Source organism: Myotis nattereri (genome assembly GCF_964212035.1).
Source record: "Myotis nattereri genome assembly, chromosome: X".
Classification (NCBI taxonomy): domain Eukaryota; kingdom Metazoa; phylum Chordata; class Mammalia; order Chiroptera; family Vespertilionidae; genus Myotis; species Myotis nattereri.
The window spans coordinates 15,700,988-15,840,994 of NC_138078.1; the positions used below are offsets into that span (position 1 = coordinate 15,700,988).

At 41.6% G+C, this 140,007-nt stretch overlaps 2 protein-coding genes and 1 pseudogene across 4 annotated transcripts; 2 read left to right on the plus strand and 1 right to left on the minus strand.

Annotated features, from left to right (window-relative positions):
• Window positions 1–5,111: 5,111 nt before the first annotated feature.
• Window positions 5,112–61,544, minus strand: APOO (apolipoprotein O). Of its 2 annotated transcripts, XM_081081233.1 has the most exons (9): window positions 61,306–61,544; window positions 37,571–37,678; window positions 35,574–35,693; window positions 33,265–33,319; window positions 28,524–28,619; window positions 22,966–23,057; window positions 18,282–18,362; window positions 10,531–10,596; window positions 5,112–6,002 (listed from the first exon to the last, which is right to left on the minus strand). In XM_081081233.1, exons 1-8 carry the CDS (start codon window positions 61,312–61,314, stop codon window positions 10,561–10,563), a joined length of 597 nt encoding a protein of 198 aa, XP_080937359.1. In that variant the 5' UTR covers window positions 61,315–61,544; the 3' UTR covers window positions 5,112–6,002; window positions 10,531–10,560. The 2 variants fall into 2 exon arrangements, with proteins under 2 accessions (XP_080937359.1, XP_080937360.1); XM_081081234.1 differs by lacking the exon at window positions 28,524–28,619 and having other exon boundaries at window positions 61,306–61,364.
• A 169-nt stretch (window positions 61,545–61,713) lies between these two features.
• On the plus strand, window positions 61,714–102,357 carry LOC308512138 (uncharacterized protein CXorf58). The gene is made up of 9 exons (XM_081081966.1): window positions 61,714–61,839; window positions 64,793–64,934; window positions 67,186–67,285; window positions 71,042–71,136; window positions 71,552–71,663; window positions 80,623–80,754; window positions 98,502–98,731; window positions 100,919–101,078; window positions 102,128–102,357. The coding sequence occupies exons 2-9, from the start codon at window positions 64,819–64,821 to the stop codon at window positions 102,299–102,301; spliced, it is 1,119 nt and encodes a 372-aa protein (XP_080938092.1). The 5' UTR covers window positions 61,714–61,839; window positions 64,793–64,818; the 3' UTR covers window positions 102,302–102,357.
• Window positions 102,358–135,878: 33,521 nt separating this feature from the next.
• LOC308511501 (large ribosomal subunit protein eL32-like) lies at window positions 135,879–136,352 on the plus strand (annotated as a pseudogene). Its single transcript has one exon. The product of its transcript is annotated as a large ribosomal subunit protein eL32-like (transcript).
• The last annotated feature ends 3,655 nt before the right edge of the window (window positions 136,353–140,007 follow it).

Sequence of the window (140,007 nt, forward strand, 5' to 3'; positions counted from 1 at the left end):
ATGCTCAACATCACTAGTCATCAGAGAGATGCAAATTAAAACCACAATGAGATATTACCTTGTACCTGTCAGAATGGCTACCCTCACTAAATCAACAAACAACAAGTGTTGTCAAGGATGTGGAGAAAAGGAAATCCTTGTGCACTGCTGGTGGGAATGCAGACTGGTGCAGCCACTGTGGAAAACAGATGGAGTTTCCTCAAAAAATTAAAAACAGAACTTCCATTTGACCCAGCAATCCCACTTCTGGGAATATATCTTAAGAATCCCAACATACCAATCAGAAATAATATATGCATCCCTATGTTCATAGCAATGTTATTTCCAATAGCCAAGATCTCGAGGCAGCCCAAGTGCCCATCAGTAGTAGATGAGTGGATAAAAAAAGCTGTGTGCCCAGCCTGTGGGGCTCAGTGGTTGAGCAACAGCCCACGCACCAAGAGGTCATTCTTTGTGTGTGTGTGTGTGTGTGTGTTTTTAGTCACTGGTTTTGATTCTTGGTCAGGGCACATGCATGGGTTGTGGGCTTGATCCCCAGCAGGGCCAAGCAGGAAGCAGCCAATTGATGTTGCTATTTCTCTCATCAATGTTTCTATCTCTCCCCCTCCCTAAAAATCAATGAAAACATATTTTTTTAAAAAGCTGTGGTACATTTACACAAAGGAATATTATACGGCTGTAAAAAAGGATCTTACACTTTGTGACAGTATGGATGGACCTGGAGAGTATTATGCTAAGCGAAATAAGCCAGCCAGAGAAAGAGAAATAACATATAATCTCACTTATATGTAGAATCTAATGAATAAAATAAACTGATGCACAAAATAGAACCAGAGGCATGGATACATGGAACACACTGACAGAGGTCAGAGGGGATGGGGGAGAGAGACTGGATAAAAGGTGAAGAGATTAGCTGAATCCATGGACACAGACAACATGTGGTGATGACCAGAGGCGGGGGGGGGGGGGGGGGGTTGGGGCTGGGTGGAGGTGGATAAAAGGGAAGGGAAAATGGGAAACATCTGTAATAGTGTCAACAACTTTTTAAAGAAAAGTCAGTTATCACTAATTCTGTTGCAAAAAATAAAATCCCATTTTCTCCCTCTTCCCATTCTTTCCTTGTATGCTAATATCATCTTCAAAATTCCCTTCCTCTAGTCTTCCTGGGGTTTCAGGAGAAAATAATGTATATATTCTGACACTTAGGCCACTTTCTTATGATTTAGAAGAGACATGTGAAATACAGAAACTAAAAATGACTTTTCATTTCCAAATCTGTTCAGCACTGCTAAGCAAACAAACCGTGAAATAGTGAAATGCCTGCCTTATGAAAACAAGCATTTTCTCCATCCAGAAATTTCCTTGGCTATCATTTCATAAACATAAATAAGCTTGAACTTCGGTCACGTCTGGAGTTTGACCTAATTGTACCTTTAGAACTATGAGCTGGCTAATTACTGACCTGAAATCTGAACCTATCAGAAGGGAAACAAAACATCAGACAGGAGGTGTACAGGGTAAAAACCAAAACCTCAAGCAAGTTTCTTTCAACCAGTGGTGAATGGAACCATTAACTCAAGTATTTACCTTAATTAAAATTAAGCCTTGGGTGAGAGTTTAGTCCCACAAATATATAGTTAGTCCCCCTGTCAGTGGTGTCTGTATTAGGCTGGGTGGGTGCAATACATTAAAAAGTGAAAACTTTTACATTCGGGGTAAATCATTCAGCTCACATAATAAGCATGGATACTATTAGTCACAAAGAAAACTGTTTCTCAAACTATCAAGCCTTCCCCAAAAGATGAGTGGATTCATTAAAACAGAACAGACAACTAAGAGAACAGAACCTCTGTCTCTTTTCCCACTGAATTCAAGGATTCTGAATTTTATCTTTAAAACTAATACAAATCAGTAGTAATACTCACTACCTGGCCTAATTCTAACTGCCATTGATTTGGTAGTAAACCACAAACAAGCCACATTTTTCCATCTGTATATGTGAATCCAGGCATTTTGCCTCAACTGAATTTTCTCTAGGCCACCTGGATATGTCACTGATCCATTAGGGATGTGCTACTGGGCTGGAATCTAGCACTTAGGACAAAAAGTGCTGACCCTACCACTGTTTTTTTTTTTTTTTTAAACATATTTTTATTGATTTCAGAGAGGAAAAGACAGGGAGAGATAGAAACATCAATGATAAGAGAATCATTGATTGGCTGCCTCCTGCACACTCCCTATTGGGGATCAAGCCCGCAACCCAGGCATATGCCCTTGACCGGAATCGAACCTGGGACCCTTCAGTCCATAGGCTGACGCTCTATCCACTGAGCCAAACCAGCTAGGGCCCTACTACTACTGTTTTGATTTTGTCCCAAGAGGTTCCACCAGTGACAACATTGATGAAGACATTCTTTTTTAAAAAACATGTTTTTATTTATTTTAGAGATAGAGGAAGGGAGAAGGATAGAGAGATAGAAACATCGATGAAGAGACACATGGACCGGCTGCCTCCTGCACACCCCCCCACCGGGGACCACGCACACAACCGGAGCATGTACCCTGACCGGGAATCAAATCGGGACCTCTCGGTTCATGAGTCCATGCTCAACCATTGAGCCACACCGGCCAGGCATGAAGACATTCTTTACTGCCCCTACTCCCTTTTGTTCCCACTGAAGCAACTGCCTTTAAATCCTGATTTCCGACGAAGTAATTTTTCTTAGGACTCCAATTACCACATTATCACAGAACAGACTACACCACATTTTTCTCCTTAGGTGAGCTAAAATTACTCTGTTTGGTAGAGAATGTTCCTTCTAAATTCCCTAAAGTTATTCAGATAGAACTATGTTGACTAAGTTACACATAAATTGGATTGAAGTTCATAGTTTTGTTATAAGGAGAAATGGACAGAGGAAACAGAATAAAAAGTATAAACACTGAGTATCCCTGCAGGACAGAGAAAAACAGTACAAGTATACTGAAGTCAGGAATAAACCAAGGAAGAAAAGGAATAAAACAGTGCTCTGCAAGTATAAGGAGCTGGAGAAATGCAAGATATTATGATTTGCAAATCTTATATTCCCTACAGTTGGGTGTTCCTGGAAGGCATGCAAAAAGTGTTAAATATAAAAAGAAGGCAGCACTGGACATAAAAACCACAAAAGGGAAAGATCATAGTAAAAAGAGTAACTGAGTTACACTGGCTGGGAATGAGTCTCCTGCTGTCCTAGGTATGGGCCAGGTACCACTAGGAGCCAGTTCTGTGATCACCCCCCCTCCCCCACCTCTACATCCCTCTTGGAGGAGTTAAGAGGTTTTAAGGCAATTTTTTAATATTGACTGAACAGTTAAAAGGGGGAAGTAATACCTTACAGTTAGGAGACACTCAAATACTTTTTGTTGTTGTTGTTGTTAATCCTCACCTGAGGATATTTTCCACTGATTTTTAGAGAGAGTCGAAGGGAGAAGGAGAGACAGAGAGAAACATCACTGTGAGTGAGACACATAGTTTGGTTGCCTCCTGCATGCACCCCAACCAGGGCCAGTCCTGGGGAACCGGCAACCAAGGTATGTGCCCTTGACTGGAATCGAATCCAGGACCCTTCAGCCCGTGGGCCGACACTCTATCCACTGAGCCAAACCAGCTAGGGCTCAGATACCTTTTGATTAATGATCTCTAGAGCATGCTATGATGTGGGCCATTTCTTCATCTTCTTTAGACCAAGCAACCTCAAGAACAAGGAAACTTGTGGAATCTCTACTTTCGGGAGGTGACATAGGAAGACAAGTCAATGGGAAAGGCCTGAAATAATAATATAATGAGATATAATAAGAAAATATAATGAGATATAATTTAGGCACAGCTTTACAATATTGAAACTAGAAGCCTGGTGCCCAAATTTGTGCACCAGCAGGGCCCCTCAGCCTGCCCTGTGGGGACTGGGCCGAAACCAGCTCTCCAACATTCTCCGAGGGGTCCCAGATTGCGAGAGGGCGCAGGCCAGTCAGAGTGACCCGACTGGTGCACGATCAGGGCCGGGGAGGGACTGTGGGAGGGCTCCAGGGCGTTGTCGGCCTGTTTCGCCCAGTCCCGATCAGCGGGACCCCAGCAGCAAGCTAACCTACTGATCGGTGCGTCTGCCCCTGGTAGTCAGTGTGCATTATAGTGACTGGTCGAATGGTCGAACGCTTAGAATATGAGGCTTTTATTATATAGGGTGATTGTTACAGTAACACAAAAGTATTTCAGCATAAAAGGAAGTAAAAGACTTCTGGGTCACTAGCAGGATTATTATAGGGACAAATGTGTTTCAGCTCATCAATCCAGTAACAATGCTGGCACCATTCCTGCCATTTTGAATCTATCAAATATATATATATATATATATATATATATATATATATATATATATATATTTTAATATATTTTATTGATTTCTTACAGAGAGGAAGGAAGAGGGATAGAGAGTTAGAAACATTGATGAGAGAGAAACATCGACCAGCTGCCTCCTACACACTCCCTATTGGGGACGTGCCCGCAACCAAGGTACATGCCCTTGACCAGAATCAAACCCGAGACCCTTCAGTCCGCAGGCCAACGCTCTTGCCAATGAGCAAAACCGGTTAGGGCTCAAATATATTTAATGTTAACACGTGCATGTTCCATTTGCATATTACTATTTTACTAACTCCTATCAATTCTTGAAGGTCAACAATTAGGAATTAAATTGATGCTACAGGAATACAAAAATGACTTTTAATTTCCAAATCTTTCACATACTGTTCCCCACCATCCTTCCTGGCTGGCTGACAAGTCAAAAGAGGCTCCTGCTATTCTCACCAGCACTGGGAACATGGAGTTCAATGAGCTGGGCATTCAGGGGCCACAAAGGCGAATACAAGGCCTACATACAGAGAACCAACACACACAAGCACATAGCATTCCCACACTGGCAGAGGACAAAGCCTACTTCATTAAGCATCTCCCACTGGCAATGAAGAACTGGAAGCTCTGTACAAGCTGGGAGGCAACAGCACACAAGGGTTCCCACTCACTATTTTCTTTTGTATGTCTTATAACCAGAGTCAGGCAGACTGTTACTTACAGGTTTTGTTCCTTGTGCTGGCCCTTGAAGCATCGTCTCTTGGTTCCAGAGCCACTCTTCTAGACTCGACTCTGTTGTGGGGCACAGACTCTGCAGATTGCTGGCTGATGCTGCTCTAAGAAGAGTAAATTAGCCCAGCCGGTGTGGCTCAGTGGTTGAGCATTGACCTATGAACCAGGAGGTCATGGTTTGATTCCTGGTCAGGGCACATGCCTGGGTTGCGGACTCGACCCCCAGTGTGGGGCGTGCAGGAGGAAGCCGATCAAGATTCTCTCTCATAACTGATAATTTCGCTCTCTCCCTCTCCCTTCCTCTCTGAAATCGATAAAAATATATTTTTAAAAAATATGTATTTTTTTAAAAGAATAAAGTTTTCACATACACACTCACACACAAACACATGTACATTCAGAGATACACAACACAATACAAGCCACACACACATTTACTCAGAGACATCCACATACATGCCACACATACCCACACATACATGTATACTCAGATACACATCACATATATGCAGCACATACATGCACACTCAGAGACACACACACACATAAATGTATACTCGAGACACACCACACATACACCACATACACACAAAGGCACTAGATACACTTGAACAGTCGCTCCATAATATGGGGGAAGGGAAGCAGGACAACTTTTTTAACTTGGAATTTTAATTATGTACATAAATAGCAACATGAGAACAATAAGTTCAAAGGCATGTACATTATCTGGAGGTGAAAAGATTTCAGGTTAGTCCCTTTGTAGTATGACATCACCCAAGGTAACACTGGGGCCTGTTTACTACATTCAATAATGACATCTCTTCCATTTTTCTGTAGAAACACTGGTTTATTGTATGGAGTTTCCAATGTTTACCTATAACTAAAAGAAAAATAACGTAAGTAAACTTTGCCAGAATAAATAAAAACAATGCTACAATTTGCACTTTGAAAATTCTTTAGGTTTACACAGAGAAACCGTAACAAATATTTCCATTAGCATTATACGACCATGAGGCTCATAAGGAGCAAGAGAAAAGCGTAATTATTCTCATTTTATAGACAGGCACTAAATACCAGAAAGGTTTAGTGTTTCATCAATACCACATTCAGATTTTCAACTGGCTGTGTATCTGAGCTAATTAAACAGATGGATGGATTTATAAATAATAAATAAATGCCTAGTCCTGGCTCAATTAGTTGAGTGCCGTCCCATGCACGGAAAGGTGGTGGGTTCCATTCCTCGTCAGGGCACACCCCCAGGTTTGGGGTTCGATCCCCACCTGAGGTGTGTGTGGGAGACAACACATCAATGTTTCCCTCTCACACTAATGTTCTCTCTCTTTCTCCCTAAAAAATCAATTAAAACATTAAATAAATAAATGCTTAAGTGGCACAGCAACTCCCACCTCACCCTTTCTGAAAACTAAACAACTCTATTTTTGTTCATCTGTTGGAGAACATGATTATATTACTGTCAGTCTGACATCTACCTTTCCTCGCCTCACCCCATCATTCTTTTCTGGAATGAGATACACAGCAATTCAGACACACCAAAGGTAAACCGGCTCTTCTCTATAATGCTTTTCCCCCTAGTATGTAAAGGATCTACTTAGCAATTAGAGGTTTATAAATATTTTAGAGGCCAGTGACTACTCCTTTGATCTTCTAAGATAACACCAAAAGTTATTAAATTAAACATGTAAACCACTAGCTTACCTTTTCTATCTCAGTTCATTAATCTGTTTTGGACTTCTCTAAGAATTCAAGAGATTTACTGAACTGCTAAAAACCACAAACTGGAAACAATCTATATTAGTAAGGATTCAATAGATCATGGTAGTCCACACTGGGAAATTATTATGTAGCTAAAGGAGTGACATAGATTCAGAAGTACCAACAAAGAAAATGTACACAATATATTAAGTGAAAAAAGGCAAGTTCATTAATTCAATATAGTTAAACATTGCATGGTCTATGAAGTATTCTTACCAAAAAAAAATTGAACCTAAATCTGATTAAACCTTCAGATCCATCAGTTTATAGGAAATGCACAGAAGAGAGGAACCAGGAGATAAACAAAATGACACTAAATGGATACACGCAGCCACAGCCACATGGGAAATCCTAAGGACAAATAAGTCAAGGTTTTCAACAAATAAATAGCAAGGAAAAATGAGGGAGAAGGAACTATTACAGTTTAAAAGGGGTTTAAGAGACCTATCAGTCAAATACAATGAGCTGATCTTGTTTAGATCCTGATTCAAACAAACCAAGTATAAAAAGTTATTAATGAGACAATCAGGGAAGTCTACATATTGTCTGACTATTTGGATGATATTAAGGAATTAGTGTTAATTTCTTTAAGTGTGATAGTAAAATTGCAATATGTGCCTTCATGGAGTTTTCAGTGTTCTTGTAAAACAATACAAGGAATATGATCTTATTCTGTCAAAAAAACAAAAGTACGCATGGATGCATATTAATAGATAGGGAGAAGGTCTGGATGATATACCACAATATTAACAGAAATTACCTCTGGGAAAGGAATAGAAGGCAAATTTTTTAAAAAAATCTTTTTACAAAAATATGCATCACTTGTATAATTAAAAAAACATCTTGCCCACGCCGGTTTTGCTCAGTGGTAAGAGTGTTAGCACTCGGACTGAAGGGTCTCGGGTTCGATTCCCGGTCAAGGACATGTACCCCAGTTGTAGGTGTGATCCCTGGCCCTGGTTGGGGCACATATGGGAGGCAACTAGTCGATCAGTTTCTCTCACATCGATGTCTCTCTCCCTCCCTCTCTCTTTCTCTCTCTCCCTCTTCTCCCCCCCCCCCACACCCCTTCCTTTTACTCTCTCTAAAAATCAATGGAAAAATATCCTCGGGTGAGAATTAAAGAAAAACAAACATCTCCAATAAAGACCTAAAAAGATAAAGAATGAAATCAAGGTTGTGTATGCCATAAGTTGAACTCTGGCACAGAATATTTTTGGAAAATGAAATGGATATTTACATAGTTTCCTTTATTCCATGTCTCAATGTCCCTGTAGAGAAATATAAGCATATTCAATGTAAAGCAGCGGTTCTCAACCTGTGGGTCGCGACCCCTTTGGGGGTTGAACGACCCTTTCACAGGGGTCGCCTAAGACCATCCTGCATATCAGATATTTACATGACGATTCATAACAGTAGCAACATTACAGTTATGAAGTAGCAACGAAAATAATTTTATGGTTGGGGGTCACCACAACATGAGGAACTGTATTAAAGGGTCGCATTATGAAGGTTGAGAACCACTGATGTAAAGTCTCTGGAGGACAAGTGTGTCTTCCTCACTACTCGCCCTCTAGTCTCTCTTCTAACAGCACATTGGATGCACACTTGGCCCCACTCGCTAGAGATGCTGATTCTGGGTAGGACCTAGGCCTCTGCCTTTTAGTGAGTTGCCTGGATAATTTGTTTGTTTAACAAAATCTGAGAACTGCTGACTTGGGGTTACTATATGAAGGGCTGTGATGTGAAAGCAGATCTGCATTTGTTTCCTGTGACCCCTAACGCAGGATCAGGACCACTGTGTAGGACTTATAAGGAGACATATTTTCACTGAGTATAAGAAACAGCTTCCTAAAAATCAGAACTATGCAAAATGGCTGCTCTGTGGGGTGAGTTTTCTTTTTTTTTATTTTAATAATAGATTTTATTTAACCCAACGTATCCAAAATATCACCATAATTTCAACATGTAATAAGTATAAAATTATTATTATAATATATTGGTTTGAGAGAGAGAGAGAGAGAGGAAGGGAGAGGGAGAGAGAGAAACATCAAGGAGAGAGAAACATTGATTGGCTGCCTCCTGCAGGCCCCCAACTGGGGATGGAACCTGCAACTGGGCATGTGTGTAGGGTGAGTTTTCTATCAGTGAAGGTGAAAAGTGGGAGCACACACTTGAGGCTGGGAATTGGGTCAGATGACCCTTCTCAAATTCAAAGATTATATGACTCTCTGGGTCTCCAAACATAGGGAGACAGCTTGAAAGAGAAAAACCTCAAACCTGGGGTATTTATGAATTTTAAATTGCAGCCATAATATATATATTATGAGAGAGAGAGAGAGAGAGAGAGAGAGAGAGAGAGAGAGAGAGAGAGAGAGAAAGAAAAGGCTACTATGCAAAGTGTCCCCTCAGGAGTTTGACCAGGAGACCGGGAGTTTGATCACTGTTGTTTATTTCTGGAATTTTCCATTTAATATTTTCAGACCACAGTTGACCACAAGTAACTAAAATCACAGAAATCGAAGTTCTGAATAAGGGAGAACTACTTAAATATTTTGCTGTATTTCCTGGGCCTTATCCTCTCAAAAAATGTATCATACTATCACCCTGGCCGGGTAGCTCAGTTGGTTAGAGCATTGTCCCAATACACCAAGGTTGTGTGTTTGATCCCAGTCAGGGCACATACAAGAAGCAAACAATGGGGGGAAAAAGAAGCAATGAATGTATAAATAAGTGGAACAACAAATCATTGTTTTTCTTTCTCCCTTCCTCACTCCCTCCCTGCCTCCTTCCTCTCTCTCCCTAAAATGAATCAATAAAATTTTTTAAAAGTGTATCATACTTTCCTTTTTTCTCCACTTAACAATAATTGTGTACATATTACCATGCAATTAAATGTTACTAAAACATAATAACATTCCTGTTTATGGATATACCATGAGAAGCCATTTTCTTACAGTTGAATATTTAGATTGTTTCCAAATTCCATATGGTCTAATTACCTGGAAATCACAAGTGCTACCATACAATTTTTAATATGTATCCAAAACTAATATAACTAGTGTTTTGTACTTAGTAGGTACTTGATGAGTAAATATTAAATGAATGAAACTAAATGGTAAATTGAGCATAAGACCAGAAGAAATCAAACTGATTTTTCTGACTTCATCTGTCGTCATCTTAAATTTCCCCAGCCTCAGGTTACTCAATCTTTAAAGAAGGAATTAAGTACACCTATGAATTCCTTGTCAATTATGATAATATCTCTATTAAATCTAGAGCTTCTCTACAACAGTGATACATTCAACGAATGTTTAATGAATGAGTATTAGATGAGTACAACTGTACCTACTATAGTGAAGTCTGAAGAAAGAAACTTAAGAAATAATGGCATTTTTCAATTGTTTGAAATCATGTCTAAAAAACCCAGGTACCTCTCAGGAACAAACACCATTATATGCCATGGCACTTAAACCCAGAAATTAAAGATGGAATGAAATACCATCCTGACCCTATGTTTCCACATAAAGTTGAAACTGCTATAATTCATTTATAGAATTGATTAAATTAATTAAAGAGCTCATTTTAGCTGGTGTTAACAATACTAAAATAACCAGAATTTTCCTATTCTTTACCTGATCAAAATGGGCTGAACCTGGAGTATTCTACTTATTTCCAGATGAATTCTTCACATTTCCTGGCTTGTAAAACAAAAAGTAAGAATATTAGTACAGTTTGAAAGGAAATAGTGCCAGTCTTCAGCATCTGGTTGAATCAAACACTAAATATTATAATACAAAGTGACCCAATTCTCAGTAAACTTAAGGAATTACTAAGGCTCCAGGAGGGCCCTGTTGTAAAGAGTGACAGGCACAGAGGGGATCAGGAAATAAAACTCCATCAAAACTCACTATACTAAGTCAGCCAAACAGCCGACTCTATAAAAAATAAAATAAAACCAGCAGTGAAAAGATTACTGGACTACTTCATGTCATAGTCATTGTTAAACAAGGTTTACAACTACAGGGATGCGTCCTGTAGGTATGCCACTCTGTGTATCATCCACCATAGGGGCCAAGTCACAAAACATGTTTATTCTGAAAAAGCTTATAATCAGATCACACCCATTCTGCCTGGCCGCCATCTGGGAACATATAATTAGGTCATGTCATCCATGAGAAGTGATGTAGGAAAGTTTCTAGTGGGAGTTTATGTGCTAAGTGTTTAAGGTCTTACTATCTTTCCTATGTTTTTAAGACTTTAATTTTAGTAAGGCCTGATGTACAGCAAGGATCTGAGCTCTCATGAGGTGGCAACCTGAAAAACATTAGGCTGCAGTTAAGCGGGCAATGGGGCTGTGATTCTGTGGTCTAGACTTGGTGCAGGTTCTCCTACCCATGGGTGAAGGAGGTGGAGGGAGTGAGAAAGCAGAAACATGTGACTAATCCTGTAATTTCAGAGCATGGTTTCTAGGCAACTTCAGGCTTACTGGAGTGTTTGAGAACTGGTCTCTAAGCATGGGGATCATACACCCTGGCTTGCCCAAGTTATACTGGTTTATACCCATTGTCCCAGCATAACAGTGTACCCTTTCACATTCTACAGCAGGGGTGGAAACCTTTTTTCTCCCATGGGCCATTTGGATATTAATAATATCATTGTGGGCCACACAAAATTACCAACTTAAAATTAGCCGCTATATTTGGCCGAACATTTAATTAAACCCTAATGCCTTGGCAGAGCCAGACTGAATGATTTCATGGGCCTTATATGGCCTGAGGGCCGGACATTCCTCACCCCTGCTCTAAAGTACCCTAGTTTGGATGATAAATTATATCATGATCACCAACCATATCTACAGACCATATCCACTTGATGATTAAGTTCTGGGGAACAAAACCATATGTATTGTTTGATGGATCATTATACAATACCCCAGTCTACTTGTTGCTCTGAACAGAGTTCTATAGCATTCACTACCTGTGTGCCTTACTCTATTCCTCCAGAGCCATTCTCTCTCTCCCTCCCTCCCTCTCTCTCTCTCTCTCTCTCTCTCTCTCTCTCTCTCTCTCTCTCTCTCATACGCACACACACTCCCACAGGCCTTCTTGCTGTTGCTCTTTCAATTTGCCAAGCTCTTTTCTGTGATGAGAATTTTGCAAAATGTACCCCTTGACGTAGATTGATCAATCCCAGTTTTTGCCCACCGAAATATAGATCTAGGCTTCCCAGGTCCACTGCCCTTTGGTTTAGATAAGAACATTTTATTCACATTCATAGCACCCAAGAGCTTCCTGATTTGGGTAAATCGTTCACTCATGTTTGAATCTTTCACTAATATATAAGCTTCACGCAGGCACAATACCTTAGGACCTCCTAAAACACCGTATTCGAGCATTTGTATATAAAAAAAGTTTGGGTATGTAATTAATAAACAAGAAAAATTAAAAAGAGACTTATGGAGATGAGATAACTATGTCCAACAATTGGGTGTCATAAAAACTATGGCCCTAGCTGGTTTGGCTCAGTGAAGAGGGCGTCAGCCTACAGACTGGAGGGTCCTAGGTTCGATTCCAGTCAAGGGCACGTGCCCAGGTTGCAGGCTCCATCCCCAGTGGAGGACGTGCTGGAGGCAGCCGTTCAATGATTCTCTCTTATCATTGATGTTTCTATCTCTCTCTCCCTCTCCCTTCCTCACTGAAATAAATAAAAATATGTATTTAAAAAAAAACCCACTATGTGGTTCTCACCCTTGCCAGTGTTCTCAGTGGTTAGAGTGTCAGCCCATGGACCAAAGGGTCCGGGTTTGATTCTGGTTCAAAGGCATGTACCTGGGTTGCAGACCCAATCCCGGCCCACTTGGGGTATGTGCAGGAGGCAACCAATTGATGTGTCTCTCTCACATTGTCGTTTCTCTCTCTTTCTCTCCCCCTCCCTCCCTTCCACTCTCTCTAAATATCGATGGGGAAAAATATTTCCTCTGGTGAGGATTTAAAAAAAAAACACACTATGTGGTTCTCTACCTAGTTAAATATACTTTAGGTCTGATTTACCTTAACACAATGCTTGGCAAGTACTTCTAGTGACATTCTTATATATTCTACTATCTATACTTGCCAGAATCTCAATCTCAAAAATTTAAGAGGCTATGCCCTAACCGGTTTGGCTCAGTGGATAGAGCGTCGGCCTGTGGATTGAAGGGTCCCAGGTACGATTCCAGTCAAGGGCATGTACCCTGGTTGCGGGCACATTCCCAGTAGGGGGGGTGCAGGAGGCAGCTGATTGATGTTTCTCTCTCATCGATGTTTCTAACTGTCTATCCCTCTCCCTTCCTCTCTGTAAAAAAATCAATAAAATATATTTTTTAAAAAAAATTTAAGAGGCTAACTTCATAAGCTTTTTTATCTTTTGGACATTAAGAAAATGAGCACACCTGGCTGGTGAGGCCCAGTGGATTGAGCACTGACCCATGCACCAAGAGGTCACCGGTTCAAATCCCGGTCAGGGCACATGCCCAGGTTGCAGGCTCAATCCCCAGTGCAGGAGGCAGTCAATCAATGTTTCTCATCGACGTTTCTGTCTCTCTCCCTCTCCCTTCCTTTCTCTCTAAAATCAATAAAAACATATTTTTTAAAAAGGAAATGAGCACATATAAACATTTTTCTGGTTGAGGAAAACAATTCTGTTGCTAAGAAAATTTTCTTGTTTGGTTACATATCATTTATAGTATAACAAAGCATGACCGTCAAATATCTCACTAAAGAAATATCTACCCTATTACAAATCAGATCTCTCTTGGCAGAAACCTCCATGATCTCAGAAAAGACAACATTCTAACTTCAAAGGACAGCTTGTGATTTAGCATAAGCCAGAAATGAACTTTTTTGCATTTTCAGACAAATAATTATTTTTAAAAATCTTTATTGTCAAAAGTATTATAGTTGTTCCCTTTTTTTCCTCCATTGACCCCTTCTAGCCCACACCCCAGGCTTTAACCACACTATTTTCTATGTCCATGGGTTCAGAGAAATAATTTTATTTAAAATATTTTACAACTCTATCATTCTCCTTATAATCTAATTTTAATATATATATTAGGTTTCATTGTTCTTTTAGTAATCAATACATTTATTTAACTCAACATATCTAAAATATTATTTCAAGATATAATCAATATAAAAATAATGAGATTGTTTACATTCTTTTTATTTCTATCATGTCTTCTAAATTTGGTGTGAATTTAAACTTATAGCACACTTCAATTCAGACTAGCTACAGTTCAAGTACTCAGTAGCCAGTGGCTGCCATATTGGACTACACAGGGCTGGAGGAATAAGTTAAACAACACAGTGATGGTTAGTTTGATGTGTCAGCTTGGCTAGGCTATAGCAGAAAATTCATGTTTGTCCACAAGCATGAATGATAATTTATATTAGCAAAATTGAAATATTTGTTTTAATCAAAACATTTCTTCCTAACTAGTATGCTCTGCCATGTGAAAAGGGATTTCCAGCCAAATCTCTGAGGTACAGCAGTCCCCCTAAATTTCTGAGTCCCTCACCAGTTGAATTATTTTGATCAATTAATTAACTTCTCCAAAATGCTGTTCCCTCATTTATAAAACTGGGATAGTAAAAGACATATGAAGTCAGAAATAATAACAGGCAAGACTAAAGTGACAGGGATAAATACTTAGATGAAAGAGCCATAAAGAAAGAGAAGCCCTAACCGGTTTGGCTCAATGGATAGAGCGTCAGCCTGCAGACTCAAGGGTTGCAGGTTCGATTCCGGTCAAGGGCATGTACCTTGGTTGCGGACACATACCCAGCAGGAGGTGTGCAGGAAGCAGCTGATCAATGTTTTTCTCTCATCGATGTTTCTAACTCTCTATCCCTCTCCCTTCCTCTCTGTAAAAAATCAATAAAATATATAAAAAAAAAGAGAAGAGAGTTATTAGTATAAAAGTCAGAATGGTAGGTATTTTTGGGTGGAGGAAGAGGACTGAGATTGAGGTGGACTACATGCAGGGGCTTCTGGTTGGCAAAGTTCTCGTTTTTTGTCCTAATGATGATGGGTGCAAGGGTGTTTGCCTTATAGTAATACCCTCAGCTATGAAAAAATTAAGTTGTTGAAGGAAAGCACATTCTTGGGACAACTGGAGAAAACTGAATATGGACTGTATATTAGGTAATGTTCATGTAAAACAGCGAAATGTTAACTTTCCTGAGTACAGTGATGCTATTGTGATTATATGAGACAATGTCCATGTTCTTTAGAAATACGTGCTGAATTAGATATGAGTGGAAAGTGCAATGACATCTACAACTAACTCTCAAATGGCTCAGAAAAGCTCAAGTGTGTGTGAGCACCCGCGCATGTGTCAAGAAAATAAAGCGACTGTAGCAAAGTATTAATTGGTGAATCTAAGGGAGGGGTATAGTCATTGTATTCTTCCTGCAACTATTCTGTAGTTTTGAGAATTTTTCAAAATAAAAATTGGGGGATAAAGTAAAACCACACATACACCCACAAACTATTTTAAAGTCAGCCAACCGGCAGAAATGGAAACCACTTTAGAAACCTACTTGGAGCCACCTAGTAAAATTGATGTGCAGACCCTATGAATCAAGAATCCAAGCCTTATAAAACTCTTAATAAACCATGACACAGGTACAAAAACGCTTACAGGTCTGTGTGCAACAACAATACAATGAAAACCACCCAACCAGCCATCAACATGGGCATTTTCCATCAAAGAAATATTCCATAGCAGTGAAAATGAAGCAGCTACAGCCCTGTATAGCCAATGAACATAATGTTAAGGGAACAAAACAAGTTAAAAATGACATATAGTAAGACTCCCTCTAGATAAACTATGTATTTATTTATATTTTGATAAATATATGGTATCCCCAAAAATGTAAACATACACTTTGAATAATTACAAATGCAGTGTTTATTAAAATACATTTTTCATTTTCAAAATTGAGCTATCAGCTGTTAAATTTTGTATACAATTTTTTTTAATTGACTTTTAGAGAGAGGGGAAGGGGGAGGGATAGAGAGACAGAAACATTGATAAGAGAGGAACATCATCTATCAGCTGCCATCTGCATGCCCCCTACTGGGGATCGAGCCCACAACCCAGGCATGCACCCCAACGGGGAACCCAACTGTGACCTGTTTCATGGGTCGACACTCAATCACTGAGCCACACCAGCTAGGCAAGTGTCCCCCAGTTTCCATCAAAGAGATAGTTCCTGGGCCCTAAAAGATTTCTGTTCCAGGGTAGGTTAAATCTTTGTTCTTGTTAATAAAACAAAAAAAGACACTGAAACTCACAAAATCAAATAAGAGGAGGGCAAAGGAATCAATAAAAAACAAAGGCATTTCTTTATCAAATAATTCCTGAAATCTAAGTATATCAAATCTTGGATTAGAGCCTTGTGCTATTTTTTCATTTAAAACTTGCGCTAAATGTTTAGGTGATCATCATTGACTTTATTACCTTTTATTGAGAACAAATGGCTGTTAAGAAAATTATGTTTTGAGAATAAACAAATGGAAGAACATGAGTTCTCCATGACTCGGAAGAGAGCAAGGGCTTAAAAAAACAAACAAGAGAAAGAAATGCAGAGCAACCATGAACTAATTAAAGATTTTTACTATCACACTCCCCTTACTATCTCACTCCCCAACGCAAGCATATAAATTTGAGTAGCTTTAAAATCTAACATTTTCCAATTATCATAAAATGCTGGCCTGTTTGACTTGCATTCCAATTATGGTCCCATTGCTTGTGCGCTGGGCTGAATCAGAACAGAGAAAACTATTTCCAATTGAGAGGCTCCAGAGGAACCCCGCTTGGCTTTGATGTGCATGTGTTGGCCTGACCACACAGAAAACACGCACAACTGAGGCTGAGTTTCACTTTTCACACTTCTTTCTAGGGCTGTGTATAGCTTCCCTGACATTCTCGTATTTTCTTTCCCATATAAAAATCAGTGTGGACTTGAGGAATTTTTAAAACAGGAAAGGAAGCTTCTAAAGAAAATGTCAGAGAAATGAAAGTAAAACAATGAGTGTTTAGTCTTTAAAAGGGATTACCAAAGGGCATTTGATATTAATACAGAACTTCCTACTCAAGAGCTGGTTTAAATAGGCTCAATAGAGATTAATTCCTTTAGAAACCAGTACAAAAATTTGTCAAGATTTCACTGGAAGTGGTGATGGCCAGAGGACGGAGAGCAGAGGTAGGTAAGGGGGGGGGGGGGTGATGGAGACATCTGTAATAGTGTCAATAATTTTAAAAAAGCATTCAAATACAAAAAAAAGATTTCACTGGAAGATTATTTATGTATACAATGAGGAGGGCTTATAAATTTATTCTATAACATTACTTCCAAATTACCAAATTCTGGTTTTTAATTTTGAGATATTTATATTTTTATTGTGATTTGAGATGATAGTAGTCAAAATTAACTTCCTTCAATTTACAATGCAGAAGTTATGCTAATATAAGAAGTCTAATTCTTCCTTAGCAAGCTGTGCCTCTGAGTGCCTGAAGGAGACATGATGTCTTGTTCTGTGCTCATTCTTATCAGGAAAAGAGAAAATTCCAGTAAACATGGGCAACATCTATTAGCTATATGGCTGTAAGAAAAGATAAACGATGACACCTCCTTATAGTTATGCAACCTCTGCCACGTGTCCATCAGCCAGATAGATAATCTTGCCTGTAGCTGAGGTACAGCATTGCTAGAGGAAAGAACAGGAGCTCATGGCAGGTAAAACAGCAAGAGGAGACTCGGTTATATGTCTTTGGCCTAGCAGCACAAATGTTCCCTTCCCATCCAGTTTTGATAAAACTTTCAGACACTATGCTACAATCTAATTAAACAAATTATTAATATAATACAATGGCAATTATGGTATAAGACTGCTGTGGAATGCATTTTATGGTTACCATCTATTCAGACCTGCTGATAATAAGGAAAAGCATAGAAGTTCTATTGCTTCACCACTAATGGTCACCAGAGAATCTGAGTAAGAGGTCAAATAAATAAACAGAAAAAGGCAAGATTGAACAACAGGGTTATCAAGAATTTTACAAAATCCTAGAGCAGGAGTGGGGAACCTTTTTTTCTGCCAAGAGCCATTTGGATATTTATAACATCACTCATGGGCATACAAAATTATCAACTTAAAAATTAGCCTGCTATATTTGGTCAAACTTTTAATTTATTCAGCCCTAATGCCTTGGCAGGGCCAGACCAAATGATTTCTCGGGCCTTATATGGCCCACAGGCCAGATGTTCCTCACCCCTGCTCTAGAGAAACCACATATTTAAACCAAAAGGAAGATAATGAAAAAGGTCTTTCTTACCTTTTGAAAGTTCTCTTTCCACAAATCTTCTACAACTATGTATCCTCGTAAACCCCAGTCATATAATTTCTCCCCACTGACCTTGAAACAAAATAGAAAAGATCCACTGCTAGTCAGTACATGACTGGTAAGGAATAGAATTTTCCACTTTCCTGTTTCCAATAGAACTATATTTAAGCATATGATCACCACAGAAGTCTGGAAACATACATACACATTAAAACTGTGCAACATGAGCAAATAAAAAATAGTAAGAGGGATAGAACAAGAAGAAAAATACTTTGCTGTGTGTAGTTATTTAAAATAATCTGCCATCAATTAGGTGTATATTGCAAACTTTCATAATTTCAAGGGGAAAAAATGTAGATCACTGCTGACATGGGAAATTCCTGAAAATCAGACACAGAAAGAAGGCTTCTACCTACCACATCTAGCACATAACAGCCAATCAAAGTCACACTGCCAAGCTGAAAATCAATCACTCATGTTAGGGGCTTAGGTAAAAAACTGGAGAACCCAATGAAGATGCTCTCAGTCTTCCCAGGTCCCTTAAAATATAAAGTCTTCAAGTTTCTACAGGGATTTTGCCTCCTGATCCAAAATCCTTTCTACAACATCCCGAGATGTAGGCCCCAGAGTCAGAGAATATTTAGCGGTCAGGGAGTTCACTACCTAAAAGGCACTTGTCCACCTTTGGCTAGATTTAATGGTTGGAAATTTTTAAAAAAATTATTGAGCTTTCTTAAAAAAAAAAAAAAAAAAGCTTCCAGTAATTTGCACTCATTGATCCTGTTTATGACAAAGAATGTTGATTACTCTTCCACATGACAGTAATTCAAATTTTCAGAAAACAGTTATTATTCTCTTCCTAATTTTTGTAATAATTTCTCCATATATAGCATTTTAGTTTACAAAGCACATTCACATGAATTATCTCTATTCTATACACAGTGCTAGTAAATCCAGTGGTAGTTGTAACATGCTGATTTCTTACAAGTTATATTCTTCCAGGTGCTCCAACCATTCTTAAAATATATGATATGATTCTCGGACCCACAGGGAGACATGTCAAACATTTACCACGTATATGACACTTTCTGGTGTTATAAATTTCTGAGAGGAAAATAACATTCACCATCACTTTAAGGGTTTTCTATGGTACTTTCATCCAAACACTACTGAACAGAAAACAGAATGTAGATTAAGAGGTTTGTCCAAAGTCAGACTATTCATAGAAAAACACACAAAACTTAAACTATGAAATAGGAACCAAATGACACTAAAACGATATCAGAAAATCTTTTTCAATCACTGATATTTGTTTTGTTTTGGTTTTTTTTGTGTTTTTTTTTAATATATTTTATTGATTTTTTACAGAGAGGAAGGGAGAGAGATAGAGAGTTAGAAACATCGATGAGAGAGAAACATCGATCAGCTGCCTACTGCACATCTCCTACTGGGGATATGCCCGCAACCCAGGTACATGCCCTTGACCGGAATCGAACCTGGGACCTTTCAGTCTGCAGGCCGACGCTCTATCCACTGAGCCAAACCGGTTTCGGCTGTTTTGTTTTACTGAGGCAAAATAAGCATGACATAAAATTTACCATTTTAACCATTTTAGGTGTACAATTTGGTGGCATTAAATATATTCACAATGTATGCAACCATCATCACTATCCATTTCTGGAACTTTTTCAACATCCCAAACAGATCATTAACGCTTTATACCTAGTGAAAATAAAGTTGTTTTGTTCTGACTTACCCTAGGTACAAAATAAAAGACAAAACTCCTTCCCACTGACTTTAAAAATAAATTAGAATACAACTGAGATTTGCATCCTACTATCTTGGTTGTGAACACAAAATATATTTTTCAACATATGCTGTGGCATATAGGATTTTTTAAAAGTCTTTTACTCAGAGGGCAGCCACCTGTGCCTGTCAATCAGCAGTCAGGCCCACCCTATCCATTTACTGTTTAAACCATAGCAGATTGACATGATGTTAGATTATTTTTATGACCTAGAGCAGACAGAGTGTTCCTGAGCTGGGGCTGAAAGACAGAGGAACATAAACTGTCTGCCTTCAGGGCTTCAATAAAAAATGTCAACACCATGCTAGAGAGATCTTACTGGAATTTTCCACCAAAGTCATCAATTTCCCGTAACTGGAATCACTAGGGTCCCATCTACAACTGCAGCACAATCCAGGAATCTACACTCAATCCTGTCACGAGGACTCCAGGGAGCTCAGTGTCATGTCAGCCTGGCTCAGAGCCCTCAGTGCCCATTTCTGGTGGCAGCACTGCTCCTCCTCCTAGGACGAGTCTCCGTGTGATACGCAAGTTCTGGCAACTGATCCCTGTCTCCATCAGCTGTCCAGGAACTCAAAACCTACAGGTTGCTTCGTTCTTGTCAATTTTCCAAGGAACACCATGTCTAGAGTCCCACTACGTTCAGACATCACTGCCCCAAAGTAATCTAGTTTGTATCAGTGGTTCTCAAACTTCATATAGATTAAAATCCCCTGGTGGCTTACTAAAACACAGATTGCTAGCCCTAACTCTCAGTGCCTGAGTCAGTAGGTCTGGGTTGGGGCCTAAGAATTTGCATTTCTTTCTCCAACTTTAAAAACATTTCATTTGCCAAAACCAGTTTGGCTCAGTGGATAGAGCGTCGGCCTGCGGACTGAAGGGTCCCGGGTTCGATTCCAGTCAAGGGCATGTACCTGGGTTGCGGGCGTATCCCCAGTGGGAGATGTGCACGAGGCAGCTGATCGATGTTTCTCTCTCATCGATGTTTCTAACTCTCTATCTCTCTCCCTTCCTCTCTGTAAAAAATCAATAAAAAAAAAAAATCAATAAAATATATTTAAAAAAAAACAAAACAAAAAAAAAACCATTTCATTTATTTTTATCCAAAGAATGGGTTTCTCTTGCCCTGGCCGGTGTGGCTCAGTTGGTTGAGCATCATCCTGTGCACCAAAGGGTCACCGGTTCAATTCCCAATCAGGCCACTTGCCCAAGTTGCAGGTTTGATCCCTGGTTGAGGCAACTGATCGATATTTCTCTCTCTCCCTCTCCCTTCCTTTCTGTAAAATCAATAAAAAAATACTTTTTAAAAAATAGTAATTTAAAAAAATGTGTTTAAAAAAAAAGAATACGTTTATCACAAAAATTTGATAACCACACCACCAACCGCAGCAAAGTCTATAGAGTTACACTGACGGGGGAGTGTTCCCTGGGTATTTCCATGTCAGCAGAGGTCATAAAGGAGGAAAAGAGTAAAAGAAAAAATACTCAAACAATCCAAAACCCATGGTGACGTTGGGAGAGACACAACATGACACCTTCTGTCTTCTCTCATTGTCAGCTTCAGGTGTATTTCAGCAGAATCAAATATGATTTAACTTGTGTAAACTCTTCATATCAACTCTAGGTCATTAACTGTACCCTGTTAGCAGCAATCAGCACAGTGGACTACTATTTTCAAAAACCAGTTAAGATGAACATAGAAGAAACCTCACTTGGTTGTCCATTAATAATCCAGTGCACTTAACTGGCAAGTTATTAAACTAAGCAGCACCTGGAGTGCTGGTTTTAAAGGTTGTATGGAGGGGAACCCTCAGACTTAGCCAGCTGTCCTAAGCCAGACAGAGCCTCCATGTTTATGTAGGATCACTGCAATTTGTAGACAAAAGGCATTTTTCATTTGTCCACATGGATGATTCCTGCAGGTTCCATAAGAATTTGCATTTCTAACAAGTTCCCTGGTGATCCTGATATTGCTGGTCCAGGGATCAGCTGTTATGGACTAAATTATGTGCCCTAAAAATTCATATGTTGAAGTCCTACCCCACAACATAACTATACTTAGAGATAGGGCCTTTTAATGTTAAATGAGGTTTACAGTGTACAGTGAAAAGGCCACGTTAAGACACAGCAAGAAGGCGGCCATCTGCAAGCCAAGGTGCGAGGCCTCAAGAGAAACCAACCTTGCGGACACCTTGATCTTGGTCTTCCATCCTCTATAACTGTGAGAAAATAAATTTCTATATTTAAGCCCCACAGTCTGTAGTGTTTTGCTATGGCAGCTCGAGCTAACAAAGACATCAGCTGTAGCCATCCATGTTGCCTGCCACTGTATTCTACTTGCCAGCATGCCATCAAGCTAAGGCCTGAAGAATGAGAAAGGAGTAGCCAACTGAGAGCCCTGAGAGCAGTGCTCCCAGCAGACGGGACTGCACTCCCTGAAGTACCTAGCAAGGGAAGCGAGGCCAGCTCCAGGACCAGGGAGAAGGCACAAAGGGCCGAGCACAGGCCCAGGCCTGCAACTCCAAGGAGGGCGCTGTGGCCTGAGACACCTGAACTGAGAATGACCCATAAATATCAACTTTGAAATTTGAGTCTCTAGACTTCCATGTCAACATGCAAAAAAAGGATCTTAAGGTGTTTTTTTAATTAATATCCAAATTACTGTATATTTTCTGAATAATGACATGATTGAAAGGAGAGCCAGAGCTGAAGTACATAGTGGAGAACATTTAAATTTGCTCTATTCATTTATATGTGCAAATAAACTTTAGTCTGGTGTTATAAAAGCTATAAAATAAAAGTAAGCAGTAAACCCATACATACATAAGCAAGAATAAAGGACAGCTTAACTTACTGGGTCTAACTTACCTGGACAAATACGATGGCTTGTTGTGGATAATAAAGCGAGGCAGCTAATCCCATGAAACCAGGTGGATACACCAGCTTCTTTATTTTTGAACCTATTAAATAAAAGGTCCACCTTTACCATCACAATTTGCCTGTATATCTAATACTGAATAAAATTTCTTTGGTCCTAAGATTGACAGAAAAATGTACCTACTAATATCAAACATAAAAAAGGACCACCGTATGCCCTGGCTGGTTTGGCTCAGTGGATAGAGCGTCGGCCTGCAGACTGAAGGGTCCCGGGTTCGATTCCCGTCAAGGGCATATACCTTGGTTGCAGGAACATCCCCCGCGAGGGGTGTGCAGGAGGCAGCTGATCGATGTTTCTCTCTCATTGATGTTTCTAACTTACTATCCCTCTCCCTTCCTCTCTGTAAAATATCAATAAAAAAATATATTAAATAAATAAGAAAAAAGGACCACCACATTTTCGCAGCTTCAGTGCAATAGAATTCACACAACTTACCTGTTCAAAGTGTTTTAAAGTGTACAATTCAGCTTTTAGTTATTCAGAGAGGTGTGCAACAATCACCACAATTAATTTTAGAATATTTTCATCACCCCCAAAAGAAACCCACATCCATTAGCAGTTGCCCCCAATTCCCCCATCACTCCCAGTCCTGGGGAACCACTAATCTACTTTCTATCTCTAAGGATTGGCCTAGTTAGATATTTCATATAAGTGAATTATATAATATGTGGTCCTTGTGACTGGCTTCTTTCATCAGTGCAATGTTTAAGAGAACCACCATTTTCAAGGAAGCAGGAAAAAAGATTGTTTTGAAAAGAAAAACCACATGAAATTTTGGTTTCTAAGGTGTATGTTCTTTTATAGTAAACTGAATTCCTACTTACATACCGAACACAAGCATTCCTCTCCTCTCCTTTCTAATACTCCGTGGTAATAACAGTATAAGAAGAAAATACAGATAATAAACCCACAACAAAGAGGAAATGTGTGGAGGGGGCACCGACAGATAAGAAGTATCAACCAATTTTTAGAAAATGGAGAGTGCGCCCAGCTGTTACATAAGACTGGAGAAAAACCAAGACACTTAGAGAAATGGAGCTATACTTTATTATTATTATGCACGGGCCCAGAGAAAAATGTCTTTCAAATTCTGAGCAAAAAAACATGGAGGAAGCTTTCCCTATTTATGCTTTTTCCAGTTCTTTGTCGCCCAAATAAGGGTTTTTCCAGTCCCCTTTGCAAGTTCTTAAAGAGTCCCATGTGCTGTGGCCTTGAGACCACAACTAAAGGCCTGGCCTGGCACCAGCAATGATAACTCCATCTGGGGATAGCTTATGGCCTCTCTGGAACGGGAGTAAACAGGTCTTGCAGGATCAGACAATTAAAGGGGCAGTGGCTAAAGTCCAGCCGTGGGCAAACTACAGCCCGCGGGCCGCATCCGGCCCATTTGAAATGAATAAAACTAAAAACAAAAAAAAAAGACCATACCCTTTTATGTAATGATGTTTACTTTGAATTTATATTAGTTCACACAAACACTCCATCCATGCTTTTGTTCCGGCCCTCCGGTCCAGTTTAAGAACCCACTGTGGCCCTCGAGTCAAAAAGTTTGCCCACCCCTGGGCTAGACTATAGGCTAATAAGAATGTGCATTAGGTTAATGGCACATATTCAGACTGCTAGTCCCCAGAAATGTCTCATTTTCCCCATCACAGCCAGCATGGCTCAGTGGTTGAGCATTGATCAATGAACCAGGAGGTCACGGTTTGATTCCCAGTCAGGGCACATGGCCTGGGTTGCAGGCTCGATCCCCAGTGTGGGGCGTGCAAGAGGCAGCCGATCAATGATTCTCTCTTATCATTGATGTTTCTATCTCTCTCTCCCTCTCCCTTCCTCTCTGAAATCAATAAAAATATATTTTAAAAAAAGAAAGAAAATGAAGAGTGGACGGAAGCAAGAGGACACACAGCCCTGAAGTCCTGAGGAGAGAGGGGCTGTAGCACAGGAGGGAGCAGGATGTCCCAGCAGCCCAGATATGGCAGGTATTATGGAAGGTGGAGAGGGCAATCAGGGGTCAAGACATGGGTGTAGCCCTGGGCGGTTTGGCTCAATAGATAGAGATTAGCCTGGGGAATGAAGGATCCCAGGTTCAATTCAGGTCAAGGGCATGTACCTTGGTTGCAAACTCCATGGGACCCATGGCCCCAGTCCGGGCGGGTGTGGGAGGCAACCAATATTGTCTCTCTCCCCTCCCTTCCAATCTCTCTAAAACAGTGGTTCTCAACCTTCCTAATGCCACGAACCTTTAATACAGTTCCTCAGGTTGTGGTGACCCCAACCATAAAATTATTTTCGTTGCTGCTTTATAACTGTAATTTTGCTACTGTTATGAATCGTAATGTAAATATCTGATATGCAGGATGTATTTTCATTGTTACACATTGAACATAATTAAAGCATAGTGATTAATCACAAAAACAATATGTAAATTATATATGTGTTTTCCAATGGTCTTAGGCGACCCCTGTGAAAGGGTCGTTCGACCCCCAAAGTGTCGCGACCCACAGGCTGAGAACCGCTACTCTAAAACATCAATGGAAAAATATCCTTGGATGAGGATTAACGAAACAAAACAAAACAAAAGACGGGTATAAATTCAAGTCCTGTGCATGGAACAGTTGACCTTCTCCTTCCCCGACACCAGCCCAGCGCAAAACTGCCTGTGGCCAGGCATCTCTCCAGGCAAAAATTTAAAAAGGATGGAATGGCGCAGCTAGTGTGGTTTAGTGGTTGAGCGTCGACCTATGAACCAAGAGGTCCCAGTTCGATTCCTGGTCAGAGCACAAGCCTGGGTTATGGGCTCAATCCCCAGTGTGTGGTGTGCAGGAGGCAGCTAATCAATGATTCTCTCTCATCCTTGGTGTTTCTCTCTCTCTCTCTCTCTCTCCCTTCCTTTCTGAAATCAATAATAAAAAATATATTTTTAAAAGTGGATGAGTTGTCTGTAAAGAAATGCCATAGATTTTTGTTGAGAACCAAGATATGTGGTGTAGTGCGCACATACATGTGAGTGCCTGAGAGTAGATAGAGCCTTCCTCACTCAGGCACTAAGGGTAGGCACCTCCCATATTAAGGTCAGTTTCCATTCAGCTCATCCCGAGGTAGAACCTGCCTGCCAGCAAGCCCCATCTATACCCAAAAAGTTCCTATTGGCATTTCAATCGCTTTGCTCTTAAACATGACTGTACAACCAAGGATCACTAGTCATTTGAGGAAAGCCTGCAATGTAAAAGAGAAAACTGAGATAAGCAAGAAGGAAAAAATGACCCTATAGGAAACAAGAAATTAAAAACAAAACTAAACCTGTAATTAAGTATCATCAAATAAATTCAAGAAGCTACTATAAAAAAGTTCTAAGAAAAAGGAACATTCAGAGAACAAGAAAGAGGTCTTGCAAATGGCCAAGTAAAAAAAATCAAAAGGAATAAAATAAAATAAGAATATATACAGGGCTAGTTTAAACAACTTAATTACTAATGCATATAAGTCCGGGAAGGAAAAAGATAAGAGTAAATTTTCAAAGAAATACAAGATACTAGTAGATAGATGCCTTTTTGCAGCTGAAGACTGCAAGCCACCAAAATGCCTAACCAGGAATGAAACAACTATATGTAGTCACAGCACCATGGAAATTCAGAGGACTGCAGATTAGAGAAGCTCCTCAAAGCTTCCAGAAAAAGAAAAAAAAAAAGGAATTACTTCAAAAGGAACAAGCTTCCAGCCTGGCTTCTGACTCTCACATCTGCAACTCCTAAGGTAGAATACGTGGCCTTCAAAGCGTTGATGGAAAACAAACTCTATGCCCAACCACACTATCATTTGGTATGAGGGCAGAACGCAATTTTCAGACCTGCAAGGACTTGGAAAGTTTACCTCCAACATAGGCTTTTTTGAAAGTGACTTAAGTATGTAGTTCAACAGCATGGCAGAGCAAACCAAGGAGATGATGACATGGAACCAGAAAAGGGGGTCACACCCAACAGAGTGTGGAGCCGTGTCCCAAGAAAACAGCTGTGCTGAATGTCAGTCCAGACTGAGAGGATTGCAGCCTGGGGAAAAGGGGAATTGAGCAGGATGGAGAGCTGGGAAAAACCTGAGAATGAGGTTAAGAAAACATGTAGAGGGTGAAACAGGGAAATACACTTGAAATTGACTTGACATGAGAAATAGTCTCCACTGAGAGACACGTGTTTTTACATGGGATGCATATAGATGCTAGTGCGATGTTTATTATTAATACTTACACAGGATAACATATAAAGGCTGTTTATTGGTTTTATATGTGTGTGTGTGTGTGTGTGTGTGTGTATTTTTAAATCCTCACCCAAGGAAATGCTTTTTATTGATTTTAGAGAAAGGAAGGGGGGTGAGGGAGGGAGAGGGAGGGAGAGAGGGAGAGAGGGAGAGAGAGAGAGAGAGAGAGAGAGAGAGAGAGAGAGAGAGAGAGAGACGTTGATGTGAGAAACAACTATCAGTTGCCTCCTATACACACCCAGCCAGACTGGGAATTGAACCCGAAACCCAGGTATGTCCCTGACTGGGAATCAAACCCTTGACCTTTTAGTGCATGGGACGTTTAGTGCTCAACCAACTGAGTCAGGGCTCTAAATTTAATTCTGATATAGATGGGAAGATGGCGCAGAAACTCCAACGAGAGTTCATTTCACAGGTTGGGGGAGTGGCACCAGTGCTGCGTTTCTCCAGATTCTAATATTACCGTTGAGGCATGTACAGCGAAGATTTTTAAAAGTGGAGGAATGGATACCAAACTATAGTGTCTACAGTTATCTTTTATGGGGATTTGATTACAGAGTTCATAAACTTTCTATTTTAGGACATTCTGTAAAATCTGGATTTCACAATCAGTGAATCATCAATTAGTGCATAACAAATTCATTTCATTATAGTGAACGATGTTTTCATCCTTGGTTTTCTATAAATGTTTTATAGTCCATCAATGTAGCGTAGTAATATTTTTATGTTGGCATTTGTTAGCTTTTACTTTTAAGTGTTTAAAAAATTTTATATGCTCAAGGACTAAAGCTACAAAAAATTTATAAATCAAAAAATTTAAAAAATTTCTATGAAATCACTGTTCTATTTACTGTGATTAATAGCCTATTCTTAAGAGTGAAAAATTTAAAAACAGCGTCTCAGGTATGACAGACTTTGGTTAACAAAACTTCACTCTTTCTGTACCAAGAGCAATAGTAACTTGATCAAGTAAATGTGCCTATAAAGGATAACTAATTTTTTTTCAACCAAGAATATATAACTTTTCAAGGTGTTTTTTTTGTGTTTTTTTTACAATTTCTATATATGCTTAAAATCAAATATATTGGAGAAAACAACTGTATCAATTATATATTAAGAAGGCCATACCCAGGATCCAACTCATTCTAAAAACTGGTAAATGAAAAGAACCTAATATGTATCTTCTCTCTCCTTTATGAACTGTTATTTTTTTAATTCACAAAATTGTACCTACCTCTAGCCAAAAGGAGTCCAACAATGCCAGCAAAACCAATAACGCCAAGTCTTGGAAAAAAACCAGGAGGAGCATTTTGGAGAAATTCATAGCTGTCTACAACAGAATCAGACCAGGAAACAGTTCCATAAATTGCCCATTAAAAAACAAACCAAAAAATCTTAAATATAACTAGTATATATAGTATCAGATGCTTTTTAAATAATGTATTCTTGGCTTTCTGCTAATACGCTTCTTTTCAACACATTCTTTTTATATGATAAACATGAAATAAAGGCAACATATAGGCCTATCTGCCATGCCGAAACATGCCTTATGATTTACTACTCACATACCAAGAATCCAATTTCCAAACACTTTTGGTCTGACAACCTACTGACAGTAATGTCAGATTACCTTCATATTCCTAAAGGCTACAGACCAGAATCAACTATTCACACGAGGAGAAATACAAATAGAGATCCTTGCTATCCAAACTCTTGTTATCCAAACACAATACCTTAGAGATATAAAAAGTTTGGTTTCATCCCGGCCAGTTGTGGCTCAGTGGTTGAACATTGACCTGTGATCCAGGAGATCACGGTTCGATTCCAGGTCAGGGCACATGTCGGGGTTTTCAGGCTCGATCCCCACTAGGGAGCATGCAGGAGGCAGCTGATCAACGATTCTCATCATTAATGTTTCTATCTCTCCCTCTCCCTTCCTCTTTGCAATCAATAAAAATATTTTTAAAAATAACTAAAGATTTTCATCAAACCATTTGGTCATCTAAAATCTAAGAACTCTTTAAAAAAAAAAAAAGTTTGGTTTCAGACCACCACAATAAAGCAAATCACATGATTTTTTGGTTTCCCAGTGCCTATGAAAGTTATGTTTATACTGTAGTGCAGTCTATTAAGTGTGCAGTAGCATTAGGTTTAAAGGAATAATGTACATACCTTAATTACAACATACTTTATTGCTTAATAAATGCTAACCATCATCTAAAGCCTGTTGGAAAAATGGCACCGATAGACCTGCTCTAAGCAGGATTGCCACAAATCTTCAATTTGTAAAAAAAAAAAAAATGCAATAAAGTAAAGCACAAGAAAATGGGGTAAGCCTATAGATTTGGATAAATTTATCACTCTCTGAAGCTTTGCTGCCTGCTCTCTGAAACTAAGGAACTAAAAACATTAGGCTCAGGGGGAAAAGCATACTTTGCTATCTGAACTTATTCGAACTCAAGAAGAGAATAAATTTGGATTGCCGAAACCGGTTTGGCTCAGTGGATAGAGCGTCGGCCTGCGGACTGAAAGGTCCCAGGTTCAATTCCGGTCAGGGGCATGTACCTGGGTTGCGGGCACATCCCATGTAGGAGATGTGCAGGAGGCAGCTAGTCGATGTTTCTCTCTCATCGATGTTTCTAACTCTCTGTCTCTCTCCCTTCCTCTCTGTAAAAAATCAATAAAATATATTTTTAAAAAAGAGAGAATAAATTTGGATAATGAAGGAAACTTGTAGCACAAGTATATGTGGCAAATAGTCACTATTGATAGTGATAAAATAAATAAAAATAAAGGCAACACGTAGGCCTACCTGCCACGTCTGAACATGCCTTATACTTGCATGATGCCATATCTCCTCTCCCAATCCCATCAAATAACAGCCAGCTTAAGTCCTAATCACACAGAAAAGCCTTTCCTATGCTCATCGGCCCACACCTCTCTTCCTCCTCTAAAGTCTCATCATATTTATTCTCTGTACCATGATTTGATACTACTTCTACCTTGTGTTTAATCAATCAGGGGTGTATTTTATGTCTCCACAAGAACATACAATCCTTAATGGTGCACTGCTCAGACTTCTATGTGACTTTCCTCAGTGGTAACAGTGAATGTTCGTACAACAGATAATTTATTAAAAACACTGCCAGGCATTGATGAATAATGCATGAAATTAACAAATAGCTTTTAGCTGGGTCATGACTTAAAAAGCCTTCACATCTCTTTCTCGACCTCATCTTCAGCACTCTCTATCTGCTTCCAGTTCCCAGCACACGCAACACTGAGTCATACATCCAAGCCTTGATGGTGCCGTGCCTGCTGTGTGGAATGCTGCCCAAGTCTTACCCCCATGTTTTGGTGTGGCTACCTCGGTTTCTTCAAGATTAATCACAGAGATCCTTCCCTGTCTGCTTCCAGCTCCCCAATCTCTATTAAACCAGGCTCCTTCCTCTGTACCTGCTACAGTGGTCTGTGACCACCTCTGTGTTTGCACTAATATTGAATGATTTATTATACGCAGCAGTGGTTGGACCACTGTCTTAATCAGCCTTGATCTTCAATGCTTGGCATTATGGTGACGTATGCGGAACTGAACGAACTGGAGTACTCAGTAATCCTCTCCCCCAGAGAATACCAGACACATCCTAGTTTTCCGTTTCCTGGGTTCTTTGGGAAATGTGGTCATTTTAAATACTGCTATAGGGCTTGTGTTGTTGGTACTAATTCCTGTCTGGCCTTTTGCTTACTTTGCTTTTAACCTAGTTTTAAGTTTCCATCTTTTTGCGTGGGTCATTTGAGACAATTTTCTACTTCCATTTATTTTCTGCCTATCAGCATGGTGTTTTCAATTTCACACAGAGCAGATGACAGAAGGACAACCAGATGGCTTTGGTGAGCTGAGCTGAAGGCGGTAAATCACAAAGAAATGGGAAAGAAGAGACACTATAGGACTGCACTGAAGCTGAAGCCTAGCTTCTGGTAACATGACTTGGCTATGAGTGCTGGGGAATGGACTAATTGCCTTGGCAGACAACACAACTCATAATGGAGTGTTTCTTAAGAACCTTTATTCTTGAACTATGAGTTCAAGAGAAGAAAAAACTACATGTTGCAAATAATGACTACTGCTCTGAATCAATGGGAAATAACAGGTAACAATGACACATGTCCAGTCACACACGTCCAGATAAAAGATCAGGAGTTCTTTAGTTTCCTTAGGTTTAAAAAAATGAAGGTAATAGCCCTGGCCAGTGTGGCACAGTTGGTTGAAGCGTCATCCCATACCCTGAAAGGTGGTGGGTTTGATTTCTGATCAAGGCACATATCCAGGTTCTTCAATCCCCAGTTTGGGTGCATATGGGAGGCAACTGATTGATCTTTCTCTCTCATATCAATGTTCTCGTGTTCATTCTCTCTCTCTCTCTCTCTCTCTCTCTCTCTCTCTCTCTCTCTCTCTCCTCCCTCCATCCCTCCCTCTCTTCCTTCCTCAAAAAAAGAGAAGGTAATAAAGTACCTGTCAAGGCTGTGATGAGGATTATATATAAATTAATATATTGTTTTATCCTCGCCTGAGGATATGTTTTTATTGATTTTAGAGAGTGGAAGGGGGAGAGAGGGAGGCTGGGAGATAGGGAGGGACAGAGAGAGAAACATGGATGTGAGAAACATCGATCAGTTGCCTCCTGTACATGCCATGACTGGGGATTGAACCCACAACCTTTTGGTGCATGGGACAATGCTCCAACCAACTCAGCCAACCCGCCAGGGCCATGAATTAATATTTTTAAAGTACTGAGACTAGTTCCTGGTACATAATAAGCACTAAATAAGTGTTTATAAAATTAATAAAATTAAGATGTTACTTATGAACATACATGAATAATTTAAAGAACTGGTAGGCTATTAATATGTCTGTCTTCAAATGAAAAATTTATTTATCTGGTAGTTTAAGGGTTATCAGCACATCAACACTCTATAATGATCTTCACAAGAAATAAACTATACTCATTTTATTTTATTCTGTCATGGAAACAAGCACTTATAAAAATAAGAGTTTGATTTGCCAAGATGTCCAATATGAGGAATGAAATATATTACCAGTTCCTGGCTGAGATTAGTCAAAACATAGACGGTGAACCCAGTTTATACGTCTATGTGATAAGTGCTTGTGAAAAACAATCAAAAACAATAAAAAAACAATGAAGGAGGTGGGCAAAGGGGAAGGGGGAAATGGAGGACATCTGTAATACTGTCAACAATTAAAAATACAATGAAGGCACACTCTTTCTCTCTCTGTCTCTGTCTCTCTCTGTCTGGAGCATGACCGAACCTTTCCCTCCTCTCCTTTCCCAGGTGCATTACTTTTCCCTTTCCCCTCAGCTCCAAGGACCTTTCTAGGGCCCTTCTTTTGCCTCCATAACTCATTTCCTGAGCCCACAAAGCCCAGCTGGCTCACCTTTCTAACTGTGATTTTTTAAATAAACTTTCTTTTATAATTTGAAAAAAATAAGAACCAATAAAAAAAAACACTACTAATTATGCAATAAGGCCTTTCTGAGGCACACCAACCCATTTCCTTCCTGCATTTAAACTTCTATAAAATGTATTAATAGCTATGCAAAAGAGCTCTCCTGATTCTGAAAACCTATTGATGAGTCAGTGTGGATTAGTGTGAGTTAAGGACATTGTACCAGGAATAGAGTTAAAGAAAAAAAATCCAGTATATCTATCTGCATTTGCTAGCCCAACAATCCTAATGATCTTGATGAGACTTACCTGAGTGTGTGGGTACACGAATCCTCTGAAATCTGATGAAAATAATAAATCATCTTTCCAGAAAAACCTACATAGCTCTCTAAAATTCTGCATACAATTTTAAGTAATTCACACATTTCCTGGAGCCGTCCATGGAACCCTGGTTAAAGGGTCCAATTTTAATGAAGAAACTGATTATATCTCATTAAAAATAAACTTACCTAACCCCCACTGAACCAAACTTTGCATCTTGGGCTCAGTTTGGGAATACATTTCCTAAAAGGGTGAAAAGAAAATGAATGAGTAGAATTTACTGATTATAAAGTAACAATAAATATATTTGCCCTTACTGAATAAATTATCATATTATCAACACTCTTCAAACAAATATAGTGTCTATCTGGGTTTTTTGGGTTTTTTTCTTTTGTAATTTCCCCTTCACCACAAATTGTTCAGCAGAATGGCTTATGATTGCCACAGGAAGCAAAGATTTCAAGTAGAGTGGTTTCAACAACCCAGCCTTTTCATTCTCTGTTAAAATTGAGGAGAATGGACAAAAATCAATACCCTCAATAATTAATCCTTTCCATGTGAAATTAAATATGTCCTTTCATATTAAGTCTAATTCCTGAATTGCCATGATTTTAAAGCCTATGTCTAAAAAACTTCCCATTTGAAGAAGGAATGACTAGCTTTATTGGGACAAAGGAGTCTGTATCTAAGTTTGAAGAGATATTTACCCTAGTCCCAAAGCAAATGAAGTGTTATTATTCCCTTAACAATGACAGTAAAAAGGCTTTGGACATGACTATCAAATGATCCTAAAGAGAACAAGGGACTACCTAGAAGGTACCCACCTTCAAGAAGTCTACCAGTGAAGAAAAGAAAAGAGATGTGCGGGTATCAGAAGGTATCAGAACCAGTTGTCACTTGGAAAAGGATTTGTTTTATATAATTTAGTTCAAATCAAAACAAGTTATCCTAATACTGTTAAATGGACTTAAATAATAAATGCTAAATTTAAAGGGGGACATAAAAAACATTTAAAAACTGATTATCACTTCATTAAAACTTATTGATTTTTGCTGCCCATTAAAAAAAAAAAGCAAAGCTACAGATCAATGTCTAGAGTGACTGTCCATGTTTTTTGCTGGCATAATCTTTTCACTATGAAGAAAAATTAAATTAGTTCTTGAAGAAAGGGGCTAGAAATTCTTAGCCTGAAAAAAGGAGCCATAAATTAATTTGTAATTATAATCATCTTATTTTCCTAAAGACTTTATTCTATAGGAAAATAAGATGATTATAATCACAAAAATTAATTAGAAGTAGTGCAAATAAACATGTTGATAACTATTCTATCATCTACAGAGGTATTTTCCTGCACTGAGTATCATATACAGATGAAAAAGTAAAAAGCAACCTTAGATTGAAAGCAAGAGACAAAGTATTTTCATAACCAAAAAAAAGGAGAGAAATAACAGCAGCTATGCCTACGTAATACAAAAATATTTGCACAACTTTTCTGACCTTATCTTAAGCACTAGCCGATGGTTTAAAAATATTCTAGAACAAGAGAATAAAGTCTAAGTGTTTTACAACTCATATATAGTCTTTAGGTATTTCATAACAATAATATGGTTATGATACTTAAGTATAATGGCCTAATTATATTGTTGATAGAGTCTGTGCTTACTATTTTCTTTCTAAATTGGTTCAGCGCTGACATAGACAGTGAAAATTTAAAATTTTTAAGTAAGTTCTGGATAAAAATTGAGTTTGTAAGTCTCAAGCAACGTAAATCTAGACCAGGTGACACATATCTACATGCTTCTTACTAATTTTCCATCAATTTTCAAAATCAAGATCAAGTATAGCAAATATATGTATCAAAGCCCACAAAAGCATTCTGTAGACTGTAAATTTCAATTTTAGATGTTAAACATCACAGAAATGCCTTCGTGAACATAATGACAAATGCCTGATCTAAAACCTGAGCAGTGGTAGAAGCCAATTTGTACAGTAGTTGTTGGATTATTGGGGCAAATAGTTCAGTACGCAATATATAATTCTACCCTTTGTTAGTTATTTACCCTCCTATTATAGCATTCAAAATGTTCTGTAACCATTACTGTTTAAAGTGGTGATTTGTAGAATCTCTAGGGGGGACTTCCCAATTTTGACATAAAATCATTATATTGTATTCTTTTCCTTCCTCTAGAGTTCCAACTTCATATCCTCTCCCTGTAGACAATAGTGTTTTCATAGCTGTGACCAAGATACTCACCAGCCCTCCACTCCTGCCCAGTGGGAAGGAAATTCTCTGTGCAGCTATGGCCATTGCACCACCAGGAAGCTCTCTGCTCCCCCCACCCCAACCCGAGAGGGCACTGATGAACATTTGTAAGTTGTGCACTCTGAACTTGAGACCCTTTATCGTGCCTTTTTCTGAAAACATGCAGCTGATTCAGACTTCTCACTACTGACTCTAAACAGAAATGTGTTCACTCCATTTTCAGAAGAGCTGTACCTGACACCAACTTGTATATGGCTTGCAATACTGTCGGAGATGTGAGATGCTCTCTTCAAGTTGAGTCCTTGGCTCCTCCACATATTTAGACTGAACTTCGGGAACAGAGTAGAGTGAAAGCTGCATACATTACAAAACAGAACAAAAAGAAATAAAAATGTCTATACAGCAATGAGATAACATAATCAATGATCAGATTTGTAGGCACTGTATTTCTAATAATTCATAAACTGCGCCCTAAACCTTGCTTCACAGGATCTCTGCACCTTACTTCCTTAATCAATAAGGCCAAGGCCAAGAGAGCAGGGCTATGAGGTGTTTTACTGTCCTCCCCCCATTACTGGTAGCAGACAAAGTAGCTCCCCTTTATCTGTTTTATATATTGAAATTTGGTGTTCCACCTTAGATTTAGTTTGGGAAAAGAATAGTATTACTCTAGCCCAGCCGGCATGGCTCAGTGGTTGAGCATCGACCTATGAACCAGGAGGTCACAGTTCCGATTCCCAGTCAGGGCATATGCCCAGTTGCGGGCTCAATCCTCAGTGTGAGGTATGCAGGAGGCAGCCGGTCAATGATTCTCTCTCATCATTGGTGTTTCTATACCTCTCTTCCTCTCCCTTCTCTAAGAAATCAATTTAAAAAAACATTTTAAAAAAGAATTTTACTCTAAATCAAGCATGTCAAACTCGTTTAAACGAGGCATGAGGCCCACTGGCTGTGAGTTTGACATGCTTGCTCTAAAGCAGTGGTTCTCAACCTTCTGGCCCTTTAAATACAGTTCTTCATGTTGTGACCCAACCATAAAATTATTTTCGTTGCTACTTTATAACTGTCATGTTGCTACTGTTATGAACTGTAATGTAAATATCTGATATGCAGGATGGTCTAGCAGGGGTGGGCAAACCTTTTGACTCGAGGGCCACAATGGGTTCTTAAACTGGACCGGAGGGCCAGAACAAAAGCATGGATGGAGTGTTTGTGTGAACTAATATAAATTCAAAGTAAACATCATTACATAAAAGGGTACGGTCTTTTTTTTTTTTTTTTAGTTTTATTCATTTCAAACAGGCCGGATCCGGCCCGCGGGCTATAGTTTGCCCACAGCTGGTCTAAGGCGACCCCTGTGAAAGGGTCATTCGACCGCCAAAGGGGTCGCGACCCACAGGTTGAGAACCGCTGCTCTAAAGGGTAGACTGGAGGGGAGTAGAAAAAAAGTTCCAGCATAACTAAAGAGCATGTTACTTAGTTCAAATGATCAGTCTGGTGCTAATCAAAGGAGGATAGCAGGTTTGTTCCCCACCCAGAGAATAAACTTTTTACAGCCACTACTGGCAGCCTTCCTCACCCTCAAAAATTCCACTGCCCCAAGGCCTGAGAAGAAGATAGTAAAGGGTAAGAGATAAACTATTCAGTTTTATGTAAACACATTTAAGTAACCCTGCTCACATCTGAAGGTAGATGTTTATGCCACTTTACTCACTGTCAACAGAAACCAAATATCCAAAATAATCAGTGGCAAGTACAGACAAAAAAGGATGTAAATAGAGAGATTTCTTGTTTTATTTCTTTAGTATTCATTAAGCATCTATTTATGAGCTTCTAATCTGGCCAAGAAGCAGAATGAGACCAGGTCTTTAATTTCTTTTTTTCTTTTTTTAGAGATGAAAAAGAAAAATATTTTCTTGACATGATAAGCAGTCTGGAATTGGGCAGGTCATTTAGAAGCAAACTGTGCTTACAATCTACTGGGACACAGCAGATTCCCCACTAAAAAATTAGGAAATATTATGCCCTACACTAAGTACCATTAATTAAAATTTATCTGTTGAAAAAGCCAGGTTAGTTACTTCACAAAGAATAATAAACTATAAGGAAATGTATTTTCTCCTATTAAATATCCTCTAAAATGTTGTATCTTCCGGATACACAATTTGTATACTTCCTATGGTCAGTAAATCAGATGCTCAAAATAGATCACAACATGAACAGCATGTTACCTCACTAACGTTCACAGAAGCTTTTTGAGTTGAGTCCTTTTTCTGTGATGCATAGACTTTGAAGGTGAGCAGACTCAGACTGGCTGGCCCCACGGACTTCTGGATTACCTGAAACACAGAAGCAATCTTAAGCCTTATCTCAATGCTATGAAATGAATGTGCACAACATAAGCATGTTCCTAACCTCAGCCACTCCTGCCTGGAAAACATGTTTTCATGGACTTCAAATTTCAGGTCACCTTTATCTTAATTTCCCAAAGACAGTAGGTTCTAAGTTATTCTACTTGGCCTTTCAAGTAAAATAAATAAATAAATATATATATATATATATGCACACACACACACACACACACACACACACACACACACACACATATATATATATGTATATATATCTCCCAACAACAAGGGAAGGAGTTTTTCATGATCTCACCTAGCAATTCATTGAATAGAGTGAAGATTATGTCTGTAATTATGCTAATCAAACTTTCAGAAGCTCCCCCTTTCCATTCCCATCCAGAGCTGGTCTCCCCGATCTCAGTTCCCAAACTCAATCTCTTTCTGTGCCTTGCTCTCCCTGACTGGGGTCACTCATGCCCAGTGACTTCCAGATATACAACTCCAGCCCAGAACTCTCTCCTGAGCTACCAACTCACTCACCCTATGATTTCTGGACATTTCTACTCAGATGGAACACAAGCTTCCCAGATCAAGAATGTCCAAAACCAACTCATCAGGATCTTATCTGTACCTCCAAGTCCACACGAGGCCTAATGCATGGATGTGTGCTGTGGAATCAAGTCAGAAAGCTTTTTCTCAATAATCCCCTATATTTACACAGCACTTGATCATCTAGCATCTGTTCCTAGATGTGCCCCTCTTCCTCTACTTTCTCAGGAATGGTGCTATCACCCAGCCAGAAAACCTAATCAGAAACTCTGAGGTCATCCTTCACTGCCATCCCATTCTATTGGTCATTAAGTCCTCTTAATTCTGCCTACTGAATGACCTCAATTCACTTTCTCCATCCCCTCCTGTAGAGTTTTCACCTGGGCCCTCACTTCTTTCCTGGACTCTTTAGCAGCATTTTAACTGCTCACCTGGCCTCTGATGGCTCGAACCACTACACTGCCAGAGAATAATCTTTGTAAACTACAAGCCTGATTATCTTCTACCCTTATTTGAGATCCTTTGGAACTCATCACCTAGGACTTTCATGTGGGTTAAACAAGGTCCATTATAATCTCACTGCAACCACCTTCTCTAACCTGATCTCTGTCATTCTGCCTTCTCCCACAAAACCTGAATTCCCTATATTTCTCCCATACTGTTTCACAGCTTCATGGGTTCCCACATGCTAATTCCTCTACTTAGAACGTTCTATACTGGCTTTATCTTTCTGCACAACTTGCCTAAGAGCAGGGAGATTCGATGGAGAACCAAGATGGCTGCAAAGGTAAATACCTGTACTTGCTGACTCCCACAACCATATCAAAATTACAACTAAAATACATAACAACTAACATTCAGGACCGCAGGAAACCTGGCTGAGTGGAAGAACTACAACTAGAAAAATAAAGAAAGAGCATTGAAATTGGAAGGAGGTGCGACGGCGAGGAGGTGCAGAAGTGCGGAAGGGGCTGGCACCTGGGTGTGCCACTTTTTAATTAGGAGGGAGATACAAGCACCCATGTGCTCTGAGCTCCAGTGCCAGGTGAGACTTTGGGAAACCTAGACACATACGGGAAGAAGCTGGATTGTCTGGCATCGGGGCAGGAACATGGGGGCAGCTTTCTTCCAGGCAGAGGTGCGCGCAGCAGCGGTCGGACCTCTCCAGTGCAGGACCGACTGGCAACCCTTGCTGTTTGCTCTGCCCTGGAGACCCCCTGAGACCCCAACCAATTTACAACCCCACCCAAGCTGTGCCAGTGGCTTTTGCATATGAATGGCCTGTCCTTTCTCAGCCTAAAACCTGTCAAACTGCAGCTGGGTCAGGGAGCCCCAAAGCTATCAAAAGAAGGCAAAGGCCAGCACTGCCGCACCCTGCCTTGCTTCACAGCTGGGCCTCATCTGGGCACTTCCAAACCCCATGCAAAGAGGAGGAATCTGCAGATCTCTCTGTAGCTCCTGCTGGGTGGCCCCAGACAGTGGCTGACTTTGCATCTCCTTGGAGATCCAAGAGCCAGTGTACCCAGTGGTCAGTGTGAGACCATTCCAGATTACAACTCTTCACACCCATAAGTGACACACTCAAGGGGCAGACCCAGTGAGCACCAAAGCCTCACTGAAGCAAGTCCTGCCCCATAAGGGTGTCTCCTGCACGTAGCGCTTCCACTGTAGATACAGCTGGTCCTCACAGCCAACTGGCCTGGAGGTAAACAAACACAGGGAAGCAGCCAAAATGTGGAGACAAAGAAGCATGTCACAAATGAAAGAAATGGAAGAAAGCAAACTACTGGATAGAGAGTTCAAAACCACAGTTGTAAGGTTACTCAAGAATCTTCTAGAAAGCTCCGAGAAACTTAGTGAGACTTTTGAGGAACTTACTGAGACCTTCAAGGATCTTAGTGAGAATGCCAATAAAATGGAAAAGGATCAGTCAGAAATTAAGCATACACTGATTGAAATAAAGAATAATACACAGAGATTCAACAGTAGAGTAGAGAATCCCAAGAATCAAGTCAAAGATTTGAAATACAAGGAAGCAGAAAACACCCAACCAGAAGAGCAAAAAGAGAAAAAAATTCAAAAATATAAAGATAGTGTAAGGAGCCTCTGGGACAACTTCAAGCGTACCAACATCCGAATTATGGGGGTGGCAGAAGAAAAGAGAAAGCAAGATATTGAAAACCTATTTGAAGAAATAATGACAGAAAACTTCCCCTACCTGGTGAAAGAAATAGGCTTACAAGCCCTGGAAGCGCAGAGAACCCCAAACAAGAGGAATCCAAGAGGACCACACCAAGACACATCATAATTAAAATGCCAAGGGCAAAAGACAAAGAGGGAATCTTAAAAGCAGCAAGAGAAAAACAGTTAGTTACCTACAAGGGAGTACCCATACGACTGTCAGCTTATTTCTCAACAGAAACTATGCAGGCCAGAAGAGAGTGGCAAGAAATATTCAAAGTGATGAATAACAAGAACCTACAACCAAGATTACTCTACCCAGCAAAGCTATTATTTAGAATTGAAGGGCAGATAAAGAGCTTCACAGACAAGAAAAAGCTAAAGGAGTTCATCACCACCAAACCAGTATTATATGAAATGCTGAAGGGTATTCCTTAAGAAGAGGAGGAAGAAGAAAAGGTAAAGATAAAAAATTATGAACAACAAAGTGACAATAAATACATGCCTATCAACAAATGAATCTAAAAATCAAATGAATAAAAAATCTGATGAACAGAATAAACTGGTGAATGTAATAGAATCAGGGGCATGGAAATGGTGTGGACTGACAATTCTAGGGGGGAACGAGATGTGGGAGGGTGTGGGAAGAGATGGACAAAGATCTTATATGCATGTATGCAATACCTATGGACGAGGACAGTGGGGTGGCAAGGGCCTGGGGTGGGGTGGGAACCGGGTGGAGGGGAGCTATGGGGGGAAAAAAGAGGACATCTGTAATAATCTGAACAATAAAGATTTTTTTAAAAAGCAGGGAGATTCATTGCTTTTCTTATCTGTCCATTTATTTATGCTTATCAAGTTCTCTCTACCAGATTGGAAGCCCTTTCGGGATAGGGCCTTGTCTTACTTTGTATTTCTAGTGCCCATGACTGCCTCACACATAACAAATGTTGACTGTTTATTGCCTGCCTAAATGGACAGAAGAGAGGTGAAATATAAATAAGTGGTTGACTTATTCTATGTACTTTGGCATGATTCAGCGTCACGGAAATCACAGTGCTGAGATTTGCAGTGTCTGTAATGTGAAAGACTAGGCTATTCTTAATACTCACAAAACACAAATAAACCAGAACAAAAATGTCTGTTGCAATGTATGCCTGGAGTCACACACAAAAAAGGAAATTCCCATATTTCAGAAGCAAATAAAGAGCTAGAAGTTATTTTTTTAAGTGATTATTACTTTACCTGCTTTAAAAATAATTAACACACCCTGAAAGTATTATGTGTTCATCTTGAAAGGTCTTCATTTCAAGAAAATATTGCTACAAATTTCTTTTGCTGCCCTAACCAGTTTGGCTCAGTGGATAGAGCATCGGCCTGCGGACTGAAAGGTCCCAGGTTTGAATCCGGTCAAGGGCATGTACCTGGGTTGCGGCCACATCCCCAGTGAGGAGTGTGCAGGAGGCCGCTGATCAATGTTTCTCTCTCATGGATGTTTCTTACTCTCTATCCCTCTCCCTTCCTCTCTGTAAAAATCAATAAAATATATTTTAAAAAATTTTATTTTGCTTCCAGGGTAAAGGTTGGCCAGCTACTGCTGACACAGTTACTGCAGTCCCTCCCCGCACCCCAGGAGAGGGCCTATTAGGCTGCTGATATCTGGAGGTGTGAACGCAGTGTTCTCTGCCCTCTGAGTCTGTCCCAGACCTACTAACAGCACTGCTTGAGCTGGGGACTTTCCACTGAGCCAGGTGGCCCCACCCTGGACTTTGTTTCTGATTCTCTTCCTCGTGGGTAATAGCTGCCCGCCCCCTTTCACTCCCCATCCAGCATTTTAGGTTCATATTGACCCCTATCTTCATCCTCCTTTGTTATTTTTATTGATTTTATTGATTTTTTACAGAGAGGAAGGGAGAGGGATAGAGAGTTAGAAACATCGATGAGAGAGAAACATCGATCAGCTGCCTCCTGCACACTCTCCCTACTGGGGATGTGCCCGCAACCCAGGTACATGCCCTTGACCGGAATCGAACCTGGGACCCTTGAGTCTGCAGGCCGACGCTCTAGCCCAGCCGTGGGCAAACTACGGCCCGCGGGCCGGATCCGGCCTGTTTGAAATGAATAAAACTAAAAAAAAAAAAGACCGTACCCTTTTATGTAATGATGTTTACTTTGAATTTATATTAGTTCACACAAACACTCCATTCATGCTTTTGTTCCGGCCCTCCGGTCCAGTTTAAGAACCCACTGTGGCCCTCGAGTCAAAAAGTTTGCCCACCCCTGGGCTAGCCACTGAGCCAAACCAGTCAGGGCATTCATCCTCCTTTGGTGTAATGTCTTATGTTGACCTTCTGAAGTCTCGATTCCTGCTTTCGATCCTTAATCCTATGTACTTTCCACATATTTCACTTTTCATCTCACGGCCGCCTATCATTTTAATTCAGATTTCTACTTTTTAAATTCTTTTTTTTTTTTAAATATATTTTATTGATTTTTTACAGAGAGGAAGGGAGAGAGATAGAGAGTTAGAAACATTGATGAGAGAGAAACATCGATCAGCTGCCTCCTGCACATCTCCTACTGGGGATGTGCCTGCAACCCAGGTACATGCCCTTGACCGGAATCGAACCTGGGACCTTTCAGTCCGCAGGCCGACGCTCTATCCACTGAGCCAAACCGGTTTTGGCTACTTTTTAAATTCTTAATTTAAATGATTATTCTGCTGTTCATCTTTTATTTTCAATCTCAACTTGTTGACTTTTAAAATTTAACAATGTATTGGACTTTTTATTATTAATGTCTACTTTATTTTTCCCTCTTTTCCACTGTTCTTGTTTTAACATTATGCTAAGCCTGCCCCTTTATTGCCCAAATTGTTTTCTTCTTCCACTTCTCCTGTTAGTCTACCCCCCAAGTCCGCCCTCACTCACACTCAACAATAAGAACTGTGTCCACAAGTCAGTAGAACCAACAAAGCTCCCTCCGGCAGTCACTCTTTCAGCTTCCCGCAGGCTCTCAACAAATAAACAAAACAAAGGCCATCACAGGAGACTTGGGAGATCCACAGATTAACATTCCCCAGGGGAGAGATTATATGAGATACTGCTGGATCATTCTTGTTGTGAGGCCTTTTGTGCATGTAGGAGGTTTAGCAGCATCCCTGGCCTCTACCCACTAGATGCCAGGAACGCCTCCCGGCATGAGTAAAAAATGTTTCCAGACACTGCCAATAGTCTCCTGGGGGGCATCCCCCAGCCCCATTGAGAAGCACTGATTTACTTGAATTAAGTGTATTTGCTGATATCTCTTACCATCCAGACTTTAAGGAACTCTGTATGTTTTGAACTCTATGGCCTCAAACCTAATCCATGGTAACAGAAGTCAGAGCAGTCGATGCCTGGGGGTAATGTGTGGAGCGGGGATGGACTTACTGAGAAGGGGCACAAAGGAACTTTCTGGGATGACAGAAATGATCTGTATTTTATTGGGGTGCGGGTTACAGAAGGTGCATACAGAAGTTGTCAAAAATCAGATTGTAAGATCTGTACAACTTAAAATCTGTGCATCACACTGTATGCAAACTCTATTTTAAAAGGAATCTATGCACACCTAAACTGTGCCAAACTCATGCCAACATATGGGTAACAACTGCAGGCCAATGGTCATTCCTAGGAAGAAGTCAGGCACACACCCGAGTGTGGTAAAGAACAGGTGCATTGAATGTGTGATGAAAACTACAGGAGGAGCCTGGGTAAAAGGTCCACAGGCAAACAAGCCTGTGCTGATGTGCTGCCCAACATCTTGGGTGGTTCACAACCCTTTCTGGCATCAAAGGGGGCTCTTTCTAGTGAAAAACCACCCCATTCCGCCTGGACCTGACCAGATGTTATCACAAATGGGAATTGTGGACGCTGGACTCCTGCTGGGTGACTATCATAATTTAGTAGAATTCATAATGAGTATTCAGGCTAACCCAGTGGTCGGCAAACCGCAGCTCGCGAGCCACATGCGGCTCTTTGGCCCCATGGCATGGGCCACAAAGTTTCAATCACACTGTACATGCATGCCCGCATGTGGTATTTTTGTGGAAGAGCCACACTCAAGGGGCCAGTTTGCCGACCACTGGGCTAACCCATTCAATATCAGAATTTAAAAAGGGACAGGCTGTTAAGATGTGCAGAGATCACCCTCAGGAAAGTGTGCAAGCAAACGAAGCACTTTGCTTTCTACTGCCTCCCCAATCTACCATCAATGGATTCTGATGTATAAAATAAGTAGTAAAACTGCCATTTTCAGGAGCATTCTCTCAAATTGTTGAGATTTTGCTTCCCAGTAATTGTCTGCAGTTTGGCTCAAATAAAATCATAGATATTCTTTACAGGTTTGAACGATTTTTACATTAACAGGCTTCTAGAGTGCTAGATACACTAGAACGGTCAATTTGTAAAAATTCACTTGTGATCTGTGCACGCCTCTGTATGTATATTTCAACACAGAGTTAGAAAGACAGACTGTTTGCTTTCTCTACTTTAGTCCTTCCTCCCTTCACTACTCAAGGCACCTAAAACTGTTCTTCCCAAGGCCTCCCAGTTCTGTAAACTTCAATGGACATCTGGCATCTTGCTTGACCTTGAAACTGGTGACCACTCCACCATCTTCAAACTCTCTCTTCCTTTGTTTCAAGATGCCCCTCTAGCTTCATTCTACAAGCTTTGTAGGGTACTCTTTCTCCGTTTGGGCCTTCTCTTCCTCTGTCCATCTCTTCAAGGTTGATGAGTCCTTAACCCTCTCCTCAAGCCCTCTCCTCTTCTCACTCCAAAACCAATTTCATTTATATCTAAGTCTTTAACTCCAATCCTATGTTATTAATGCCTAAATCAGTATTCCCAACCGGGCCTCTCCCTAAGTCTCAGGCTTGTATGTTTAACTCCCCATGGATATCTTCACCAGGCTTTTCAATTACTTCCTCACAATGAATTTTCTTTCTCTGAAACCTGTTTTTCTCTGAGTTTCCCTACCTCATTTAATGGCTGTGCAAGCCACACAGTCAAAGGACAACATCAAAGCAACTCTTTCATGAAAACAAACTTCAAAAACAATAAGATGTGGTCACTGCCTCCGCAGTCTAATAAAGCGGATAAACAAATAATTACACCACACCACCTGTGGAAGTGCACTAAAGACAAGGGGCAGGAGTAACAAAGAAAAATGAATAATGTACCACAACTAGAAATTCTGGGAAACAACTGCTGAGAAAAGGCGGAATCAACAATCAGAAAGTTTATGCCTGCCTTCCTGCCACCCTCGCTTCTATTTTTTAGCAGTCACCCAACAGACTGATGCCAAGACTCAGTGTCTCCAGGAATAGGTGCTATAAAGAGAAGTAACAAAAGAAACCAAAGGTTTGGAACATGAGGATGATTTCTGACACACCACAGTCTTTTCAGCTACACCCATGAGCAGATTTGACTGCTATACAGAGCAAATATAGGCAACCATAAACCATGGATACTACTTTAATATCAAAAACATTCTAAATCAAAAAGTCCCCTTTTATAATCACGGTGAGAGCCCTGGCTGATTTGACTCAGTAGATAGAATGTTGGCCTGCTGACCGAAAGGTCCCAGGTTCAATTCCGGTCAAGGGCACATACCTAGGTTGTAGGCTCGACCTCTGGTCGGGTCAGGGCGCATGCTGGAGGCAACCAGTCAACGTGTCTCTCTCACATTGATGTTTATCTCTCTCTGTCTTTACCTGTCACTTCAATTCTCTCTAAAAATCAATGGAAAAGATATCCTTGGGTGAGGGTTAAAATATATACAGCGGAACCTCATTTCTCGAACAATTCGATTCTCAACCTCACAACCCTTTCATGCTGATACCTGTATGATGAGTCATACATCTCTCAGGTGACAAACGAAGGAGAGAATGTGCAAACATGAGTCAGTTTATACCTGTTAAAATATCAGGATATTGGGCTGTGAATATTTTTGTGTTTTTTTGCTGCTTACAATTATTGTCAAATTTTCATTTTTTACTGTACATTTCCTTTCCGTTTTGTTAAATTTTCATTTACATTTCATATCCTTTTTGTTTTTAAAGTGTTTATTTATAGATTAAACAGTACAACAGACATGTACTGTACATAAGAAAGGTTAAGCCCTGTGGCTCAGTAGTTGAGCATCGACCTATGAACCAGGAGGTCAAGGTTTGATTCCCAGTCAGGGCACATGCCTGGGTTGCATGCTCAATCCCCAGTGTAGTGTGTGCAGGAGGCAGCCAATCAATGATTCTCTCTCATCACTGATGTTTCTCTCTCTCTCCCTCTTCCTTCCTCTCTGAAATCAATAAAAATATATTTTTTAAAAAAGAAAGGTTAAAACATGGAATCATTTGGGGGGCTTGGAACAGATTAATTCAATTTACATTATTTCTAGTGGGGAAAAAATGATTTGGTTTTTGAATAGCCTTCTGGAATGCATTAAGTTCAAGAAATGAGGTTCCACTGTACATATACATCAAGGTCAGATAGGGTTTCAATGATAATCCACTCAAAATAATTTGGTATCAAAAACTGCATAAATAAATCTAATGCTTTTTTAAAAATCCTCACCTGAGGATATACTTTTATTAAATTTTTATTAATTTTTAGAGAAGAGAGGGAAGGAGGGAGGGGAATAGATAGAAAGAGAGAAACATCGATCAGCTGCCTCCTATACGAGCCCCAACCTGGGATCGAACCAGCAACCTAGGTATGTGCCCTGAATGGGAATCGAACCCACAACCTTTTGGTGTACGGGATGATGCTCAACCAACTGAGCTACCCGGCCAGAGCAATCGAATGCTTTAATTATTGCATTTTAGCCCTTATATAACCTGTACATTAAAATGTACAGCTGTTTCCAAAGTTATTGCATCAGATCATTTTTATATCTATCACTTTGGAAAATAAATGTATTTGGGGACATTTTAAAGTAAATGCCATTTAAAATTAGGTATTCCCCTAGTTATAGGAAATGAGGCACAATTATGTATCGCCCACCATGTTACACTGGTTCTCTGATCTTCAATCAGTATTTTCTGCAATAATTTTCATGTGAAAGCATTTTTCATGTAAAAACAAAATGCTTTTAATCTGATTCTTTTCAGTTATTTAATAAGTAAAAATCTAAAATGAATTTGTTTTTAAGAAGGGTCTTTGAAAACTAACAATATAGTTGAGTTTATTCTTGTTCTAAAAAAGAACATAAAACAAAAATAAACTATGTGAAAGAATTTAGGGTAAAAAAAATGATTCAAACAATCAACAATTATGCCCAAATCAGGCTACATTGTTGTCCTTAGTAATTTGTCATAAATTGAATTAAAAATAAAGAGAAACTAAATAAGTCCATATTCTTGATATACCAAAATAATTTGCCCTCACCCTCAAAAGAAGCATCCAGTACAGTACCTATATTTTATGCAGCAATCCTGTCTAATCTGGAGGACCACATGCCAAACTGGTAACAGGCTTCTCTGAGAAGGGGATTAGAGGGAAGCGGACAATCGAAACCTGATCATTACTTTCACTGCACTGTTTTGATTTTTTTTCAAAGAAAAGTTATTTCAGTATTACTTATACAATTTTTAAATAGGCATTTTCTCACCTCACATCCCTTAGGATGGTCGCTATAAAACAAAACAAAACCAAAAAAAGCCTGGCCGGCGTGGCTCAGTGGCTAGGCATTTATTGACTTATGAACCTGGAGGTCACGGTTGGATTCCCGTCAAGGCACATGCTCGGGCTCAATCCCCATTGTGGGATGTGCAGGAGGCAGCCAGTCGATGATTCTCTCTCATCATTGATGTTTCTATCTCTCTCTCCCTCTCCCGTCCTCTCTGAAATTAACACATTGTATGCGGGAAAGGGCTTCACAGATAAGGAAAAGGTAAAGGAGTTCATCACCACCAAACCAGTATTATATGAAATGCTGAAAGGTATCCTTTAAGAAGAGGAAGAAGAAGAACAAAAAGGTAAAGATACAAATTATGAACAACAAATACACATCTATCAACAAGTGAATCTAAAAATCAAGTGAATAAATAATCCGATGAACAGAATAAACTGGTGATTATAACAGAATCAGGGGCATAGAAAGGGAGTGGACTGACAAATCTCGGAGGGGGGGGGGGAAGGAGTGTGGGGGGTGCAAGAAGAGACTGGACAAAAATCATGCACCTATGGATGAGGACAGTAGGGGGGGGTAAGGGCAGAGGGTAGGGTGGGAACTGGGTGGAGGGGAGCTATGGGGGGGAAAAAGAGGAACAACTGTAATAATCTGAACAATAAAGATTTATTTTTTTAAAAAAAGAATTTACACCCTAGCTGGTTTGGCTCAGTGGATAGAGCATTAGCCTGAGGACAGAAGGGTCCTGGGTTCCATTCAAGTCAAGGACAGGTACCTTGGTTGCAGGCTCCTCCCCCGACCTGGGCCCTGGTGAGGGTTGTGCAGGAGGCAACCAATCGATGTGTTTCTCTCACATTGATATTTCTCTCTGTCTTTCCCTCTCTTTCCCACCCTCTCTAAAAATCAATGGAAAAATATCCTCGGGTGAGGGTTAAAAGAATTTACCAAAAAGTATGACGATAACACCAAAAGAAGATGGGAAAAACATTTTGATCAGTGATGATATTTTTGAAATAATTATATTGATCAGTGACTGTGTGTTTGGAAGAAATATATTGACAGAATAATTAAATCTGTCCTTTCAAAATAACTCTTTTAATGGACACTCACTTGAATGTATACATTTGGGAGCACTTATACTTCAACAACAATACAAACCACAATCACTTCAATCTGTTCCACAATGAAGGGATTATGAAGCCAACGTTTTAAGAGTTCAGACTTGCGCCAACAAAAAAAACTGTCTTCTAACTATGACAAACACGTAAGTATTTTATGACCAACTTTCAATTCTGTTCTGGAGTAATGGATATTCCCTAGTTCTTTCTCATCCATTATAAATACGCTGTGATCTAGAGATGACTAAAGAAAAAAAAAATGAGGCTGTTTTCAAGATTAACATTTTCCTTTTTCTTACAGAAAACCAACTTCTATTTTATCTTTAGAAGGCAGAATTCACCACAAAATTAGGTCAGCAAAGCAAAGAAATGATGTTTCACCTATAATTATTTCATTTCCTACTCATTAAAAATACTTATCAGATTTTATTAAATTCACACAGAGAAGTCATAAATTTGTCTGATAAACAGGAAGGAAGAAACCTCAGGGGCAAAGAATGAGATAATTGTTTCTTCAGACAGATTTTGAGTCATCTGGTTAGGCTGTACTGGCTTCACACAATTGGAACACAGATGACATGTAATGTACCATGTTTCAAATATTTTTTAACTCCCTCATTCAGACAAAAGTTTACCACTGCTTATCTAAATCTCACATATATATATATATATATATATATGAATGGCACCCTAAATCCACTTATTCTTTTCTGAGTTAGGGAACATAGGTAGGAAAAAAAATCACAGGTGAACATTTACTTCAAGGCTTGCCTTTTGAATGCTTCTATATTTTCAAGCAACTAAAAAAAAATCTACATCTTCTAAGAGGAAGAGCTATTCTGCCAAAGTAAAGTCTATTTAGGGTTCTTTCCTAATAGATCACTGTGTGTACACAGAACATTTCCTAATAGGTTTCGTTTCCTAATAGGCCACTGTGTGCACAGAGAATGCCAAATTCACTGGCCACAACTGTTTTCCACCTCATCTCAGGTAGTGACTGGCTTTTCATCTTTAAGGAAAAGAAAACCTAAAATTTTTTTGAAAAAAAATCATGTGCAAGGCTCAATTCAGCTACAATAATCTGGATTCATAATGAAGCTTTCTGCTAAAATAAGAACTTACATGCATATATGTATAACCCATGGACATAGACAATAGCTTAGTGGGATCAGGGTGGAGGGGGTCAATGGGGGGAAAAGGAGGACATCTGCAACAATAAGGATAATTTTTTAAAAAAGAAATAAAAATAATTTAAAAATAAAATAGGAATAAAAACAAGAAAAGTCAGTATTTGTACTGTATACAACAATTTTTAAGAGGTTCAGTAACGATTTATTTACTTTTTATTGTCTAAAGTTTTACATGTGTCTCTTTTTCCTCCGATTGGCACCCCCCCGACCCCAGCCATACCCACCCCAGTGTCTGTGTCCATTGGTTATGCTAATATGCATGCATACAAGTCCTTTGGTTACAACAATTTTTAACAGTGCTCCCAAATGATGTGACTTCATAAGCCGGCTCAGAATAAATATTAGCCAAGTGAGGTAAGCCATCATCAGAGGATTTAGTAAACTTGTTGGAGTCCCCCTATGGCTTGGTGCTTACTTACTCACCAGCTTATCCCGTTTCATAATGCAACACGTGAAGCAGCCCCTCTAGTGGAAGAGGAGGTTCATTTCAAGCATAAAGGAAACAGGCTGTTATTCAGAAAGGACTGACAGTTGTGGAATGGGGGAAAAAGAAAAATGTGCCTTGTTATTTTCATCTATCCTATTTTAAAAGACCATTCAAAGGAATGAATAGACATATCTGAAAAAAAGAGACCACTGGGTATCCCTCCCATTAAAGCAATGAACATGCACTTGTGAATCTATCTCTAGTTCCCACAGAAGGCTTCTCATCCTCACCCAACTAAAGACATCTGTAAGTTGGAACCAGTGTGGGCTCTGAATAAAACACACTACATTGCTTGCCCTAACCGGTTTGGCTCAGCGGATAGAGCGTCGGCCTTCGGACTCAAGGGTCCCAAGGGTGCCTTGGTTTCGGGCACATCCCCAGTGGGGAGTGTGCAGGAGGCAGCTGATCAATGTTTCTCTCTCATCGATGTTTCTAACTCTCTATCCCTCTCCCTTCCTCTCTGTAAAGAATCAATAAAATATATTTTTTTAAAAAACACACTACATTGCTTCCACGAGTCAGAAAGAAGTAGGCAAACAAAGGGTGACTGTATTTAAAGTGCCTTTAAGACAATATTCATTCAAAATACAACTGTACTATCTATAATGCTATTATCATGAAGATACAGCTTAATATTCAAAGTTACAGGCTCTCAGCATACTGAAAACTCTACAACCTTTCCACTAAATTCTTGCGTATACAAGTTTTTGTGTACAACGGACACAAGTTTTAAAACCCGCTACATTAAGCTCGGCCAACGTGGCTCCGTGGTTGAGCACCGACCTATGAACCAGGAGGTCACGGTTCGATTCCCAGTCAGGGCACATGTGTGGGTTGCGGGCTCGATCCCCAGTGTGGGGTGTTCAAGCTTTCTGATAAAACTGGCATGAGGCCATGCAAAAATTAAGAAAAAATCGGCAAAAGTAAAAAAAAAAAAAAAAAAAAAAAAAAAAAAAAAAAAAACCAAAAAAAAAACACACAAAAAACAACTTTCAAGTTCAAAGATATATCTTTAGACTGAGATTTTCCCCTGAAAATATCTGCCTAGTTTCATGTTATATGCACTAACTCTAAAATTCCACTTAAGCATTATTGCAGAAAAGTCAACTGATATTTAATCCTTTCATTTTAAAAAAAACTTTTGGTACCTTCCTGTCATATTACAAATAACTCAACTCTCACATTTTTGAAATAGATACATATATTTGCTATAGAGGTTTTTTTTAGAGATTTCTTATCAATCGAATTACTTGCAGTAATTTTAAATGTACCACACAAGCAAATATCAAAATTCATTTCCTAGCCTCTAAGAAGTTCCAGTTTAATCTAGAAAGGACATGGGTGTGGAGCACATATACATACAGATTATAAATTAAACCTATATATCATAAAAGCCTACAAATATGCATAGGTCTCATGAGATAATAAATTCACTTATCAAAAATGTCTAACGTATTATCTACTGTTCTCCATTTTGTCTCTGCCCCCCCTCATTCTTTTAAAGTGTAATTCATCTACTTCTTCCGTATCCTCTTCCAGTATTAGCTGCACCTGAGAGGCTATTTGCATTTTAGAAGTAGATGGAAGAGTGTGTTACAGTGGCCTAAGCAGAAGTCAGTTCCAAATGAGAAGTGAATTTGTCCAAGTCTGATCAACTTTTTTTTTAAAGGGGGATGTTCAAATACTTTATTATTTTTTTAATTGAGTTTTAGAGAGAGGAAGGGGGAGGGAAAGGAGAAGGGAGGAAGTGAGAAATGGAGAAAGGGAGAGATACAGAGACAGAGAGAAACATAATCGGTTGCCTCCTGCATGTGCTCCAACCAGGGATCAAACCACAACTGCCCTGACTAGGGATCAAACCCGAGACCCTTTGGTACATAGGATGATGACGCTCCAGCCAACTGAGCCACACTGGCCAGGGCTGATCTACTTTATACCGTCCTAAGTTCACAGTGCTAAGCTGAAACTCTAGATCACTTCAGTGGACAGATGTGCTGCAGGAACTGAAAATACTTTACATTCATATTGTGCTTTGTAGTTTACTATGCTTTTCACATACATTATCTCATTTGAACCTCCCAAATATCCTGTGTGATATGAAGGGGCATATTACTGTCCCCACAGTACCTTGATAAAGGGACTCGGAGATAAAGAAACCTCATTAAGGCCACTCAGAAACCAGAAACACTACAACTAGAAGCCAGCCTGTGCTGACTGCATCCAGTGGTGCAGGCAATTTTTTCTTCTTTGTGATCTACCGCCCAACATCTTTGAAGGGTAAAAAGGAAAAAACATCCAGTTAGTTCTTCACATAAGTAGGTATTTATGTGAGTAAAAATGTATTCACTATAATTCCTCATGGAGAATTGCCTCAGAGATGCTTAAATTGTAAGGGGGGGAATCTAAATTATCTTCCATGATATGTGGCATTTAAAATAATATTCAAGTAAAATGAAGTTATAGTATTTCTTTTCCAGTTTACAGATGATTTTCCTTTCCATTTAGCAGTGTAATTCTCCCCTCAGTTTATACCAGTAACATATTATTCAGGGTAAAAAAAAAATTAATTTCAGAAAGTAAGATAGGCAATAAAGGCATTTACATCAAGACCAAACAGGCCCAACCAGCACGGCTCAGTGGTTGAGCGTCGACCTATGAACCAGGACAGTGATGGTGAACCTTTTGAGCTCAGCGTGTCAGCATTTTCAAAAACCCTAACTTAACTCTGGTGCCGTGTCACATATAGAAATTTTTTGATATTTGCAACCATAGTAAAACAAAGACTTATATTTGTGATATTTATTTTATATATTTAAATGCCATTTAACAAAGAAAAATCAACCAAAAAAATGAGTTCGCGTGTCACCTCTGACACGTGTGTCATAGGTTTGCCATCACTGAACCAGGAGGTCACGGTTCAATTCCTGGTCAGGGCACATACCTGGGCTGCAGGCTCGATCCCCAGTGTGGGATATGGAGGAGGCAGCCGATCAATGATTCTTTCTCATGACTGATGTTTCTCTCTCTCTCTCCCTATCCCTTCCTCTCTGCAATCAATAAAACATATATTTTTTAAAAGACCAAACAACCACAAAGAATATGTGAGGTAATAATGCTCTACAGCCCAAAACATGGTCACCTCTGAGTACAAGTCACATATCTGTCTTTACCGAAGGAACTGATACAGACCAGCTTTCACTATATTTCCTCTTCTCAGGTCGAGACGTCTGAGGATTCTCCCATCTCCAGTCCACATCTCTCTCATGAAAACTCCATACTTTTGGGTTCCATCCCAACTGAATCTCACCTCTTACTGTCCACAGATATTACAATAAGCCCAACCCCTTCAAAATCAAATTATCATCTTCTCCCAAACCAAACTCAGCCTTCTTCCACTTTCTCATTTCAATGAATGGTTCTAACAGCCACTGAATTGTCCAAGCCAAAAGCTTGAACAGCACCCTTGAATTCTCTTTCTCTCTCCTCTGCCACATCCATTCAACTACCAAGTTTTGAATAAATACTTTTGGAAAGCATCAAGAATGTGTACCACCATAACACTACTGTAAATATAAAGGAAAAAAAATGCTGTGGCAACCTCCTACAGCCAATCAAAAGTTAAAAGGCCAATTAAAAGTTACTAACAGCTCACATTTATCGAGACTTACTTTGTACCAAGCACCAGGCTAAGCTTTAGGTCTGAGTTAATTTAATCCACGTAATAATTTGAGGTTGGTGCTGGTCTCATCCTGTTTTACAGAGGAGGACACAGCTACAGAGAACTTTGGTATCTTGCCCACAGTTCCGCTGAATTCTCACTTCTGTGTCCCTGGGAGCACTTTTCTGCTCTACTTGGAAGGCCCTTTCAACCTTGTCTGTCCAGCTTCAAAGGTCAACGCAAGCACAGTCTCCTCTACAAAGTCTCCTGATGCCCCCTGCTGGTGCTTGCTCCTTAAGTCAGTGGTTCTCAAAGTTGGCTGCAAGTCTAAAACCTAGATGCCTAGATCCCAACCCTAGAGATTCTAATGGCATTGGTCTGGGTGCAACCGAGGCAACGGGACTTATAGAAGCTCCCCAGGTGGTTCTAATGTGCAGTCAAGATTGAGATCCACTGCTCTATATTTCCCCAACACTTTTACATTCGAGCACTTACCCCACTGCATTAGAATGGGCTGTTTATGTTTGTGCTGCTAACAGCATTGTGAGACCCTGAAACAGAAGTTTCACAGTCACCTGGGGTTTTGTTGTTGTCGTTGTTTCAAAACTAGAGAGAGGTTCCTGAACCTCACTTATATACTAAATATGACCTGTGGCCAAGGCCCTGGAAACTATTTGTCTCTTGACGAATTATGATGTGTGGTCAAATTTGGAGACTCCTAGGTAAGAACAGGGTCTTTTCAATTGTACCCGCCAGGGTACGGCACAGTGCCCAGCTCATAGGTGGGCCATGGTAAGCATTTGTGTAATGAATGAAATCTAGTAATGTGAATCTGGGGTTTGGGTGTATGTATTACATATTCAAGCTTCCTGAAGCAGCACCCTGAAAAGCTGCTTCTTGCAATAAAATGCAAATACTGGGCAGCCTTTCAAATGTGTTTTATAATCCACCAGTGCCCTCTGCTGGCCTAAAGATGAATAGCTAGATCAAAACCTGTTCCAGTTCAAATATTTAATTGTATATGCACATAACTAGTCACACACACTGTACTTTTTCCACCAACACCTATACTATCAACTCCTTTGCCCTCAGGTCCCAGGTGACCCAAGCTGATAACACCCAAACCCAAATCAATCCTACTGTTTGCTCTGTCCCCACTCCTGGGCTACAATCATGATACACCTGCCCTAGCAGCTCTCAGCCTCTCACTTATCTCTTTTGTTCCTTGGTCAGTGCTCCTCCAAATCCCACTGCAGTCATAAAATTACTCACCTTGAAAACACAAGAAACCATTCATCTACCAAGTTGCCTCAGTTCTTGCTATTTAAAGTATGACAGGGGACCAGCAGCCTCTATATCACCCAGGAGTTTGTTTAAAATAGAGAATCTGCCCTGACTGGGTCTTGGGTTCAATTCCCAGTCAGGGCACATAGCTAGGTTGCCGATTTGGTCCCAGTTGGGGCCCAAATGGAGACAACCAATCTCTCTCTCTCTCTCTCTCTCTCTATCTATCTCTCTTTTTCTCAAATCAATAAAGATATCCTCAGGTGAGGATTTTTTTTTTAATGGAGAATCTGAGCTCCCACCTCAGACTACTGAATTAGAAGCTGAATTTTAAGAAGAGTCACATGCACATTACAGTTTGAGAAGTGCTGGTTCTCAACTACATCTACCTAACACCACCATTTTATGACAAATATTTTTTAAGTAATTCTTTTTTTTTTTTAAATCATCATCCGAGGATATTTTTCCCATTGATTTTCAGAGAGAGGGAAAGACAGAGAGAAATATCAATGTGAGAGAAACACATCGATTGGTTGTTTCCTGCACGTGCCCCAATCAGGGCCCAGGCCAGGAAGGAACTTACAACCGAGGTACATGACCTTGACCAGAATCAAACCCCTTCAATCTGCAGGCTAACGCTCTATCCACTGAGCCAAGCCTAGAGCCAAGCCGGCTAGGCAAAGTAATTCTTTTGCTATCTATAATAATAAAAGCATAATATGCTAATTAGACCGGATGTCCTTCTGGATGACCTTCCAGACGAAGCTGAGGCAGAGGGGGCCAAGGCAAGGCAGCCGAGGCAGAGGCAGCCAACACGGTGGGCGGGGGCTGAAGCAGAAGCGGCTGCCAAGGTAGCAGGGGCCAGGCCCCTTGCACAAATTTCGTGCATTGGGCCTCTAGTCTTTAAATAAAATTTATCACCCACTTAAGTCCAAAAAAGAGACCAGTATACTGATTTGATGGTAACATAATGGAGAACAAAAAGGAAAGATATGTATGAATTAGATTTCATTATATAAATGTTCAACACAATTAAATTAAAGATGTGAAGAATAACCCAAGTACGCAGAGGGGGTAGTACCATCCAGATGAGAACCACTAGTCTACAATCACTGTCATCCTTCTCCTTCCATCTCACAGGAGGGAGGGATTATCTCTCCTTTTAAAGTTGAAGAATTCTCTCTTGTAAAAGCTCCTTCCCCACATTCCTCCCTAGGCCATAAACATTGTCAAATCTTGAAATACTGCAACAACCACAAGACAACTCTAGAATCCTGACCCAACATGTCCCTCTAGCTTGACAATCAAGCTTATCAAACATTGTGCACATTTATACATCTCTCAAGCACCAACCATACTAATCTAGCTTTCACTTCCATCAGTAAACCTGTATCATGAAAGCTTCCCAAATTGCCCAAATCAATGAACTTCTCCAAGTTCAATTAACCTATCTTTCTACAATGGACATTGTTGGTTACATATCCATTCCCCCAGTGTTCATGAATTCCTTTCTCCTGTGTGATTAAGGTAAAGTGACCTTATTCAGACATGATCCTGTGGCTAAGCCAATCAGAGCACAGCATTAGTGTAGCGCTTGCTAAAGGTCAGGGGCAGACACCTGATCTGTGTTGGTCCAATCAGGCTGAAGAAAGAGCATAATCCAAGCATGGCAGTTTTGCCACCTCTCTCTTGCTCTAGTGAGTGGGAAAGCATGTGTTACAGTCATCTTGCAACCATAGGGGAAGCAATCTTACTGCTGAAAGCCAAGAAAAGAGACTGGGTCCTGGATGACATGTTTGACCCACAAGAGTCCACCCTTCCTCTGGACTTTGTGAGATAATTTGCCTTACTATTTAAACAACTGGTTTTTCCCAGCTGAAAGTATCCTAGCATAGCCTGTCCTTCTCGAAACTTTCCTCCCTTAATTTTCTAAACATCACTGTTTTGTGCTTCTACTTCTCAAAAGTTGCTTCTCTATGTGGGAATGCAGACTGGTGCAGCCACTATGGAAGACAGTATAGAGTTTCCTCAAAAAGTTAAAAATGGCCGAAACCGGTTTGGCTCAGTGGATAGAGCATCGGCCTGCGGATTGAAGGGTCCCAGGTTCGATTCCGGTCAAGGGCATGTACCTGGGTTGCGGGCACATCCCCAGTGGGAGATGTGCAGGAGGCAGCTGATCGATGTTTCTCTCTCATCGATGTTTCTGGCTCTCTATCTCTCTCCCTTCCTCTCTGTAAAAAATCAATAAAAATATATTTAAAAAAAAAAAAGTTAAAAATGGAACTCCCATTTGACCCAGTGATCCCACTTCTAGGAATATATACCAGGAAACCAGAAACACCAATCAGAAAGGATATATGCACCCCTATGTTCATAGCAGCACAATTTACCATAGCTGAGATCTGGAAACAGCCAAAATGCCCATCAGCAGATGAATGGATTAGAAAACTGTGGTACATATACACAATGGAATACTATGCTGCTGTAAAAAAGAAGGAATTCTTACCATTTGCAACAGCATGGATGGAACTGGAGAGCATTATGCTAAGTGAAATAAGCCAGTCAATGAAAGAAAAATACCACATGATCTCACTCATTTATGGATCATTAAGACCATTATAAACTGATGAACAAAAATAGATACAGAGGCAGAGCAACATCGAACAGACTGTCAAACTACAGCGGGAAGGCCAGGGAGGGTTGGGGGGAGTAGAGATCAACCGAAGGACTTGTATGCATGCATATAAGCATAACCATGGACACAAGACACGGGGGGAGGGGAGGCCAGGGGAAGGTCAAGGGGAGAAAAAAAAGGAGACATATGTAATACTCTTTGTAATACTTTAAGCCAGCAGTTCTCAACCTGTGGGTCGTGACCCCTTTGGCGGTCAAACGACCCTTTAACAGGGGTCGCCTAAATACATCCTGCATATCAGATATTTACATTACGATTCATAACAGTAGCAAAATTACAGTTATGAAGTAGCAACGAAAATAATTTTATGGTTTGGGGGTCACAACATGAGGAACTGTATTAAAGGGTCGCGGCATTAGGAAGGTTGAGAACCACTGCTTTAAGCAATAAAACAAAATTTAAAAAAAAAAAGTTGCTTCTCCATCTCTGGCCTCCCCTCTTCCTCTGCCTACTCCTTGTATGTTGGTATTCTCCAAGGTTTCTTGCATCTTTTCTACTCCAACTACATATTTGAATCATTTATCTCACTCTATATTTCCCTTGACACAGCAGAACTGAGTTTCTGGCATTGCCCCCAGTGGAATACCAGTGCTAATGTTCCCCAACTCATCCAACTCAGGAACTCCTACTAGTCTTTTATCAGTAAACTTAAATGTCTCCTCTTTGAAGCCTCTCCTGAAGTCCCCATGGGTTCCTTGCCTTTTTGTGCCATAGATTTCTTTGGCTGTCTGGCAAGACCTATGGACCCCTTCTCAAAGTAATGCTTCTAACTGCATAAAACACTAATTATATTGCAAGTTATTAAAAATATTTTTAAAACCCAAAATCTGATATAGTAATATGTGCTTCATTATTAGCTCATTAAATAAAAAGATCTAACCGTGAGTCCTATAAGTACTGTCATTTTGAAGTAGTGATGAGTGTAAATGACATGTGCAACAACTGTAATGTGATGTGAAAAAGTCTGTGACTTGCATTGGTTTTGGACTTCTACTGGTGACAGGTACTGCTAATACTATTGTGATTTGTTGCTATAGTAGCTTAATAAATTAATGGCTCCTACTGAACCACACCTCCTTATATCCATGCTCTTATGTAGTCCCCCACCATATTGACGCTGGGGTTGGTCATGTGACTTGTCTTGACATCAGCAAATGTGATACAAGCCAATAAGTTTGTACATTGAGACTTGCCCTCTTATAACCCAGGAACCATGTGAGGAAGCTCAAGTTAGGCACATTGAGGAGTACCAAGCCCCCAGACTTGAGAATAAGATCACCTTGTAGTATAGCCACCAACTGAATTCATCCGCTGGCAGATGCCAGCAAAACTGCCCAGCCAACCCACAGATAGAATAAATCAGTTGTTTTAAGGCACTGGCTTGCAGTGGATCATTCTCCAGCAATAGATAACTGACACAGTTATCTACATTCATAATAGGAGAAGTTGCTAAATTTCAGTTAGAGACTGGTAAAAAATATATTATTTTTCCATCAGAGATCAGAGACTCCCTAGATTCCATCCAAACACTTTTGAGGGGATGAGGACCACATGTTAAGAAGTCCTGGTTAGGCAGAGTATATCCTGCTCTCCTTTTAACTACCACACAGTACATTGTTGATACTCATGTAAACTGATCACAGCATATCCTTTGTCATTGCAGCCCTAAAACTGAGCTGAGCTTCCAGCACATAATAGGTGTTCAACACAAATTAAATAAATGCAAGTTGTCTGGGATCTCATGCTGACTAAACTGTGAGCTGCCTGAAGACAAAATAAAAGTGAATGCTTAGATGGCAACTCTATGTGCCAGAGACCCTCCAAGTGCTTTGCCCTAACTTATTTATTCCTTATAACAACCCTATGAGGTACATGCTATTCCAATTTCACTAGCAGAAAAACAAGTACAAAGAGGTTAAGTGACTTGCTCAAGGTCACACAGCTAGAAAGTGGCAATGCCAGGGTAAGAAGGCAAAAATCTATGCTCTGGTTTTATAGCCTATATTAATGCACCCAAAGCACACTGCAGGAGCTCAATAAAAGTTTTGAGCAATATTTTTGAAATTTCATTAGCATTATTTTATGGGTGTTATGCTTTCTGCAGAAAAATTTCTGGTAGCTTGTGATTTGTTTTTCAAGACAGAAACTATCATTTACTTTTTTAAGTAGTAGAATAATAACTTCGTTAAAATGCAGATTTTCGATAAAAGTCTTCACTGTACAAGTCAATTTCTTTCGAAGGACACGAATTCATAAAATGTAAAAAAAGTTCGACTTGTCCACACTAAATAATGTTCATTAAGGAGGGGAGTAAAACTCCAACTTCCCCCCTCACCCAACTTCTCCTAAGCCAGCAACCCCCAACATCCTACAGCAGCTTCTCAAGAGGGTGGCCCTCCCCCATTCATACAAGGTTCTGAAATCTGACCCTGCCAAGCAACCAAAGCTGAACCCCGCAAAGCTCCGAGATGGCCTCATCCTACCCACAAACCCAAGAGGGCACAGCGGGGAGAGGGTGGTTACTTTGGGGGGTACTTTAGTTTTTCAAAGTGTTTTATTCACGAGAATGAGACCCAAATGGCCCCACCCACCCTCCCCGGAGTCTCACGCCTCCGCCCGGCAGCCGTTGGCTCCGAGCGGACAGGTGAATGAACCGCGGCACCAAGATGCGGCCGGCCCGGAGGCGGGAAGAACCTCAGGGCGAGTAGGGCCTGGTCCCCAGGGAGGCTCCGGGATACCGGGAGGGAGCGGTGACAGCTGTGACCCGGCTCCACGCTCTCACCTTGAACATGTCGCTGGCAACGGCGGCTCTGGCGGGGTCACCCCGACCTAGGCCCCGCCCACTACAGAGAGGCGGCTACGGCGGCCGGATAGGGTCCTGATTCTTCCTACCGCCAGCGGGCCGCCGTGCGGGTGGTGGTGGTGGTACAGCCGAGTTGGTCCCGCGAAAGCTTAGTTCGGAAGCGAGGGTGAGAAGCGACGTCGCTAAGCTGCAGCGCGTCGCGTCGCGCCTCCCGCGACGGGCGAGCTTAAGCCCGCCTCCCGAAAGCTCCGCCCCTGCGCCGGTGGTTGCTAAGCGGCCAGAAAGCGCCGGCTCAGTGTGGGCGGAACCAGCGGGAGCGAGGTGGGAGGCGCCAGGATGCCTCGCGGCGCTGGGAATCGGCTTTCGCAGGCCTGATTGGCCACCTAGCGGCGGGGGCTGAGAATCTTGTGCGCGAGGTCTCTGGGCGAGGGCGCCCGAAGGGCCTTGGGCAGCTTGGAAAGCCTTGGACCCAGAAGCCGCCGACTTCGGGGGCCTGGATTTACCTCTCAAAAGGTTTTCAGATTTTTTTTTTTACGGTGGGCTAGAGTTCTGAGGTCTTAAACTAATTTGCTACATCCTTTAGTCTTCTCTTTGATATACTTAAGTGCATGCCCTTCACTGGGAATCAACCGTTTGTCCCTTAATACGTAATAAGTAATAATTATCCTATTAACAAGGATAGTAAGCTCTAACACGGCGTTTACTATGTGCCCAGCTCAGCCCTCAACTACTTACACATACTTATCTAACACTTTGGACAACCAAAGTAGATGGGCCTGATTATTGTTCCCAACCTAATAGATGACGAAACTGAGGCACAGAGAAGTAATTTGTACAAGGCCACACAGAAGGAAAGTGGGAGGCCAGGATCAAACCTAGCTAGTCTACGTTTAAAGCCTGTGATCTCGCGTGAATAATTGGTATTAATATGTCATAATGGGGCGGGGGGGGGTGTTCATATTTCATCCTGTATTTCATGTCCTAACCCCATAGGAAGTGTAAAGCCATCCAGGCAGGCATCCGGAAGATTTGGGAGGTTTGTGTGGTGGCATCACTGCCCTCCAGTCAAAGACCACTTGGAACACCAGTGTGGTTTAACAAGTTGGGTTTATTTCTCACTGCTGCAAGGAAAATACACACTTTGGGACACAGTGGGACATCTCAGTAAGAGGGTGTTAGAAACATTTATTATAGGATTTGGGCTTCGTTGGGTGATTTTGGGGCAAGTTCAAGGAAACTGGGGCTTTGCTCTGGATTGGGTGTGGTTAGGAAGCCAGTGTAACACCAAATCCCAGCTGTGAGTGCCAGATGTTAAAGGCTGCTTTTCTCCTTCTCAAGTGAATTGTATGTTCCAAGCTACCCCCATCCACATCCCTAAGGAGAAATATTGAGAAGACACTGCATTAGTAGTGGGAATGACATATGTATATAAAAATGTGAAGTATATTGATAAATTAGGACAGGAGTTTTTAATTTGGGAAGTATGTGAACTTGGATGGGAAAAAATTACAACTTTATTTTTACTAACCTCTAACTGAACTTTACCATTTCTTTCCATTATAGTGCAGGCAACAAACCACAGTAATATCAACAGTGCCTGTGACTTGGTCATTAAGAGAAAGCGCAGATGTCTTCATATCATGTTCTAGTCATGGAAGATTTCTTGAGATATCATTTCTGCTCATTTACCACTTCACAAGTACAGTAGTGACTAGAGCCCTCATTTTATTTAATGCAGAAAGAAGGCACATATCTCTGTAATTTGGTTTTTGAAAATAGTGCAACAGTGATTTCAATATAATTGAAGTTTTCTGGAATCCTACATATTTTATGTTGTGCATTTTTAAAAGCATAGTTCTTGTAAGGAGTCTGCCCTTAGGGATTCACAACACCCAAAGAAAAGAGAAAGAGCCCCTGATTTAGTAGAAGAGTCTAAGCAGTGACCAAGAATTTGGGAACTGCATCCAAATTGGAGTAATGCATCAAGGGATAGAAAATCAGAGATGGAATCAGATCATTTAGTACACACCATCTCACTCTACCAAGGTGGGGACTGTGTTACTGAGAGTTTAAGGCAGCAGTCGCCAACCGGTGGTCCGCGGACCACTGGTGGTCCATGAGGTTGGCAACCACTGGTTTAAGGGACTTGCCCAAAGTTTGAACAGCTATTCCATGACAAAATCAGGGTAGAAATTTTTTAGACTAGCATGTGAAAACCCTGCACTCTGCTAGGCATTAGGGAGTCCATAGTTAGCAATATGCCTCCTGCCTTCAATGAACTTGTAGGATGACAGCCAGGAAAATAAATAATAATGCAATATGAGAAGTACTCTAAAAGAAAAACATATACAGCACTATGGGACCTTGGAGACAGGAGTGAGCAGTTCTGTAAAAAAACAAAAGGTGGAAAACTTAAGAGCCATCAGTGAGCTGGGGTCTTCAAGGATAAATTGATGTTTGCTGGTGGCAGGGAAGTCATTCCAGGTAGAGGACATGGCCTGATCAGCAGTCCGGAGTTGTAAAACATTGACTGATTTTGGCAAGAAGTTCCTGTTCTCACAGAGTGTAGCAAGGAATGCTGATGAAAGTTGGTATTTTGAGATTTGACAGAGAATGGAACTAGATTGTGAAAAGGCTAGAACGGCATACTTGGGAGTCTGGACTTCAGCTTGGAGGAAATGAGGTGACCCTGAAAGAGTTTGGGTTTTTTTTTTAATACATTTTTATTTATCTCAGAGAGGGAGGCAGAGATAGAAACATCAATGATGAGCCCTAGCTGGCTTGGCTCAGTGAATAGAGCGTCAGCCTGCGGACTGAAGGGTCCCAGGTTCAATTCTGGCCAAGGGCACATGCCTGGGTTGAGGACTCGATCCCCAGTAGGGGGTGTGCAGGAGGCAGCCGATCAATGATTCTCATCATTGATGTTTCTATCTCTCTCTCCTTCTTTCCTCTCTGAAATCAATAAAGAAATATATTTTTTTTAAAAAAAAAAACATCAATGATGAGAGAGAATCATTGATTGGTTGCCTCCTGCTCACTCCACACTGGGGATCAAGGCCACAACCCAGGCATGTGCCCTGACCCAGAATCTAACCGTGACCTCCTGGTTCATAGGTTGACTGAGCCACTGCAGCCAGGCCCTGAAATATTTTAAGTTGGGGAGTGATGAGGTTGGGATATTTCTCTAAAAAGTTAACTCCAGCTGCAGAGTGGAAAATGAATAGGAGGACTAAGATCCTGGAGACAGGGAGACCAGTTAGAAGGCAGTTGGATAGATTCCTTTGTCTTTCCCACATTCCTCATAATTTTTAGTACACAAAGACTGTAAACTGTAAGAATATTAAGAGATACATGATGCCTTCCTTTTTAAGGAGTTCTGGAATTAGTACAACAGTCAATGACACTTGAGTCCCATCCAAACAGTGTAATAATACAAATTATGACCTCAAATGCTTAATTTATATAGTTTCAGATTACTTCATTATAAGAAAAATGAGTGGTTCCTCAAAGGCAGGGGCCACTGGTGATGGAAAATCAGCTGATCCAACGATAGTAAAAGGCCGCAAAACACCTTTGCCAAATACTAAAAAGACAAAGCCAGCACGACCGTGAGTAGCCAAATTTCACCTTGTATCATTTTCCAGAACTGGACAGTTTACATACAGTTTTTACCTAGCTAACATCAAACACTTCTTGTTTTATCAATTATAGATTTTTGTGTGTTTTTAAATTACTTTTGGATAATTATTAAAATTACTAGAGGCCCAGTGCACGAAATTCATGCACTGATGGGGGGGGGGCTATTCCCTCAGCCTGGCCTGCGCCCTCTCGCAATCCAGGAACTCTTGGGGGATGTCCGACTAATGAGGGAGCGAGCCTAAGCCGGCAGTTGGACATCCTTAGTGCTGCCACAGAAGCGGGAGAGGCTCCCACACCACTGCTGCACTCAACAGCTGTGAGCCTAGCCCAGGGCTTCTGGCTGAACTGTGCTCCCCCTGTGGGAGCACACTGACCACCAGGGGGCAGCTCCTGCATTGAGCGTCTGCCCCCTGGTGTTCAGTGTGCATCATAGCAACCGGTCGTTCAGCTGTTCAGTCGATTTGCCTGTTAGCCTTTTATTACATAGGATAGCATTTCATAATTTATAAAGCATGTTAATGCACATCTCTTTGATCCCAATACAACCCTGTGAAGCTGTCTTATTACATTTTATAAATGAGGACGCCGCAACTGGGAAAAGGTAGGTGGTTCGCAGAAGGTTAGACAGCTAATAAATGGCATTGACTCAGATTCAAAGGACTGTTTCCATACTCCAGGCTTTTTCTACTCTACACCTTGTAGTCTGCATTTTGCCAGCCAACAGTGATGCTATACAGGAATACCTCTCTTTGTGCCTGCAGCCCTGTGGGATAATGATGGGGTTGGGAGGTTGGGGAGAAGGAGATCCCTGTGACTTGCCAGTGCTGGGATATGAACAAAAGTAAAATAATTATCTGGCCTGACTAGGATGAACCTGGTTCAAGCATAGATCACAAAGGAGTTTCTTTTCTAGGGCTGGTAATCGGCTCTCAGAAGAGAATTGGGCCTACTATAAACTTCAACAATTCCACACTGTATTTTCTTAGCACTTGAAATAGTTGGACAGTTTTGGTTTTTTTTTTTTTTTTGGTTAATCCTCACCTGAGGATATTTTTCCATTGATTTTTAGAGAGAGTGAAAGACAGAGAGATATATTGATGTGAGAGAAACAATCAATTGGTTGCCTCCTGCACGCACCCCGACCAGGGTCCTTGACCAGAATTGAACCAGGACCCTTTGGTCCACAGTCCAACGCTCTATCCACTGAGCCAAACCAGCTAGGGCAGTTGGACAGTGGTGTTTTTTTTAAATATATATTTTATTGATTTTTTACAGAGAGGAAGGGAGAGGAATAGAGTTAGAAACATCAATGAGAGAAAAACATAGATCAGCTGCCTCCTGCACACTCCCTACTGGGGATGTGCCCGCAACCAAGGTACATGCCCTTGACCAGAATCGAACCCAGGACCCTTGAGTCCGCAGGCTGATGCTCTATCCACTGAGCCAAACTGGTTAGGGCTGGACAGTGTTTTTAAGAACTAACTACAGAGAAATCATTTTAGGTCATGGATGATTTTAGAAAACAAGTTTGTCTCCTCATACGTTATTTATAATATACAAAAGCCCAGTGCATGAAATTCATGCACTGGGGCGGGGGGGCTCCTCAGCCCAGCCTGCCCCATGGGGAGTGGGCCTAAGCCACAGTCTGGCCTCAGAGGCTCAGAGCAGGCGCCTGTGTGTGTGTGTCCATTGGGAGCCTATCCCCAGCCACGCCTCGGAGGATCAGAGCAGGCGCCCCCTGTGTGTGTGTGTGTGTGTGTGTGTGTGTGTGTGTGTGTGTGTGTCCACTGGGGGCCTGCCCCCAGCCGTGCCTCGGAGGATCAGAGCAGGCGCCCCTCTGTGTTGATCTCTCAGGCTCCGGGCCGCACCTGCGTGTTGTTCTCTCAGGCTCGGGGCCCTGGTTGTGACTGTTATGAAGTCCAGACCTCATCTGCATGTTACTTCTTTTTATATATGTAGATATGCCTTTTGATGATAAAGTTTTTATCAGAATGGTTTTTTAATCTCAATGGAAATATTCTCAAGTATTTCATATCCCCATTCTAACTAGATTCAGCAAATAACCAACTCCAGGGACCACATATAAATGTTCCTCGTTAGGTCAGTTTTAGGGTGGGAGTGGGGAAGTGCAGGGAAGAGGAAGCATAAATTCAGAGTTCCCCAAGATTTTAGGAAAATGAAAATAACTTCATAAATCTTAACCTCTTTTTTTTCTCTCAGAACTCGTAGAGATATTTCAGCTCTCAAGATACAAAGAGCTTGGCTATCTTATATGGACAGGACAATATTTCAACTCCTAAAGCATACAATTTGTGCAGCAGTATGTATCTTGCTTTCTGTTTTCTCTGACAGATTTAATTACTTATCAAGCTAAAGTACCTGTTAAATAAGGATAAAATATGTAACCTTTTTTCTCCTATTTAAATCTAATATTATTGTATAGGGTTCTGGGATTGCTTCTTTGATTAGCCCTAAATGCATATTTCTGGATTTATTTTAACATAGGCTACTATTATTTCTTTTTCTGAAACTCACATGGTATTTTTAAAATCAGTTTATTTGATGATGTAAGACAGTGATCATCCAACAATAAAAATCTCTGAATTAAAAGTGCCCTTTCCACCCTGGCCAGTGTTGCTTAGTAGTTTCAGTGACACCAAGGGTTTCGGGTTTGATTCCCAGTCAAGGGCATGTGCCTGGGTTGCAGGTTAGATCCCCGACCCCAATCCAGGTGCATGTGGGAGGCAACCAATCGATGTGTCTCTCACATTAATCAGTCTCTCTCTTTCTCTCTCTCTCTCTCTCTCTCTCTCTCTCTCTCTCTCTCTTTCTCTCTCTCTCTCTCTCTCTCCCCCCTTCCCTCCCTCCCTCTCACTCTCCCTCTCCCTCTCTCCCTCCCTCCCTCTCTCTCCCCTGCCCCCCTCACTCTCTCTAAATGTCCATGGAAATAATATCCTCAGTGAGAATTAACAACAATAAAAAGAAAAAACATGCTCTTACCTTCCACCTAGCAATTTCACTTCTAGGACTCTCTTCTATAATCTATGTACCATTTCACTGCAGTATTTATTGTTTGTAACAGCAAAGGAAGTAAAACCATGTAATGTTCATCAATTATATGGTTAAGTAAGTGTTGGTGCTTTCATAGTGTTAAACCTTGAAGCCTTGCATATAATTCTGCAGTGGAAAGATAGCTAAGATATTGTGCTAGTGAAAAAGGCAAGTGCAGAACAGTATAAATAATACAGTCCTATTTGAGTAAAATAAAATGCATATCCCCCAACCCCCCAAAGAAAAACTCTGTCAACCCTAGCAGAGTATTAGAACTTCTGTCATACAGTACCAAATACTCTAATAGAATCACCCATAATTATAGTAGTCTATTATTAGTAACTAGAGGCCCGATGCACGAAATCTGTGCAAGAGTAGGCCTTCCTTCCCCTAGCTGCCGGCATCGGCTTCCCTCTGGCACCTGGGACCCAGGCTTCCCTTTGGCCCCCGGCAGACACCCGGAACCCGGACTTTCCTCCGGCCACCGGCAGGCACCCGGGACCCAGGCTTCCCTCGCAGCTCTGGCTTCGTCCAGAAGGTTGTCTGGAAGGACATCCAGTCTAATTAGCATATTATGCTTTTATTATTACAGATAGTCATATTAAGGGAATTTTAGCCCCTTTGAAAAAATGATACAGTCTGAGCACTGTGTACACCTCTTCACCATCTGACCCCACAGACCTATTTGTGATGTCAGTGACAGCAAAGTACCTCAGAGAAAACCCACTCAGGTCAACTTGTGACATTGCAGGTTCATTGTCTTCACATATGGAACTTGTATTTAACACATTGTTTGCGGGTAGTTTTTATCACGCGCTAACAGGTGGCGCGGGCCATTTTTGCTAATTTTTTGCGAAAATGGCAATGTTCAGTAAAATTACGATAACTTTAGTTTACGTATTTATACGTTACCCACATTCTACCGCTAGTCTATAAAAAACGTATTAATACGTGTCCCGTGCTCTACTACACTGGTAGAACGTATAAATACATAAAACGTGTAAACACGTTTCCTGCATACAATGTGTTAAGTATGATCATGCTGGTTTTGTTATCATTTTAGATTCTTTTAATGACAGAAAGAATGAAATTCTTTTTTTTATGTTATCCTAATACTTCAAGTTACTACCTTACATTAATACTGCTTTGTCATTTTAAAATCCCTTTGGCATACATTTTTATGTGATTGTCATAGGCATAAATGTTGGACAGGGTCATATGGGAGAAAAGTGGGGACTTTAAAGTCAGACAGATCGAAGTTTGAATCCTGGCTTCCCCACTTACTACCTGTATGCCTTTGGATAAGTTACAGGCACTTCCAGAGCCTGCTCATTTATAAAATGGGAATGATAATCCTATCTAATAAAAGACAAAAAGGGTAATTAACTGTACCTCTGCTACTCTTCCCATTGGCTAATCAGGGCGATATGCAAATTAACCGCCAACAAAGATGGCAGTTAATTTGCATGCACAGGCTCCAAGCGGTGGAGCAAAGCCAAACAGGCCCAAAGCCGCGGAGCAGTGAAGCCTCACCGCAAGTCCTACCAGGACTGGGATCAGCAGAGCCACGAGGCCTCCTGGCCCTGGGATCAGTGGAGCCGCGAGGCCTCCCAGCACCAGTGTCAAGCGGAGCCGCGAGGCCTCCCGGCACAGGGATCAGCGGAGCCATGAGGCCTCCCGGCCCCGGGATCAGTGGAGCTGCGAAGCCTCAGGGCCCCCGGATCAGCAGAGCCGCGAGGCCTCCCGGACCCTGGAGCAGCATGACGGTGCGGCGCCACAACCCCCAGATCGGCCCTGCTCTGTTGGTGATGGGGCGGCATCCCAACCCCCTGATCCGCTCTGCTCTGTGCCTGACAGGGGGTGGTGCCCCAACCCCCTGATCGGCCCTGCTCTGTGTGCAACAGGGAGTGGCGCCACAACCTCCCCATCGGCCCTGCCTTGAGTGTGACGGGGCGGTGCCCCAACCCCCCAATTGGCCCTACCCTGAGCATCACTGGGGGTGGCATCGCAACCCCCTGATCCGCTCTGCTCTGTGCATGACGGGGCGACTCCCCAGCTCCCTAGTCGGCCCTGCTCTGAGCCCGACCAGTGGCTGCACCTAGAGATTGGGCCTGCCCTCTGCCACCCAGTGCCTAAGCCAGCAGGTCGTTATCCCCTGAGGGGTACCAGACTGTGAGAGGGCACAAGTGGGGCTGAGGGACACCCCCCCCCCCGCGCCAGTGCACAAATTTTTGTGCACCGGGCCTCTAGTATTCAAATAATATTGCTGAGTTATAAGGATTAGATGAGGTTATGTGTATAAGGTACCTAACATAGTATATGGTATATAAAAGTGCTTAAAAGCTACTAACAGTACTATGATCATCCTCATTTACAGTGATTCATTTCGTATCATATACTGTGAAGCACCTGCTGTGTTCCAGGCACTATACTAGGTGGTGGGAATACAGTGGTAAAGAAGAAGGACACTGCCCCTACCTTCATTAAGCTTATAGTCTAGCACAGCCGTGGGCAAACTACGGCCCGCAGGCCAGATCCGGCCCATTTGAAATGAATAAAACTAAAAAAAAAAAAAAGACCGTACCCTTTTATGTAATGATGTTTACTTTGAATTTATATTAGTTCACACAAACACTCCATCCATGCTTTTGTTCCGGCCCTCCGGTCCAGTTTAAGAACCCATTGTGGCCCTCGAGTCAAAAAGTTTGCCCACCCCTGGTCTAGCAGGAGATAAAAAGGAGTTTGTAGTTAATTACAGTACATTGTGAGAAGTGTTATCACAGGGAAAGAACAGTGCCTGGGATCTTGAGGAGGAACACATACCCAAACTTGGAGGCCAAAAGAGTGAGTAACTGACTCCAAGGCCACACAGGTGATAAGTGGAGAAGCCAACACTAGAACCCAGTTCTTCAGAACTCCCAAGTCTGGTATACCGTTCACTTTATCATGGCGACTCTGTTATTTTCAGTAAATTGCAACTGGGCAAGGTACCACCTTCCATTTATAGCACCATCCTCTATTTCAGGAATATTGTGTGACATATGATATACTGAAGAATGTGAGCCCCATGGAGGCTGAGTTTCTTAAAGATGCTGGCAATAAGTGTAAAGTTAAATTCAGGTAATATTTCTATGCTGATTTATTTCAAGAAGTACTTAGTTAATATGAAGCGATCTTAGATATTTGTTTTCTTAAGTCCTCATAACTTCTCAGTATATAACTGCAAAGTAAATGTGTTTTTATTTACATTTATTATGTAAAGAAACTGAGGCATGACTCTTAGGCCAAAAGTTGCCTTGAGAGTAGTTCGTGTCCCGTGATGTGTCCAGCCTGTCACACATATGAGAATAGATGTGAGGATACACACCCCTAGGTGTGGCTCTTTCATCTTCTATAATCCATTTCATTACCAGTTTGTTCTATGCTCTGGTATAGCCTTTATCCTGCCTGCAAGAAACTATCTTAAGCACAAGGGGGAGCAGTAACTGAGCCCCAAACCTGATTCCAAATGACACATTTTTCATCTTTATTTCAGATTCAGTGGTGAAAAATTTCCACCTTTTATTGTGTTTAAAATTTTTCTACATACTGGAGGCTATGGTTACAAGTATTTCAGCGGAAAAAATATGTTAAAGCCGTCAAGTAAGGTGATGTTTCACACTGTACATTTCATATTATTTAGCTTCTTACACATCTTAACATCATAACATAGATATGTAGTATCTGGATTGCATTTAAGTATACAGACTGTTATTTCACCATTAAACATCCCAGCAGGCAGTATTTTCTTAACCATATGTTTCAAAGTGTCTGTTTATTAGCTAAAAAATATTTGGAGTAATTATATATATAAGGCTCTAAAAAATATCCACCATTATTCTTAATATTAAATTTTTGGGTTGTTAAGACAGGGGTAGGAAAAAGTAGGTTAATAATAATAACTGTAATAATAATAAAACATTTTAAATATAGTCAATAAATATACATATTTTAAATATAATCAATAAAATATATTTTTATTGATTTCAGGGAGGAAGGGAGAGGGAGTGAGAATCATTGTTCAGCTGCCTCCTGCATACCCCTCACTGAGGATCGAGCCCACAACCTGGGCATGTGCCCCTACCAGGAATCAAACTATGACCTCCAGGTTCACAGGTCGACCCTCAACCATTGAGGCACACCAGCATGGCATATTTTTTAAAAGAATACATTTTCTGTTTTGCATACTCACAACTGTAAACCTACTTTTGCCCAACCCTGTAACGGACTAAAGTGGCCTATTGGTCAGTGCTTTAAAATTATGCATAACCTTTGATTCAGTTTTGTCTGAATGGCATTTTATCATTGTTTCTTCAATTCTGGTAGCATCTTTAGAAAAAGCCATGCTGGACTATTGGAAATGAACTTTTAAAATATTTATCCTTTTTTATCTGAGTTCTTTTAAGTTTCATGAATATTCACCAAAATTGTCTGCAGTATAGGTATCACCTGAGGATCTTGTTAAAGATGCAGTTTCTGATTCAGTAGATCTGGGATGGGGTCTGACTCTAACCAGCTCCCATGGATCACACTTTTTTTTTTTTTAATCCTTACTTGAGGATATTTTTCCATTGATTTTTTTAGAGTGGAAGAGAGAGGGAAAGACAGAGAGAAACATCGATTAGTTGCTTCCTGCACAAGCCCCAACCAGGGCCTGGGCCAGGGAGGAGCCTGCAACCAAGGTATGTGCCCTTGACTGGAATTGAACCCAGGACCCTTTGGTCTGCAGACCAGTGTTCTATCCACTGACCCAAACCAGCTAGGGCCCATGGACCACACTTTTAATAGCAAGGATCTACAACACAGGTTTTATTCTGTTGACGCTTATATATGACTGTAATTGAGTAAAAAAAAAAAAAGTATGCATTGTCATATTTAGCCTTTTTTTGTTGTTACTAATCCTCACCCAAGGATATTTTTCCCCCCATTGATTTTAGAGAGAATGGAAGGGAGGAGGAGAGACAGAGAGAGAGAAACATCAATGTGAGAGAGACACATGGGATTGGTTGCCTCCCGCCAGGGATCGAACCTGCAACGAAGGTACTTGCCCTTAACCTGAATCCAACCCGACGCTCTAACCACTAAGAAAAACCAGCTAGGACTCATATTTAGCCTTTTATAAACCATAAATCAAAGGTTCTTTTCCTGTCGCCTTCTGGAAATATTTTACATGAAAAGTATGGGCCATCTGAAGTAATCAGTAATGGCATGAATTCAGGATAGAAGGCCACACAACCTAGCAGTTTCTGATCAGCTCCAACACGTGTAACATTTCTTCTCCAAAGAATATTAGAAAAGGAAAAGAGACTGCTTCTCTCTGTTCTCAGGCAATATCGGAAAAAACTTAACCCTGTTTCAGAAATGTATCAAATGGATTATGTGTTTTCATATGGAATATAGTGTTTCAGAAACATTAATATTTTTCATGTATATAGGAGGACTTCAAATACAAAAGTAGATGTTTACTTTATGTTCATACCACATTAATCTACAGAATAAGCTTAGAGTTGGCCCTAGAAAATAGCATCAGTTGCTGCTTTCCTGAGGTTACATAATGGGGCCTTTCCAGGAACTGCAATTCTCCTGGGTCAGCTCCTAGAGGCCCGTACTGTCCCCAGGCTGGAGCAAATGAGAACCTTGGACGCCGTGACTGGAAAGCACTGTGTGTCTGTTAAAACTTGTAAAATGCTGTATAATAACTTCAGTTTTTATTTAAATTACAAAGTAACTGTTTTTAAAAAGGAAATAGCACAGAGAGGGTTTTTTTTTAAAAAAAAAAAAAAAGGAAATTATGCCTTTATGGCTTTCTTCTCTGTGCTGCAACTTTCACTCGCCTGGGGTGATTAATGTTAACAGTTTGCTTTGTATCCTTCATGTTTTTCTTTCTTTTTTTCTTTTAATCTTTATTGTTGAAAGTATTACATAGGTACTCCTTTTTCCCCCTTTAACCTCTTCTAGCCTGCTCCCATCACCCCTTCATGTTTTTCCCATGAAAATACACACACAGATATATTTTTAATTTTTTTTTGTTCTTATTGTAAAAATGCAATCATATCATTCAGCTTGAGTTCTTCACTAAACAGTATACAGGTTTTAAATGATGAGGACATACCCAGTTTGGAGAGCAGTTTAGGGTTCCTGTTTCCCTTCAGTTCAGCTTCAAAACAAACTGGTAACTCTTGGATTAATGGTTGATAGAAGTAGAATTTTTCTCACTATAAGTTTACTCAGCTCCTTTGCTCTTTGAATGTAGAAGTTATGTCTTCAGCAGACTAATCCAACTTCCTAAGTTTTAGTCCACTCAGATGTTTAATCTAAGTTCACTTACGAAGGAGGGGTGCTTCACAGGTTGTTGTTCTAGCTTTTCTCTTGTTTTTATTGCCATTTCTAGTTTCATTTCCTTATTTTCCAAAGGCATCTTTCATGTGTTCACCAAAAAAAAAAAAAAAAAAAAAAAGGCAAAAACAAGTGAAAGGATATAGAGTAGCCTAACAAACTTTGGAGAAGAAGAACAAAGTTAGAAAATTTACACTACCTAATTTCAAGACTTAAAAAGCCACAGTAATCCCCGCAGTATAGTGATAACATATAGACATGTAGATCAATGAGAGCGAATAGAGTATTCAGAAATAGACCTACACATAGATGATGAATTGATTTTCATCAAAGGTGCCAAGACAGTTCAAATGATGTGAGAACAATTGTATAGTCGTGTGTAGAAAAAAAGAGATCTTATTTCAGTTACCTACTTCGATGATCTATTTTCAGAGCAATACTTATTTACAGAGGGTTGTCACTGTGGTTAGTCCACCAACTATATTTAGAATATTCTAAAGCCTCGAGACTTACTCAAAGTGTGGCCTGCTGACCTACAACACGGTTCAATTCCCCATTAGGGCACATGCCCGGGTTGCAGGCTCTATCCTCAGTGAGGGTGTGTGCAGGAAGCAGCCAACAGTTTTCTCTCTTGTCGATGTTTCTCTTTATCCCTCTCCCTTTCTCTCTCTAAAATCAATAAAAAATATTTTTTTAAAATGCATAATCCCTAGCCATGGCCAGTGTGCTCAGTGGTTAAAGCGTCAGCCCACACACCAAAGGGTTGTGATTTTGATTCCCAGTCAAGGGCATGTACCGGGGTTGCAGGTTCAATCCCACGCCCTGGTCAGGGCACATGTGAGAAGCAATCAATCAATGTTTCTCCCTCCTTCCCTCTCTCCCTCTCTCCCTCTCTCCCTCTCTCCCTCTCTCCCCGTCTCACCCCTTTCTACCTCTCCTCCACTCTGTAAAAATCAATGGAAAAAATATCCTCAGGTGAGAATTGACCAAAAAACACATACTCTCAGGCCCTACCCAAGACCCACTGAATCAGCATCTGCCTTTAACAAGATGCCCAAGTGACCCTGGGCACAATATATTTTCATGAGCACTGTCCTAAATGTGCCCTCCACCATGGTCTGGAACCCCTCTGGGTAACTGACAGCTCTTAAACATTAACATTCAGTAACTATTTTAAATTGAAGATCCCATTCTTTTTGAGGATTGTTTATTTATGTAAAAAGAAAAACATTAATATTAATAATAGCTACCCCTATTGAACAGTATCAAGTATGATGTGTAACACTTTATGTGCATTATTATTTAATTCTCACAAACTCTAGAATGTAGATTCTGTTATCTTCATTTTAAAGAGACTAAGTAACTTAAGGTTTCATAACTAGAAAGTGAAGGAACTGACATCAAAACCCAGTGAGCCTGCCCGGCCAGTGTGCTCAGTGGTTGAGCATTGACTTATGAACCAGAAGGTCACGGTTCAATTCCCGGTCAGGGCACATGCCTAGGTTGCAGGCTTGATCCCCAGTGTGGGGTGTGCAAGAGGCAGCCGGTCAATGATTCCCTCTCATCATTGATGTTTCTAGCTCTCTCTCCCTCTCCCTTCCTCTCTAAAATAAAAAATATATATATTAAAAAAAAACAAAACAGTGAGCCTGACTTCATAGTTCATGCGCTTAACCACTCCTTAGTCAGCAACCCCACTAAATACGTTCTCTTATATGACCCACTGATAACATGTTATTCCCTTTTTTCCTATGAGGAAGCTGAAACTTAGGCTTGTCTGGGGCAGAACTGAGACTTGAACACTTCTCTGCGTACTGTGCACATTTTGAGGCCGTTATGGTGGTTTTATTAATTCAGAGCCTGTATCTAATTGAACTGTTTCAAACCAATAAACTGTCCCCATGCAGAGATACTAGTTATTACCACCTTCATGAATAAGAATTTCCTGCCAGGCAGGGAAGAGACTTGAGATGTTACAGTAACTTGATAGCCCAAGTATGGATCTAGGCCAGCGAGTAGCCACAGGGAGGGGGGGACTTCTAGGCCACATTGATGCGGGGTATCAGGGGAGGTGTCAAATTTAGAGATGCCCCCCTCTGACCCTTTGAGTCACCCACTAAGAATGGAACCTGCCTCTTGAATCTTAGTCTGATTGGCGGCTATCCTGGAATCCTTGCCTAGTTTTTTGTTTTATTTTGTGTTGTTTTTTTATTAATCCTCACCAGAGGATGTTTTCCCGTTGATTTTTAGAGAGAGTGGAAAGAAGGGGGCGAGACAGAGAGAGAGAAACATTGATGTGTCTCTCAATTGGTTGCCTCCCGCACACATCCCAACCAGGGCTGTGGAATGAGCCTGGAACCAGGTACATGCTCTTGACCGGAATGGAATCCAGGACCCTTCAGTCCAAGGCCAATACTCTATCCACTGAGCAAAACCGGCCAGGGCTATGAGTTATTTTAATATATATATATATATATATATATATATATATATTACATTATATATATAATATGTATATAATTACATTATATATATATACACACACGTATGTATGTATATATATATATACATATATATATATATATATTGATTTCAGACAGAGAGAGATAGAAACATCAATGATGAGAGAGAATCATTGATCGGCTGCCTCCTGCGCACCCCCCATTGGGGATCAAGCTAGAGCATTGCCTAGTTTTTACCCTTCCCTTTTGGGGCTGGGCTCTGCTTTCCCATCTCTTTCAATGAAGGATTTTCCTGAATCTGGCCATACACGACAGAGGTATGAGAAAGAACATCTTGGCCACTGGAGGGCAAACTTTTTCAAATCCCTGTCACAAGTGGGCAGCAGGCCTGCCATGTGCTGCCAGGCATAGAGAGTTTTGACCGAGAGACGGGGATGGGCCGCACACAGCTGAGGCCCTGTACAAATAAAGACACCAGGGCGTGGAGAGATTGGTGGTGGTGGCAGAGTGGAGTAGAGTAGGGAGGAAATAACAAATGCCTTTTTAAGTAACTTGTTCTAAAGTAAAATATAATTATATCTAAAGAAATGCTCAAAGCAGAAGTTAAGTGGTTTTTCAGACCTGTTCAGTGTATATCTATTTGCTTTTACCTTTAGAGTCACTGTGGGAATGGTTAATTAGGACCCTCATAAAATTAATTGCAAGAAAGCATAGTGGATGCCCTAACTGGTTTGGCTCAGTGGATAGAGCGTTGGCCTGTGGACTCAAGGGTCCCTGGTTTGATTCCAGTCAAGGGCATATACCTTGGTTGCGGGCACATCCCCAGTGGGGAGTGTGCAGGAGGCAGCTGATCGATGTTTCTCTCTCATTGATGTTTCTAACTCTCTATCCCTATCCCTTCCTCTCTGTAAAAAAATCAATAAAAATATATTTTAAATAAAGCATAATGGAGTTACGTGCCAATACTGCCTTTTGTTTAGATGCATAGTGTAGAAAGAAACTAATGAAATAGAAAACCAAAATGATCTGCCCAAAGGAAATCTCCATCACATTTTTAGTAAACTATTTCTGTCCCTTTAATTTACTGCCTGAGGAATAAAACTACAACCATTTGAATACAGGGTGGGGCAAAACTAGGTTTATATTTGTTCATATGGGAAATAATACAATAATAAATAATAATACAAAAATAAACTGTGTTTTGCATACTCACAACTATACACCTACTTTTGCCTCACTGTGTATTTTCTTTTTTAAAAAAATATTTTTTTATTGATTTCCCAGGGGAAGGGAGAAGGGGAGAGAGAGAGAAACATCAATGATGAGAGAGAATCATTAATTGGCTGCCTCCTGCACGCCCCCCACTGGGGATCAAGCCCACACCCCAGGCATGTGCCCTTGACCAGAATCGAACCTGGGACCCTTCGGTCTGCAGGCCGACGCTCTATCCACTGAGCCAAACCAACTAGGGCTATTTTCTTTTTAAAAATAGATTATGTTTTTATTGATTTCAGAGAGGAAGGAAGAAGGAAAGAGAGACAGAAACATCAAGGATGAGACAGAGTCATTGATTGGCTGCCTCCTGCATGCCCCACACTGACGATCAAGACCGCAACCCAGGCATATACCCTGACCGGGAATTGAACTGTGACCTCCTGGTTCACAGGTCGATGCTCAACCACTGAGCCACACCAGCCGGGCCACCATGTATTTTCTTTTATTTTTCATATGTATCTGTGTCCTAAGCTTAGAAACTTAAAAAATTAAACAGGAGCCAGCACCGGTTTGGCTCAGTGGATAGAGCATCGGCCTGCGGACTCAGGGGTACCGGGTTCGATTCCGGTCAAGGGCATGTACCTTGGTTGCGGGCACATCCCCAGTAAGACATGTGCAGGAGGCAGCTGATCGATGTTTCTCTCTCATCGATGTTTCTAACTCTCTATCCCTCTCCCTTCCTCTCTGTAAAAAATCAATAAAATATAAAAAAAATTAAACAGGAATATTCTAGATAACAAAAGTGAGAATTGAAATAGAAAATACATCAAGGCTCGCTGTTGTATTGTGTGGTAAGTAAAAAGAACAGATTCTGAGTCAACCCTATCTCAGTGACTCCTCTGTGGCCTTACATCAGCATTATATAACACAGGGTTCCCATACTTTCACTAGCGTCACATTCTGAGATACAAAGGAAAAGTGAGACTGATCTGAAATCCAAAGATATTTAAATCTTCATCTTCGCTAGTCTCCCTTCACATAAGCATATCCTTTGTGGCCAGAAGCACAGATGCATAGTACAAATATGTGTTAGAAGAAGCAGCGCATACTATGGGGAGTGGGAAAGAGGGTGGGGCGTACTTAAAGCTCTACTCACAGTCTATGTATAGCTCTTGGAACAAGGAGAAATGTGCATGGAAGAGTTTGGTACCCATAGGGCCAGACAGGATTTGAGCGTCAGTATTTTCTATGATTTTTCTGTCTTTGCCCTTTCGGGTACTTTCCTTGAGCAGCAAAAGTAAAAAACCCTTTGTTTGCCAATCTTTGGCTACTGAGAATGAAGTCTGAAGGAGAAAGAGGTCTGAGCAATCGAAAACGTACATGTTGCCATTTGGGGACTATATATTAACTAACACATAAAGATAGTTGGTCTATGCCCTATCCGGTTTGGCTCAGAGGATGGAGTGTCAGCCTGCGGACTGAAGGGTCCCAGGTTAGATTCCGATCAAGGGCATGTACCTTGGTTGCCAGCACATCCCCAGTGGGGGGTGTACGGGAGGCGGGTGATTGATGTTTCTCTCTCATCGATGTTTCTGACTCTCTATCCCTCTCCCTTCCTTTCTGTAAAAAATAAATAAAATATATTTTTGAAAAAAGAAAAGATAGTTGGCTGAGTGATACCTTTTCTTGCAGTTCCTAGGCCAACCTATTTAATAATCAAATAAATTTTTTCTGCATGGACAGCATGAATGGTGTTATAGGTTTGTTTTGTTTTGTTTTAAGGAAAAGGAATGTTTTTTAAGGGGTAAAAGACATCTTTTAACAACTGGTCCTTGCCCTGGCCGGGTGGCTCAGTTGGTTGGAGCATCATCCTATAAACCAAAATGGTTGCAGGTTTGATTCCCAATCAGGGCACATACCTAGGTTGTGGGTTCGATCCCAAGTTGGTGCACATAATAGATGTGTCTCATCAATGTTTCTCTCTCTCCGTTCTTCTCTCTCTAAAATCATATCCTCAGATGAGAATTTTTTTTAAAAAAATTAAAAACTGGTTCTCTGAGGACTGTAGACTCAGCTCCTCTAGCTGCATTTTATTTTTTTTATTATTTTTTTAAAATATATTTTATTGATTTTTTACAGAGAGGAAGGGAGAGGGATAGAGAGTTAGAAACATCGATGAGAGAGAAACATCGACCAGCTGCCTCCTGCACACTCCCCACTGGGGATGTGCCCACAACCAAGGTACATGCCCTTGACCGGAATCGAACCTGGAACCCTTGAGTCCGCAGGCTGACGCTCTATCCACTGAGCCAAACCGGTTAGGGCTCTAGCTGCATTTTAAAACTACGTAGATATGGTTATAGGAACAAATTTTAGGTAGTTTTTAAAATCCCTATATAAAATTTTCTTCAAAAATACTATCCTTTTATTGAATACAAGCTGTTGGAAGAAAAGAACAATATTTTATGTATTTGTCAGAAAAATACATAAAGTATGTGCTGATTATTATTGCTATTATACTATTTTAAAAGTCTGTGCTCTGTTCTTTTTATAGGCGTCATATGATGCTTACAAAATTATGGGGAGGAAGAAGTTTCTTGAACTAATTTTAGAAGATGAATATCTTTTCCAGAAGTTCAAAATAACTGATGAAATAGATATTATCACCGTGCAAGATTACGTGACAGTAAGGAATTTAGATTTAGATATTGAAACCAAACAACAACAACAAAAAGCGTTCTTACCCTATCTTCCAAGAATCATACTTTTTTTTTTCATGGTAAAATACACACAATGTAGCCTTGCCTGATGTAGCTCAGTAGGTTGGGCATCATCCCATGCTGGCTCAACTCCTGGTCAGGACACATGCCGGGGTTGCGGGCTCAATCCCTGGTAGGGGGTTTGCAGGAGGCAGCTAATTGATGTTACACTCTCCCATCGATGTTTCTCTCTCTCCTGCTCCCTTCCTTCTCTCTAAAATAAATCAATAAAAATATTATTTAAAAACACACACAATACAAAATGTTCCATTTTTATTTTTTTTAATATATTTTATTGATTTTTTACAGAGAGGAATAGAGAGTTAGAAACATCGATAAGAGAGAAACATCGATCAGCTGCCTCCTGCACATCTCCTGCTGGGGATGTGCCCGCAACCCAGGTACATGCCCTTGACCGGAATCGAACCTGGGACCCTTCAGTCCACAGGCTGACGCTCTATCCACTGAGCCAAACTGGTTTCGGCTAAAATGTTCCATTTTTAAAGTAAACAATTCAGTGGCATTAAGTACGTTCACAGTGTTGTGCAAACTTCACCACCATCTAGTACCAGAACCTTTTGGCACCCCAAAAGGAAACCTCACATCCATTAAGCAGTCACTCCTGATTCCTCTATCACTACAGCCCTAATCAACCACTGATTTACCTTCTGTCTCTCTGAATTTGCCTATTCTGGATATTTCATACTAATACAGTCATATAATGTATGGCTTTTTGTGTCTGAGGAGTGATACCTAAGGAATGTGGGGTTTCTCTTTGGTGTGGTGGAAATGTTTTGGAATTAGATAGTGGTGATATATGGTGTGAATTTACTAAAAACCACTGACGCGTACACTATAAAATGGTTAAAATGGTGAATTTTATATAAATGTTATCTCAATTAAAAATCAAAAATAAATACATGGTGCGAAGAGAGTGCATGGGGATTTGACCTAATAAGGAAGGATTCTTTTATTGTTGGGATGCTTTCTACTACAAGTAACAGAATATTTCCAGCCACAAGAGACTTAGACGGAAAGGACATTTGTCTCATGCAAGAAGTTCCCAGATAGGAGGGTCCTGGACTAGCTAATGTGGCAGCTCAAGAACATTAGAGTTCCGAGTCAGCTTCTCTACAGTTCTCTTGGCTTAACTATCACATTCTCAACTACAATCAGAAGTGGGGAGAAGGAGACTTCATGAGTCTTTTTATCTCAGAAAGAAAACTCTTTCCCAGAAGACCCCAACAGACCCCCTCAGGCCCCATTGGTCAGAACCAGATCGCATGTTCCCCCCTAAACCAATCACTGATTGGTTTATGTGCTGGGGCTCTCCTTCCCAGAGTATATTGCTGGACCATACCCGAAAAAAAAAAAAAATCAGGGCTCCAGGAGCAAGGGAGAAGTGGGAAGTGGTTGACGGGTAGGCAATCAACAATGTGTCACAGCTTCAGTCTGGGGCTGAGCAGGTGGCATACCCAAGGCAAAGGCTCTGTGGCAGGAGGAGCTGCGGGGCCTGGAAGCAGGTCTGTGGGACTGGGGGAGAGAGAGCAGAGTGTGGTGGTATGTAGTCAGGCTGGAGGGCCGCTAAGATCATCATACAGGGCTTTCAACCATAGTAAGGTGTTTGTTTTTTTCTCTCATTTTTTTCTTTTCTTTTTTTTTTTTTTTTTAATTTGGAGGAGGTATTTCTTGATTCTGTGTACAATGAGAAGCTGGTACAGTGTTTCAAGAAATGAGGTGATGAATCCAATGAGCGAGGAGATCCATGTGGCTGCAATGTAGAGTATAGAATAGAGTACAGTAACAGCCTTCTAGTTTGGAGGTTTCTGCAGTATTTTAGGAGAGATGGTGGTATATTGGTTTAGGGCAGTGAGGCTGGAGATGCAAGAGATAATCTATATAATAAAAGCCTAAGCGACTGTTACAGCTGAAAGACCAGAACAACTGGACACTATAATGTGCACTGACTACCAGGGGGCAGATGCTTAATGCTGGAGCTGCCCCCTGGTGGTCAGTGTGCTCCCACAGGGGGAGCGCCGCTCAGCCAGAAACCAGGCTCACGGCTGGCAAGCGCTGCGGCGGTGGCAGGAGCCTCTCTCACCTTGCTGCAGCACTAAGGAGCAGCAAGCTGAGCGGTAAGGAGCAGCGAGCAGGCACATGGACATCCCCCAAGGGGTCCCAGACTGCAAGAGGGAACAAGCCAAGCTGAAGGGATCCCCCCCCCTCCCCAGTGCACAAATTTCGTGCACCAGGCCTCTAGTTAGGGAATAAAAGCAGTGGGCCTTGCCCTAGCTGGTTTGGCTCAGTGGATAGAGAGTGAGCCTGAGGACTGAAGGGTTCTGGGTTCAATTCTGTGAGGGCGTGCAGGAGGCAGCCAATCAAAGATTCTCTGTCATCATTGATGTTTCTATTGCTCCCTCTCCCTTCCTCTCTGAAATCAATAAAAAAATCTATTTTTTTTAAAAAAAAGCAGTTAGCCTTGGTGACAGGATGGTAAATTAAAGAAAGGTGTCCTAGCCTTCCTTAATATGGCTCCTAGTCTTCTGGTTTGTGTAGCTAATAGGACAGCAGTGCTGAATCAGGGAACTTACACTAGATACCTAAATAATAATAATAGCAAATGCCGATGTACAGTCATGCACCACTTAACGATAGGGATACATTCTGAGAAATGCATCATTAGGGATTTTAGCATTGTGTGAACATCATAGATTGCACTTATGCAAGTCTAGATGGTATAGCTTGCTACTATAATTGTATGTGCTGTACGTTTTTTGTACAGTAGGTTTGTTTACAGCAGCGCCACCACAAACATGTGAGTAGTACATTATGATGTCCCTAGGTGAAGGGAATTTTTCAGCTTCATTATAATCTTATGGGACCACCATCATCTATGTGGTCTGTCATTGACCAAAACATCATTATGCAGCACATAACTGTAATACCAACTCCTTTTATTCTCATAACAACCCTAAGAGATAGGTATTATTATTACCCTGTTTCACACATTCTAAAGACTAAGGGATCTCAAAATTCTAGCTCATAATAATAACACATGGCCTTAACTATTTACTCAGTTGCTTCAATGTGAAACTTGAAATTAATATAGTGCCTTAGAGACTCCCAGTTCTGTTTTCTTACTTTCACAGCCTTAACCTAGAAGATTAGGCATTGGACCAGGAAATAACTAGAGCTTGGGGGTGCCAACTATCTTTGCTAAGGACATGGGTCTCATACTTTCAGACTGTGGCTATGCCAAGGACTGGTGTCATAGAAAAAAGTCCCCAGATTGACATATTGGAAGAGAGAGAGATGGTGATTCCTGATATTTATTGAGCCCTTTATGGACACAGCACAGACTTCAGCTATTTATATGCCTATTATATCCTTTAATCTTCACGTTCATAAATTATGTGACCCTTTAACAGATGAGAAAAAATTAAGTTTAATGAGATTTTTTAAAAACTGGCCCAAGGTCACATAGCTAATAAGTGCAGAGCAGATTATTGACAGTGCTGAGATGTTTACCCATTTTACTACTCCACTCTCGGGAAATAAAATATACAGGCAGTCCTCACTGTACCAGTATAGTGTTTTATTTCATTGTAAAGTGTTTTATTTCTTTGTAAAAAAAATTATTAAACTATTGAAAACCACTGACTTATACACCTTAAATAGGTGAATTGGCTCTAGCTGGTTTGGCTCAGTGGATAGTGCGTCAGCCTGTGGACTGGTCAAGGGCACATGCCTGGGTTGCAGGCTTGATCCCAGTAGGGGGCATGTAGAAGGCAGCTGATCAATGATTCTCTCTCATCTTTGATGTTTTTATCTCTCTCTCTCCCTCTCCCTTCCTCTCTGAAATCAGTAAAAATATATATATTTAAAAATAAACAAATAAATGAATTGTATGGGATGTGAATCTCAATAAAGCTACTAAAAAACAGTTTATCTAGAGTAGTTTAAAGGGCTTGCCTTCTTGTTCTTATGCAACTTACAATGCATCTTCTCTATGCCTTGGTAAATTGTCATACTTCTTTTAAGTTTGGATTACCCACCAACATTTTATCCTTTGGACATTCATTTTTTTTAATTGGTGAGAGAGAGAGAGAGAGAGAGAGAGAGAGAGAGAGAGAGAGAGAGAGAGAGAATGAGAATGAATATCGATTTGTCGGTCCACTTATGTATGCATTCTTTGGTTGCTTCTTGTGTGTGCCCTAACCTGGGATTGAGTTCACAACCTTAGTGTTTGCAACTGAGCTACCTGGCTAGGGCTTATCCTTTGGACTTTAAATGTTGTGTATATCTCAGGGTTCCTTTACTGTGAAGTGTCTTTTTTTGTCAGGGTCACTTCCTCTGGGACAGCTTCATCCCTTTTGTTACAGCCTCTTTCCTCACTTATGTTGATAAGTTCACTTTCGCCAGGTTCCTCTAGCTGCCTGTGTGCAGTCTCTTGAATGATGGCTGCATCAACATCCCCACGGTCACCTATTTCTTCTAAAAGTCCATTTACATGGGATTTGAGTTTCACTTACAGCATTATCACTTTTTGTTACTTTTTTGGCCTATTCCCTCTTTTGATTTTTTTGTTGTTACTAGGGGACAAAGAGGCAACACAACTATTTACTTTGCTGTCTGTGTGTGAATTAAATAACAGACCCACAGTGACCAATCATTGACACACTTTGAAAGAAGTGACATGATTTGTCATAATCACCATACACATCTGTTATTTATGCAGTGATCTATGGACTGAAGGGCTAGCAGCAGAGTTTGTACTTTATGCAATTATTCAATTATACTGTGGTAACTGAAATTTGAATCGTGTTGGAGGACTGGGCTTATTCAACTAAATAGTGCTAATTAAAACTCATGCATGCCTAAATAATACAAAGGGAGAGTGGCCTGTATGTGTGAGAGTGTTTGTGAGTGTTTGTGTGTGTATATACCTTAACTGTCTTGCTGTTAGTCCATTTCCTAGCATCATAGATCCTCCTTCCCTATTCCTGTCTCTTAAATGAGCATTTATAAGGTTGAACTGATTATATATATTTGTACTTTTAAAATTCCTAATTTTATATTTTAAAAAGAAAAGTGGGATTTCTATAAATACTTAAAATGAAATAGTGAAATTTGCCACTTAGCACCAAATACGAACTCATTATTTCTAAAAAGCTTTATGCAAATGTCATCTCAACCCAAGCATGTCATGAAGGAGCACTACCAGGTATACAGATCACATAGCTATTATCAAATGTTAGGCTCATCCTGAGTTTAATTTAGATGTATTATATTTTTTAAATTAAATCTTTATTGTTGAAAATATTGCATAGGTCCCCTTCCTCCCCACCTTGACTCCTTCTAGCCCATCCCCACCCCCCACCCCAGGCCTTCACCACCCTTTTGTCTGTGTCCATGGCTTATGCATATATGCATACAAGTGCTTTGGTTGATTTTTTTCCAGCCCATACTTCCCCCTACCCCCACCTACCCTCTGAAATTCAATAATCTGTTCCATGTTTCTATGTCTCTGGATCTATTTTGTTCATCATTTTATTTTGTTCATTAGATTCCACATATGAGTGAGATCATGTGATACTTGTCTTTCTCTGACTGGCTTATTTCGCTTAGCATAATACTCTCCAGGTCCCTCCATGCTGTCTTAAAGGGTAAGAGGTCCCTCTGTTTTACTGCTGCATAGTATAACATGGTGTAAATGTACCACAGCTTTTTTATCCACTCATCTGATGGGCACTTGGGCTGTTTCCAGATCTTAGCTATTGTAAATTGTGCTGCTATGAACATAGGGGTGCATATTCTTTCTGATTGGTGTTTCGGGTTTCTTAGGAAATATTCCTAGAAGTGGGATCACTGGGTCAAATGGCAGTTCCATATTTAATTTTTTAAAATTCTATTTTTCATTAATCCTCACCCAAAGATATTTTTCCATTGATTTTTAGAGAGAGTGGAAGGGAGGAGGAGCGACAGAGAAAGAGAAACATTGATGTGAGACACATTGATTGGTTGCTTCCTGCCAGGGCCCCGACCAGAGCCTACAACCAAGGTGCGTGCCCTTGACCAGAATCAAACCCAAGACCCTTCAGTCACAGGCCAACGATCTATCTACTGTGCCAAACCAGTTAGAATCATTTTTAGTTTTTTGAGGAAACTCCATACTGTTTTCCATAATGGCTGCACCAGTCTGCATTCCCACTAGCATGAACTAGGGTTTGCTTTTCTCCACATCCTCACCAGCACTAGTCATTTGTTGATTTGCTGATGGTAGTCATTTTGACAGGTCTGAGGTGGTACCTCATTGTCATTTTAATTTGCATCACTCTGTTGATCAGTGACTTTGAGCACTTTTTGTCTCTTGGCCATCTGTATGTTCACTTTGGAGAAGTGTCTATTTTTTGCCCATTTTATTTTTTTTAATTAAATCTTTATTGTTCAGATTACAGTTGTTCCTCTTTTTCCCCCCATAGCTCCCCTCCACCCGGTTCCCACCCCACCCTCTGCCCTTACCCCCCCCACTACCCTCATCCATAGGTGTATGATTTTTGTCCAGTCTCTTCCCACACCCCTCACACCCCTTCTCCCCTGAGAATTATCAGTCCACTCCCTTTCTATGCCCCTGATTCTATTATATTCACCAGTTTATTCTGTTCATCAAATTATTTATTCACTTGATTTTTAGATTCACTTGTTGATAGATGTGTATTTGTTGTTCATAATTTGTATCTTTACCTTTTTGTTCTTCTTCCTCTTCTTAAAGGATACCTTTCAGCATTTCATATAATACTGGTTTGGTGGTGATGAACTCCTTTACCTTTTCCTTATCTGTGAAGCCCTTTATCTGACCTTCAATTCTGAATGATAGCTTTGCTGGATAAAGTAATCTTGGTTGTAGGTTCTTGGTATTTATCACTTTGAATATTTCTTGCCACTCCCTTCTGGCCTGCATGGTTTCTGTTGAGAAATCAGCTGACAGTCGTATGGGTACTCCCTTGTAGGTAACTAACTTTTTCTCTCTTGCTGCTTTTAAGATTCTCTCTTTGTCTTTTGCTCTTGGCATTTTAATTATGATGTGTCTTGGTGTGGTCCTCTTTGGATTCCTTTTGTTTGGGGTTCTCTGCGCTTCCTGGACTTGTAAGTCTATTTCTTTGACCAGGTAGGGGAAGTTTTCTGTCATTATTTCTTCAAATAGGTTTTCAATATCTTGCTGTTTCTCTTCTTCTGGCACCCTCATAATTCAGATGTTGGTATGCTTGAAGTTGTCCCAGAGGCTCCTTACACTGTCTTGATATTTTTGGATTCTTTTTCTTTTTGTTTTTCTGGTTGGGTGTATTTTGCTTCTTCGTATTTCAAATCTTTGACTTGATTCTTGGGATCCTCTAGTCTGCTATTGGGTCTCTGTATAATATTTTTTATTTCAGTCAGTGTATGCTTAATTTCTAGTTGGTCCTTTTTCATATCCTCAAGGGTCTCACTAAATTTATCGGCGGTTTCTAGAAAATTCTTGAAAAACCTTATAACCTTGGTTTTGAACTCTATATCCAGTAGTTTGCTTTCCTCAATTTCTGTCATTTGTGACCTGTTCCTTTGTCTCCGCATTTTGGCTGCTTCCCTGTGTTGGTAGAGTGGCTTTCTGTGCTAGGTGTCCTATAGGGCCCAGTGGCTCAGCCTCCCCAATTACCTGAGGTGGACACTCTTGGTACACCCCTTTGTGCACAGTCTTGTTGTAGTTAAGCCTTGATTGTAGTTGGTATCACTGGGAGGAATTGACCTCCAGGCCAGTTGGCTATGAGAATCAGCTGTGGTTATGGTGGGAGAACTTCTGTGCTGGAGACACCCTTATGGGGCAAGACTTGCTTCAGTGGGGCTTTGGTGCACCCCGAGTCTGCCCCCTGAGTGTGTCCCTTATGGATCTGAGGAGTTGTAATCTGGATGGTCCATTCTGACCACTGGGTATACTGGCTCTTGGATCTCTAAGGAGGTACTAATTTAGCCTCTGCCTGAGGCTACCCAGCAGGAGCTATGGAGAGATCTGCAGATTCCTCTTCTTTGTTTGGAGTTTGGAGTTTGGAGGTGCCCAGATGAGGCCCACCTGTGAAGCAATGCAAGCTGCTGTGGGGCCTTGGGCCTTCTTTTGAATGTTCTGGGTCTCTCTGACCCAGCTGTAGTTAGTTAGGTAATTTTAGATTGCAAAGGGCCAGGGCATTCATATGCAAAGGCCTCTGCTCACAGCTTGGATGGGGTGGGCTCTCAGGGAGTCAACAGGGTGGAGCAAACAGCTATGGCTGATCCTCAGTCCTACCCTAAGAGTCCCCAGGTCTCACTGTTCCGAGGTAATCGCTGCAAGCACCTCTCCACCCTCGAGTTCTGCCCGATGCCAGACAGTCCAGTTTCTCCCCGTATGAATCTGGGTCCCCAGAGACTCGCCCGCAACTGGTGTTCAGAGCAGTTGGGAGCTTGTGTCTCCCTCCCGATTGAAAAAGACAGCCACATCCTGTTGCCAGCCATTTCCACGTGCGCCTCCGTATCTCTGCACTTTACTTCCACACCGCACCTCCTCTGAGTCTCAGTGTGCTTTTCTCTTTCCTTCTAGTTGTAGAGTTTCCACTCAGCCAGCCTTCCTGTGGTTCTGGATGATGTCTGTTTTGTCTTTTAGTTGTATTTTTGAAGTGGTTGTGCGAGGCAGCAATTTCCGGTGTTTACCTATGTCGCTATCTTGGTTTCCTGGATTTTAGTCTTTATCCTCTATTTTTTGCCCATTTTAAATTGGATTTTGTTAAGTTACATGAGTTCCTTATATATATGTTTTGGATATTAACTGTTTATCATATGTATCACTGCCAGATATGTTCTCCCATACAGTGGGTTCCCTTTTCATTTTGTTGATGGTTCCTTTTGCTGTGCAGAAGGTTTTTATTTTGATGTGGTCCCATTTGTTTATTTTCTCCTTAGTTTGCCCTAGATGTATCCGTAAACATACTGCTATGAGAGATATCTGCAATTTTGCTACCTATGGTTTCTTCTAGGATTTGGATGGTTTCACGACTTACATTTAAGTATTTTATCTGTTTGGAGTTTATTCTTGTGTATGGTGTAAGTTGGTGGTCTAGTTTCATTTATTTGCATGTATTTGTCCAGTTTTCCCAGAATCATTTATTTTATTTTTTCCCCCACTGATTTTTAGAGAGTGGAAGAGAGAGGGGAGATAGAGAGAAATATTGATGTGAGAGAAACACATGGTTTGGTTGCCTCCTGCATAAATCCCGATCAGTGCCTGGGCTGGAGAGGAGCCTGCAACCGAGGTACATGCCCTTGACCGGAATTGAACCCTGAACCCTTCAGTCCACAGGCCGGCGCTTTGTCCACTGAGCAAAAGAAGCTAGGGCCCAACACCATTTATTGAAGAGACTGTCTTACTCCATTTATGCTCTTGCCTCCATATTAATTGCGCATAATGGCTTGGGTCAATTTCTGGGGTCTCTGTTCTGTTCCATTGAACTATATACCTGTTCTTGTGCCAGTACCAGGCTGTTTTGATTACAGTGGCTTTGTAGTTTAACTTGATACCTGGTATTGTGATCCCTCTAACTTTGTTGTTTCTCAAGATTGCTGCAGCTATTCAGAGTCTTTTTTGGTTCCATGTAAAATTTTGGAGTATTTGTTCTAGATCTGTGAAATATGCTGTTGGTATTTTAATAGGGATTGCATTGAATATGTAGATTGCTTTGGGTAGTATGGACATTGTAATTATGTTAATTATACCAATCCATGACCACAGTATATTCTTCCACTTGTTTGTATCTTCCTCTATCTCTTTTTTCAATATCCTGTAGTTTTCCAAGTACAAATCTTTTAACTCCTTGGTTAAGTTTATTCCTAAGTATCTTAATTTTTTTTGTTGCAATGGTAAATAGGATTGTTTGCTTGGTTTCTTGCCGGGAGCCGGTCCATCCTTGCTGTTTCAAGGGACCTGGCATATATGGCATACTGTTCTTAATATGTTTGCTCACCTTCTTGGCACTATGTGTTTTAACCAAGGTCACCTCTCTGAGAAAGGTTGTTTCCCCAGGTAGGGATTTTCCCCTGAAGATAGGGAGGGAATAAAACCCCTTAAACTAAGTGCCAGGCGGGTAATTAATCACTTTAACTATGAACAATCATGCTTAAGCTACATAATCTTTACTCCCTGGAATGGAGATAAGAAACGCCCTAACCTTTGGAATAGAGATTGATAGGATTGGAATCAACTGGTATAAATATCGATGTAACAAGACAACAGGACACAGAACCTAGACACACAACCTACACAGAACCTAGAGACAGAAGAACTTCGCTGGCGAGAACATGGCAAAAGATCCTGGACAGAAACTGGACACAGAACCTAGACACAGAACCTAGAGAGAACATGGCTAAAGATCCTGGACAGAAACTGGCCACAGAACCTAGACACAGAACCTAGCAAGAGAACCTGGCTACAGAACCTGGATAGAACACAGCAAGAGAACCTGACTAGAATCTGGTGACTGAACCTGGCTGGAGAACCTGGACAGAACCTGGCTGGAGAACCTAGCGAGGGAACATGGCTACAGAACCTGGTTGGAGAACCTAGCCAGAACCTGGCTGAAGAACCTGGCTACAGAATCTGGTGACCGAACCTGGCTAGGGAACCTGGGGAACCTGGCTGGAGAACCTAGCAAGAGAACATGGACACAGAACCTGGCTGGAGATCCTAACCAGAACTTCGCTGGAGATCCTGACCAGAACTTGGCTAGAGATCCTGGCTAGGCTGCTGATCAACTGAACGCTGTTTCCGTGTCATTCCTTCTTCGCCGACTCCATCCTCACCTTTGGGGAACCCCTGGACCTGCTGGGGTCGGACCCCAGCAGTTTCTCTTTCTGAGAATTCATTATCCTACATAATAAAAGGCTAATATGAAAATCAGTCGAACAGCAGAATAACTGATTGCTGTGATGTGCACTGACCACCAGGGGGCAGATGCTCAACGCAGGAGCTGCCCCCGGATGGTCAGTGCACTTCCACAGGGGGAATGCTGCTCAGCCAGAAGTCAGGCTCACAGCTGGCAAGCACAGCACCAGTGGCAGGAGCCTCTCCCGCCTCCATGGCAGCACTAAGGATGTCCGAGGGCTTTTCTTGTTATTTTTCTAATTCTTTAAGTTGTCGAGTTAAATCATTTTATTATTAATTTTTCTTGTGTTATGAGGTAGGCCTGTAGTGCTATAAACTTCCCTCTCAAGATTGCTTTTGCTGTGTCCCTGAGATTTTGGGTTGTTGTGTGTTCATTTTCCTTTGTTTCCAGGAAGTTTTTTATTTCTTTCTTGATCTCATTGGTAACCCATTCATCTATACTAATAATAGAGGAATATGCAAATTGGCCAGGACGCCCTCACATAACGACCTATCAGAATGGGGGTAGGGCTGCAGCAGAGTCCAAGAAGGGTGTGGAGAGGAAGGGAGAGCAGATAGGCAGTTAGGGGGATCAGGCCAGGAGGGGAGTGCAGATAGGCAGTTAGGGGGATCAGGCCAGGAGGAGAGAGCAGATAGACAGAGGATCAGGCCAGGAGGGGAGAACAGATAGGCAGGAGGATCAGGCCAGCAGCGGAGAGCAGATAGGCAGTTAGAAGGATCAGGCCAGGAGGGGAGAGCAGTTAGGCAGAGGGATCAGGCCAGGAGGGGAGAGTAGTTAGAGAGATCAGGCCAGCAGGGGAAAGCATTTAGGGCCATCAGGCCAGCAGGGGAGCAGTTAGGGGCATCAGGCAGGCAGGCAGGCAGGTGAGCGGTTAGGAGCCAGTGTTTCTGGATTGCAAGAGGGATCCTGGATTGGTGAGGGTGCAGGCTGGGCTGAGGGGTCCTCCCCCATGCACAAATTTAGTGCACCAGGCCTCTAGTTGTTTAATAACATGCTATTTAGCCTCCAAGTGTTCGAAAGTTTTTGAGTATTTTTACCCTAGTTGATTTCTAATTTTATTCCATTGTGATCTGAGAAGATGCTTGATATGATTTCAATCTTCTTGAATTTGGAGAGACTTGTTTTGTGACCTAATATGTGGCCTATCATTGAGAATGACCCTTGGGTACTTGAGAAGAATGTATATTCTGCAGCTTTGGGGTGCAATGCTCTATAAATGCCAATTAAATCCATCTGATCCAGTGTGTCATTTAGAGTCACTGTTTTCTTGTTAATTTTTTGTCTGGATGATCTATCCAGTGAAATCAGGGGGTGTTAAAGTCACCTACTATGACTTCATTGCTGTCAACCTCTCCCTTAAAGTCCCCTAGAACAGCGGTTCTCAACCTGTGGGTCACGGCCCCTTTGGGGGTCGAACGACCCTTTCACAGGGGTCGCCTAAGACCATCGGAAAACACATATATAATTACATATTGTTTTTGTGATTAATCCCTATGCTTTAATTATGTTCAATGTGTAACAATGAAAATACATCCTGCATATCAGATATTTACATTACAATTCATAACTAGCAAAATTACAGTTATGAAGTAGCAACGAAAATAATTTTATGGTTGGGGGTCACCACAACATGAGGAACTGTATTAAAGGGTCGCGGCATTAGGAAGGTTGAGAACCACTGCTCTAGGGTTTTTTTTTACATATTTAGGTACTCCTATATGGGGTGCATATATGTTTACCAGGGTTATAGCCTCTTTTTGGATTGATCCCTTTAGTACTATGTAGCGGCCTTTGTTGTCTCTTGTGATGGCCTTTATTTTTAAAAAAATATATTTTATTGATTTTTTACAGAGAGGAAGGGAGAGGGATAGTTAAAACATCGATGAGTGAGAAACATCGATCAGCTGCCTCTTACACACCCCCTACTGGGGATGTGCTCGCAACCAAGGTACATGCCCTTGACTGGAATCAAACCTGGGACCTCTCAGTCTGCAATTCAATGCTCTATCCATTGAGCCAAACCGGCTAGGGCGATGGCCTTCATTTTGAAGTCTATTTTGTCATATATGAGTATTGCTACCCCAGTGTTTTTTTTTTTCCATTTCTATTTCCATGGAAAATTTTTTTCCACCCTTCACTCTCATCCTATGTGAGTCCTTTGTTCTTAGGTGGATCTCTTGTAGACAGCATATAATTGGGTCATGTTTTTGTATCGTTCAGCTACCCTATGTCTTTTGATTGGAGCATTTAATCCATTTACATTTAAGGTTATTATTGATAGGTACATTTTAAAAATACATATTTTTTTCTTTATTGATTAAGGTATTACATATGTGTCCTTATCCACCTATTTCTCCCCACCTCACCCCCGACTCATGCCCTCAGCCCCCTAGTGTATGTGTCCATTGGTTATGCTTATATGCATGCATGTAAGTCCTTGGTTGATCTCTCCCCTTCTCCCCACCCTCCCCGTTTGATGGTCTGATCAATGATTCTCTGTCTCTGGATCTGTTTTTGTTCATCAGTTTATGTTGTTCATCATATTCCACAAATGAGTGAGATCATGTGATATTTATCTTTCTCTGACTGGCTTGTTTCGCTTCTCATAATGCTCTCCAGGTCCATCCATGCTGTAACAAATGATAGGAGTTCCTTCCTCTTTAAAGCAGTGTAGTATTCCATTGTGTAGATGTACCACAGTTTTTTAATCCACTCATCTGCTGATGGGCGCTTAGGTTGTTTCCAAATCTTAGCTATTGTAAATTGTTCTGCCAGGAACATAGGGGTGCATATATACTTTCAAAAAAATATATTTTTTATTGATTTCAGAGTGAAAGGGAGAGGGAAGGAGAGATAGAAACACCAATGATGAGAGAGAATCAATGATTGGTTGCCTCCTGCATGCCCCTCTTTGAGGATCAAGCCCGCAACTGGGCATGTGCCCTGACCAGGAATCGAACCATGACCTCCAGGTTCATAGGTTGACGTGCAAACACTGAGTGATGCTAGCCAAGCGATAGGTATTTATTTATTGCCATTTTAATTCTGTATGCCTCTGTTTCTCTCTGTTTCTTCTCATTACAGCAGTACCTTTAACATTTCTTGCAGTGCTGATTTGGTGGTGATAAACTCCTTTAGCCTTTTCTTTTTTAAAAAAAAATCTGGGAAGCTCTTTATTTTACCATCTTCTTTGAATGTTAGCCTTGCTGGGCATAGCAAGCTTAGTTTTAGATCCTTGCTTTTCATTACCATGAATACTTCATTCCATTCCCTTCTGGCCTGTAGAGTCTCTGATGAGAAATCAGCTGACAGCTTTATGGGAGCTCCTTTGTAGGTAACAAAATGCTACAAAATGCTCTTGCCGCCTTTAGATTCTCTCTTTGTCTTTATTTATTTTTTAAAATATATTTTATTGATTTTTTGCAGAGAGGAAGGAAGAGAGTTAGAGAGTTAGAAACATCGATGAGAGAGAAACATCGATCAGCTGCCTCCTGCACATCTCCTACTGGGGATGTGCCCGCAACCAAGGTACATGCCCTTGACCTGAAACGAACCCGGGACCTTTCAGTCCGCAGGCCGACGCTCTATCCACTGAGCCAAATCGGTTTCGGCCTCTCTTTGTCTTTAATGTTTGGCATTTTAATTATGATGTGTCTGGGTGTGAGCCTATATGGGTTCTTCTTACTTGGGACTTTCTGTGCCTCCTGGACTTGTGTGACTTTTTCCTTCACGAGGTTAGGGAAGTTTTCTGCCATTATTTCCTCAAACCCCTTCTCTATCCCTTGCTCACTTTCCTCTAATTCTGGCACTCCAATTATGCAAATATTGTTAGATTTCATGTTGTCCAGCAGCTCCCTAAAGCTGTCGCCTGTATTTTTGTTTTGTTTTTAAATATATTTTTATTGATTTCAGAGAGGAAGGGAGAGGGAGAGAGAGAAACATCAATGATGAGAGAGAATCATTGATTGGCTGTCTCCTACACAACCACCACTGGGGTTCAAGCCCACAACCCAGGCATGTGCCCTGACTGAGAATCTAACTGTGCACTCCTGCTTCATAGTTTAATGCTCAACCACTGAGTCATGCCGGCTAAGCTGTACTGGTTTTTAATTGTTTTTTTCTTTTTGGTTCTCTAATTGAGTGATTTTTTTCTGCCCTGTCTTCTAATTCACTGATCCAAACCTTGGCTTCCCCTAATCTGCTGAGTATTCCTTCCAATTTGTTCTTTATTAGTGTTATGTCATTATTTCTGACTGGTCTTTTTTCATAGTCACTATATCTTTTCACATGCTGTTGAGCATCTTTGCCATCATTATTCTGAACTCTATCCTATATAATAAAAGCCTAATATGCAAATCGACAGAACGGTGGAATGACTAGCAGAACGACTGGTTGCTATGATGTGTACTGACCACTAGGGGGCAGACACTCAACACAGGAGCTGCCCCCAGCCTTCAGGCCCCAGGCCAGCCAAGGTGGGTGTGAATGGGCATGCCCCGATTGCCCTGCCAGTCGCCCCACAGAGGGAGGAGACAGGCAGCATTGGGGGGGTGGGGCCAGTGAGTGGGCAGCACCAGGCCGGCCAAGGAAGGTGTGAGTGGGGGGGCCCTGACCACCCGCTGGTTAGCCCACAGATCGGCCCTGACCACCAGCCAGGCTTAGGGACCCTACCTGTGCATTAATTTCGTGCACCGGGCCTCTAGTATCAGATAAATTTCTTATCTCCATTTTGTTTAGCTCTTCTGGAGAATTCTCTTGTTCTTTCATTTTGGGGTTGTTTTTTATCTCCCCATTTTGGCTTCCTGTTTGGGTTTGTGTCTATGTATTAGGTAGATCTACAACTCCCAGCCTCTACTGCAGGACAATGTCAGACGCTGTTTCTGACTGGCCCTGAGTACCCCGTTTGGGGCTACCAGCAAACTGAAGCTAGTGGGTCCCTCTGCTGTGGCTGAGTGCCTTTGGAAAGGACCAAGATGTACACCTGGGTCTGCTTTTCCTAGCCCCGGGCCCAGAAAGAGGTCAGGCAAAGACTCAAAGCCTCCAGAGTTCCGCCTCTACCTGCAGTGTGATTGTTATCAGCCTTGATTAGCCTCGAGTATGGACCACAGGATACTAGAGGTCTTTCAGCAGGGTGTGATAACTGCCTTCCCCCAGGCCAAAACTGCCTGGATAGCAAAGGTCCCCAGAGAATGATGTCCTCCGCAGTGTGAGGGAATGACTCAGCACAGGAAACTGGGGTGGCTGCCATCCAAGCTCCTATCCCAAAGCCCCCAAACCTGGACTCTCCTCACACAGCTTCAGTCTACTCTGCCCTCCCTCTGCCAGAACCCAAAGTGAGTGGCTGCACACAAAATTTTGTGCATTGGTCCCTTAAGACGGTGCCTGCATTTCCAGTAATCTCTGGCTGACAGACAGCAACACTGCTGCTTTTCACAGCCAGGTGTTATGTGGGCACCTTTCTCAGTTCTGGTGCTCTGGGCTGGGGGGTCCAGCTTGGAGTTTAGACCCCAGAGTTCTCAGTGGGAACCCCCACAGCTAAGATATCCCTCCAGACCTTCAGCTGTTGTCTGTGGGAGCCCAGCCAGCCCTCTAGCACCTACACCCTTCCTACCAGTCTCTGTGCCGTCTCCACTTTCCACCCTTGGTTATCAGGGTTCTCTCCAGCTGGTCTTCAGTTGACTTTTCAGGGTATATTTTCTGTATTTTGGTTGTATTTCCAGTTTCATCCTGGAAGAGTGTCAGTGTAGCTTCCACTTACTCCACTGCCATTTTTGATCAGAGCCTTTTATGTGAGTTATATTTGCCATTAAAATGTTTATACATTAAAGAAATATGTAGTGAGTGTGGTACCATGTACATGATTCTATGTGACAGGGATTCTGCCTTCCAGTAGGGGAGCTAAGATATACACAGACAGTTAAAACATCAATTAGTGAGCAGTAAGAGTCATAGAAGAGAGATACCAATCAAATCAGAGATGTTCAAGGAATACCTTTAGAATGAAGTGACATTTGAGTGGAACCTTGGGAAATGTGTCTAAAACCATTCTAGAGCACCACAACCAATCATTCGTAATTGTTCTTTCTACTGTGTGGGGCAAAAGTAGGTTTATAATTGTTTGTATGGAAAATACTATAATAATCCCATATAATGAGAAGGTAATATGCAAATTGACCATCACATCATCACAGATAGCAGCGCCCGCAGCGGGGGCAGGGCTGACCACTCTGCGCACCTGCCACTGGAATCCCCTAAGCCCCGCTAGGGGCCTCGGGTCCTCTTGCGCCCCCCACTGACTGAGGCTCAGGCAAGCCGCAGATGGTGGTGGCTGCTGCCCAGGGCCAGCCCAAGGTGCAGGCAAGCCTCAGATGACAGCTGCCCAACCGCCCAGGGCCGGCCTGAGGCACAGGCAAGCTGCCGACAGTGGCTGCCCAGCCACCCAGGGCCGCCCAAGGCTCAGGTAACCAGGGCCGGCCGAGGCTTGCGCTGCCAGCAGTGGCAGCAGCAGAGGCGTGATGGGGGCGTCGCCTTCCCCTGATCGCCAGGTCGCCTCCCACCCCTGAGGGCTCCCGGACTGTGAGAGGGGGCAGGCTGGCCTGAGGGACCCACACACACACCCGTCCAGTGCATGAATTTTCATGCACCGAGCCTCTAGTTAATAAATAATAATACAAGTATAAACTCTGTGTTTCGCATACTCATCACTGTAAACCTACTTTGGTTCCACCCTGTAGTATTCCAGTGTTCTGGATAAGACCCCTGCATATTCTGGTGGAAGAAATAACTGTTGGAGAAGATTGAGCCTCAGAAACATTCCCAAGACAATGATAATGTATGACATAATTGATTATGCAGAGTCTAGAGTAGTTTCAAGACGTCTGCGAAAAGAAATGAAGTACTTATTACAGAGACCACGAACAGAAGAGATGCATCAAAACCAGCTGCGGATTATTACCCAAGCTAGGTAAAAGTGACCCCTCACTAGGATTATGATACTAGAGACATTTCTGAAAATGTTTATATTCTGCCAAATAGTTCACAGAATGTAATAACAGGGTTCAGGCAGATTGCTCAAAATTTATGCAACTTTGTAAACATAGCACCAACAAAAAGGACAATTGCTACCTGGGGAGGTAACTTGTATCACCAGACAGGCAGTTTAGGATGGCCAGAGGCCACCACAGCAAATATAAAAATGTAGGGTAGAGATGCTGGCAACTCTTTAATTAGAGTAAGCAGTGGATATCGAGAGAGTGCAGATAGAAGTGGAGCCTTGGGCCAGAGTGGTTGCCTTTTAAGTGGACATGAGAGTGAGTGCAACTTGCCAAGAGCCGAGAGCCACCCAAGGTGGGGAGTAGGGTGGAGGACAGTAAGGGTGGACTGTGGGGGTGGGGTGCCTCCCTGGGGAGAGAGCTCTAGTGCAGGTGCTAACTGTTGTTTTTATAAATACATCTAGAAGGGCTCCCATTGCCCATGCTGCACAGAGCTCAGGACTTTTTCCTTTCTGCTGAAGGTTATAATTCTGCTCTTGCTACTCTGCCTCGCCTTGCTGAAGATAAATTGCATATAAATCACAGTGACATTATTCCCTTCTTTACCAATAGCATGTGAGCCAATTCACATTATAGAAATGCATGTTGTAGCGAAATGGACTGTATTATGATATGAACAACATGAACAGAATATGCCTACTCCAATTATATCTTTTTTTCCTTCCATTACCAAGTCTCACCTAACCCATCTTGTTTACAGATTAAGCTTTCTTTCTTAAGAAAAAGATAATAAGACTGAAGAGGACCTATTGGTAGTCCATTTTCACACTGTCATATTTGAAATGAAAAATACTCCTTTAGTACCTGAAGAAAACACTGGTGACCCATTGTCACACAAACATGCTGGGTTTTGTTGTTTTGTGGGGTGTTTTTTTTTTTTTTCAGTAGAGATGAGTGGTGCTGACCCAATAACATAATTTAGCCCATTTATTTTTATGATCAAGACTATACATTTGCCAGACAGATGGCCTGGTGTAGGGCACAGTCTGTCATCATAAAATAGATTTCCTCTCACTCATCCGTGTAAGCACTGAATACAGAACTTAACCCTATTACCACCAATGTGAAATGAATGATGTAATTTTCTCTGCCACCATATATAACCCTAGACTCCTAGCTGTTTGGACTCATGCTACTGATTATCCAAGAATGAGTTGCTTTAAAGAACCAAATAAGTAGCCAAATTCTAAATCAATTAAAGAGGGGAAAGGACTTTCTTAAAGGTTTTTTCAAATGTAGTCTGTTTGGGATCTCCCAGAAGCAAACAATGAGACAAGGATTTGAGTATGAGTAGTTTATTAGGCGGGGGGGGGGGGGGGGGGTTATCCCAGGAACTACTGATAAGAGGGGGGTAGAGAAGTGAAATGGGGAAGGGCAGGCAGCCAAAACAGTGTGTGTTAGCAAGCAAGCTACCACTGTGGGTAACGAGCTGAATCTCTCCTGGGAATGTCTGAGCCTGTACAGAACATGCAACTCAAGTTATCCCACAGGGGGCAAAGGAGTTGGGATATTTGTACACCAATGGCCATTAGTCATTGGTTAAGGATTGCTTAGGAGAGGCGGTATTAATTCTCAGGCAGTTTCCCCGAACATGGCTTCTTGTTTTCACGAGAAAGCTCGCAGGCTGAGTGAGATCAGTGCTAGCAGCTGGAAGTTGGGGCTGTGTGCCCTGCAGTGGTAAAGCCAGGGGACTACGGGCATAGTACAAACTATGTCTGAGCCCAACACTGATTTTAAAAGTTTGTGTGTGTTTTCTCAGCTATTATGAAATTTAATACTTTTTTGTGTTAGTATACAGTTAAAAAAAATATTCAAATGGCTACTACACAGTATTTTCCAGGAAAACTGATTTTCAATTGATAATCACGTTTTATAATTTTTATCATTATCATCAATGTCATTGTGGCAGATAAAGAACTGTGCTATGTAACTCAAGTAGAAATGATAACTTTGGCCTAAAAATATATATGCAGTATTGCTGCAAATACTGAGATGTATGATATATTTGCTAGAAGATGCTTTAATAAAATTTGGAACTTGCTGTATGTTTAACTTTTCTTTTGTACAATTTTTCTGCCTGCAATACAAATATTTCCAAGGTACTTACCTCTGTTGAGTAGCCAACGTTTATATCGGCCCTTCCAAAAGCAAGTTCACTTTAAACATCTGGGTCGTCGATCCAAGCAAGCGAAAATGAAAAATGAAAAAATGAAAAAAGCTTATGAGAAGGAGAAAAAAGCAAGCACTTCTGTGAAGACTGTAAGTTTAACTTGTACTGAATTCATTGTTTTGGGCAATATTCAAACTGCAAGTAATTCTACTTCTACGAGTAGAATTTTTCTAATCTACATGTTCAAGGCTGAAAACCCTTTGTTATATCCTTTGGATAGTATAAAGCTACATTTCTCTTGGTAACACATATTTTTGAAATTCTTAAACCTGATTAATACCAGTCGTTCAGGATTCACATCAGCATGAGCTGGCAAAAAAACCCAAAAACCCTCTATATATTGACACTGATGAGTCAGCACATCTTTAATGGTGCTTTTCTCAGAGTGGAAGTCATTTCTATATGAACTTCTTAAAAGCTATAGTGTGACTCTAATGAACAAAATAAACTGATGAACAAAATAGAAACAGAGGCGTGCATACATGGAACAGACTGACAGCTGTCAGAGGGGGGAGGGGTGTGGGGACTGGGTGAAAGAAGGTGAAGAGATTAGCCAAAGAACATACATGCATAGCCCATAGATACAGACACCAGTGTGGTGTTGGCCGGAGGGAAGAGGGTCAGGGGCTTGGTGGAGGGGCTAGGTGGGGGTTGGGGGTGAGGAAGTGATAGGGACATCTGTATTAGTGTTATCAATAAAAATAAAGTTAAAAAAGCTATACTGCCCAGCCAGTATGGCTCAGTGGTTGACCATAGACCTATGAACCAGGAGGTCACAGTTCGATTCCCGGACAGGGCATATGCCCGGGTTGCAGGCTCCATTCCCAGTGTGGGACATGCAAGAGGCAGCCGATCAGTGATTCTCTCTCTTCATTGATGTTTCTCTCTACCTCTCCATTCCTCTCTGAAATCAATAAAACATATTTTAAAAATATAAAAGCTATACTGTGTAAATTCTGCCTCAATATACTCCTACATCATAGGAATATTTATAATGCACATGTATTCATGTATTGCTTTGCAATTCTTTAATATGTTATACATTTATTGAGATGAGGCTAAGTACAAAAAGTCAATTATAAAAACAAAGTAATAAAAAGCAAATACACTTTCTGCTTTCATTTATAATTCTACCTAGGAACCTCAGACAGACAGACCAGATATAAAGCAACACCGAAGGGTTGTCTTCTCTGCTCCAAGTTTTGAAATTGTGAAATATAGAGTACCCCTGTCAGATGACAATTTGGAAGACAAAAGTGAACCATTTTTCTGGAGTCAAAAATTGTATGTTCATCGTTATCCACCATTTTAATGCACACCTAATTGGAAAAAAAACTAAGTGATTTAATAAATTGCTTGTCTGTCTATAAATGATGAATATGAATACCAAAGGGAAAAAATATAAACAAGGCCTCAGTATGCTCTCTGAACCAAATGTGCGACAGATTTTTAAGTCCTTCTTGTATTACCATGGGTGCAAATATTTTTTACTGGCAGAAGTTTAAGCTGAATAAATTATTTCAACTAGATGCCCTCAAACTAACAATATACAATTTTGTTCAAGAAATGGTGCATATATGAATCCCTAGCACTTTTATTCAATTTTGACTTTCCTTCATTTTTAAAAATATCTGAACAGGCCATGCTTAGCATAAATATTGGAATTCACAGAATAAAAGGCTGCTAGGGAGTCAGCCTTCAGTGTCTTTTTTTCAGTAGCATTTTGTTTTTACAGAACAGCTTGTGATTGACCTTTTCTCAATTATAATAAAATTAATAATGCATTTGTTGCTACAGTCAGTGTGACATAGCATACCTAATCATTATTGAGCATTGCAAGCAGTTGGGACAGAATGTTGCATCTGCTTTCATGTTGCACTTTGGATATTTTTCAAGTATGAAGACTATTTTCAGTAGTATTTATCAATTTCCTTTTGAATTGATGAATTCTCATGCCTGATATAGTGTGAAGTATTGAGCTTTTGTGATCGAGGTTATTGGATTATCTCCAACCTTACCAGAGGCTGTGATAATTAAACAAAGGGCATTATTTATTTAACTTTAAAAATACAATATTTTATTTTGTTTAACATTTAAAATGTGGAGGTTGATTGCTGCTTTAACTCAGGCAAAGCAGCCTATAAATGGATCTCATTCTCTGCTAAAACACTCTCTTAAATGATAAAGAATATTGGAGTAAATGTGTATGATTCCCACTAGAATATATTTAACACAAATGTGTACTCTTTTGGGGGGGAGTTCATTTATTAAAGCTGGGGACAGCCCTAACCGTTTTGGCTCAGTGGATAGAGCGTCGGCCTGCGGACTGAAGGGTCCCAGGTTCAAGTCTGGTCAAGGGCATGTACCTAGGTTGTGGGCACATCCCCAGTAGGGAGTGTGCAGGAGGCAGCTGATCGATGTTTCTCTCTCATCGATGTTTCTAACTCTCTATTCCTCTCCCTTCCTCTCTGTAAAAAATCAATAAAATATATTTTTAAAAAAGCTGGGGACAGTGAAACAAGGGAGGGCTTAGCATAGAAAAAGCAAAGGAGACCCTCAGCAGGGTTGCTTTGGCTCACTGGGAAGTCAGAGAAAAGGGGGCCTTGGAGACAGGTTCAGGGGTTTAGCCCAGGAGGAGCTGCTGCCACCCATTGCTCCCCTGGTTGCAAGTCTTGTAGAGACCCTTAGGGTTTAGGAGATGCATGCCTGTGGAGGAAGAATAGAGGGGAAGGGAAAGGCGCAGGCGTGCTCCCAGGAGGGAGAGCACTAAACATGTACTTTTCAATATTAATATATTCTCATTTGCTCTCCAAAAATGGGACAGATAATCCCCTTGTTTTCAGAGTTTGTACTGGACACTGGTTCAATAGAAAACACATACTTACCTCATGAATCATGTTTATTCTCATCTGTTAAATTATGAAACAGTTCCTATTTCAATCAAATGCATATCAGATTCAGTCAACCCATAGTATGTGCAAAAACAAAGCTAAGGGAGATTTAGGGTAACAAGATGAAGGAAAAGGACAAAAGAAGGACAGGCTCTTTACGTTTAAGGGCAGCCACTTCTCGTATTAGCTATGACTTTGTCCTGTCATAATGCCTAGCTGCAAGGGAGGCTAGGAAATGTACTCTCGTTTTGGGCAGTTGTGTACCATACTAAAATTCAGTTGTTATAAAAGAAAGTGATAATCGATATTAAGACATAACTAGCATAAAAAAAAGACATAACTACCATCAACGTCTTCTATTGATTCTTTTAACTCACATTAAACAATATAACCACATCATAGAATATCCTTTTAAAGTAGAATCACACATAATCTCATCTCTCAACAATACAACAATTGTTTTAATTTGCTTATATCTTTCTAATCTGTCTAAATGCACACATATTTTCACATGATTATAATCATAAGTAACATACAAAGGTGGGCAAAAGTAGGTTTACAGTTGTGAGTACACAAAGATAAGCAAAAGAAAGAAAATTTTATGAAGAGTTTATTCTTGTATTATTTATTAATTATTGGGTTTGTTTTTTTAATCTTCACCCAAGGATATTTTTCCATTGGTTTTTAGAGAGAGTGGAAGAGAGAGGGAAAGACAGAGATAAATATCGATGCAAAAGAAACATCGATTGGTTGCCTCCTGCACGTGCCCCGACCAGGGTCCGGGCCAGGGAGGAGCCTGCAACCTCAGTATGTGCCCTTGACCGGAATCAAACCCGGGACCCTTCGGTCCGCAGGCAACACTCTATCCACTGAGCCAAACCAGCTAGGGCAATTATTGTATTATTTATTTGTATTACAACTGTAGTCCTCCTCTTGCCCACCCCTGTAGATTTAAATTTTTCACCTAATATTGTATCTTAAACATAGTCCATTTAAAAAATAACTTTAATGGCCACATGATAGCCTATTGGGTTGATGAGGCATAATTTATGTAACCATACCCATATCATTGGATATTTCAGTGATTCTAATTTTTCACTATTGTAGGTAATTAACACTAGAGTAAACATCTTCATACACAGTTTTCTTTCTTTCACTTATCTTCCTGTTGTTTATTTTTAACCTAATTGCACTGTAATCAGAGAACATGATTTGTATGATGCTGATTCTGGGAAATTTGTTGAGACTGGCTTTCTAGCCAAGTATATGTTCAGTTTGGATAAATACTTTTTGCACTCTTTTTTTTTTTTAAATATATTTTATTGATTTTTTACAGAGAGGAAGGGAGAGAGATAGAGAGTTAGAAACATTGATCAGCTGCCTCCTGCACATCTCCCACTGGGGATGTGCCTGCAACCCAGGTACATGCCCTTGACTGGAATCGAACCCGGGACCTTTCAGTCCGCAAGCCGATGCTCTATCCACTGAGCCAAACCGGTTTTGGCACTTTTTGCACTCTTAAGGAAGAAAAGAAAGAAAGCATCCAGTATAGAAAAAGAAAAATGTACATTGTCTGCCATTGGATACAAGATTCTATACTTGTCTTTTCTTCAGCCAATGAGGTTTATCCAAGGTGCAATTATTACTAATTGAAAACTTTTTCCAATACATGTCCTTTTTTTGATCAAGCTTGTTAATTGTATTGTTTATATTTTCTAGTGCTACTAATTTGGGGGCTGTGTGACATCAATTACTGGGAAGGGTATATGTTAAATTCTACTACGGCAGTGGACTTGTCAGTTTCTCCTAAAATTCTGTCAGTTTTTGCTGTTTGTTATTTGAAGATATCATTAGGTACATACATAATTTCAGAATTAGCATTTCTTCCTGGTGATTTGGATCTGTTATCTTTATGTAGCTACTCTCCTTATTCCTAATCATGCATTTTGCCTTGAAGATTTTTTTATCCATTATGAGCAAAGCTATTCCAGCTTTCTTCTGGTTAGCATCCGCCTGGTATATCGTTTTGCATTTTTCTTATTTTCAACCTTTTCATGTGTCAGAGACTGGCTGAGTGCTCACTAATTCCATTTCCTCTTCCTGGGAACACAGGCCTACATTTCCCAGCTCTTTCTGCAGTTGCGTTGGGACCACCAGAAGAATGTGGGCAGAAGTGATGTATGCCACTTCTAGGTGTGGCAAAGACATCATACATGACCTTCTGTGTGCTCTCTCCCCTGTTTACATGTCTAGAGACAAAGAACTGCAAGATGGTATAGGCTTGAAGGACCCTAGATTCCTATGTCACTGAATGAACGAGTGACAGCCGGAACAGCAACCCGACCAGATGGATTGTTATGTGAGCAAGAAATAAACCTCATTGTGTTAAGCCCCAGCAATTGTAGAGGTTGCTTGTTACAGTAGCTAACATAAATCATTCTGATTTGCCATGTTGTTGTATTTTAGGTTTTCTCTAGGACATGGGTGGGAAACCTTTTTTCTGCCAAGGGCCATTTGGATATTTACAGCATTATTCATGGGCCAGACAAAATTATCAACTTAAAAATTAGCCTGCTATATTTGGTCAAACATTTAATTAACTCACCCCTAATGTTTATAAAATTAATGAAGTTTTAGTAACAAGAACTTATTTCACTTCTACTATTAATTACTTGCTTGGAAGTAAGGGTATATGCTCAGATTTGTGGACCAGGAAGATATGAGAGAATGAAGATGGCCCCTGAAAAATTTTCAGCCCTATGCTATAAATTTACAGTATTATATTCAGTGATGATTCATAGAAATGACTTTAAGTTTAAAATATTCATGTGTGTCATTTTTTTAAAAAGTTCTCCAAAAGTAAGTCATTTCCTCCTGTATTTTTGGAAAAGTGAGTATTCATTTCTCCCTGGTAATATTAAATTATGACACTCTTTGGCAGTAAAATTAACCTGTCAAATTATATTCTCCAAAATTCTCCAACATTTGCAGAGGTCTGAGGAACTTCTAAATGTGCAATAATCAAGACATGATGGCTATGGACCAGACTAAAACAATAAATTCAAAAATTATACCATTCCACCACAGAATATTAAGAAAGCATCAAATACAACCTGAGCTTATTTTGGATCAATAATTATTATGAGTTTCTATAAATAAAAAGCTTCCAGTGCTAAAAGTTGTTGGATCAGCATTTCCAGAAATCTATGACTAATACCATTATACTATCTGTTCCAAGGAGTTTTATTATGACTTCTCTTGAGAAACTTTAAATATTAATCCATAGGTTATTCTCAGCATGCAATCCATTACTTTTTTCTCATTCGGAGTACTTTCTCATTTAGCACAAATAAGTTAATGCAATTCTTTTAACATGCCAGAGAAAATAGGTTCAGATGATATCCAGGTTTGCATTAATTTAAAGTGAGTCAAAATGCTCTATGCAAAGACCATGCATTGCCAGTTCCTTTGTGCCTTCACAAATTATTTCTGAAGGCACAGCATCAAACGAATATCATCTTTGACAAAAATTTTAGCTCTAGTCAGTTTGGCTCAGTGACTAGAGCGTTGGCCTGTGGACTGAAGGGTCCCAGGTTCGATTCCAGTCAAGGACACATGCCCAGGTTGCAGGCTCAATCCCCAGTAAGGGGGTGTGCAGGAGGCAGCCAAGCAATGATTCTCTCTCATTATTGATGTTTCTGACTCTCCCTCTCCTTCTCTGAAATCAATAAAAAATATATTTTAAAAAAAGGTTTTAGTGTCATCCCCAAGAATAGATTTCTATAGTTTGAGTAATTTTGGAATAAATTAAATTGTGGTATTTATATTTCCTTTCTAAAAATCATACCAGTCTTTTTCTGGAAGGTAATTTCTCTCTGTGTCTCAGATGTAATTCTCCTCCCAAACTGTGGCAGATGCAGTAGATGTGCTGCCCATATTCCCTAACTTCCAACTTACCAGCCCCTGAACACCTTATCGTTTTCTTCATAAAATTCTGTATTGATATTTAGTGGCATTATTAGGGAGAACCAGTGCAAATGTACTAATGGTAAACATATTTTAATTTTTTTTTTTATTTTGGTGAATGATTGCGACATTTTATTAGGTAAGCTGAAATAACATTGGTTGTGCCATCTCAACCCCTTAAACCATGTTGCGTCCTTTTGAACCTGGGAAAATGTGATCGTAGTACAAAGAGACAAAGAACCACAAATTGTCAGTACAGAGAGAGAGAGCCACAAAGAGCCACAAAGAGAAGAGTGGATGATGGATCAAGAGACAAATGCAAAACCTGGAAAAGGACCAATATTGGAACCAACAGGTAAAACCATGGCTTTTATTTCTGTTTTGGGTAAGCTGACTAACCTTTGTTTAGGGCAGTGGTTCTCAACCTTGGCTGCACATTAGAAAAACCTGGGAATCTTTTTAAAATCCTGATTTCTGTGCCTCATCCTTCGGAAATTCTGTTTCTTTGTTGCTAATGTTGTGGTCCCACCCCATAACAAAGAAACAGAATTTCCGGAGGATGAGACCCAGAAATCAGGATTTTAAAAAGATTCCCAGGTGATTCTAATGTGCAGCCAAGGTTGAGAACCACTGGTTTAGGGCATTCTGCGGCTGGAGCAGGCTGCCACTGGTTTTTGTAGGGCAGGCCAGAAGTGCCAGGGAATTCATGCCCCCTCAGGAGAGGCTCTGCCTTGGTGCCTGAAAGAAGGTGGTGTACAAATATCCTAGCTCCTTCTGTTTTTTGTGGAATATCTGAAGTGTTTGTATGTGTATTAGACTGGCTCTCAGAATTTCTCCAGCATGATTGAGAGAGAGCGAGAGCGAGAGCGAGAGCGAGAGCGAGAGAGAGAGAGAAAGAAACATCAATGATGAGAGAGAATCATCGATTGGCCGCCTCCTGCATGCCCCACATTGGGGATTGAGCCTGCAACCGGCCGGGCATACACCCTGACTGGGAACTGAACCGTGACCTCCTGGTTCATATGTCGGTGCTCAACCACTGAGCCACAATGGCCAGGCTTGCATTCTTTGTCTTACTTCCCCAGTAACTTCCTTGTTCTCCTACTGAGGTGTGTGTTTGTTTGTTTTTGTTTGTTTGTTTGCCTTCTAAATAAACTACTTGCACTGGAATCCTAGCCTCAGAGTCAGCTTCTGGAAAACCAACCAAAGACTCACCAGATCTTACTGCTTTGGTTTATTCTTCCCTCGCATTTCAATTCATTTGTTATTTCCTGGTTTTATAGTGCAATGAAGAGAGCAATGTCAACTTTTTTAGGAAATGATTTTTTGGCTCCTTCTGAGTGTACTTTCTTCTTTTTATACCGTATCAAGAAAAATAACTTAATTCCTCTGCTAATCTTCCAAGGTATAGAAGTCTAAATTGAATCTGGCTACCTAGAGAGAATAAAAAGGTATCTCTGGTATCTCTAAAGTCAAATCAAGTTTCTGGTCAGTACTTAGTGATTTCAAGGGTGTCTTCCAGTTTTAAAATTCTACAAGTTTTAGCGACAATTCTACAGAAACTATTCCAGAAAATTGAATAGAAGGGAGTACTTTCCAACTCAGTTTGAGGACAATATAATACCCAAACCAGACCAAAAAAACTACAAAAAGAAAACTACAAAACAATGTCACTCATGAACTTAGACACCAAAATCCTCAAAAAAAATTTAGCAAATGGAATTCAGCAATATATACAAAGTTTATACCATGACCAAGGGAGGTTTATTCCAGGATGTAAAGGTTCAGTATTCAAAACAATCAGTGAGAACCAAGAGGGTGGTGTAGGTAAACGCCTGTACTCGCCGCCTGCCACAACCACATCAAAATTACAACTAAAATACAGAACCACTGGAAAGCTGGCTGAATGGAAGTTCTACAGCTAGAGAGGTAAAGAAGAAAGCACACTGAGACTGGTAGGAGGGTTGGAGGTGTGAACTGGCTGGTCCCACACCCATGTGTGCTGCTTTTTTAACCTGGAGGGAAATCATCCCTGTGGAGGCTGCCATGAGGAGCAAAGGGTCCCAGCCCTGCACCAGACCCCCAGCCCAGGGTCCCAGAGCTAGGAAAAGATGTCCCCATAACTATAGGCTGTAAAAACCAGCAAGGATTTGGGCTCAGTGGCACAGAGGCTGCTGGAGACCCAAGTGTCCCACTTAAAGAGCTGGCGCATGTACTGAACTTACAAGGTCCCGCTTCCTCTGAGCTCCAGTGCCAGGATGAACACATATGAGGAGGAACTGGATTGTCTGGCATTGGGGCAGTAACTTGGGGGCAGCTTTCTCCCAGACGGAGGTGCTCGCAGGGGTCATTGTTCCTATGCCGAGACCTCCCCTATCCCATGGCTGACTGGCAGCCATATCAGCATGGCGCTCTCTGTTTGCTGCACCCTGCTGGTTCCCTGAGACCTTGCCCATCCAATTTATAGCCCCACCCAACCTGTTTGCATCAGATTTTCCATATGAATTGCCTGTCCTGGCTCAGGCTTCAGACTGCTAAAATTTCTCAAATAAGCTGCAGCTAGTGACAGCATGCCCCAAACCTATCAATAAAAGGCCCAAGACCTGGCACTAGCACCAGCCTGCCTTGCTTCACAGCTGGGCCTTGCCTCCTGCACAGCAGCTCTCCCACTGTAGTCACACATGGTCCTCACAACCAATTGGCCTGGAGGTCAATTCCTCCCAGTGACGCCAACAGCAATCAAGCTTAACTGCAAAACTATGCAGACAGTCCATACAGGGGTGCACCTAGAGTGCCCAGCTCAGGTGACTGAGGAGGCTGAGCTACTGGGCCCTACAGGACACCAACTATACAAGGCCACTCTACCAATTGCAGGATGCATAGCAGCTCTACCTAATACATAGAAACAAACACAAGGAAGCAGCCAAAATGCTGAGACAAAGAAACATGTTACAAATGAAAGAACAGAAGAAATCTCCCAAAAAACAACTAAATGAAATGGAAGCAAACAAACTACTAGATACAAACTTCAAAACAATGGTTATAAGGTTGATCAAAGCTCTTAATGAGAGCTTCAAGGGACTTAGTGACACTTTCAAAGTTCTTAGTGAGAATTTCAAACACATGAAGAAGGACCAGTCAGAAATTAAGCATACTAACTAAAATAATAATTTACAGGGATTCAACAGAGTAGAGGATTCTGAGAATCAAATCAATGATATGGAATATTGGAAAGCAAAAAACACCCAGTCAGAAGAGCAAAAAAAAGAATCCAAAAAGTGTAAGGAGCCTCTGGGACAACTTCAAGTGTACCAGCATTCACATTATGGAGATGTCAGAAGAAGAGAGAAAGAAAGATATTGAAAACCTATTTGAAGAAATAATGACAGAAAACCCTACCTGGGGAAAGAATAGGCTTACAAGTCTAGGAAGTGCAGAGAGTCCCAAACAAGAGGAACACAAAGAGGCCCACACCAAGACACATCATAATTAAAATGCCAAAGGTTAAAGACAAAGAGAGAATCTTAAAAATAGCAAGAGAAAAGCAGTTAGTTACCTACAAGGGAGCACCCATACGACTGTCAGCTGATTTCTCAACAAACTTTGCAGGCCAGAAGAGAGTGGCAAGAAATACTCAACTGAATAACAAGGACCTACAACCAAGATTACTCTACTCAGCAAAGCGCTCATTTAGAATTGAAGGTCAGATCAAGAGCTTCAGGGCCCTAACCGGTTTGGCTCAGTGGGTAGAGCATCAGCCTGAGGACTGAAAAGTCCCAGGTTCGATTCTGTCATGTACCTTGGTTGCGGGTACATCCCCAGTAGGGGGTGTGCAGGAGGCAGCTGATCGATGTTTCTCTCTCATTGATGTTTCTAACTCTCTATCCCTCTCCCTTCCTTTCTGTAAAAAATCAATAAAATATATTTTTTAAAAAAGAGCTTCACAGATAAGAAAAAGCTAAAGGAGTTCATCACCACCAAACCAGTATTACATGAAATGCTGAAAGGTATTCTTAAAGGAGGAAGAGGAAGAGGAGGAGGAGGAGGAGGAGGAGGAGGAAGAGGAGATGATGATGAAATAAAAAACATGAACAACCAGAGGCCTGATGCACAAAATTCATGCAACAGTAGGCCTTCCTTCCCCCAGCTGCCAGCACCGGCTTCCCTCTGGCACCCAGGACCTGGGCTTGCTTCCCTCACAGCCCCAGCTTTGTCCAGAAGGATGTCCAGTCTAATTAGCATATTATGCTTTTATTATTATAGATAAGATGTCAACAAATACATACCTATCAACAATTGAATCTAAAAATCAAAATAAACAAGAACTCTAATGAACAAAGTAAACTGATGAATAAAATAGAATCAGAGGCATGGAACAGACTGATGAATCTCAGAGGGAAGGGGGAGAGGGGCAGGAAGAGATTAACCAAAGATCTTACCTATGGACACAGACAGTAGGGTGGTGAAGCCTGGGGCGCGTTGGGAACCCCGTGGAGTGGGACAATCAGGGGGAAAAAGAGGGACATCTGTAATACTCTCAACAATAAAGATTTTTCAAAAAATCAGTGTAATCAATCATATCAACAGGCTAACGTAGAATAATCACATGATAATATAATTAATGCAAAAAAGCATTTAACAAAATTAAATGCCCATTCATAATAAACACTCTCAGCAAATTAGGAATATAGTGGAACTTCCTGGACTTGATATCATCAGTCTTTATCTTTTTTTTTTTCCCCCGAGTGGTCTGGAAAAGGAAATTACTGACATTTCAAAGGTATGTTATCTTAAGGTGCAAAAATGTTACCAGACTGCTTCCGCGCCAAGGGCTGGCCCTGCCCAGATGAGGTCCAGGACCTTTCAGGCCACCTTCAGGTTATTGACTCATGCAGGGAAAATTTCAAGACAGACACAAGTCCAGGTGAAAGTGAGAGTAAATTTATTAAAGCGTGGACAAGTGAGGCAAAGGAAGGGCTCCTGGAGACAGGATCGGGGGTAAGTCCAGGGTGAACTGCTGCTGCACAATTGCTCCCCTGGGTGCAAATCTCATTGGGACCCTTAAAGCTTAGGATAGAAGAAGCAAAGTGCATGCCTGAGAAAAGGGCGGGGGCGCGTGGGCGTGCTCAGAGAAGAGCTGCCCAGTCTTTTTAATTTTAGCCATTCTGATAGGTGTGAAAGGGTATCTCACTGTGGTTTAATACAGGGTGGGGGCAAAAGTAGGTTACAGTTGTTCATACGGAAAATAATACAGTAATTAATAAATAGCCCAACCAGCATGGCTCAGTGGTTGAGCGTTGACCTATGAACCAGGAGGTCCCAGTTTGATTCCAAGTCAGGACACATGCTCAGGTTGTGGGCTCGACCCCCAGCAGGGGGTGTACAGGAGGCAGCCGATCAATGTTTCTCCCTCCTCATTGATATTTCTATCTTTCTCTCCCTCTCCCTTCCTCTCTGAAAGCAATAAAAATATATTTTAAAAATAATAAGAATACAATAATAAACTCTTGATTCCCATACTCAGAACTGTAAACCTACTTTTGCCCCAACCCTGTGCATTGCCTGAAGGCTCAGTGATGGTGAACATCTTTTCATGTGTTTATTTGCCATTCATATATCTTCTTTGGTGAAGTAACTGGTCAAATATTTTCCCCATATTTTTATTGGTTATTTGCTTGTGCCTGGTTGTTTCCATGGAGTTGACTTCTCTGGGTGCCGTCTGCATGGTGGGCTTTTCCAGTTGAACTTCTTAAGGTTGTTGCTCTTTGGCTCTCCTACCTTAATGCAAAGGTCTCCATCCTGCTCACGCTCTAGGCTTTGTCTCCCATCTCCCACAGCAATGGCTCATGAAAACCTGGCTCTAGGCCAGCCGTGGGCAAACTACGGCCCGCAGGCCGGATCCGGCCCGTTTGAAATGAATAAAACTATTGAAAAAAAAAGACCGTACCCTTTTATGTAATGATGTTTACTTTGAATTTATATTAGTTCACACAAACACTCCATCCATGCTTTTGTTCCGGCCCTCCGGTCCAGTTTAAGAACCCATTGTGGCCCTCGAGTCAAAAAGTTTGCCCACCCCTGCTCTAGGCCATCAGGAATCAGCAGCTACCTCCAAAGTAAATGTGATCTTTAGCTCTTGTGGATTTGTGCTTTCCTATCATTTCTGTGCACCCACCACCAACCTTGGAGTTCCCTTGCTTTCCCACTACAACTCTATGTATTCAAATGTTAAGACTTATTTTTTGGCATTTCATGTGTTCTGAGCTAGAAAGTTTCTCTAGTCCAGCTTATTGTTGGAAACACAAATCCTGATGTTAAAATATTCATGTTTTCCTTTGCATTTCTACTATGCAGATATACAGGGTAGGGTGAAAGTAGGTTTATAGTTATGAGTACACGAAACAGAGTTTATTTTTGTGTTATTTCATAATTGTATTTTTTATTATCAACCTACTTTTGCCCACCTCCGTGTACTCGGTATAATAAGAAGACACCATGAATACTGCTTTATAACATGTTCTTGTGTCATTTAGCAATATATTTTAAATACCTTTTTACATGAATAAATGTCAGTGATGCCGTGGGTAGGGTTACCCAGGAAACAGACTCTGAGACAAGAGATTTGAGTGCGGGAAATGTATTAAGAAGTGCTCTTAAAATCAACACCATCGAGAAAGGGAATAAAGTAGGATTAAGCACAAGGGGAAGTTACACAATGGTGCAGTGGTTACAAGGTCTCCAGCTGTGGAGCTGGGAGGTCCTGCAGAGTTTTCCCAAATTGAAGAAAGGCCGAGCCTTTATGGTCCTACTAGTGGCTTGATGCACAAAATTTGTGCACATTATAAGGGAATTAATTAGAGGAAATATTTTAATATTGCAATTTCCCCTTTCTCTAGAATAGAAGTGTTAGAGATGAAAGAAAATTAGTAAAATGTATATGAAAATCTCCCTCCTGTCAGAGTCTGGGGTGTGCTGTGGGACCCAGAGTCAAGTCCCCACCCACCCGTGCATGCCTTGAAATTGCGCATTATCCAGACCCGGCTGGCCCCACCCCTGTCAAGCCCCACTGGGCGGGGGGTGCAGCCTCAGGTCTCTCGGCACAGCCTCAGGTCCCCTGGCCTGGGGCGGGGGGCGCAGCCTCAGGTCCCCTAGCCCTGGTGCAGGGGTCACAGCCTCAGGTCCCCCCACCTGGCCTCAGGTCCCCCCACCTGGCCTCAGGTCCCCCCGCCTGGCCTCAGGTCCCCCGGCCCCTGAGCAAGGGTGTGATGGAGTGATGACAATTTGCATATTAGCTCTTTTTTATATAGGATGGGTTGCCTCCCAGGAAGGGGATGTGACATTGGGCAAGGCAGCTGACTTCAATGAATGCAATTCCTGGATATAGCTGACAGGTGAAAACTGTCACCCTATAGAACTCCCAGTGTCTGGGAGTCCTGAGGGGGTTCTGGAGAGGTACATCACAGTATCCAAGGAGTTAGGGACTCTTTGGGCCCCAAATAACTGAAAACCCAAACAACTCTTGCTTAACAAATAGTTAATATTTCTCACTTAATATAAGGTCTGCAGTAGATGATTGCTGGCATGAATAGCATCTCCCCCTTTTACTAGGAAAGCAAAACATTCTCAAAACCCTCAGTAGACTTCTTACATTTCATTGACAACAACTGGATCACAGCCCAGCCAGTGTGGCTCAGTTGGTTGAGCGTCATCCCATGCACCTGAAGGTAGCCAACTCGATTCCCAGTCAGGGCACATACCCAGTTGGGTTGGGTGTAGGAGGCAACTGATTGATGTTTCTCTTACATTGATGTCTCTCTCTCCCCCTCCTCCCTTCCTCTCTATAAAAAAATCAAAAACATATTAAAAAACAACAACAACTGGATCACGCCCTAGCTGGTTTGGCTCAGTGGATAGAGTGTCGACCTGCAGACTGAAGGTTCCCAGGTTCAATTCCAGTCATGGACACATGCCAGCACAATCCCCAGTAGGGGGCATGCAGGAGGCAGCTGATCAATGATTCTCATCATTGATGTTTCTCTCCCTCTCCCTTCCTTTCTGAAATCAATTTTAAAAATTTATATATATAAAAGCCTAAGCAACCATTAAGACCAAATGACCAGTCGACCAGTCACTATGATGCACACTGACCACCAGAGGGCAGATACTCAATGCAGGAGCTTCCCCCTGGTGGTCAGTACACTCCCACAGCTAACCTCCCATGGCCGGCCAACCTCCCATGGTCCCTCCACCCTGCTGGCAGGCCCCAATCGGCCTGCTGCCTGCCTGCCATGGTGGTGGCATGGCGGTGAGGGAGGAGGAGGGGGGAGGTGGGAAACTGTATGGTAGCGGGGTGCTGATGTCGGCATCCAGCATCCATTTTTTCCACGCCGGGCCCAGCAACCATCAACGAGGTCTAGGGACCCCACCTGTGCACGAATTCGTGCACCAGGCCTCTAGTCTCACCTAATAATAGACAAACATGTAAATTGACCATACCTTCACTACACTAACCAGCCAATCAGGAGAGTACGCAAATTAACCTAACAAAGATGGTGGTTAATTTGCATAGGTAGGCTCCAAGTGGTGGAGCAAAGCCTCACGGCCCCGGGGCCGGTGGCACAGCAAAGCCTCACAGCTCCGGGGCCGGCTCCAGCCGGAACCCGGCCAGAGCGAAGGCCTGGGTGCCGGGTGCCGGAGGAAAACCAGTGCCAGCAGCCAGGGGAAAGGAAGGCCTATTGCACGAATCTCTTCGTGCAACAGGCCTCTAGTATTTAATAAAAATAAAAACTGGATCACATGGCTACTCCTGGTTGCAAGGGAAGCTTGGCAAGTGGGAACAGGACTGTCATGGTTTGTGCCTGGAGCAGTGAACGCCGTTGCCCTGAACAGTATCTGGGTTCTGTAACTATAGAAGAAGAGGGGGAAATTTTTTAGACATGCAACTAACAGAGCCTGCCACAAACAGACCTCTACAAAATTATTTTGAATCATTGGATATGGCTATGACTTACTGAAACACTCCCCATATTGCTGGACATTTTGCTATCATCCACTATGCTGCAATAAACATTCTTTTTTAAAAAATATATATTTTTATTGATTTCAGAGAGGAAGGGAGAGAGAGAGAGAGAGAGAGAGAGAGAGAGAGAGAGAGAAAGAGAGAAACATCAATGATGAAAGAGAATCATTGATCGGCTGCCTCCTGCACGCCCCACACTGGGGATTGAGCCCGCAACCCGGGCATGTGCCCTTGACTGGAATCAAACCCAGGACCCTTGAGTCCACAAGTCGACGCTCTATCCACTGAGCTAAACCAGCTAGGGCGCAATAAACATTCTTGCCTGCCCATATCCTCAATTATTTCCTCATGATGAAATGCCAAATATGTAATTTCTGGGCCAAGAGGATGTACCTTTTTAAGGATTTTGATCCAGATTACCAAGATGTACCTGACAAAGATTGTACAGATTTATATTTCCAGGAGCGATGAACAAAGAGGCCCAGTTCCCCTAGATCCTTATTGATATTGGATATGATCATTCTTACTAATTTTCATCAGACTTATAGTCTAAATAAAAGTGCCTTGTTTTAAATTTGCATTTTGATTACTTTTTTATCATATTTATTTATATTTTCGAATTGTGGTCCAAACCTACGGTTTGTATGGTGGCAGTGTTTTGGAAATTATTGAGATAGACTTTGTGCTTTGCTATTGTGCTGTAAAGCTAATTCATGGCAGGTCTACAAGTAACCTGAGCTGTTTGGTTAAATTAAAGGTCCTGCTTGACATGGCTCCTGGTCAAAGCACAAAGCATTGATGTGTAATGTGTCCATGTAACTATGAGCCCAAAGAGTTTCAGGGGAGTTTGACCCACCTTGTCAGCATTGTTTATTAATAACAATTACCTTGGCCCTAGCCGGTGGACTGAAGGGTCGTGGGTTCAATTCCTGGTCAAGGGCACATACCTTGGTTGTGGGTTTGATCCCCACCCTGGTCAGAGTGCATGCAGGAGGCAACCGAGTGATGTGTCTCTCTTACATCGATGTTTCTCTGTCTCCCCCTCCCTTCCATTCTCTCTAAAAATCAATGGAAAAAATATCCTCGGCTGAGGATTAACCAAAACAACAACCAAAAAAAACCAATGAGCTTGGAGAGTTGTATCTGGTCTGGGTGTGATAACCAACAGCCCCCTTCCCCAGGTTCTGCTGGGTCTGCAACAGGGATATGCCTAGGTGACAAGCAAAATATAAACAACCTCAGCAAAGACTTCATTTTTGTCTCCCTGGTTCCGAAGTGATCTGTACACACATCAGAGGTTTCCCATCCATAGACATCTGGCCTGGCCCTTAGAGAAAGAGGACAATAGGAGCCTGCATGTGGCCTCTCCGATCCCTGCTGTGAGTCACATGCTGTGATGTTTATTCTGATTTTCAGGCTCTTGCTATTGGGTGTCCTTTCCCCGTAATAAACTGTACATTTGAAAGCTTTGTCTTTTAGGTCCCATGAGTCTTCAGCAAATGAACCCTGTTGAAGTGCCACTGTGAGTGCAGTTATATATTCAAATTTTATGTGTTTCATGGAAAAAAAGGTGAATTTGTCTAGTATTCATGTTTCTTTTTGGGAAACTATTAAATAAGACAACAATTGTATTTTAAGTGAGTCTCTATCCTTTTTATTTTGGTTTCATACATTTCAATGCCATTTTATTCAGTTTTTTGTCTCAAATTCTACTAACTTAAGTATTTTGATATTTGGCTTCCCTTCATTGTGTCTGTTTTGCATGTTTCCCTGATTCTCTTACATTGATCTTCTTGTGCCATTTTGTGATTCTTGTAAAAAATCATAGAACTAATTTTTTAAAATCCAGTCTGGGGAACTTTATTTGTATGCTAGAGGCCTGGTGCATGAAATTTGTGCACTGGAGGGGGGAGTCCCTCAGCCTGGCCTGCACCCTCTCACAGTCCTACTGCCGGCTTATGGCTGGATGGCCTTCTACTGCTGCATGGCCTGCTGCTTGAGCTTCAGCAGCTGCTGCACATGCATAGGTTGGGCCACCACGGTCTGTCCTGCGAACACCATTGAGTGGGTGAGTCAAGCATGGAGACAGGCTCACCCTGAGTTCCCTGTGCTTCCCTGAGTCACTGAGTTGTTCAGACTGACTGCCTTCTACAGAGAACAGCACCGGTATTGGGCCTAAGCTGGCAATCGGACATCCCTCTCGTAGTCCAGGACCCCTTGGGGGACTACCTTCCAAAGCAAAGAAGATACAAGCAAAGATACCAGCAGTCAGACATCCCCTGAGTGATGTAGCAGTGCACCAATTGGCAAGCGGCCAGGAAGAAACCCGAATCAGGGCTGGGTGCTGTGCTGCTCGCACTCATCCCGACCCGTTGAGCCTGCTGTGGCTCGGTAGTGCTGCTGCAGAGTGAGAAGAAGCTCCCACCGTGGCAGCTGCACTCACCAGCCTTGAGCCCGGCTTTTGCTGAGCGATGTTCCCCCTGTGGGAGTGCACTGACCACCATGGGGCAGCTCCTGCACTTAGCGTCTGCCCCCTGGTGGTCAGTGTGTGTCATAGTGGCTGGTCGTTCCGGTCGTTCCGTCATAATGGTCGCTTAGGCTTTCATTATGTAGATGAGAGAAGGTTCCATTTAGATTTATCATTATAACTAATACATTTAGCTTATCATGTTTCATCTTTTTGTTGTTAATCCTCACCCAAGGATATTTTTCCATTGATTTTTAGAGAAAGTGGAAGACAGGGAGGAAGGAGAGACAGAGAGAGAGAGAGAGAGAGAGAGAGAGAGAGAGAGAGAGAGAGAGAGGAAGAGAAGAGAAGAGAAGAGAAGAGAAGAGAAGAGAAGAGAAGAGAAGAGAAGAGAAGAGAGGAGATCGGCATGAGAGAGACAGTTGCCTCCTCCATGCACCCTGACCTGGACTGGGAATCAAACCCGCAATCGAGGTTTGTGCCCTTGACTGGGAACCGAACCCAAGACCCTTTAGTACAATGGGCCAACACTCCAACCACTGAGTCAAACTGGCCAGGGCATTTTATCTTTTTTAAAAAGATTTTTTATTGATTTTGAAAGAGGAAGGGAGATAGAAATATCAATGTGACAATGTAACATCGATCGGCTGCCTACTGTATGCCTTCCACTAGGGATCGAGCCTGAAAGCTGGGCATGTGCCCTGATTGGGAATGGAACCCACAACCTTTTGATGCCTGGGATGATGCTCCACCAACTGAGCAAGACTGGCCAGAGCCATCTTTTTCTTTGCCATTTATTTTGCTTTATGATTTCTCTCTTATGAGTATTTTCTTTGCTTGTATCTTCTTTGCTTTGGAAGGTATCTATAATAATGAAAGAGTAACATGCAATCAGACCAGACGACCTTCTGGGCGAAGCCACAGTGGTGGCGGGGGCTGAGCTCCTTGCACGAATTTTGTGCATCGGGCTTCTAGTATGTATATGTGTGTGTGTGTGTGTGTATTTACAATATATACTTATATATATATATATATACTTACAAAAGGTCATACTTACAATTCTAAAAGATATATATATATATTTATAAATGTAGAAGTATGAACCAGCTGGTCCCACACCCATGTGTGCTGCTTTTTTAACCTGGAGGGAAATCATCCCTGTGGAGGCTGCCATGAGGAATGAGCAAAGGGATCCGACAATCTGGTCATATGTGTGTAATTAATGTGTATATATATATACCTTTTAGAATTGTAAGTATGACCTTTACGCACTCTGTGGATCTGGGGAAAGACACATACAAGGTGTTTTGATAGCAATAAAGCTTTCAGAGATTACTAGGTCATGGTAAAGGGATGCAGGATTCAATTTAAAGTTTCAGCTAGTCACAGTTGGGATATTTTGAGCATCAATAAAGATAATTGCATGGATTATACACATCAAATAAGTTTGAATCCTTATTACCAAAAAAATAAAACAAAGCAGCCAATCAATGATTCTCTCTCATCACTGATGTTTGTATCTCTCTCCCTCTCCCTTCTTCTCCCTGAAATCAATAAAAACATATATTTTTTAACATAATACCTTTCCTTAAAAAATACTTTATTCTCCTCTAGAGGAGTTTATGGCACCACTTCTATTTATGTTTTATTATTATTTTTTAAATATATTTTATTGATTTTTTTACAGAGAGGAAGGGAGGATAGAGAGTTAGAAACATCGATGAGAGAGAATCATCAATCAGCTGCCTCCTGCGCACCCCCTACTGGGTATGTGCCTGCAACCAAGGTACATGCCCTTGACCAGAATCGAACCTAGGACCCTTCAGTCCCCAGGTCGACGCTCTATCCAGTGAGCCAAACCAGCTAGGGCTGTTTTATTATTTTTTAAAATATATTTTATTGATTTTAGAGAGGAAGGGAAAGGGACAAAGAGAAACATCAATGATGAGAGAATCATTGATCGGCTGCCTCCTGCACGACCCACACTGGGGATCGAGCCTGCAACCTGGGCATGTGCCATGACTGGGAATTGAATTATGACCTCCTGGTTCATAGGTCAATGCTCAACCACTGACCCACACCACCTCAGGCTATATATTTTTTAAATATATATTTATTGATTTCAGAGAGGAAAGGAGAGGGATAGAGAGACAGAAACATCAGTGATGAGAAAGAACCCTTGATCGGCTGCCTCCTGCACACCTCCTACTGGGGATTGAGCCTGCAATCCGGGCATGTGCCCTTGACCAGAATTGAACTTGGGACCCTTCAGTCCGCAGGCCGATGGTCTATCCACCTAGCCAAACCAGTTAGGGCTTGGTACAATTATTCTTGCTAATAATTTTCTTTAAGAGAATCATCAACTATGAGTTTGTTTATTCATAATTTAGTTAACAAATACATGTGAATGTTAGTAATAAAACCATATAATTACTATTTTAATTTATGTTAAAGTCTATTAAATTTATATTTTAAAAATAAAATTAGTAATAAAAATTATGAATGATGCCAAGAAGTCACATGACATTAAAATTTTGAATGTGAACTTGTGTATTATCTTCTGAGATATAGTGGAAATGTGCTCTCTGTAAAGATATTAAATAATGGGTGAAATTGTTAAAAAAAAAAAAAGCAAAGGCAAAGGTCAGACTGCCTTGGTTTGTATTCTGACCACCTCAATTTATACTGGATGTATGACCTTGGGCCAGTTTCTTGATCTCTAATCCCCAGTGGGGCAACTCATAGACCTCTCCATTGTGTACCCTTTGTATTTGTTGGCCAAACTTCTCTTTTATTCATTTATTTTTCTCCCTCCACCCTTTCCATTCTGGTGGGATTTTGAATCACAGTACCCTCAGCCCCTGGCCAGTTCTCTTGCTCCATTCTCTTGGCCACTGTGATGGATCCAGGGCGAGCACATGGCAGAAAGACAACTGGAGACCTTCTCTGGTGAAACCAGGAGGGAGACTCCCTCTCTCTCTTCTGGTGTTACTGAGCTATGGTCATGTGAGCCAGGAGCTGCCTCTGCCACGTCTGCAGGAAGCCTGTGGGCCCCCAGGAGGAATGGGAGAGCTGAGGCAGCCGGAGAGCAAAGGGATCCCGACAACATAGTTTGAGTTCCTGAATCTGGTCACCTTAAAGGCCAGCACCACCCTGTTTTGGAATGCTGTGAAGTCTAAATGAGAGAATTCACGTAAAGCATCAAGTAGTGTGCGGAACAAATGATGTTTTCTCCTGTCTTGAGGATCGCAGGTTGTTTTCTTTGTAGCTGAAACTTACTGCCATATGTGTGTAATTAGGTAATCCTCCCTGAAATGGGGTAAGTTCTTTCAGTCTATACATGGAGATCTCCCTTAAGCTCAGAAAAACCTTTTTCTAAAAAATCTTTCATGCCCTGGCCTGCTATCTCAAGTGGTTAGAGCAGCGGTTCTCAACCTGTGGGTCGCGACCCCTTTGGCGGTCGAACGACCCTTTCACAGGGGTCGCCTAAGACCATCCTGCATATCAGATATTTACATTACGATTCATAACAGTAGCAACATTACAGTTATGAAGTAGCAACGAAAATAATTTTATGGTTGGGTCACAACATGAACTGTATTAAAGGGCCAGAAGGTTGAGAACCACTGGGTTAGAGCATTGTCCCAGTATGCCAAGGTTGCTGGTTTGATCCCTGGTCAGGGCACATAAAAGGATCAACCAGCCGAAACTGGTTTGGCTCAGTGGATAGAGCATCGGCCTGCGGACTGAAAGGTCCCAGGTTCGATTCCGGTCAAGGGCATGTACCTGGGTTGTGGGCACATCCCCAGTGGGGGATGTGCAGGAGGCGGCTGATGGATGTTTCTCTCTCATCGATGTTTCCGACTATCTCTCTCCCTTCCTCTCTGTAAAAAATCAATAAAATATATATATTTTTAAAAAGGATAAACCAATGAATGCATAAATAAGTGGGACAACAAATCTCCCTCTCTCTCAAATCAATAAATAAACATTAAGAAAATAAAACATCTTTCATCATGTATTTCTTGGCCAGGGACGTCATGCACCTGTAATTTGTTGGTCGTTGTCTCCGTGTCAACGCTCTCATCATTCTCCTCCACACCTGAACACCCAGCTCCTAGGGGCATGGATGTGGGTGACGCAGAATCAGTGCCAAGAGCTGTTGACTCTCAACCCTACTGGGCCACACCATGCCCACGGGAGGACTCTAAGCCACTGGCTGCCACAAGCCCAGCCCCGAATGGGTTTCTGTCTTGTCCTTGTGCCACTGTCTTTCTAGTAGCAGAGCTGGCAGGTGTTTGCGCTACAGGATTTCTCGGTGACAGACTTCATGCAATGTCAGAGTGAGGAGCGACAGGTCTGCAGGATCCAGAAAGCCCTGCTTCCTCAGCATTGCCCTGGGGCTTGTGGGACATGCAGACTCTCAGGCCCCATCCTGCATCAGGAGCATTTCCACAACATCCCCAGGGTCCCTGTGTGCCCATTAAAGTTTGAGAAGCTCTGCTCCAGAGCTCAGGCTCAGTTTGAACCTTTTATTCATAATCCATTTTGGGGGGTCTTCTCACAAAGTCATTCTTTTCAGCAAAACCTTCTCAAACAGACCAGACCATGTAATGCTCTGACACTTGACTACTTGATTTTCATGTGAATTTCCCCCAAATATAATGTTATAACCATAAAATGGGGATTCCATTGCGGGGGCACCTAGGACTCATATGGGCAATTCACACTTTATAGAAACCTTAAGTCTACTTGCTCTTGCTGTGTCCTCAGTTTGCAAGAATTCCAGAACGTGCTGTAGTTGTGTCCAGCAGCTTCTGGGTGGTTTTTTTTTGTTGTTGTTTTTTTAAATATATTTTATTGATTTTTTACAGGGAGGAAGGGAAAGGGATAGAGAGTTACGAATATCGATGAGAGAGAAACATCGATCAGCTGCCTCTTGCACACCCACTACTGGGGATGTGCCCGCAACCAAGGTACATGCCCTTGACCGGAATCGAACCTGAGACCCTTCAGTCCGCAGGATGACGCTCTATCCACTGAGCCAAACCAGTTAGGGCAAGCAGCTTCTGTTTTATTCTCTCCATAAAAGCTCAATGATTTGAACAATTTCTCCTGAGTTTATAAATGTAACTCAATTTGTTTCCACTCACTAAACCTGATATATTTTCCTTCTCCATTATCGGATCAACATTGCCCACCCCAAAATAACAAAATATTAATGGCTAACATTGATTACCATACACTGTTGACATGGTTAATCTCATATTATTCTCATCAGAACTCCATGAGATCAGTTAGAATATTCCCACTGTCAGCTGAGAAAACTCAGACTGGAGTAGCTGGGATTTTTCTCTTTTTCTAGGTGACTTAGTATTTTCTTGGCAAAATATCAGTTGTACTATGATGGGGACAGAGAGATTCAGTATGCTATTTGGTTTATTTTTGTGTGTCTTTGAATGGAAAGGGTACATAAAACCCAAATAAATACTATCTGTAATAGTGGGTGACTGTCAGTTCTGGCCTCTCACCTGATATTCATTCGGATTTATATCCAGTGATATTTTTCACCTCTTCACGCGTAAACACCTCACAGGCATCTGAGACCTAAAGAGCCTGAACCTGTTTTCCCGCTGGTCCCTTCCCAAATCGCTCTTCTACCCATTTTTCCCATCGTAATTACTGCCAATATAGTAGGCCCTGTGTTCAAAATGCACCCAGGAGTTGTTTTGGGTCATCCATTCTCCTATCCAGTGGTCGGCAAACTGCGGCTCGCGAGCCACATGTGGCTCTTTGGCCCCTTGAGTGTGGCTCTTCCACAAAATACCAACTTCTGCGCATGGGCCACAAAGTTTCAATCGCACTGTATGTGCGCGCCCGCACGTGGTATTTTGTGGAAGAGCCACACTCAAGGGGCCAAAGGGCTGCATGTGGCTCGGGAGCCGCAGTTTGCCGACCACTGTCCTATACCATCCAGTTCATACCCAAGTTCTGCCAGTGGTAGCCTCCAAAGCATATTCTCCCTTTACTTCTGTCTGCAGTGTCAGCCACCACTACTGTCTAAATCGTCATCACCCTTCATACTGCCCCGGCTCCTCAGTGAGCTTTCCAATTTCATCCTTATCCTGATTCAGGGACTAGACAACCTTTTAAGACATACATCACATCAGCCACCTACTTAGAAGCCTTCAGGAACTTCTCACTTCCCTTAGAATAAAATACTAACCCCTCACCCAGCCTTAGACACCCCTGTGAGGTATGGCCATCGTGGCTCTCTGGTCATACCTTGCACCAATTTCCCCACCTTCCTCGCGTCAAACAGAGGCCCTGGTCTTTCAGTCTCTGCTCCACATGTTTTTCTGCTGCAGGGCTACACAGCCCTGTCCACTCTCTATATTTCTCTTTTCTCCCACTCATCCTCTCTCTCTCCAGCTATCTATTCCTTCTTTACAGAGACCTTCCCTAATCACCCAATCAGAACTAGCTTTTCCTACATGAGCAATCCTTATAGTGCCAGTTTTCAGTTGAGGCAACCATCAAGATTTGCAATTAGCCGAAACCGGTTTGGCTCAGTGGCTAGAGCGTCGGCCTGCGGACTGAAGGGTCCCAGGTTCGATTCCGGTCAAGGGCATGTGCCTGGGTTGCGGGCACATCCCCCATGGGGGGCGTGCAGGAGGCAGCTGATCGATGTTTCTCTCATCGATGTTTCTAACTATCTCCCTTCCTCTCTGTAAAAAATCAATTAAAAAAAAAATATATATATATATAAAAGATTTGCAATTATATGTTAACTAGAGGCTTGGTGCATGAAAAATCATGCACTGGAGGGGGGGGGGGTCCCCTCAGCCCGGCCTGCCCCCTCTCACAGTCCGGGAGCCCTAAGGGACAGGAGGCAACCTGGTGATCAGGGAAAGGCAATGCCCCATCACACCTCTGCTGCTGCCACTGTTGGCAGCACAAGCCTTGGGCGGCCCTGGTTACCTGAGCCTCAGGCGGCCCTGGGCGGCTGGGCAGCCGCCATTTGAGGCTTGCCTGAACCTCGGGCCAGACCTAGGTGGCTGGGGGGCTGAGGGGACTGGGGGACTCTGGAGGCAGGTGCGCAAAGCGACCAGGCCCACCTGGGGGCGGGCCCGGCCTTGCCACGCACCTGCCGCCCAAACGGGGCTGAGGGAACTGGGCGCTGCCATCTTGTGGGCACCGCCATCTTTGAAGGTGTGATAGTCAATTAGCATATTCCCTCCTTATTGGCTGTGGGCGTCGCCGTCTTTGAGGGCAGGGCAGTCAATTAGCATATTCTGTCCTTATTGGCTGTGGGTGCTGCCATCTTTGCAACGGCATGAGAGTCAATTAGTACATTACCTCTTTATTAGATAGGTTTAAAGGTTTAAAGGTTTGACTGCCTCTCACACTGTGAAGATAGATACTGTGAAAGCCTTTAGATCCAGCACCTAGCACAGTGACTGGCACATAGTAGGTGTTCATGAAGCATGTGGTGAAGAACTGAATCTGTCCTTTTTACCTGCACTCTGGGAAAGCATCTCAAGGACACCTTTCACACCAGCAGGTGAATTTTCCACGCCATCCTTTCTGTGCTTTAGTGCCTATGGATTTGAATTCTGCTGCTGCCTTTGGAATGTTCTTACAGTCTTTCTTTGAGTCAAGTACCTTTTACACTTTTGCTCTTTTTCTACCTATGATCTTTTGTTTCTCCTGCAATCTGTTGAAGATGCCTAATAATTTGACTTTTTCTTCTGGCTCTAAAAGCAAATAATCTTGCCCTGACTGGTTTGGCTCAGTGGATAGAGCATCGGCCTGCGGACTGAGGGGTCTCAGGTTCGATTCCAGTCAAGGGGATGTACCTTGGTTGTGGGCACATCCCCAGTGTGGGGTGTGCAAGAGGCAGCTGATCGATGTTTCTCTCTCATCGATGTTTCTAACTCTCTATCTCTCTCCCTTCCTCTCTGTAAAAAATCAATAAAATATATTAAAAAAAAATAAAAGCAAATAATCTTCAAGAAGTTTATGCTCTTTTTCTGAGTCTTCCATTTCTTTGATCACATAGTCTTTGTAGATCCCAACTTGTTTTTTCTCTTAATTCATACACAAACAAGGAAAGACCCTTCCAGACTCGTATGTCAACGTAACATGTGCATTGCCTTCAGTCCCAACTTCTATCCATTTGGGTAGTAGTTTCACCCCTTTCATAAGTCTGCAACTGGAAAGGAGGTGAGTTGATGGACACAACTTCCAGTCTACATTTTAGCTTCTAATGAGTTGTCTGTTATTGTACCTCTTTGTACTCTGGTGGTTATCACTCTCCTCTCATCGTCTCCTCTGGTACTGGAAGCCAATGGCAGTGAAATAGCTCCTCCTATGTCTGCGGTCACCTACAGTGAATGAGTAATGGGGAGGATATGCTTTACACCTCGGCCAGTCCACCCTTACTTCCTGCCTAGTTGATTACTGTGGTCCTTTTTCAATGTAAAAAGACAGTGGGTAGACTTGGGAGGGGTGTCAGTGAGGACTGCTGGCGAGAGGGGGTGAGGGATGGGGGACTGAGGGGTTTCAAGAAAAGGGGAAAAACTCAGGAATAAAACTGCCTCCTCATCATAGAGCTTCTTGGGATCAAGAGAGATGAATGCCCAGTCCTCAGGCTAGTAAAGGCCTGAATCTCTGAGTCAGGATTCGGTGGGTGGAGTAAAAGTAGTGCATCTTTTAAAAAATCTTTCTCTAGTTGCTTTCGTTCATGAGGAAAGTCTGAATATTACATAAGGTGAAGAAATACGGGTCTATTTTTCTCAAATTACATTTGCCTTAAGATTATTTACAAGACTGCTCACAATTTTATATTATGCTGCCTGTCAATCTCTCATTATTTTTAGTGGGTTTTTATTCTTTTCCTGTAAGGTCATGGGATATTTTAGTGACAAGTTGCGAAGAGTTACACTGGAAGGCTGTAAGATCCAATTTTTCTCTTATCCTCTTTCAACAAAGAAATCTGCAGATCCACAGAATATTCATGAATGATTTTTTTTTTTTTTTTTGCTTAACATCTGCTCTCATAGCTGTGTCAGTGAGGAATTCATCATTCTCAAAGCATTCCATATGCTTTTCCACTCTGCATTTACCCATGCAATTTCCCCTGGCACAAATCCTCTTCATTTTTTGGCCTCTAGCAACTCAAGAACAGGATGTTTCCATCCTCCTCTTGTTTTGAGCCTGAGGACACTGTGACTCCATGTTTGTGAGTAAAAACACCCTAATCAGAATCATGCCAGCATGGCTGAAATTTTATGAGGAACATACTTTCCTGAGCAACTACAAATCAATTTAATTCCTTGGTACCAAGTTCCTCTATAATTCAGGTTAAATGTTTCTAGTATTTTTATTGGCTTTTATTTTATTGAAATTATTTTCATTTGCTTCTTGTAATTTTTATTTTTCAATTACTTTCAGTATTATTTTGTATTAGTTTCAGGTGTACAGCAGTGGTCACACAATCCTATGCTTTACAAAGTGTTCCCACTGATATTGCCAGTGCCCATACATAGTTACTGAAATATTATTGATTCTATTTCCTATGTTGTACTTTACATCCATGTAACTATTGTTACCATTCTTGTGAAGGCATTAAGAATTACTGAAATTATTTTCATCTGGAAAATGTTTATTCATAAAAACATCACCATGAAAACTTGTTTTAAATTTTATCCAAATAAAATTTTTAAAATGTTAACCTCTTACAAGTGAGTTTACTTTTATGGCCATTATGTGTACCAATTTCCTGCGGTGCAAATTTTGTGGCCTACATTTTGTAAAGATGTGGTTCTTCTGATAATTTTGAATACACGGGGATTTTTTTTTTAATCCTCACCCAGGAACATTTTTTCCATTGCTTTTTAGAGAGAGTAAAAGGGAAGGAGAGAGGGAGAGGGGGAGGGAGGAAGAGGGAGAGAGAGAGAGAGAGAGAGAGAGAGAGAGAGAGAGAGAGAGAGAGAGAAACACGGATGTGAGAGAGACACATCAACTGATTACCTCCTGAACATGACCAGGGCAGGGGATCAATCCTGCAACCGAGGTACATGCCCTTGACTAGGAATCGAACCCACGACCCCTCAGTCCGAGGGCTGATGCTCCAACCACTGAGCTAAACCGACCGGGGCTCTTCCAACAGCTGTGAGTCAATAACAAATGTAGCAGGTAGCAGTGGTGGCCCACCCATGCCCCATTGGCACTCACTCTTCAGTACACAAGAATGGTGGTTTTGGCTTCTGAATGCAAAAACCTGCAACTCCACCCACCCCCCACCCCACCCCGGCTTTCTCTCAGCCTGGCCACCCTTAAATGCTGGGAGCTAATGTGCCCATGATAGATGGCAGTTGAAGGATAAAGACTCCATCTTCCTCGTCCTCTGGTGGGATTACTCTGAGGTATGTTCTACACCTTTTCCCCCCAGTTGTCTGTGGAGAGGAGTCTGAACCCATTCGCCCCCAATGGAAAACTGCTTGATTATGTACCTTTACTGGCTCATCCCAGTCCCGTTACCTGCTGATGCTTTCTGGAATGACCAAATAAATTACTTAAATTCTCAAAGGGCCTAAATATACAATTCTCCAACGAGGACATGCAGATGGCCAATAGACATGAAAAAATGCTCATCACTAATCATCAGAGAGATGCAAATTAAAACTATAGCCTGGCTAGCATGGCTCAGTGGTTGAGTGTTGATCCATGAGCCAGGAGGTCAGGGTTCGATTCCTGGTCAGGGCATATCCCCAGGTTTTGGGCTTGATCCCCAGTAGGGGGTATACAGGAGGCAGCTGATCAATGGATCAATGATTCTCTCTCATCATTGATGTTTCTCTCTCACTCTCTCTCCCCCTTCCTCTCTGAGATCAATTTTTTTTTAAAGGTGAAAATATTAGCCAATGAACATATATGCCTAACCCATGGACAAAGACAACAGTGTGAAGGCTAGGGGAGGGGGGGCGATGGGGGCTGAGTAGAGGTGGGCAAAACAGAAGGGGGGGTGGGGGCATTAGTAATAATGTGAACAATGAAAAAATAAATATAAGTAAAAAATTACTTATACTTTCATTCTCATCTTGGAGTCAACTTCCAGGGAGCCCAAGACTACAAGTTTAATTGTATAAAGTTTTTGCCATTGTCAGTTTTACTGTTGTTTTTATGGAGTCTAAATTTTCCATGATTGGTATTTTACATAAAATTTTTCATGAGCTAAAATGGGTCTCCATTTTTTTTCATTCATAAAAATTTTACTAGGTGCTGTTTTATGTTGATTATTTCCATCAGTGCTAGAATCTGCTTGAACAGAAGACGGGTAGATTAGATCTGGGTGCATGCCTGGGTCAGAACCTCCTGCCTCGTGTACCTCCTGTGCTTTTTTGCACATCCTTTCTTGAGAACCCTTTTCTATAGAGAAATCTTGCTTAATCTCCATGACCAAGTAGAAATGCCAATTCTTCCATGAACCTTTTCCTGATTGTCATCAATGGTGATTGTAACTTTCGGAGCTCCCGCAACACCCTGCTTTTTCCTTTATCTCTTGCGCTATTTTTATTTCTTGCCTTCAGTGATTTTTAGTGACTTATGGTTCCTCATTAGATTGAGAGCAGATGGGTCTTTTTTTTTCACTCCCAGCTAACTTCACTCCCATTTGTACACAAGGCAGGTATTCAATAAAAGTTTGAATGCATGTTTCCATTAGAGAAACCTCTCATACCCCAGGTCTAAGGAGAATGCAGTTAACCTTTGAACAGGGATTCTTTTGACCCTGTAATGTATACCACCATACCTTTCTCAGTATCTTTATCAGCTGCACCTATCTCTTAAATATATTTGATTCTTAATCATTTTGCTCCATCAGAATAATTCCCATCCCTTTGTTTTCTCTAAATTGTTTCATTCGCTTTCCACATTTAATGAAATTTATATGATTTTAAAAAATTGACCCAATATTAAAGATACTTAGTTTGGGATAATATAGTCAAGTGTGGCAGATATAGTTGATGAGTAATCCTTTCAAATCCATAATAAAACACTAAAATGTCATTGAAAATGCATAAATGACACAAACAGAAATTCATAGAACATATTGGCAAATAGACATGAAAAATTACTCAATACTCACTAAAATCAAAGAAATAAAAATGAAAATAAAACTTTGGATAGGGTGTGGTGACAAATTAGACTCACTGCTGATGTGGGTCTAATATTGTACAACTTTCCTGAAGCTTAAACTAGCAAAATTTGTCATCGACTTTAAAATGAACGAACTACTTTTTAAAAATGTAGTTATGTCTCACAGTAGGACCATGTTTAATTACGATATAGCCATATTATGGAACACTAAGCAATTATTAAAGATATTATTTTCAGGCCTGGCTGGTGTGGCTCTTCGTTGGATGTTGTCCTGTGCCCTGAAAGGTTGCCAGTTCAGTTGTGGGCTTGATTACCGGTTGTTTAGGTGCGTGCAGGAGGCAACCAATTGATGTGTCTCACATCACTGTTTCTCTCCCTCCCTCCCTCCCTCCCTTCCACTCTCCCTAAAAAATCAATGAAAAAAATATCCTCGAATGAGGATTAACAAAAATATTTTTTAAAAGTGAACCACAATCAACTCACTTTTATATTTTCTTCAAAGAAATTGAAAAGACTTGTGAAATTGTTTCTAATAAAATTGTATGTGAAATACAGGATACAAAACTATTATTGTTCTGTTCTCCATAACACTCTGATCCCTCAGAGACAGTTTTCTATTGACTCCTTATTTTTCAGGGTATGGGTCACATTTTCCTATTTTTTTGCATGTCTCGGAATTTTTTTTTGAAACTCAACATTTTTGATAATATATTGTAGCAACTCTAGATTCTGTGTGTTGTTTGCTACTTTTTGGTGTGGTATGCTTATTTAGTGATTTACCTGGAGGAATTCTGTGCAGTTTATTCTCCACTCACTTCCCCTCTCCCCCACCCTAGTGGATGGCCACTGTTATCTCTGATCAGCTTGTTTTTAAAAATCCCAAGGCAACAACTGAGTCAGCATAGCTTAGTGGTCAGCCAGTGATTGGTCAGAAGTTACACATAACACCTTGAGGCAGTAAGGCTTCCTTCTGCCCTTTGCTGATAAATCTGTGTGACCTGGGAAATGACTTCAAAGTTCAGTTTCCTAGTCTATTCCTGGTATGTGTTTGCAAGGCCTCACATCCAGCCAGGGGCAAGTACCTTACTATGGCCCTCTTAGCTCTTACATTTCCCCATAGTTGCACACAGCCTTGTCCATGAGCACAGACTTCTGGGCCCCCAGGGATAAAGTAGGCTATCTCATTCCCAAGATCTCCTATTAAATTTCTGGCTGGTCTGCCAATCTATTACTAAACACAATCACTATTTTTTTAATACCCTTGACCAGAATAGAACCTGGGACCCTTCAGTCTGCAGGTCAATGCTCTATCCACTGAGCCAATCCAGCTAGTGCCGCAATCACTATTGATGCCTCAGGCTAGCTGCAATGTCACCACAGTGACATATGGGATTCCACACTCCACTCCAAATAAAGGCAGATCCCTGCGTGCCCCTGAAGAACTTCCGTGCCACAGAGCCAGGGGAAGGGAGGTTGGGATGGGAATAGCCCCAGGCAAAAATCAGAGACTCCCATGGTTCTTGAGATACCAGAGGCCTGGTGCACAAATTTGTCCACAGGTGGGGGTCCCTCAGCCTGGCCAGGGATCAGGGCCGATGGGGGCTGGCCAGCCAGGGAGGGACCGCACAGGAGGGCTTTAGAGCATGTCCAGCCCTCTCGCCCAGTCCCAATCAGCTGGACCCCAGCAGCAAGCGAACCTACTGGTGGGAACGCCTACCCCCTGGTGGTCAGTGTGCATCATAGCAACTGGTTGAGCAGTCAACCAGTTAACTGATTGGTCACTTAGCATATTACACTTTTATTATATACTAGTGGCCCGGTGCACGAAATTCGTGCACGGGGGAGGGTGTGTTCCTCAGCCTCTCCAATTTGGGACCCCTCGAAAAATGTCCTGCCAGTTTACAGGGATTGGGCCTAAACCAGTAGTCAGACATCCCTCTCGTAATCCGGGACTGCTCTGCCTACACTGCAGCCACCGCTACTGCCTCAGCCACTGCCTGCCCAAGATCCATGGCTGTGGGGAGAGGGCCCACGCCCACGCCCCGCAGAGAATCAGCTGGGAGGGAGTGCTGTACGCTGGCAGTGGGGCCAAGGACCGGTCCCTGGACCCCGCCAAGTGGGCCCAGCTGCAGAGGAGCCTGGATAAGAAGCTGGGCGAGCTGAGCAGCCAGAGGAGGAGCAAAAGGAGGGAGAAGGAGATGTGAGCGGCCCTCACACCCTCCGGCCTTGTCTTTGCAAATGCGGGTGGGGGCCAGCGGCTGTCCATGGTGCTTTCTGTGCCTTATAGCTGCTCCGGTGATGTGACCAGGGCTGCATGAGCAAGCCAGGGCCTCTGGGAGGGGGTGGGTCCTCGGGCCCAGCGTGCCATGCCTTGCGCTGGGGTGGGGGCGGGCTGCAGTGGCTGTTCTCTGGACCTTCTGGGGAGAGCCGCCCCAGGTCTCAGTTTTGCTGGCACCAGGGCCCCCTGGGGCTCTCCGAGGTCCCTCGCCAACTGCCTTAAGAGAACCTTTAAGAGAGGTTCCGGGAGTCCGGGTTGCAGCCTGGCCTGCACCCGCCCTCCTGCCCTCAGATCGCCATGGCGATCGAGGGACGCAGGCCCTCCCACCCTACAGTTGCCATGGTGGGGGTCCGTGGTTGCTTCCTGGCCTGCAACTCAGCCCTCCCGCCCTCCGATCGCCATGGCGATCGAGGGACGCAGGCCCCCCGCGCCCTTCAGTCGCCATGGTGGGGGTCCAGGTTTGATGCCTGGCCTGCGCCCCGCCCTCCCGCCCTTCCATCGCCATGGTGGGGGTCTGGGGTTGCTGCCTGGCCTGCAACATGGCCCTCCCGCCCTCCCATCACCATGGCGATTGAGGGACGCAGGCCCTCCCGCCCTTCAATTGCCATGGTGGGGGTCCGTGGCTGCTGCCTGGCCTGCGCTCAGGCCCTCCTACCCTCCGATCGCCATGGTGGGGGCCCGGGGTTGCTGCCTGGCCTGCGCTCCGCTCCGGCCCTCCTGCCCTCCAATTGCCATGGCGATCAGGGCCGCAGGCCAGCGGCAACCCCAGCTTTCCCATGGCGATCACCCGCTGGGGGGTGGGGAAAGGCAGCCGTTGCCCACCCCCCAACTCTTGCCTGCCGCCTGGGTTGCGCCAATCACCATTCTTCAGTCCTTCCCCTTTAGCCTCTCATCATTGCGAGTATGCAAATTAACCGCCATCTTTGTTGGTGGTTACCGCCATCTTGGCTGGCAATTAATTTGCATTATCTCGCTGATTAGCCAATGGGAAGGGTAGCGGTCGTACGCCAATTACCATGTTTCTGTTTTATTAGATAGGATAGTACATTTTCTTGAATGCTTCTCAATTTGTATGCCTATGGTCAATTTTCAGTCTTTACATTTTTTGACAAGTTTGCTCAGTTTTATCAGTGCTTTTTGGGGAGAGGATTTGCTGGAAGTTACAGCCATTTTGGATGTCCTGCTCCTTAAACTATACAAGTTGTACAAATAATTGTACAATTTCATCCAATCCCTAAGATGAGAAGGTGGTACCTTCCTTGGTATGTGAAAACCCCAGGGTAATGTCAACTTGGCTAAATGTTGACTTCAGCCTGAAAACTAACTGGACCTACAGGAGGCAGTCCTATTTTGTAGATGAGAGTATCTGAATTAGTGGTCCTTCTATTCTTTCCCTGACTCCTTAGCCTGGCTTTTTCAAGAACATTCATGGATCATATATATTCAATGTCAAAAAGTGGTCAAATGTTTGGTTTACACTGAGCTAAACAACATCAAAATGAGTTACCAGGATTTCTCAGAGACTTTAATATGCTGTTTGTTGAGATTCTCTAAGAAAAATAAATGTTATGTAGTGTTTCTTAAGATTATTGTCACCACTGAACACTTTTTTTCTGTCACAGAGCATTCCATGAGGATTAATGATTTGCTTTTGGTCTATTTCACTTAAAATTTTCAGCCTAGTTCAGAAATACTGAGATGTTGAGGGAAGAACTATCTGTTGACAACTGTGATAGCTATATGCATCAACCTTCCAGACAGGGGAGCAGTGGTAGTGAAAATGAACGGAGGGAATTCCTCAGGGAGGTCAATGTTGGCAGACAATCAAGCTCTCTAATATAGCTGCCCCTCCTCACCAGGAGCATTTCATTGGTGACCTTCCAAGTTTCTGGGTTCTATTTTTATTAAGGAGGGCTTGCCATGTGCCAGACGGAAAAATCAAGATAAAAAGACACAGTATCTGCCCTCAGAGTACAGTTAAAGGTGGGATAGAGAAATCAAGAGTCAGAGGAGGTGGGGGTCTAGGTATTCACAAGGTACTATGGTAAGATCAAGGGCATAATTAATCTGGTCCAAAGGTTTAAGGAAGACTTGATGGAGTCTCTTCCTCAGCGCTGCCTATGAAGGTGGCAGCCATCTCCTACTTGGCACCATGGCTGCTCTCAGACCCCTCATGAAACCCCCAAGACTGTAAAAAAGAGGGCCAAGAAGTTCATCTGGCACCAGTCAGTCTGATATGCCAAAATTAAGCGGAACTGGTGGAAACCTAGAGGCACTGACAATAGGGTGTGCAGAAGATTCAAGGGCCAGATCTTGATGCCCAACATTGGTTATGGGAGCAACAAGAAAACAAAGCACATGCTGCCCAGTGGCTTTCAGAAGTTTCTGGTCCACAACAGCTTGGAGTGCTGCTTGATGTGCAACAAATCTCACTGTGCTGAGATTGCTCACGTCTCCAAAGAATCGCAAACCACTGTGGAAAGAGCAGCCCAGTTGGCAATCAGAGTCACCAATCCCAATGCCAGGCTGAACAGTGAAAAAAATGAAGACATAGACTGTATACACATTGTATTTTGTTAATAAAATCATAAAATTCTGCCCCTTGCTCCCCCAAAGACTTGACAGAGGCTACGATGCCCAGGCTGGTTCTGGAAGGCCAAGAAAGGCTTAGCCAGGAAAGGAAAGATGGGAAGGGCATATACAAAGGCAGAAAGGCTAGGGAAGATGTGTTGTATTCAGGGAACTCCAAGGAGCTTGCATTGCTAGAATATAGGATAAAAGAGACCAAATAGGTACAAAGCAAATAAAACATGAAGGACCTTGTGTGGCAGGCTAGAAAGTTTGGATCTTATTCTCAAGATTAAGGGAGATTATTAAAGGCAGTTGAATCCCAGGTTCAGATTTATGTTTTGAAAGCTCCCTCTGGCAGCAGTGGAGAAAATGAATTGTGGAGGTAGATCAGAAAGAAAGCTCCCAGAGGCCAGCAAGAATGACAAGGGCCTGAATGAGGTAAATATGAATGGAGAGGGGAGGGCAAGGGCTTAAACCAGTGGTTCTCAACCTCCTGGCCCTTTAAATATAGTTCTTCATGTTGTGACCCAACCATAAAATTATTTTCGTTGCTACTTCATAACTGTAATGTTGCTACTGCTATGAATCGTAATAATAATATCTGATATGTAGGATGGTCTTAGGCGACCCCTGTGAAAGGGTTTTTCGACCGCCAAAGGGGTCGAGACCCACAGGTTGAGAACCGCTGGCTTAAACTGATAGGACTGGATGAACCCAGATGTTGAGCTGAAGAGGGAAAGAGGCATTAGTATACAATTGCTAGGTTTTCAACTTGAACAGTCCCAGGCAATGATAGAACATCATAATACAGGAAAATACAGGACAAGGGGCAGGGTTTTGGGAAGGAGATAATGTATTCAGGTTTATACTTGTTCAGTTTGAAATTCCGATAAAACATGGGGGAAATGTTCAATGGGTGGAACTCTGAGTTGAGAAATAAAGATTTGGCAGGTAGCAGAATAAAAGTTGTAGGTGAAGCCACAGGTGTGGATGAGACTGGACAAGGAGTAGACAGAGAAGGAAGCAGAGACAAAATCCCTAGGGAACTAATATTAGCATCTCCTTCTTCCAAATGCTTATAGCATCTGTCTGGAACTCACATGGAATTTGTCACATGCTGCAGTAAACATATAGAACTCCGTGCCTATTGTGTAAAACACGTGTCATGCTAGATAGGAGGGTACAAAGAGGAATAAAAAAGGTCCTTTCATCTGAGACTATGATCTAGGTGTGGAGAATGAATTATACCCCGCTATTATGCAAAATGAAATAAGAACTATAAATGTATTGAGTGTAGAAGAAGCAATTAATTCAATGGAGAGAACAGGTTGCAAGAGGGGAGGAAAGCATTTGAGTTGGGCATTGAAAAAGAAGTGCATTTTGGAAGCAGAGAAAGGGAAAGCAAGCAAGTGATTTGAGGCTGGAAATTCACACACAAAGATCACAACATAAGGGAGTATATGTAGGAAATGACAGAGGGGGAGACTGGAAAGGTAGCTTGAGGCCAGGATCCAGGGAATCCTGCTGAGGTGTCTCAGGAGTCCATTTTAAAGGAGGAACACACTGGCCTATGTAAATCCAAGTGCTTGTGATATAGCAGATTCATTCCTGCCTATTTCCTATTTTTAGAAATGCCTTTAAGAACAATGAATCAAAAATGCTAAGGGAAACCTAAAAATTACCAAACTAAGGCTTGAGGCTTACAAATGCTTTCTTTCAATTCTCTATTTCCACTCTGCAAAACTGTGTGTTAGTGGAACTTTAATTTCTTGGCTTCATTGCAAAATTTCCATAGTATGTAAGTGTAAATAATTCACTCTAATGCTCTCAATTGAATCTGTGGCTGAAAGCATCAGTAGAGATCACATTTTTGTGGCACTTCCTTGGCACATTGAAGGAAAACAAAATGGAAATGCTAATCAAGTCATGAGTGACTCTGACAGTGATGGATTAAAGATAGTAAATAATAAGAGATAAAGAAGTATGTTTTAAAGATGAAAAATATTTTATTTAAACTTTTCTTCATAAACACTTTTAACATTTTTTTCAATTTAAAAACAGAATGGATAGCATAAACATGTTTGAATAGATTATATTCACGGTTTGGGAAAAATTACCTGACAAAAATGTAAAGGCTTTCAAAACAGGTATAAAAGGCAAACCTTAAATTATTCTAAGATTTTTTAATCTGTCCTAGGATTATTTGACTGTTGGCCCAAAATGTACCTAAAGGTCAAAATATTTTTCTAATAGACAAAATATGCCCAAGAGGTATAGGGCATATACAAGTTAGGTAGAAAATAACCTCTCCAACCACCTCACAGGAACATTCCTTCAGAAAGCAAACTCCTAATCCTTACTAGTATACTGATTAATGTTTTTTTTAATGTAATTGTTCCCAACGATGTAAAAAGAAAATCCAAGAATATTAGAGGGAACAAACCAAGCTGATGGCATTCTCATTAGTGTTACTCGTGTAATATTGAAGTTATACTGATATATTGAAAGGATCTGACTTCCATGAGTTTACTTGTTCCGTTCTATGTCTATTGAATATTTGACTTTATAAACTCTCAATAAACGAATTTCCTAGGACTTTTGTTTTTAAGATAAATCTTTTTAGAAGATATTTATTCCCAAACCAACTCTAATCCAATTGAACAAATGTATGATCCCTAAAAGTGTTGAGTACAAAAAAAATCAAAAAATGTATAATAGGCAAACAAAAAAATGGCACTAGCAGTTTTACTGCTATATAGCCCTCAATTATATCTAATTTCACTATTATCTATGTTGTGTTTCACTTCAATCTAAAACTTTAAATTATGTATTCTCAAAAGAGCTAGCCTTTTTTGAGAGATAGCTTATAAACTGAAATAACAATTTATATTATAAACTGAAATGTTATGACCTACAACCACATATACATATATAAAAATAGTCCCACTGAACGTTTGACATGTTTAGATTATGCAGCTCAAATAATTTGTTATAAAATATTTTAAAGCTTAGTTTCTTGTAATTAAGACAAAACTCTCCATTTTTACTTCTCCCCATACAAATGTGTGTCCTTTACTATGACTCGAGCAGGCTTCCCAGAATGAGGTGTCCAAAGGTGCTGCTTTAGAAAAGATAAGTGAAGGGCTCAGTCAATATTTCACAAATTATAGTAACACTCACACAGAGCAGAGTAATGAGGACACAGAGAAAGCTGTCTCAAAAGCTAATAATTCTATTAATTAAGCTTTGCTTTAAAAAAAAAAACAGTAGTATTTTTTCCAATACAAAACCTTCAATGAGACAATCGAGTTTTATGAAAAGGTTGTAGTGCAAGAATTTTCTTTAAGCAGATTAAAGTCAAAACTTAGGTCAAAGACATGGAAGAGAACAAACATTTCTAATTAAGATGCAACTAATGAAGATCAGCTATTTTTGTAAAGTCTGGCAATTAAAATGTAAAGTGAAAGATCACAACAGTTACACTGAATAGTTTCAAATCTCTTACTGAATTTTTTAAGAACTATTATCTTGAACACATACCATGTACACAAACAAAAATGGTTTCAAATGAAGCACACAAAAAATAAACTTGAAAAAAAAACTATGAAAATTTTCCATAGTTTAGTATAACAAAAATAAATCTCTTTCAGCAATTAAACCATAA

Bases quoted from the DNA above. Each gene is read 5' to 3' on its own strand.
- APOO (XM_081081233.1), bottom strand. The intron at 35,694-37,570 runs GTAACATGCTGT...TAATGTATGCAG, and splicing joins CTTCTGTGAACGTTAGTGAG to CTTTCACTCTACTCTGTTCC. The intron at 10,597-18,281 runs GTAAGAAAGACC...TTGTTTTACAAG, and splicing joins GGAAAGAGAACTTTCAAAAG to CCAGGAAATGTGAAGAATTC.
- LOC308512138 (XM_081081966.1), top strand. From the start codon at position 64,819: ATGAGTGGTTCCTCAAAGGCAGGGGCCACTGGTGATGGAAAATCAGCT. The intron at 80,755-98,501 runs GTAAGGAATTTA...TCCACCCTGTAG, and splicing joins CCGTGCAAGATTACGTGACA to TATTCCAGTGTTCTGGATAA. The intron at 101,079-102,127 runs GTAAGTTTAACT...AATTCTACCTAG, and splicing joins CAAGCACTTCTGTGAAGACT to GAACCTCAGACAGACAGACC.